General features: G+C 40.5%; 1 protein-coding gene across 1 annotated transcript; it reads right to left on the reverse strand.

Annotated features, from left to right (window-relative positions):
- Window positions 1–6,780: 6,780 nt before the first annotated feature.
- On the reverse strand, window positions 6,781–118,591 carry MAP3K4 (mitogen-activated protein kinase kinase kinase 4). Its single transcript, XM_065888496.1, has 27 exons — window positions 118,458–118,591; window positions 85,525–85,715; window positions 72,340–73,703; window positions 50,672–50,914; window positions 47,965–48,111; window positions 42,186–42,343; window positions 38,432–38,548; window positions 36,716–36,815; window positions 36,532–36,615; window positions 34,842–35,108; window positions 33,339–33,488; window positions 31,198–31,359; window positions 30,573–30,706; window positions 29,958–30,036; window positions 29,078–29,144; window positions 25,748–25,844; window positions 24,791–24,934; window positions 21,482–21,582; window positions 20,506–20,586; window positions 17,248–17,439; window positions 15,717–15,787; window positions 14,806–14,922; window positions 13,761–13,920; window positions 11,773–11,895; window positions 11,027–11,133; window positions 8,949–9,128; window positions 6,781–6,801 (listed from the first exon to the last, which is right to left on the reverse strand). Exons 1-27 carry the CDS (start codon window positions 118,589–118,591, stop codon window positions 6,781–6,783), a joined length of 4,791 nt encoding a protein of 1,596 aa, XP_065744568.1.
- Between the last annotated feature and the right edge of the window lie 3,305 nt (window positions 118,592–121,896).

Consider the following 121,896-nt stretch of genomic DNA (forward strand, 5'->3'; position numbering starts at 1 on the left):
ATGAACAAGAAGTTACGGTTGCTGAATAGTAATAATTTCCTTTGGAAGGTGGGTAGGAAACCACTAAAGCTGCACAGGTGTTGGGAAGACGTCAGTCAAACAGGAATGATTTAAATGGATAAGAAAAAAAATCACCTAATATAGGGAAAGAGCCGTGCCTCTAGAATTTATAATAGTTGACTCAAGAAGAAAAAAAGTGATGTGATGAAATGGCAGGCTGCTGGAGCACGTGACTAGAGGACCCATCCCAGAGCAGAAGATTGGTGACCCTTCTGATGTTGAATCAGGATGAGGCTGGGAATTTAACAGGCTGTTGGGCTACAGGGAGGGTGAAAAATTCCAAGCAGCACAGAAGTTTCTATCATGCCGTTAAATGAGTGATTTGCAAGGCAGTGACTTTAGACACTGCAGCTAATAAGGGAGTCACCTGCTTCGACACGCTGGTAGGAACAAGCTCACTGATTTTGGAAAAATATGCGATCCTCCACTTACTAGGGGAAAAAAAGGCATATGCTTCAAGGGCCAGAGCTGCCCTTGTGTAGGCAGACGTGCACTGTTGAGCAGCCACAGCTCAGACTCCTCCTGGAGCTGCCTTCAGCACCTGTGTACAAGCCCACGGGAGCCAGCCCTGTGAGCACACAGCCACCCCGCCTCAGTTTTGACCTGAGGGGTGAATAGTTCACCTTTTCACGGCAGTATACAGACATGAATAAGGCAGCATTACACGTGGCCTTTTCACGGCAGTATACAGACGTGAATAAGGCAGCATTACACGTGGCCTTTTCACGGCAGTATACAGACGTGAATAAGGCAGCATTACACGTGGCCTTTTCACGGCAGTATACAGACATGAATAAGGCAGCATTACACGTGGCCTTTTCACGGCAGTATACAGACATGAATAAGGCAGCATTACACGTGGCCTTTTCACGGCAGTATACAGACATGAATAAGGCAGCATTACACGTGGCCTTTTCACGGCAGTATACAGACGTGAATAAGGCAGCATTACACGTGGCCTTTTCACGGCAGTATACAGACATGAATAAGGCAGCATTACACGTGGCCTTTTCATGGCAGTATACAGACATGAATAAGGCAGCATTACACGTGGCCTTTTCACGGCAGTATACAGACGTGAATAAGGCAGCATTACACGTGGCCTTTTCACGGCAGTATACAGACGTGAATAAGGCAGCATTACACGTGGCCTTTTCACGGCAGTATACAGACGTGAATAAGGCAGCATTACACGTGGCCTTTTCACGGCAGTATACAGACATGAATAAGGCAGCATTACACGTGGCCTTTTCACGGCAGTATACAGACATGAATAAGGCAGCATTACACGTGGCCTTTTCACGGCAGTATACAGACATGAATAAGGCAGCATTACACGTGGCCTTTTCACGGCAGTATACAGACGTGAATAAGGCAGCATTACACGTGGCCTTTTCACGGCAGTATACAGACATGAATAAGGCAGCATTACACGTGGCCTTTTCACGGCAGTATACAGACGTGAATAAGGCAGCATTACACGTGGCCTTTTCACGGCAGTATACAGACGTGAATAAGGCAGCATTACACGTGGCCTTTTCACGGCAGTATACAGACGTGAATAAGGCAGCATTACACGTGGCCTTTTCACGGCAGTATACAGACATGAATAAGGCAGCATTACACGTGGCCTTTTCACGGCAGTATACAGACGTGAATAAGGCAGCATTACACGTGGCCTTTTCACGGCAGTATACAGACGTGAATAAGGCAGCATTACACGTGGCCTTTTCACGGCAGTATACAGACGTGAATAAGGCAGCATTACACGTGGCCTTTTCACGGCAGTATACAGACATGAATAAGGCAGCATTACACGTGGCCTTTTCACGGCAGTATACAGACGTGAATAAGGCAGCATTACACGTGGCCTTTTCACGGCAGTATACAGACGTGAATAAGGCAGCATTACACGTGGCCTTTTCACGGCAGTATACAGACATGAATAAGGCAGCATTACACGTGGCCTTTTCACGGCAGTATACAGACGTGAATAAGGCAGCATTACACGTGGCCTTTTCACGGCAGTATACAGACGTGAATAAGGCAGCATTACACGTGGCCTTTTCACGGCAGTATACAGACATGAATAAGGCAGCATTACACGTGGCCTTTTCACGGCAGTATACAGACGTGAATAAGGCAGCATTACACGTGGCCTTTTCACGGCAGTATACAGACGTGAATAAGGCAGCATTACACGTGGCCTCTGAAAGCTTATACTCTTGTATAAGTTCTACTGGCCTAGGAAAAGGATGTTTCTTAATTTTGCTTAATGATCTAGAGCAGCATTAAGCAAACTAAGACCCACTTGCTGCTTGTTTTGTAAATAAAGTTTTATTGGAACACAGCCACATCTAGTCATATACGTGTTGCTGTGGCTGCTTTTATGCTACATCAGCAGGGTTGAGTAGTTGCAACCAAGATCCTATAGCCTGCAAAGTCAAGAATATTCAGTCTCTGGCCCTTTACAGAAAAGGTTTGCTGACCTCACTCTAGAGAATATAATGTCAGTAGTTGAGGCTGCTATTTTAGAAGAAAAAAGAAAATCTACCCCCTGCTTTTACATTACAGTTTTTTAACTATCCTTACAATATGTTCAAGATACATGCTTTATTTGTAAACTATATATATAAAAGGAAATGGTCTTGTGGATTATTTTTACAATAATTTTTACCTTCACCATCTTCTATCTTAAGAAACAAAACGAAACAAAAGGCAAATTAAACCCAAAGCATGCAGAAAGAAGGAAATAATAAAGATTAGTGTGAGGGAAAAAAATGAAATGGAACCCAGAAAAACAATAAAGAATATTAATGAAACAAGAATTGATTCTCTGAAAAGATCTGAGTAAGAAAACACAAAATACTAAAATCAAGACTAAAGAAGTAGACATCACTACAAACCTTACAGAACTTAAAAGTATTACTGAATTATTAATTAATTCCCACAAAGAAACCCAGGCACAGTTGGTTTCACTAGTGAATTCTACCAAACATTTAAAGAAGTATGGTAAATAATACCAGTTCTTCACAATCTCTAAGAGGAGGAAAACATCCCGACTCATTGTATGAGGCCAGCATTATCCTGATACCAAAGCCAGACAATCACAAGAAATGAAAACTACACAGCAATATCCCTCATGTAATACAGAGGCAAAACATTACAAATTGCAATAGCAATACAAAGACGGGATTGTAAAGAATGATCAACTAGGATGCATCCCAGGAATGCAAGGTTGGCTTATATCCAAAAATCAACTGATGTAGTACACCATATTAATAAAGCACAAAAATCATCTGATCATCTCAATAGATGCAGAAAGAACATTTGACAAAATCGAACAACTAGTCATGATAAAAACTCTCAGTAAACCAGGAAAAGAAGGAAACATCTTCAACCTGATAAAGGGCATTTACCAAAACCCCACAACTAACACCATAAATTAAAAGAATGAATGTTGCCACCTAAGGTCAAAATCATGACAAGAATGTTATTCTCACCAGTGCTGTTCAACATTGTACTGGACGGAGGATCTAGCCAGTGCAATTAGTCAAGAAAAAATATATAAGGCATCCAGGTTGTAAAGGAAGAAGAAACACTGTCTTTATACTTGGATGACATGATCTTATATGTAGAGAATTCTATGGAGTCTACAAAACAACTACTAGAGCTATTAAGCAAGTTCAGCAAGGCCATGGGATAAAAGACCAGTATACAAAAATCAACTGTACTGATATACTAGCAATGAACAATCTGAAAAGAAATTCAGAAAATACTTTCATTCACAATAGCATGAAAAGAATAAAATACTTAGAAACAGACTTAAAAAGTTCAAGAATTGTACACTGAACTACAAAGCACTGCTGAGAGAAATTAAAGGTCCAAATAAATGGAGAGCTGTCCTGTTCATGAATTGGGAAACGTAATATTGTTAAGATAACAATACTCTCCACATTGTTCTATATTTTCAATGCAATCTATCAAATTCCCAGCTGATTTTTTTTTGATGGGGGTTGGGGGGAGAACAGAAATTGACAAGCTGATCCTAAAGTTAATAGGGAAATACAAATGACCCAGAATAGCCAAAACAATCTTGAAAAAGCAGAACCAAATTGAAGAACTCACACTTCCCAACTTCAAGATTTACTATAAAGCTATGTTAGTCAAGGCAGTGTGGTTCTACATAAGACAGCTATATAGATCAATGGAACAGAATTGAGAGTCCAGAAATAAACCCCTAGATTTATAGTCAACTGATTTCAACAAGGATGCCAAAACAATTCAATGGAGAAAGAACAGTCTTTTCCACAAATGAATGCTGGGTCTAATAAATATCGACATGCAAAAGTATGAACCTCGACCCTTATCTGATGTGATACACAAACACTAACTAAAAATAGATGATAGACCTAAATATAAGAGCTAAAACTATAAGACTCTTAGAAGAAACTATAGGTGTAAATCTTCATGATCTTGAGTCAAGTCATGATTTCTTAGATAGGATATCAAGAGCACATGCAATAAAGAACAAGTTGATAAACCAGACTTCAGAATTTTAAACTTCTGTACTTCAGAAGAAACCATTAAAAATGTGAAAAGCCACAGACTGGGGGAAAAAACAAACATTTGCAAGTCAAATGTCTAGTAAAGACTTGTATCCAGAATATATAAAAATCTCTCACAACTCAATAAGAAGACAAATAACCCAATATAAAAATGGGCAAAAGATTCACACAGACACTTCACCAAAAAAGATATATGAATGATACATGAATTTCTTGTGCCAACAAGCACAAGAAATGCTCACCATGGTCAGAGAAATGCAGATCAAAAGTACAATGAGATAACACTTGACATCTACTAGAATGGCTACTACAGAAAGAAAGACAATATTAAGTGTTGACAAAGGTATGGAGAAGCTAGAACTCTCTTGTGTTGCTGGTTGGGAATTAAGAAAATGCAGCCACTTTGGAAGCAGTTTGACAGTTTGTTAAAAGATTGAACATGGATTTACCATGTGAGCTAGCAGTTCCACTCTCAAGAGAAAGGAAAATATAGGTGCACACAAAGACCTGTATGCAAGTGTTCAGAGCAGCATCATTCATAATAACTGAAGAAATAAATCACGTGGCGTATCCATACAGCGGAATGATGTTTAGCAATAAAAAGGAGTGAAGTATTAACGCAACGCTGTAACGCGCATAAACCTCCGAATTACCATACTAAGTGAAAGAAGCCAGACACAAAAGACCATTATATTAAATGTCCACAACAGGCAAATCTATAGAGACAGTAAGTGGCTCAGTGGCTGCCTAAGGCTGGGGGTAGGAGTGACGAGTGACTGCAAATGGACAACAGCTTTCTTGCTGGGGTAATGGAACTGTTCCAAGGTGGATTATGATGATGGCTGTACACTATGTAACTATCCTAAAAATCACTGAACTGTATACTTTAAATATTACATATTGGTAAATTACACCTCAAAAAGCCATTTAAAAACACTGAAAAAAAATTCTACTGAAAAAAAAAAATCTAAGTGTCTGTACAAATCCTTCCGTGATGCCAGCTTTCTCAAGGACATTAATTTCTATGTGAGGGGATCTACTACTCTGGAGGGAAGGTGAATACAGAACCTGCTTGAGAAATTACTTGTCCAGAGTCAGCTGCTATGTATAAGGAATGAGTCAGATATCTTCTAAAAAGATTTCAGGAAGCTTTACGGTCAATCTTTAAAAAAATTTAATAGCAGAAAGAAAGAAAAGAACACCATCAGTGACATATAATTTGGGCTATTTTAGAAAACTAACTGCTGAAATATTTACATTCTGAAAAAGATGCTTTCTTGTCAAGAGATTATTCAGCGGTATTTACACTGACCCAGCACCTATACATCTTGATATGAAAATAAACCGAGCCGCCAACACGTGATAACAAGGCTTAAACTTTTATCTGCTATAAACGTGCAGTTAATATACAAAGATTTAAAAGGGCCTCTTCCATCCTTAGTGTTGTTTCATTTCTCTCTTTCCCTTTGCAGCAAGGAGATTCTAGACCCTAAAGGAACTCCTAACCCAGCGCCCACCTTCCGCACACTTGACTGTACCCCTTCTGTTGAGGAACACATGAGTGACAAGGACAGACCTCTGTATCAGATAATGTGTTGGCTCTGAAGCTGATAACCATTAAAGACAATATAACTGAGCTTTCCTAAAATAAACCATTTATTGAAAAAAGAACCTTTTTCTTAAATTTCATGAATCAGCCTTTTGCATAACAAACCCGTGGCTTGCCAACAACAACAGGTGAGGTTTCACAGTCAGTGCACTCGACAAACGAGATCAACAAGGCCCAGGACGCCTGATAACACTACGACTGCTTTTGAACCTAGGAAGGTCAAAAATACTACACTGATGTCACGGTTCTCAGTCACCCGAGAAACAGAGGCGACAGAGGCGGTGGTCCGTGTACAGTAGTAATGGCACTTAACATGCAGCTTCTTTACCTCGTGGACACCATCACGCGGGAGGGCCCCGTGCCACGTCGAACAAACAGGAGCAGCAGGAGAAGTGACGCTTGTCACCTGTGCAGTCTTCAGTCTTGGAAGGTTAAAAAGGCTTATACTGCTTCTCGGCACAGTCCTTATGTAAATATTACATACAGTAGTGATTAAGAGAATTTTCCGAGTACACACACTACTAGGCCACAGAGCGATTAGCTTCATTCTTCATCTGTGCAAACCTGTGAGGAAGGCAGGAGAGAGCTGAACCCTATTCGTGCCACATGTGAGATTCAGAGGTAAGTCATAATCAGTGCATCTTGGTGCTCCCAGCACTGTGCCTGGCACAGAGCAAAGGCGTAATCAATGCAACGAAATGTCAGTGCTAAGTTACTGCTCTATGAATTGACTATTGAAAGCATTTTTAAGAATGTATTTGTGGGGCTTCCCTGGTGTCGCAGTGGTTGAGAGTCCACCTGCCGATGCAGGGGACACGGGTTCGTGCCCCGGTCTGGGAAGATCCCACATGCCGCGGAGCAACTAGGCCCGTGAGCCACAACTACTGAGCCTGTGATCCTTAACAAGAGAGGCCGCGATAGTGAGAGGCCCGCGCACCGCGATGAAGAGTGGCCCCCGCTCGCCGCAACTAGAGAAAGCCCTCACACAGAAACGAAGACCCAACACAGCCAAAAATAAATAAATAAATAAATAATTTTTTAAAAAAAAGGGCTTAATACATTAAAAAAAGAACATATTTGTACAATATCAAGTCAATAAAAATTGCTTATATACTTTATAAAGAATAAATACATTTTTATTTAATTACAAATCCCTAATATCTATGCAGCATATCCAGCTATTGATTACTTAATTTCACTCACCCAGAAATACTGTGACCCCTCTCTTGAATCTTCCTTTCCTGTATCAGGAGCTCCTCTGCAGGACCCTGTAAATGTTTTCTCCAGGTTTCCACTCTCATTCCATGTCTCCCCTAAATGCTCTCCCAGCAATATTTCTCTCTCTCAAATCCATATCCTATCCCAGTTCTCTCGAGTGCCAGTCCAAAATATCCAAATGCCTGTCTAAAATCCCCCAACGGATATTCCAAATACGCCTCGAACTCAATCTACCAAAGAGGAGACCATCATCTCCCGACGCAAGCCTCAACCAGATGCCCTCTTTACCTACCTTGGCAAATGGAATCTTGATAACCTGGTGACACAAGCCAGAGCCCGGGAGCCGTCCTGGACTCCTCCCCGTCACGCACCTTTCACATCCCATCAGTTACTCACTCATGGCCATTCTCACTCCTATATACGGCTGGTGACTCACCCCTGACCTCCCACTCCCAACCCAGCAGCTTCCCAGCTAGTCTCTCACCTCCAGAGTGACTGTTCTAAAACACAACTTAATCATGTCATGCTTACAATAAAACTGAAATCCCTTCATGTGGTCCCTGCTTACTTTCCCAGCCTTATGTTTTGCCACTTTCCACATCCTGTACTCCATCAGTATGTACCGATACACAGTTCTTTGGGTGCTTTACCCTCTTAGCAGTGAGCCTTTCCATGTCTCTTCCATTCTGTCCGCCATACTCCTCCCTGCGTTTCCTGACCTGGCTAAACCCTCTCAAACAGCTCGGGCATCTCACTCTAAAGAAAGTTAACAGGGACTTTCTTAACCACTGCGCCACCAGGGAAGAATCCACCTGCCAATGCAGGGGACCCGGGATCGAGCCCTGGTCCGAGAAGATCCCACATATCGAGGAGCAACTAAGCCTGTGCGCCACAACTACTGAAGCCCACGTGCCTAGAGCCCAGGCTCCGCAACGAGAGAAGCCACCGCAATGAGAAGCCCGTGCACCTCAACGAAGAGTAGCCCCCGCTCACCACAAGGAAGACCCAACACAGCCAAAAATAAATAAAAAGAGTGAAAAAAAAAAAAAAAAGAGTAATAGCTGGGATTACCCGACTGGATTAAATTCCTCTTTTCAGTGACCCTACAACATGGCATATATACCATTATCACAGCTCTTACCATAATGCTTAGTCATTACTCCCCTGTCTCTACTCTCCCAGTAGAGATTTGTTGTTACTAACCTGTGTATTCTAAAAGAGGGAAAATTGTGCCTTTCATCCAGTCCCATTTAAAATTCCATTTAATAGTCCCAAGTGCACCTCAAACCATCCAAATGGATCAAGGAGGAGAACCTCGACGAACATTTTCCAAAAGAAAAAGCATACAAAATTCCCCAGCATAATACATTTAGTTTCTTCCCATTTCAGATATAGATATTTTATATTTAAGTTTCCAAATTTCCTTAAGTGCCAGATGCGATCAAAACTCAAATACTTAAACAAGGAGAGGGCTACACAGCAATCTGCCAAACCTTGACGAAGGAATGGTCGAGGAGCTGGCTGGCCGTCCACCTCATCCTGGGCTCACTTTCTAGGCAGTGAGAAAGGAAGTCCTTTCCTTCTGGGCTTAATCTTTCAGGGATTGGTGGCTTATGCCCCATTCCCACTTTGTACATAATCTGAAAGTTGTGCTCATATTCATGCCAAGGTCTCTAAAAACAGAAAAAAAAAATCAGGTTTCAATACTACATGGCCATACAGAAATGCAACTGCCCAATCTCTTTTTAGGCATCTCAGTGTTGACACATATTGAGGCCGGCAAACTTTTACTTAAAGGGCCAAACAGTAACTATTTTAGGCTTGCAGGCCATATGGTCTCTGTCACACCTATTCAATTCTCCCACTGTAGCATGAAAGCAGCCTTAGGCTATAATATGATAAAGGAATGGGTATGACCATGTGCCAATAAAACTTTATTTACAAAACCAGGTGGTGAGCATAGTCTGCCTACCCCATTTAGGTGTCCAATTAGTCCAGTATTATCTAGATGCCATCATCATGTAAATAAAAAAATGTAACATATAAAATAATATAAAAATGTCAATCAAACAAAATTCAACAGCTATCATACAGGGATGTTTAATATGCTACCTTGTTGAATAATCGGCATCAAATTATTGATAATTTGCAAAGCTTAGATTATTTTATTATGATTACAGGGAAATTAGATTCATGGGGGAAAGGACTGAGTTTGTATGGCATTCTAATTTGTGGACCATCGTTTAGTTATTGAGATATATGTTCTTCAATTTGAGAACTTGTTCTTTTTCTAATGCATGGCTTGACTGAAATAACAGATACCATGGGCATCTTTCTATGTTAATGCTAATAGAAATAATATTAGCTAATAGTTACTAAGCACTTATTTTCAGCAGCTGTGAGGTATAGCTGTATAATAATTTCCTACTAGTAACACTTAAGAGGTTTCTAACTTTTTTGCTTTATAAGTAATGGCTACACCCCCCCACACACTGTGCCTCTGTATATTTGTATAATTTTTCATTAGTGGGATCTTCATCAGAAGATCAACTTTCAGATACTATGTCATCATACAAAACAGTTTCACTGCCCTGCAAACGCTTGTGCTCTACCTATTTGTCCTTCCCTCCCTCTCCCAGAGGCCCTGTCAACCATTGATCTTTTACTGCCTTTATTGTTTTGCCTCTTCTGGAATGTCATATAGTTGGAATCATACAGTACATGGTGTTTTCAGATTGGCTTGTTTCTTTTTTTGGCCATGCCTCGAGTCTTGCAGGATCTTAGTTCCCCGACCAAGTATCGAACCCGCACCCTCAGCAGTGAAAGTGCCGAGTCCTAACCACTGCACCAGCAGGGAATTCCCCAGATTAGTTTCTTTCACTTAGCAATATGCTTTTTTTTTTTTTTTGCGGTACGCGGGCCTCTCACTGTTGTGGCCTCTCCCGTTGCGGAGCACAGGCTCCGGACGCGCAGGCTCAGCGGCCATGGCTCACGGGCCCAGCCGCTCCGCGGCATGTGGGATCTTCCCGGACCGGGGCACGAACCCGTGTCCCCTGCATCGGCAGGCGGGCTCTCAACCACTGCACCACCAGGGAAGCCCAGCAATGTGCTTTTAAGGTTTCTCCATGTCATTTCATGGCCCAATTTCTTTTGGTTGCTGTACAATATTCCTTCATGTAGATTACCACAGTTTATCCATTTGAAAGATATCTTGGTTGCTTCCAAGTTTTGGCAATTATGAATAAAGGTGATATGGGCATTCTTGTGCCAGTCTTTGTAGAGATGTAAGTTTTCAACTTCCTGTTTCTTTTCACAGCTGCTTAATTCTGTGTTTTGAGAATTATGCTTTTTTTTGTTCCTCTGAGGAATTCTCTAAGTCATGTATCTTATAAATATTTGGTTCCTAGTTTGTCACTTGTCTTAACTTACTTATCTTTTGACAGGTCATGTTCTCTATTTTGCAGGAAATGTGTCCACAGTATTCATAATGATAGTAAGACCACAATTACTGCTCTGTTAACGTAAAGTGCCCTCCTCAAGTCCCCCTGCCCCCGGTGCAGGCTCTGCTCACCTTGCCAGTCACCATCTCTATGACGACACACCCTAGACTCCAGATGTCGGCCGCACGCCCGTGGCCTTCTCCTTTGGCGCGAGTGATGACTTCTGGGGCCATGTATGCTTTAAAAGTCACAGATATGGTGATAAGAACGGGTTATAAATATAGCACCATGTAGTACTAGAGCCAAGCAATACACTAATATCGCCTAATATTCCACATAGAAGAAACAACTAATTTGTTCGGGGGTGGGGGGGGGAGGAACTTTCTCTGAATTATATACTAAGAAACGTCAAAACTTGAAAATAAATATTTCAAATCAATTTCTCAGATGGACATTTTAGGAGCCAAAATATCTTCTAAAAGACAATTCTGAACATGCAAATATTCAGATAAATTGTATTGCAATGAGAATATGAAATTTAACCTGCAAAGGAGGATGTAAAATTTTATGACGTGTTTCTAAACAATCAAATAATCACCATTTAAACATGTTGTTTTGACTAGAATAGTTTTAATAAACCCAACGTGAATGACAAGGTTTTTCTGGGAAGAAAAGAGGCCTTTCTTCCCTCCTTTAAGTCTAAGGGAGAAAAGTGATTTCCCAATCTGACAAGCGCTTTCGGGGGGGGGCTCCTCCCCCGTCTGGTTGGATGCCCTCACCTGCTCTCCACGTCTGCTGACCAGGAGGAAAAGGGAAAGCCGGGGTCCCAGCACACTGGAGTGAGCCCCGATGCAAAGACAAATCTAGCTGGACCCACCTGCTGTCCCCAGCGTGCTATTCACCTCACCAGGCATGGTCTGAGCATTGTTTTTAAGCTTTACTGAACATCCAAAATCTCCCAGCTTGATTAGTCCAGATGAGGTAAGGAAGATGTTGGCACCTAACAAGAAATAAGGAGTTGTGAGCCTCTAAAACACAACACAGGCATTTTAAAGTTTACATGGTAACCTAAACTATCAGGAACTTGATTTACAAAAGTTATAAAGACTTATGAAACTTCACTTGCAAAGTGTAATCATAGAAAGATTTTAAGCCTTATTCACAAATGTTAAAACACAGCGAAGACATTTTAGTATCAGTGCAGATAGCTCTGACCAATAAATTCTGAACTGAAATACATGCATAAATTCTAACATTAAAAACCCAGGGAGATACTTAAAGAGAAAGTACACATAAAATACAAATGCCTGTGGCCACAGTCCCTGAAAATTAAGTTTATATACGATCAGCAGTGCCTGCAACAGAAAGCAACGTGTAGACAAGACCTGGCACACATGCTGCTGGTCTGCAGAGCTGTATCCGAGGCCACCACTGGACTGATTTCAGACTGCCTGAAAAGCACGTTCTGTGACTGTCTCACATCTCCGCAAGCAGTACACAGGCCCGGCCCGTACTCCAGTTGGAACCCGGGGTTACCGCTCATCTCCCAGGGCGGCTCTGCCTCCTCCAGAGGCTACCGGCCGCGGCCACTCCAACCGAGCCGCACGGCTCAGTGCTACGTGTCGACGGCACCTCCTTCCAAAAGTGACACAGAGCCCCTCACTTTAGACAACAAGCCACACGAAGAGCTGCGATCTGCTGGTCCTCACAGCCTGAGAAGCACACGGCGCTCACTGCGTGATTCCGGAGCTAGCTCCCAGGCCCACACTCTCAGACACAATGAGCTATAAAGAATATCCCAAGGATGCACACGGACGGACTTCACTCAGGGACTCAGGGATTCTCTTTATGGCCGTGGCCAACGACATGAAGGTACCATTCCATGAGTGTGGAATTTGTGTCAGAACAACTGGAAACAGGCAATGCCATGGCCTGACCCAGAGCCATTTAAGCAAATGCCCAGAATGATCCCAGACAGCAAAGTAACGCGGTGGACGGGCGGGCAGGCAGCAAGATCGGCATATGCTGGGGATTCAAGAGGAGCCACTTCAGAGAGTGCGGACAATTCTTCCACCCAGCAAAGCAGGTGATGGGTAACCCAGCCCCCTCTGAGGCGAATGCCTGGTCTGAAATCCGGCCATTCTAGAGTCAACCTGTTTAGGCCTCAGATTATGGGACAGAGTGGAATCCTTCAGTCTAGGGCCATTAGAGACAAAGCTAATTTGTCGCTTTAATTATCCACAAGACTCCCAAATACAGAGGTCAGGGGCACGGTGTGGTTAAGGTAAACGCTAGAGGGACAGTTCTGGGACAGAAGCATGGCTACTCACCACACGTGAGAAGGGAACAGCACTTTTAGTCAGTCAGCGTGACCAAATCGATCTTTAGCCGAACTCTACACTGGAGGAGGGTGGTGCAAATAAACCCCGTCCACGTCTCCCCAAGCTCGGCTGCGTATCATAACTTACACCGGCGTTCCCGATTCACCGTCACTTTACATATTCACGACGTTTATACATAAATACACGAGGTTCTTGACACAAGGAAAAGAAAGGATGCTCTGAGCACGAATGTCTAGTAAATACACAGGGCAGGCGAAATCAGCCTACAAAACAGCAAGTTTCATTTTGGGGGTAATAGATTTGGCTAAAAGCCGTGCTGAACAGAACAGCGGACTTATACACTCCTAGACGGAGACGTGTCCTGCACAGTTTCTTAATGCTGGGTTCTTTACAGAAGACTACTTCAAGTAAAGGTATTTCTTTGTAGAGAAGTGATGTGCGGGCGTGGGAAGAAGCGACATGGGGGCAGCCACTGTGTGCTGGGCACAGCTGGCTCTGGCGGGGAGCCGAGTGTGGGCATTACCTTTAACGTCACGGTGAACTATGCCATGCTCGTGGAGGACATTGATTGCAACGGTGATCTGCTTAGAATACAGCCTGATGACGTGCTCCTGAAGTCCCAGCCTCGACACCTCCTCTAAGGTACCCTCGTCACAGTACTCCATGAAGATGTACATTTCTTCCTGCGGGAGGAATCAAATGCAGCCTTGTGTTTACGTGGACACTAAGTGAAGAACCTGGAACGCTTCACTGGCCACACCCCTGAGGACTCTCCTTTCTAATGGTATGCTACACTTGCCATCCTGAATACTGAATTCGTCTTAAAACGGTCATTTCTAACTCCCCTACAGCCGTGTCTCTGCCTGCCTCCTCTGTCTGGAATTATACAGCTAGTTGGGATAAGAACATCTCCAACTCACAGGTGATAAATGTCTATAATCCTCTGAAATTCAGTCCGCTCTATAATCTCAGACAGGGACAACAGGGCCGTCCCTATAAATATATTATCAAGTACTGAAACACATCCTTTTCAGATATGAATTTATCTGTGAAAAACGTAAAAAATCACCAACATCCAAATTCCCCAGAAGCTCATATTCCACCAAGATGCTCCAAGTTATCCTCTTTCCCTCAAAGTGTTTATCTCTAAACACAAGGGGGAAAATCATCTGAGGTCTTAATTTTCTCTCATTTCACAATGGTTCCTTAAATACATATAAGAGAAAAAACGTTACCGAACAATGTACTCAAGTGGTTCAGTAAAAAATGGAAGAAAAAAAAAAGGGACACACAGCTGTGTAAGGGGCATTAGAGAAATCTTCTGGTTGGCAGGATGGGTTTCAGTGCTTTATAATGTCGGGTTAATGACTACAGTCTACAACTTACATTTTAGGAAGAACTCCTCTAGTTTCAGAGAGAAGGCAGAAATGATGTAACTCATGGAGATTTCCTGATAATTAGGCAAAGTTACTGTGCTCTGAAATGAGAAGACCTGTGATGTAGGACAGGACTCCATCTGTGCCCTCACTGACCGCTCACACCAAACAGTGTGATCAAAGTTGGCTTACCCTATGCAGCTCCACACCAAAATACCGAACCAGATTGGGGTGCTTGATGCCTTCGAAGATTTTCAGTTCGTCTGCCGTTTCCTTGATAGTTTTGTGGTCATTAGGTTGAAAGCGAATCTGGAAAAGGAAAGCTGTTGATTACTGTTGGCAATGTCACAAGCTAGAAAGACGCCGACTTTGAATGCAAGGGCTGGGATGCTGACATGTCCACTGTCCAGCCCCATGGCACCATGGTCAGTGTGTTTGTGACTTCACTGCCAGGCTCTCTCCTCCTTGTTGAATTAAACACGCCTGCTTTAGAATATGTGGTCAGATAACAGCTAGTGGGATCATTTTCATAACGACAGACTGAATTAACCAAAACATGAAACATTCCTGTGATTCAGGAAGCAATCACAGGTGTTTAGGTTCTGGGCAAGATAAAAAGAGGAGATAAGATTCTGCCCTCACGAAGTTTACAGCCACGCGGGAATGAGGCCATAAAGCAGCGCGGGTAAGTGCCACACAGGGAAGATGGGGAGATGCCGCACGGGTTAAGGAGGGGGCCACATGTGCCCGCTGCCCCCTCACAGCCACTCGGGGACCAACGGTCGCGCGGCTCTAGCCTCACCCTCCACGGCCCTCGGTGCCCCCCGCCGGGGCCTTCTTCAGGCGCTCCCTGCTCCTGCTTTCTACCTCCAGCAGATAAAAAGCTGTTCGTTTCTGAACCTTATCACAAATCCCACCCCCAACCCCGCTCAAGTCCCCTCTTGGTCCCAATGGTGTAAATGCTCTGAAGCAGACCTCAGGCCTAGACGACTCACTATGGAAGCACTCAGGCTAGCTCTAACCTCATAAACAAGTTTTGCTTCCAAATCTCTACCACACGGAGGCCTCAGACAGAAACGCCCCCAGAGGGCTGGAGCACCCACCTCCTTCATGGCCATCAGTTCACCGGTGTCCACGTTGATACAGGTATAGACCTTCCCATACTGCCCTTCCCCTGTGAACAGGAACAAATGAGCTGCTCTCAGCCACCAAAGCCAGGCCACTGTAACTCAGTGAAACGTACAATAATCTCTTCCAATTCCAAATCTGTATTCATACATCTATAACCATGCTTACTACAGTCTACTACTGCAAGATCTAAACTGTTTCTGAATGTTCCCTAATAACCGTAATAGCTGAAGTCTTAAGCAATCTTTTCACTATGTCTTACCTGTAAATGCCTGTGAATAGAGTAGAACTGACTGGCAAATCCCAGAAGAGGCATGAAGGTGAGTACTAAGCCCCCTAGTGCACACCTCTGAGCCCCTATGGCCCTCAAGGAGGTCTGGGCGAGGTGGGCGGGCAAGACTAGTGGCCAGGAGTAAGCCTGACTGTCGTCTCAATGCACCTCATTGCTCTATGGCCAGGCGTGTGGGATATTAGTGGGATATTCTAACACACCTTTTGGGACATTAAACTAAGGGGATATATGGCTGAATAAGACTGAAAACAAGAATTAATACAATTTATAAAGGACTTGATTCTTTTCAGTGTGTCTTCCCTGACAGCTCCACGAAAACTTCAGTGTCCTGAGGCTCCCAGAGTCTTGTATTACAACTTTGTTTGCTTCTTCAGACCTAAATGCTCAACAGATAAATGCATTTATTTGTTTTTAAATGAGAGTTTTGTTTTTTTTAAATTAATTTTGGCTGCGTTGGGTCTTCATGGCTGCACGCGGACTTTCTCTAGTTACGGCGAGCGGGGGCTACTCTTCATCGCACTGCGCAGGCTTCTCTTGTTGCAGAGCATGGGCTTAGGTAAGCAGGCTTCAGAAGTTGTGGCACGCAGGCTCAGTAGTTGTGGCACATGGGCTTACTTGCTCTGCGGCATGTGGGATCTTCCCAGACCTGGGCTCAAACCTGTGTTCCCTGCATTGGCAGGTGGATTCTTAACCACTGCGCCACCAGGGAAGTCCAGATAAATGCATTTAAATGGGGGAAAGATCTGAAACATAATCATCTCCTTCTCTCACACAATCTTATCACTAGTTATTTTACAAGAAACTGTTTCACTTGGAAATTAACTGATGTTTTAGAAAAGACTGTCCTGTCTTAATTTGTATCCAGTCTCGCTTCAATAATGATCTTGTGGGAATAAGATAAAAAGAATACAAACTAGAACAAATGGGTAAAAGTTGCGTGGCTCTCCACTGGCAACTTCTGGAGTTATCAGGCCAAACCATTCCATTGAATGAACCACTGAAAACTCTCTTTAGTCTAAAGTCTCTTTTGTATTGTTCTTAGAAAACACTTTACAAATGAAACAAAAACCAAACCCCTCTGCAAAAGATACAATGTATATTTGCCACCTCCCTAAGAGAAAAGGACCAACCATGTAAGATTTAACCTAAAGAAGTGTAACTATTGCTATTTCTAACAGAGACAATCTTTGTGTCATGTTCTTTAGTTTCCTTACCAATTTTGTTTCCTCTTTGCCACTTAAAGGTCACCTTCCTCAAGCCAACGTGCATAACATTGTCATAAGACTTAGGGGTATCACAAACTTGACCAATGATATTCTTTCTCCTCATTTCTCGATATCTCTTTTCTTCAAACAGTCGGACTGACTTCTGAATAGCTTCTATGGGTCCTTGCCTAGAAGCAGTATCTGCAGGGAGAAGTGCAAACTCAGTCGTCCCAACCACTGTAATCAAGTCAATTTCCAGCAAATAATAATAAAAACAGAGCAACAGACATTAGCACTCCAGCACAGCATTATCTATTCAGATACACAGCAGGTGAATTAAAGTCCATCAAAACCTAGCAACTTCAGAGTATACCACCCACTACGGAAACATGCACATAAAACAGAAGCTACTCAGACACAGTCAATGATTTCCTGTAGCAAGAGTGTTGGTTAGACTCTGCAGGAACCACCCGCCTGTCTCCTCTCTCCAATCCGCTCTCAGTGACCAGAATTCTCTTACTAAAACGTAAAATCGGGTTGTGTTCTTTTCCCGCATAATTTATTTCACAGTTCATCATGACCTGTTTAGCGGAAGTCCGAGGCCACTGTGCATGCAGGCTCCCTTCCCGGTTCCCTTCTCCTACAACCGGCTCTGGACCAGCCCAGCTGAAAAGCCTCTGTGGGTCACCCCAAACCGCTTCTCACCCCATCCCCTTGCTCACACTCTCCTGTCTTCTCGCTGTCAGAGCTCTGCAGGAGTACTACACCTCTTCCAGGAAGCGTCTCTGTTGGGAAGGAAATTAAGTTTTCCTTTCTCTAGAAATTAAGTTTTCCTTTCTCTAGATTCTCTGGAATCAGAATCCCTGGAATAAAACCCTGGCTTCACCATTTTCTAGGTGTTTGACAATCAGCAAGTTAGTTAACTTCTTTATACATCAAATTCCTAATCTGTGAAATGAAGGTAATAATACCTCATTCAGAGATACTGTGAGAATTTAATGAAATCACGCACATAAAGCATTTAGCCCAGTGCCCGGAATATTAAAATATTTAGTAAATTTTAGCTATTGTTATTATTATTCCTTATTTTCCCATCAAGCTATCTCTATTTCTCCAACATATTTTATCATGATTTACAGTAAGAAATATCTTTTACACAAATAGATACCTACAACGACAGTTTCGTGAAACACTATTACTCTTTCTACATGTGACTAGGATTCTGTCCAGTTTTTTTGTTTGTTTGTTTGTTTGTTTGCGGTACGTGGGCCTCTCACTGTTGTGGCCTCTTCCGCTGTGGAGCACAGGCTCCGGACGTGCACGCTCAGCGGCCATGGCTTACGGGCCCAGCCGCTCCGCGGCATATGGGATCCTCCCGGATCGGGGCATGAACCCACGTCCCCTGCATCGGCAGGCAGACTCTCAACCACTGCGCCCCAGGGAAGCCCTGTTTCTTTTTTAGTGCTGATTTTACAACCCACTAAAGGGTCAAAACCCATAATGTGAAAAGCACTGCTTTCTTTACATACATCTCCACTACCGTATTTCTCATCCTGTCCCCTAAAGAGCCATCTGAGAGCCTGAATTTTCTGTCTAAGAGATCACTGAGGACTGTGATGGCTGAACGGTTACTCTGAGAAGAGAAATTCCCAGAGATTTATAACGGCCCAATTACAGTGTCTGACTACAATCATTTCTTAAAAACATGGATCCTTGTTTCCCTTACCTCAGTACGTGACACATCGAGTCTACTCAGCATTGAATAAGATTTCATAGCTGTGAGGTCATGGACTCCACCGTCAAATATTTCTGGGAAAGGCCTATTTTTTTTTAACAGTAAACATTTCTCAAGATTTCCCAGTCTTTAATATGTCAGTGTCAACTGTAACTCTCCCAAGAGTTCCCAAATTCACTTGACAACAAAGTATTTGTTTTGAAAATTATCACAAAGACCTGGTATCCGTGGGACCTACCGGTTATGTGAGAGCCCCTGGAGGGACCCTCTTCCCTGTCACCAGGCTCAAGCTGAGGAAACCTCCGCCGACTCCTAACCCTCTACCGCACCTATAACCTGCCCAGGCCTGTCAAATGTGGCATCACAGCTGTTTTTGCTTCCATGGCTTTTTTAAAACCCCACCTTAGTCCAGCATCTTATTTTCCACTGTATCACTACAATGGTGTTCTAGCCCTTCTCCCTACTTTCATCCCCAATTCAGGCCAGCAGGTTAAGCTTCCTCAGTGTCCTTCTTACCCACACCCTCACTCTCCCTGAACATAAGAGGCTTTCCAGCTCAAGAGGCTTCAGGGGCTGCCCACCATCGCTGGGTAAGGCCTTAATCACCTAGCCCTTTGCTGAAGACTGGCCGTGATCAGGTCTCCCCTACCCTTTCAGTTCCACCTCCGTTTACATCTACGCTATCCAGGTCGGGCCGGGCCAGGCCAGGGTGGCTGGTCTGTTCTTCAGTCACTGGGCCTCCAGATGTGTTTCTCATTGGGTACTTCTCCTCTTGGCCTGAGGCAGACCTCTTTCCTTCAGGGGCCAGCCCAAGCCTCAGCCCTCCCTGGAACCCCTCCTGACTGCTCCAGGCCTGGTGACGGCTCTTCTGCTGCTCAGTTTCACACTTTTCGAAGGGGAGCTGTGGTGGCAAGAGCCCGGCCTGAAGGCAGAAGGAGTGCAGTCTGGTCCCAGCTCTCACTTACGATGACCTCGGCCAAATTATCTAGCCGCTCAGAAACTTCTATCATTTACAGAAAGAGAACAGGTTCTATCCTGCCCATGACTCAACACCGTTGTGACGAAGAGTATGTGAGAGCATTCTGTGCTCGACCACGGACTTTTCTGCTGTTTATTCTTGGGGTTTACATTGATCACTTCTGGTTCATACTGATGGACTGCTTTATAAGATGAATGCTTACTCCAGCTTCTTAGCATAAGAAATACACGGCTACTCACTTCGCAAATATTTATCATATTCCTACCATGTATAAAGAATTATGCTAAGGGCCCACCCAGGTGACATACCAAATGAACCATCACTCTGCTTAAAGAATACAAAACCGAGTAAAACGTGTTCCTGCTGCAAAGGAGTTTGTAAGAAATAGGAAATGCACACAAACACATCACAGACAGAAAGTGATGTCAGAGGTCTAAAAAAGATCACAAAACATTAACGTAGAAGGTCTAATAATTCACAAGCTAAAGCATATTTCAGCTGAAACTGCTCACCTTATGCTTAAACGTGTTAAGTTCAACATTCTTTCTCTTACCCTTAGTCTGACTGATAAGTGTCCGAAGTTCCCAACTTCTTCGAGTTGACCCACTTGAATCACCTTTTGGATATGCTGGTTCTGCAGAAAGTATTTTTTCATACAAATTAAGACTTATAAAACAAATAAGCTTATTTAATTCGGAACAAGACTGAAATGGTGAGTAGCGATGATTAGTTACCATCAACCTGTCATTCCTGGTGGTTAATTTCTGTTTGAGGTGAGTGTGAGAAGCTGTCTCTACAATCATTTATAGCAAATTTCACCAAGCTAAAAAGTTGTTAATGGAGTTACAGGACTTTAACCACAAAAACTTTCCACAAGTAGCGGACCTTAGAATACTGAGCAGAAACTGGTTTCTCTGGGGGCCCCCCTCCCGAGGCCCTGCCCAGGAGCCCAGCAGAGCTACAGCAGGAGCAACCATGTGGTTTCTGAGCAAAGACTCCTAGTTCTGCATCATAATAAAACTTCAGCATATCATTAAGAAGCACAGTGCCACTTTATTTATTTATTTTTGTGGTACGCGGGCCTCTCACTGCCGTGGCCTCTCCTGTTGCGGAGCACAGGCTCCGGACGCGCAGGTTCAGCGGCCATGGCTCACGGGCCCAGCCGCTCCGTGGCACGTGGGATCTTCCCGGACCGGGGCACGAACCCGTGTCCCCTGCATCGGCAGGCGGACTCTCAACCACTGTGCCACCAGGGAAGCCCCACTTTATATTTTTAAAGTGAATAAGCGTGCTCAACAATTAAAATATCAGGAATAACAACTTTTTAAAATTATTTAGCAACAAAAAGAAAAAATGCAAATATAGCTAAAATGGCATTAAAAAGCCAATGTGTTCAGCACTAATCCTTCTCACAGGGCTCTGTCACTCCTTTACTTCGTTTCTTTTAAAAGGCCTTAACAGCAGAAACCGGTGGACTGAGACAAACGGTTAGGCTGACTGGAGATGCAGGGGACACCTTACACACTCACCATCTCGCTCCTCGGTGGGGCTCGAGTGACGACTCAGGGACCTAAACTGCAATTCGGCCGCTATGGAAGCCAATCGATCATTCTCAGGGACGCTGGAACCCCTGTTTTAATATTTTTAAAAATTAAGCTATCAATTCAATGGAACTCAAAATGAACGATCTGTGAGATTCTTCCAGAGCAGTGATTCTAAACTGGGGGTAACTTTCCCCCCCAAGAAAACCTGGCATCTAGTGGGTAAAGGACAACACAAAGGACAGTCCCAAACCAATAATTATTCTCCCAAAGTAGCAGTGCTCCTACTGAGACACCTGTCCCTGGAGTTTGGCAGGAGAACGCAAGAGAACCTGACTGCATCCTATATCGTTTTATGTTAAAAACAGCAACAAAAATAAAAACAGTATTTACTGAAGTGTTACTGACATGTGCTGAAAGTTCCATAATTTAAGCCCAGGATGGATAAAAATTATGAGCCGAATCTGGCTAATATTTAAAATCATCACATTCTATTTATGTACTTAATTCTATTTGAAGTGCTAAAATCACTACGGTTCAGAGCTCAAATCTCTTAACGCGCAAACGTCAGGGAATACCTAGCAATTTCTCAAGCAGTAGGCAAGCAGAAGAGCAGGAAGCTTAACGTATAAAAAGGGCAAAGTTACTCTGCTGCTTTTCCAGAATAAAGTGTCCAGCAATCCAGAATGAATCCATAAAGCCCAGAATTAAACAAGGGAAAGTGTTAAAATTATAATTCAAATCATCCAAAGTACATACAGTGTTAGTCTATTAACAAGTTTAGTGCATTTTTTTAAATGAATGATATAATGAAGTATGGTAGCATTTATGCTCTTTTTTATTATAGACTGAGTAGGTTTAAAGCAACATGGTCTACTGGACAGACATTCACAAATTATGAAGTATGCACTGCTTTGTTATTTCCCTAAACTCTCAAATCTGGTATAGTACTTGCTAAGTCTGAAGTGAGGGGGGATACCTTCCACTGCCATTAGTTCATCAAAGAGTCTTGGCACTGTTTCCTGGAAAAACCACTGATGCTGAACTGAAGAAACACATCCCACTCCTAAGCTGTGCCAAAGCCTGGGACCACGGAGAAGCCACTCAACATTTCTAGTTTCCTGATTTCCCAGAGAGAAGATTAGCCAATTCGACATCCTCACATTTTTGCCAGTGTAACAGGCAAGAAAACACACTGAGATGAAGTGATGCACGGGTGAACGTTTAACAACCAGTTGCAGGGGGAGCGGCAGGGTATAGACTTCAACAATTTCCGTGGCGTAACAACTGGCTTGCAGGATTCCTGAAAAATGAACAATCAGCTCTTGCAGACCAGTAAGAGGCAGCTCCAGCGAGCAGAACACTGCAAAAATGTTTTCTAAACAACGGTAAAATAACTGAAGCCCAGACTATTTCCTAAGTCAAACTGTATCGAATCAAAATATTTATCAGAAGCTGTGGAGCAAAGTAAAATTTCACCGTGGCTGACGTATCTCTAAGACAGGCAAGGGCTGCACACACGCCTGCCGACGTCAGAAAGCGCAGGTACCACCCTGCCTCCTCACAGCCTGTTCACGGCCCAAGGCTGCTCGGAGACCCCGGCTGAGGGGCACGTGTGGCCCCTGTACAGGCGCTGGAGGCTGGGCCACGGGGTTAAGGCTGGAGGCAGCCGGGAGGCTGACAACCCGCGGCTCTGCACGCCCTCACGGCTCTGCTGTTCTGTACCTACGGCCACACACACCACCAGGAAGGACAGATCACTTTACTCCTCTGTGAACAAAGGCCTTCAAGATGGCATGTTACAATGGAAGTAAAATTTCTAAATCTCAAGGATTGTCCTAAAGCAAAAACGAAGAACACTTCTGAAATGCTGCTCAAAACATGCTGAGAAACTACGTAATGCAAAGCCTGGGGGACAAAACGCGGGGAGAGGCCGACTGCAGGTATTTTAACTTCTATACTCAAGTACATTTAACGCACACACCACCAACGTATAAAAGCCTCAACCAGAGTTCACGAAACCTCCTGTTCTGGAGAAACTGCGTGTGAACCAGTCCCGGCTGAGTGTTCTCCTCAACTATGACTGCCTTTTAGGGCACATCGCTTCCCTTACTGCATTAAGAATAAAGACAGTTTCAACCCCCCGCAGGGACATGAAGCACATGTGGAAATGTCTGCCGTGAAATGTTCTAAACGTGAGAAGCAGAGGGTAAGTGGGAATCTGTTCAACGTTAATTGTTAATTTTCTTAGTGGACTGCTTAAGCTGTAAAGTACTTCAGCATTTTCTTTAGGTTATAGACAGTTGCTAAAAATTAGGAATATTAATTCTTTTAGTGAATGAGAAAAATGGAACTATCTGTAGAAATTTTAGACTGTTATAAACTAAGTCTAAAAATAATTTAGTCTATTCGAAATCTAAAAGCATGTGTCATGTTTCTGCCAACATACTAATATTTTTTCTTAGGAGCAGGACACAGAGCTCTGAGTTCTCTCAAAATTTCATCTTTTCTGGTCAGCTTTGTTCGACTCTATCATCATCCTTATGGGAAGATGGGAATAGTGACGGTGCCCATTCTACCAGGCACAAGGGGGGAATTAAGAGCCACCAAATGTCCTTTCTCCATTAAGCATATGAGACCTTGATGAAATCCTCTACCCTCCCTGCCCCCCGCCCAAGAAAAACCCAGCCAGAATGGGAAGAACTGCCGCAGCCTCAGTACTTCTACAAAAGACTTCATGCCAGAGACTTAAATTTTTCCGGAGCCTGCCAGACATCTGACAGCTCTCTCCAGTAATGATCTAGTCTCCATATGAGATATAAACCACATGAGCTCATTTTTCCACTACTATAAACCACTTCTAATCAACAACTGTATAAATTAGGAAACCGAGTGAGAAAAATAATCCTCTTAGAAAAACAAATCACCACCTAATGGTATTACCTAGAAGTCACCTTTGAGCGACTCCTCAGAAACTCCTCAGGAAAGGCACTGTTTGCCAAGACTCTCCTATCAGTGGACCGGGCCCTCTCCCCTGACACTCTCTTCATGGTTATTATGAGCAGAGACTCTGGCCATTTCGGTTAACGTTTGTGCCAAAGAAGTGTAAACATCAGGCAGATTACCGACTTGTGCTGGAGCCTTGGGACCACGACCCCCCCACGGAGGGCCCCTGCGCGTCACACACCGCGGGGAAGCAGGCCCCACGTGTCCCGGGACACATCCCCGAAGCTGAGGTCACGGCGGCCGCGCACCCGGGGGCGGGGGGCGGAGACGTGGCGCTGGTCGGGAGACTACCTGGTCTCATGGGCACTGCTGATGGGTTTGGGTGGCGCAGAGTCGCTGCCGGAGGGGCCGGGGCGACCGCTGGCGGCGGTGGCAGTGACAGTGGCAGCGGCGGGGCTGCTGAGGCTCCGCGTGTCCGCAGGCACGCTCCGGGTGCTGGGAGGAGAAGAAGAGCTTCAGGAACACAGGTGAGACAGCAGACGGGCTCTCACGTGGTTTCCATTAAAAATAGAGTCGGGTGAGGAAGCCAAAAATAATTTTCAAATATAAAATGCAAACTGTTCTTTGAGATTCAGGTCTAGGTATGAAAAAGAAAAATAACTAATTTCGAACTAATTATTTTCAACAATAATTGTGGTCCTTTCCTAGCAAGTAATGTAAAAAAAATAAACTTTTAAAAACTGATTATACAGGGGAGAAAAGATGCTCACTACTTCAAGATGCAGAAATGCCACCACATTCAAAGTAAGTATTTTGAATGTACTAGAGTTTCCGAACTCACTTTAGAATTTAAGTTGCTTCGTAGTTACATACACACATAAAAGTCAAGACTGGAAGGATCACTCCAGTTTTTTCTCCACTTTTAAAATGATATTTAGTTCCTTTTCTCAAATGTTCACCATGCTATGCACACTCAAATTTGTTTTCCTAAAGTTATTTTTCAAAGAAAGGAAAAGAAAGAATTATTCCAAAGCTGGAAAGCATTTAGTAGCTTGAGGTTATAAATAAGCTGAGAAACTAAGTTATCTTGAAAGGTGCAAGTCTGTTTTAAACTTGCAGGTCTTCTTTTGTAACTAAGGCACTGTGGTACGTCTTCAAGATAATGAAAATAAGCGCTTTTTAAAATGTATAAACAAGAACACAGAAAACAGTATTTGGTATCAGAGCAAGCATCAGCAGCTCCTAGAGCGTCAGCACGCACATCAGAGAAGAATCCATAGAGCAAACAACTAGACAAGCACCAAATACCTGAATCCCTCTGGAGTTGGGATAATCAGATGCGGGTTAGGAGGGTCGCTATGGCATCGTGGTACCTTCACAGGACGGGGGCTGTTCCGATGAATGGCTGCCAGTGAAAAGAGCGACAAACGCAACTTGTTAAGGGGTCAGCAGGAAACTGTAAAACCAGGCAATTCAGTGGAAATGGGAGGTGGCTTATTTTTGCTGGTGATCAAAATAAAACCATTTATATAAGTAAGAAAATCGTACTACATACACAAATGCGGGGAAAGTGTCACTTTTTGAAAGTTAATAAAATTATATTACACATTTTAGAGACAGATGAAAATGTGATTTCTGTGGCATTTCTCCACTAAAAGGTTCCTTATGTTGTCTGAACTTTTAAAAAGATTCTGGTCAGGGGTGATACTTCAATAGGTCCTGAGTTGGGGAGAGGTCACTGTCATTTTCCTGAGTACTGGGAGTTTTATTTAATTCCTTTAAACCAAATCAGGAGGACGGACACTGGTTTAAATTGATTATTCTTTTCAGAACATGTTTTCTTCTCTTCTTCTTTTAAATATTCTGGTAGAAGGTAAATATGGATAAGATTTAAAACAAAATTTTAAAACTAGATACAATTTTAACCAAAATTTAAAAAGAGACCTAACCTAGCAATTACAAAGATGCTGACAATTCTACTTCCCCAATGACTAAATGTAACTAGTCATGGATATGATATATTTTGTCTATTTCTCCCTAACATGTTTTCCTCTGATTTTTAACTTTGTTTTAACCCTCCCTAGTTTTTTTTTAATGTCATATTTTCTCTTCACGTTAATAATTTTAGTCTACATATACATGTTTTATTCTAAATATGTTTATCCTAAATGAAAATACTTCTTCATGGTTTTTGTTTACTTTTAATAACACTACACAGGAGAGAGAGGAGTACCAAAAACGCAGAGATCTGAAGGGAAAACTTGCAAAACAAAAATCAAGTAATTGTTATGAAGAAACCCAGGCAATTTGTATCTCTGGCTCATTATCTCAACTACCACAACCTTAAATGGAAGTAATTCAATAGGAAATTCAAAGGCAAAAAGAAAAAACAAAAACCATTTGGTGAGAATGCTGGTGTCTCTAATGCAGCAAACGTACTGAGAACTACTGAGTCAAAAATTACTACAAAATTTTCCCATGAAGGTATAAAAATAAAGACATTCTGTTAAAACACACACACACCCAAGTTTAACACTCTTCATTCATGAAACAGAACATTTCTTTTAAGAGTATGTATATCTAACTGTTACAAAACTGTGCTACTTCATTGAAAAGAAAATCCAAACGGCCAATCAACATAAAATAGATGCTCAAATTTCACTAGTGGTGAACATTTATCATAGAGATGTTTTTCATGGCAAAACTAACCAAACAAATAAGGAAATGCTGGAAAGAATTGTAGAATAACCACAATGGACACAATGTAGCCACTAAAGAGAATGAATTGGATCTATACTTGTTGACATGGAGGGATTTCTACAATTGTCAGAGATTAATATCCAATGTGATCCAATTTTTATACAGTAAACGGCAGGAAAAAAAACAATGGCATCTGTGCTTGCATGATTATATGGGCATAAAGAAAGGTGTAGTAGAATGCATCCGTGTAATTATATGAGTATACAGAAAATATAGAAGGTTCTATACCAGACTCTTACCATCCGCTTACAATGACAGAGTGTCTATCTACCCATCCTTATGAGGGTAGAGCAGAGGGAGAGAAAAGAGTAAGCAGCAACAACGACAACAATGTGCTCTCACTTTCATTGATTTCTCTCATAAGGAAAGAGCACAAAACCAAATGATGACTCCTGCCATGTGTAGAACGCTACAATTTACAAAATGTCGTTACATTATTGAACCCCCATTAGCATCTGATTTTAAGCATTAGTAGGGGAGGCGCAAAGATGTTCAGTGAGCAGCCCCAGGTCACTCAACTGCCAGGCAACCTGGCTCTCCGTCCAGTGCAGTTTCCACCAACCCAGTGGCTGCGAGGACGAAGGCCAAGTCGTGCCCACAGAGAGTGCTGCGAACCGACTGTCCCGCCCGCAGTGTGGGGCCAGGCAGAGTCAGCGGCTCACATGCTAGCAGTGACTACCTGTGGACTACGTGGGTATGAGGTTTTTTTCCCTTTGTAATATTTTTCTACATGTATGTTTACTACATACATTTTCTACGTTGTAATTTTTTTCTACAATGAAAACGATTCCTTATGTAATAAAATACTTCAGAGGTAATTTTTACTGATTATTTATCATTTTTCTTAGAGAAATATTTTGGGAAATCAGAAACTCAAAGTATTTATGATACTACGCTTAATCAAAAGATTGATGAGAATATAGCACGTTTTATATAAAATGTTCAAATAGTTTTATAAATGATAACTTTCATTTCATTAGCAGCCTTGGGAGAAAAAGAGGTATAAACTGGGTGAATTTTAAAGATAAAGAAATCAAGCGTTAAGTCCTGGTCTACTAAACTTTCAGTCGCTAGCAAGTACCCTTTAAGATACAGCTGCTGCTCAATCGACCATTCATGAATTATTTTCTTTTGTGTAAATGAAATGTTTAAAATTTCTAAGTTTTCATTTTTGGTTGTTTATTACATATAAATATAGTTTTGCTTTGGTTTACTATCTCAAGAATAGGGTAAGACAGCCGTTTTCTGATACATATTTTGTTTTAAAGTTTCAACATACACTGTAAAGCTACGTATCAACTGGAACTGAAAACTGTAATTTAAGTATATTATAGCAGAACTTAACTTTTTTCTTTTTTTAAGTAACACCAAATAGGAATTGGGGGGAGCAATTAGGAATTCTCTACGTTAGTGAGGAATGGGTACTTTGGAAAGCCGTGAAGAAAACACTCATTCTCCTTCAAAAGGTGAGAAAGGAAGGGCAGAACAATTACACTCACCCACCTGCAGCAAGAAAGGCCTTGCTTCTTACCAGACAACTATTTCTCTAAGTCTCTCCTCCCCAGGGGAAAAGAACTTAGGGAGGGGAGAACAGAATGAGAGTGTTGGTGTAACAAGAAAAAACCTGTAGTTTAATACTGTGGGCAAGCGTAGACCACCTTGTGCTTGCATTTTAATCTTCCTGTTAAATTCAGCAAGACTACTGTGGAGTTCTCTATGTATACACCTCATTCCTGTAACTTTCATTGTCATTTTCCTGAATATTCTTAGAGAACCTCTATAGCATTTCAAATAACTGCAATGATGAGACAATGTGCTCACCCAAACCAGGAGGCTCTAGGAGAGACGCTCTAACTGTTTTCTTACCAAGGTACAAACCTGTAATAGGACTGTGCGGCTTTCCTATTACATGGCCAATGCATTCATTCATCAGGGCTTGTAAACTCTAGAAACCAAAGGAAATGGAAAAGGAAAAGAGAAAGAATGTACACTCAATTATATAAGTCGCACAAATTAGGCTTTCGGTATATTTAAAAGAAAACAGGCTATCCTTAAGTAAATATTTTCAAAGTTAGTTTAAAAGAAAACAGGTATAAACATAAATCGTACATAATTTAAGATTATATACAATTCCACTTTTTATCAGCTCCCCATAATGCAATGATGTACACAAGCAAAGGACTCCCGTAATCTCCTCTACTATTTGGAGGCTAAAATGAGTGAATTCACATTTGAACATCTTTCTGATCTGATGGAATTTATCTGGATACTGGTGATAATATTTAACATTTGCCGTTATGCTCTATAATGACGCACACTGGACTTGCCTGGCGGTCCAGTGGCTAAAACTCTGTGCTTCCACTGCAGCGGGCGTGGGTTCAACTCCTGGTTGGGGAACTGAGATCCCGCGTGCTGCACGGCGACTAACACTGAAGTGAAACAGCTATTCCTTGCTCTTCATGGAGCGGCTAAAAAGCAGCGGCACTTTACAAAATACAAAACCGACACGTGTTTTGTAAGTGCCAGGCTGCACGAACAACCGTGCACTGACGTGGTCAGCTGGACAACATTGTTATAAAAAGAGCACTGAACGTCCTACTCGGCTATTAGCGCTTTAACCTCTCGGCATTATCATGACAATTACGTGAAAATATTTCAGAACCGCTTTTAAATTAATAAAAAGATACACAATCAGAAATAGAGAGTGATCAAATTATTTGGGTTTTTTTAAGGAAAAACACTTTAGAATATCCCATACCAGGAAGTCATCTTCTGGTAAAGCTGAAATGAAAGCAGGTTCAATGGCTTGCAGGAAGTCAAAACCTTGAGTTGCCCACCTGTCACGAGGAAAAGTTCAAGAGTCACAAAACAATCAAACAAACGCCATAGTCATTTTAGTCTATACAATCCTGAAAAGTAATCTGATTGGAAAATTACCATCTAGGACAAAACACATTTGTGTCTCTGTCATCTGCCTCGTGTTGAGTAAGTGTACATCATGTTTTGAGAAAGACAAATAGCTTTTTAGTAAAGGAACAGGTTACCAATTTCTTTTCCATTTACACTAAATAAGAGGCATAAATTTCATGAAGGAGAAAAGAAGATTAGCAATCAGGAAGACCTGTCCAGGGAGAATGTGAACTGCTTAAAGATAACTCATTTTGGAACAATTACAAAAGAAAAAGTTTTCCAAGAGTTATGGGGGTTTCTATGTAAATAGGTTTGTTTTTTAAAAAAGGAAGAAAAAAACTGATCACCAAAGAGTTCAAAATGCTTTTTGTGTCATCTGCTCAGAAATCCCACTTAAAATATATGAATGAAGTATCAGCAACCCCACATGGCTCATGAAGGAGCCATCCTACGTGGTCATTACCTGGGTCTTGTCCCTCTACCACTCTCACATTTAGTCAGGACGTAATTCATCCACTTCCGGGCAAAGCTTATATACTTGTCTCCTATCTTCTGTCTAAACTCGCCAGACATCAAACGAACGACTTCTTTATGATACTGTAAGAAGGTTTCACGTATATCAAGATTAAGAAGAAAACCATTACACAAATACCTAAACACTATAATGCTGTTTAAATGCCATTTTTCTAAAAACGGAAAGCAAAAGCCAATGAACTTTACATATTCTAAAAAGAGTGTGAAGAGTTATAGAGAAAATAATGTCTTAAAATGCAATTTCACAAATGTCTTCCTCATAAGTTGAAATTAAGAATATGCTTTTATGATACTAAACATCTCTTCAAGAAGGTTTTTAAATGTAAGTGGATAGCTGTTAACACAAAATAAAAACTGAGTAAATATCTGACAGTTTAAAAGTAACCCAGCATTTCTGATATTCAGCAGGGATGTAAGATGACACTCTTGACTAAGCTGTGATTACAATAATGAGATCATGAGATTTGCTGTACAAGATTCCTAACGCTTTCTGTAAGTAAGTTACAAAGCAATCGCAAAATTGTACTGTGTTTTTCCTCTTATTTTGTACCTACCTCGAACCCAAAATTGTACCCTTGAATCATGGCTTCTCGATAATACTGCTGCAACGTAGCAGACTCAGATTCATCAACTTCGGCGTCAAATTCTGAAGTGAACATGTGGTCCACCCGGTCAATGGCATCACTTATTCTGTTGCAAAGTTCTAATGCATCATTCTAAAGAATCCCAAACCATAATTAATCCAAAGTGAAACAAATCACACAATACTTATTGTATTTTAGAGGAAGATTTCTTTCATCATCACACAGACATTGACCATGGTAATATATTCCAGTCATATTTATTTTGGTTATTCAAAAGGAATGACCAAAAATAGAAAAAAAATTAGTATTTTCATTTTTATTTGTATTAGGTATTCTTAAAAACTTATGAAATACAAGAGGAAAACAGTCCATTTAAAATGTGATGCCTAATTACAAGGTGGTCTTTGAATAGATGCTTACAGCTTCGATATTTCTGCCTATCAACCACCAGTTGTTTTCTCCCCTCGGTGGTTGCTCAAGTGTAAGTACGGTTTCAATTCCACCGAGTGAACTATGATTTCTAAATGACCTCCACAGTGTTATTAGTCGTACTGTCCTTCTTATCCCCCTGCTCAGGGGTTCTCAACCGAGACCAATGTTACCACCCCAGGGGACACTGGCAACGTCTGGAGATATTTCTGGTTGTCCAAACATGGGGTGGGGGGGTGTTGTGAAATCTACTGGCATCTACTGTGCAGAGGCCAGGGATGCTGCCAGACATCTTACAACACACAGGGCAGCTCCCCCAAACTAAGAATTATTGACTGACCTAAAATGTCACCAGTATGGGGGTTGAGAAACCCTGCCCTAGCTCAAGCTTTGTTGTCTTCCCTAATTAATAGTACAACAGCTCCAAATTGGGTTCCCTTTCTACCCACCCTTAAACACACACATTATGTACACGTCTCTATCAGGTAGTTCCTCTACATAGTATTCCAAAATATTCTTCCAAAATCTTTGACAATTCTCTGGGGCTTAGAAGATGACATCCAAAATCTCTCAACAGCCTGATTTTTGCCCACCTGATTTTACTAACCTCCTCTCTCACTACTTTCCACTGTATACACCAAGATCCAAGCAAATCAGACTGCTTGATATTCAGTGAGCCTTCTCATAACTCTGATCCTCAGACACCAATGCCCAAATGTTTCTCTTATTGGTCCCTTCCCAATTTGCATCTTTTGAAATAACTCCCAAGCTGAAATGCCTCCATGGCAGCAATTCCCAGATGCTACTAGGAGGATCTAATCTCTCCCTCCTCTGTACTTTAGTGTGACAGTTTAGATCCTTAAGGCTACAAATTCCTTAAGCTCAAGAATAATCAATATCTTATATAATTTTGTACTCTCCAGAATTCATTAACTCAAACTAAAAGAAAAAACAAAAGTCCCCTGCCCCGGTATCTGAGTGGGGTGACAATCTGTAAGAAAGAATGTTTATAGACAAATAAGACAAATCAGATTGACAAAAGGAAAATAAACGTTTATCAAAACTACTTGTAATTTCAAGAAGTCCTTCTTCTTCAAGAAGTCAAGCCTTAATGTGACTGAGAAGACTGATGGGCTGCGGGAAAGTGTGCATGAGACCAAGACTGATAAATGGACTGCAAAATAGGAAGCAGGTGAGAATGGGAAATAATGGCAGAGAACGCAAGGCTCTGCCTTGGCATGAACTTCAAGGCCTTTCTGCCTGTCTGCAACTAGCTTTCTCAATTAATTTGACTGAATGAAAGAATAAATAACTCTTCTTTTAAATTACATATTTTTGACTTAAGGTGCCTCTAGTAACTACTGGTAATTGCTAAAGGAGAAATAAACTTGGATTAGGAATGAGGAGATCTAAAAGTCCAATACTAACCAACCACGTGACCATTAAGAAGTCACGTGACGATTCAAATTTTTATCCTCTCCAATTCTAATGTTACACAGTTCCAAGAAAGAGCCAGGAAATTTTTAACTTAGACATGGGGAAAATGGGAAGAGAGGGAGAGTGGGGAGGACACTGTAAGAGTTCAAGTCCCTGGAGTGACTTAAATTATGACAAACTGATTCTTCCCTAGCATTACGCCAAAGGTAAATAAATTAGTTACGGTAGAGTTGATGGTGAGATACCTTCAGCTGCTGCAAAGCTCTGGCGATGACGGGCTGACTGGATGTCTGCTCCTGGCGTAGCGTCATGAGTCCTTCAGTGGACTGCTGGAAAGTTTTTCTGTGAATTATGAGATGCGCAGACTCCATGACAACTAGTAAAAGATTATCCACCTGGGAGGAAAAGCAAGCACAGGGCTTAAACACAGACCCACTTAGTTTTCCACTCTAGTTCAACCCCCAGTCCCAAAACAAGACCAACCTCAGGGCCACCAGGCCAGCAACCATCTGATCAGAAAGTGGCTGTCAAGCACAGCTACTCCCATGGAGCAGCACACTGCAGGGGGCACTGACGGTTCTGATCTCCAGCGCAATGGGGAGGAGTCCCACGGAATTATGTGGGTATGAAGTCTTTGAAGTATGCTAGAACTCCAAGAAATTCATTACTCCTGGAGCAGAGTGTGTGCCTGTGTGTGTGTTGAAGCAGCATGTGGAGACAGAAAATGCAGGAATAAGAGTGGGATGAGATGAGGGGCCTTGCATGAAACAGAAATCAAGACTTTATTATTTGTATTCTTGAAGTGATGGTCATTGCAGTATTTTGAGTAGACCTGTGATGAGATGTATGAATTATAAGGATCATTCTGGAAGTACCAAAACAAGCAAACAAATACAGAATTGGAGGGAGGGAAGGCGAGGGTTGAAGCAAGGAGGGCCCTGCAACAGTCCAGGAAAGGGATGATAAGGTCTGACCGCGGCAGCTGCTCTGGGGATGCAGAGAAAGGCTCATTTACTAGAAAGGCTTCGGTGCTGGGGCTAGTGACTAAGTGGAAGTGGGGGGGGAGGCTGAAATTATATGAACCGTCACATCCTGGTTTAAACAACTGAGTGGACAGAGCACCAGTCACTGAGACAGGGAATACAAGAGAGAAGGCAGAGCTGAGGGGACAGTTGGCCAGGGTGCCCAGCTCTGGTCTGGCTGAGTTCGAGGTACACGTGTGCACTCACCACCGCTGTTCCAGAGCTGAACACAGAGGCATGAGGAGGCTTCTTACAGTTTGAATTACTGAGTTACACAGATTGTCATGGGATCCCTGTTACGTAGGCAGGTGAAAACCTTGACTACAAAAATGAAAACTTAAGTAGCCAGCAAATCAGAGTACTTGGAGAACTGGGATTTCTGGAACTACAAGTTAAAGGAGTAGATAACTCCTTTCAGGTCACGGGTGGTTGGATCTAACTACATACATGGCTGCAGTAAGGAAAGATATAAATAAAACTTTTCAAATATTTTGCTATAACTGAACATACTTAAAGAATTTGCCCGAATATTTTAGTACAATAATGCTACAAAACTATCTATCAAAACATCAAGGTCTATTTTGGGGAAGTGGATACTTGAGACTGCTTAAACCAATCATTCATGAGCTGCTAACAATTCCTTTTTCCTAAAAGTATTTTAAGTAAGCAATACTGCTTCCAGGCAGGGTGGGGAACGGTGGGGCAGGGACTGGGAGTGAGACAGACCTGCATGCTTCTCAAGGTATCAATAGTCTCCACCTGAGGCACAATTTTGACAGGCTGTGCCTCCCACGTGGCCCAGCTGCCATCTGAGTCCTGAGCGCGGTCACTATGTTTGGTTAGAAGCAGATAGGCGTCAATTAGTACTTCATATGAGTCTTTCGAGCAGTCCTTTCCTGCGGCTGCATTGAGTAACTGCAAAATAATACTCTTCTCCTCAGCAAGGGTGTCTGGAACAAACACCTGCAAGTTTTCTAAGCCAGGAATTTGTACCTGGAAAAGAAACAATCCAAAATCTTGAATTAAAGAACATAGTATATTATAGAAATGTTATTTGAAAAACAAAACAAAACAAAAAAAAACCTAGAAAAAGTCAAGTGGGTTTGGGCAAGGAGATGTGGGAAAGGCATTAATTAGAGCTATGAAGGGAACGGCAAGTCCCGTCGTCCCTGGGCATCCACGGAGGCCTGGTTCTGGGACCCCCTCGGATACGAAAATCTGTGGATGCTCAAGTCCCTTATATAAAGTGGCGTAGTATTTGCACGGAACCTATACACAACCTCCCGTATACTTCAAATCATCTCTGGATTACTTATAATACCAAATACAATGTGAATGCTAGGTAAACAGTCGCCAGCACGTTGCAAATTCAAGTTTTGCTTTTTGAAACTTTCAGGAATGTTCTTTTCCTAACTATTTTCAATTTGCAGTTAGTTGAATCAGCGACTGCAGAACCCGCAGATACGGAGAGCCGACTGTAACCCACTCAGTTCAGTGTGACTGGAGGAGGGAGAGTGTGACTACACTGGGGGAGAGGCTTGGTAAAGTTTCTCCGCATACAGGGAATCCTCCAGTTTCTTTATTTTCAACAACAAAGAGAACACTCATCAGGGGAAGAATGTCAGCCTGAAACAACCTCAGTGAATGCCACTGCAGTGCAGCTTTTATGCAAGACTGCTCCCGCAGAGCAATGCCCTGCAGTGGGCACTGGTGGCTAGGGTCTTCGGCACCAGGAGCAGAATCCCAGGGGAGCATATGCCGTACGACGTCTTTGAAACAGAAAGTCACCTGACTCAGTGAAAGGCAAAAGATGTTAATACAGATCCACTAATTATTCTTGACGGGGGCACCGTAAAAAGCCTTTTAAAGATCACTGGAACAAGGGGTACAGATGTGATTACGTTGTGCAAGTCACACATAAACACATGTGGGATATAACTTCCCGTGACATCATACACAGATTCTGAAAGTACTAAGCTCAAACAGCTTAAATGGGAGCAAACACGGTGACTCAAAAAGTGGGTCTAGCGATGGCCAGGACACTGACGTCAAAGATTCACGTAGAAAATCTGAATTGTTTTAGGAAATGTGAGGGTGAAAAAGCAATTACTTAAAAGCAACACATTACTTTATGGACATTATTTTAAATATATATGTGTAACTAATTTGATAAATTATACTGTATGAGTAAATGTTTGGGGTTTTTCTTCTGTATTCTTAAAACAAGTTAGTAAGTCAAGTATGAAAACCTTTTTCTAATTGTTGCATTGGGAAATTATGGGACAGCCTTAAAACTGGGGTCCACATATGGACCGCAAAGCCCAGAATATTTACTATCTAGACCTTTAAGAAAAAGTCTGTCTGTTTTAGAGTAAAGTAAGAAAGGTAAAATAATTATGCCACCTTAAATACATACCTTAACGTACTGTTTTGATTTCAGGACATCCAGAAGGTCTCTAACTGGGGCTGAAAGTATGAACTCTGCAGCTATTTCCAGGTCCTAGGATCACAGTTACAAAGAAACTTCTTTAGGGTTAGCTTTTTAAAAAATAAAAGAAAAGTAAGAAAAAAATAATAATTAATCAGGATTGCTAACTCACCTTTCTCAGCATTTTAGCAAATCCAAGTGCTTTGGAGGCTCTTTCTCTAGCCTCGTGAAAGAGCTCCTTCAGTGCTCGACTGATCTCTATAACAGATCTCCTGCCAAGTTGATTGAAATCCAGTTAGAATACATTACGGTATGCCAAGAAATACACAACAATACAGATGAAGCAAATTCCAAATCACGTTAATAAAGACCGAAGATTTTAGAAGCTAGCAATTGTTGGGAATGGATTCATAATATTCAAAACCTTGCTCCCCACAGCTTTCTAGAAAGTACTTGTATTTTTTAAATAAGGAAGGCACACTTAATAACCTCCAAATAGGAGTATGCTCAATCTTCTAAAGGCTTCATTAGGATAATTCTTGGAGTTTGAAATAAGTTCTTGACTCCCAGCTCATAATCTAACTAAAAAGGAATATATATATATATACATAATAGTAATGAACCAGCAAACGTTTAACAACCTGCTCCCCCCAAAATATTGTCTTGTGTGGTGTTTGCTGATTTTCATGGTGTGAATACTCCCGTCACAGCTGTTTTCAATCCACCAACAGGACATCACTGAGCTATGACTTGGGAAGGGATGTGCACAAGGCCCGTGGCCTCTCTGCAGCCAGGACAAGTCCGCCCCACAAATCACTGCACGTGGACCCACGTCTAGATCCATCCCTAGTAAACAATCAGGGCATCATCAGACCCATTCTCTACTTCACCGTCTTAATTCTTGAATTCTCGTCTTTTGAATCTTCCATGTTTGCGTTCAAAACTGCAAGACCTTCTACAAACTAATTCACCCCATTTCTCAGCTATTAGGTATTTTCCCAGGTGAGAGCCTATGTGGTCACTTCTTTCTCTAATCCTGGCATAAAGACATCCCAGTGTTCTGAAACCCAAAAATGTGTTTTTTATCAAATTTTGGAAAGTGAGAGAAAACATCTCTGGAGAAGTTAGTTCTGCCTGAGCACTTCCTAATGTTGACTCATAGGGTATTGCTGATAACTGGCCACTAAATAGCTATATGAGTATTACATATGCCACAAAAACAGCACTTTGACATGGTTCATCCTCAATGCCATCTGCACAGAGTTGGAGGAAATGCAGTAGGTGTGCAAGCCATGGTTTCGGGTTCTCAAGCTTAGAGTTCAACAGAAGGGATAAGCTTAGTATAAAAACAATAAAAGGGGCTTCCCTGGTGGCGCAGTGACTGAGCGTCCGCCTGCCGGTGCAGGGGACACGGGTTCGTGCCCCGGTCCAGGAAGATCCCACATGCTTGCGCACCGCAAAAAAAAAAAAAAAAAAAAAAAAAAAAAAAAAACAATAAAAATGTACCAAATATCAATTAAATGTATTCATGGACTGCTACAGAGTCTTTAAAGGACAGAAACAATTATTTAATTAAAGACATTCCAGAACACGTGAACGAATTCTACCCTACTCATTTTTAGTCAACTTAAACAACATTTTCTCGAAGGACACTGTTTTTATTAGGCTAAATAAAAATCACCTTCAAAGACAATTTTACATAAAACCATAACTAAGGGATCATATAAAAAGACAATACAGTAGTAAGAAATAAATCCCTTTATGTCTACTACCCAAGTTCTTCAAGTCTGACATGATTTGGTTTCAACAAGGCTCATTTCAGGCTCATTACCAAGAATAAAACTACATGAAATAAAAAATGGGAGAGGAAAGAAAATGCAACTTCAACCTTATTTCATCTGAAGCACTGCTATCATCGGCACTGGTCCAGAACTCTGCACAGCTCTCCTGTAAGCCGGATTCTAGAAAGCTTCCTGTAGATTTCAGCAGCATTCCTGCAATGTCACTAAGGGAACAAAAACAACAAAAGTAAACCAGAGAAGAAAAACTGTCCTCACTCATTCTAATTCTTGAATGAGAAACTCAAAGATTCAGCTATTATTTTAATAGTTTAAAAATCAGTGACAGTGGGCTCCCCTGGTGGCGCAGTGGTTGAGAGTCCGCCTGCCGATGCAGGGGACACGGGTTCGTGCCCTGGTCCGGGAAGATCCCACATGCCACGGAACGGCTGGGCCCGTGAGCCATGGCCGCCGAGCCTGCGCGTCCGGAGCCTGTGCTCCGCGACGGGAGAGGCCATGACAGTGAGAGGCCCGCATACCGCAAAAAAAAAAAAAAAAAAAAAAAAAAAAATCAGTGACAGTGAGAATTTTCTTTTAATATAAAATCACGATTGATATGAAACAAGTAGAAATCTCTAGTATGGAATGTATGTACCTTTGTTCTACAACCAGTTTTTCATTATAAACCTTAAAATCTTAAATAACATTCACAGTAGCTATGTAATTATCACACAAATGTTATTTTCATCTTAAACAAATGTTCAAAATGGTGTAAAATGGCCTCAAATATATATCTACAACAAAATATTTTTTAAAAGCTTAATGAACTAAACGATGGCATAAGAAATAAAGTGAATTCCTTAAATGCAATTGTTTTTAAAAACTTCCCTCACAGTTAGCTTTCACAGTCAATAAACATGAACCACTCTAACCAGCTGATGCTTCTCGTCAAGTATACAATCTAAATACTAGGGTTAAAATGCAAACCCAAGCGTACAAAATCAATCTAAATGAGTTTAGTAAAAACTCAACAGCTTACTGGCTTCTATGATGAAAAGGAGCTTATAACCTAGTAAAACAGAGCAGGTGAGTCTACAACCAACATCGGATGGGGCAGACGGTAACTGCTACGGGAGCTGTCTGAGGGGCGAGATCAAACCCAGCTGAAGGTATGAGTTCAATGGGCCTTGCAGGCAATGCAGAGCTGTAGCAACTACAGCAGTGGGAAGAGCGGCTCTGACAGGAAGAGAATGGAGGAGGGGGAAGGAAAGTCCAGGAAGAACAGTAAATATGATCAAAGGGCATGATGATGTGTTAAGCAAGAGGCATGTTTGTGAAAAGAAACTGTCAACCTGGAAAGAGCAGAGGAGGGGGAAATGAGACCAGGAGGGTAACCGGGCCGTGCTGTGGAAGGCCCTGGATGTCATGTAACTGTGTGATCGTCCTTTGGTAGGCAAACAGGGTGGGCTTTAAAAATAACCGAGTGGGAAAATGTCCTGATTGGAAACATGCTTTTAAGAGCAGTAGTATACAAGGATATTCAGCATCAATTTATTCAACAAATATTCAGTATCTGTTATGGAGTAAGCAGTACTGAACAAAACAGATAAAATCCCTCCAGTGAATGGAGAAAAATAAATAAAATTTAAAAATATATATATACAGTATTTCAGACACTGATAAGTTCTATGGAGAGAAATAAAACAGGGAAGAAAGCTAAGGTGTACTTGCAGGTAGGAATTTCAACTTTTAATATGCAGAAGGTAACACGTGGCCAAAGACCTACAGGAAGTGGGGAAATGAGTCATGGAAATAACTGGTGAAGAGCAGTCCCAGTAGAGGGACCAGCAAGTGCAAAGAGCCTGAGGACAGAGAAGGCCCAGCCTATGAAAAACAGGAAGGAATCTCCTGTGGCTGCAGAGTAAGCACAGGAGAACCCAGGAGGTGAAGACAAAGATTTACTGAAAAGTCAGACTGTACCAGGCCTTATGGGCCATTGTTTAGGCATTCTCACTTTCATTTGAGTAAGGAGGAGAGGCACTGGCATATTTGGAGCACAGGTAAAAATGGTCTGATGTACATTTTAACAAGATCACTGAGAACAAACCATAGAAGATGAAGGGCAGAAGCAGAGAGACTACTTAAGAGAGCTACTACAGCAACACAAGAAAAAACAGTCTGGGAAGAGGGGAAACAGGCAGTGGTGAGCAGAGGTCAGATTCTGGATGTATTCTGAAGGGACAGCCACATGGAATTAGAGGCGGTGTGTGAGAGAAAGAAAGGAGTCAGGGTTAATGTCAAGACTGACCGAACCTGGGAGAAACAGTGTATGAAGCAGAATGATGCACTAACACAGCAAACGCCCAGAACTAGAACAGTGCAGGTGGACAGTCCCAAAGCAGAGGCAACGCAAAAGCTCTGGAGCTTCTCAGAACGCGCAGATGAAGTTGAAGGCCAGAGACTGCACTGAAAGGAACCTGAAGGACAAGCAAAAGATAAAAACAAAAAGACTGACAGGGTACAAGGTAAGGGTACAAAGAAATTATATAACAAGAATTGGTAGAGAAATGAAACAGTAACCTTGTAAAAAATTTTCCTTGACAAAGCTTGACAGCCTGAGAACACAAGATGCAAACAGAAGAAATTACAGGCAAAGTAGAACAGTGGAAAATTAAGAGGGGGAGAGATGCTGAAAATGGTAGTGACTGCATTTCTTCATAAGGCTGACTATGAGAACCAATCTGAATAGGAAAACAGGACAGACTGCGAACCTCGGCCTGAAGGACTGGATGAGTCCTGAGACAAGAGCAAGTTCACTGTTCACTCAAAATAAAGACAGAGGAAAACTTAAAAAGAACTGGTGGTTAGGGCAGAAAAGTGAATACAACATCCTGAGATGCTGAGCATGGAACAAAGACCATCCGAGTGAGGACAATGAGTTTCTGAAGTGAGAAGAGAACTCTGTAAAAGGTGAAGTCCTAAAGAGTGCACATAAAGGGAGGGGAAGGAAACATGAGCTGGGTATAAAAGAACTCATAAAATGGAAATGAAGAAATAAAATGGCTGATGGGGCAAGTGAGAGAAGGCAGCACCAAAGAACTGCAGCAGAGTTTAGAGCCAAGGAAAGGCCTGGTCCTCAGTCAGTCGGCAGGGGAGTGGCCCCCAGCAAACACCATGCACCCCACATTCAACATTCAGGTGCCTGTACTCGAGAAGATACATTCATTTCCTAGAACAGACAGACCAGTGAGCACTGCCCGCTCCCTAATGCTTTTCCTTGGTTTATGTTTCAATTCTTTCACCATATGTAAATACCCAGTTTATAAAGAGATTCTGTGATTAGTATTACATTCCCCAAACAGTATCAGTGAAAATACGTACTTGTTAGGCTTTGGAAGTGCCCACCAAGACCGATACAAAAGGTCTACAGGTCTACTCCACTTGTCAGAGGCCTTAAATTCTCCTCCTTTTGTATAACCAAGAGGGTGTATTCTAAGGCAGGATTTCTCAACTTCAAAACTGACATTTTGGGTGGATAATTTTTGTTTGGGGGGGCTGTCCTGTGTCCTGCGCATTGTAATACGTTTGGCAGCATCCCTGGCCTGTTCCCACTAGATGCCAGTAGTCCCTCCCAGTCAGTACAATCAGAACTGTTTCCAGACACTGCCACATGTCCCCAGGGGGCAAATCACCCCTGGCCGAGAACCACTGCTCTAAGGATAACAAAACTTGGGAGAGGGGCACACAAAAGATATGAATGATTATCATTTTCATGTAACTAAACATTCAAACATGTAGAATAGAACTGGTGAGCGAACCAGGAGTACAAATGAGAAAGGAAGACAGGCGTATAAGGATTCCTACCAGAAAAGTTTTCCAGCCTGTGCTTCTCCTCCCCGGATGTAATGGATTATTTCTTTGGTGAAATTCCATTCTTCTTCTAACAGATTCTTTAAACTATGAGATGCCTGAGGTAATTGCTGTAGCATTTGGATCCAGCTTCTCATGTAATCAAAATATACCTTAAAATACAAAAATGTAAAAGGAGATATTTGAGAATAGAATTCAACAACCTGCAACTTTCATCTCTGTTAACATGAAAGCTATAAATCAGAAGGGCGAGTGGAAGAGGGACCACTGAGGCATGAAGCGCTGAGAGAAGCGAGATTCTGCATCGCTGCTAACTGATGTCTAAATGGCATTTTTCTTTAACTGTATAACTCAACTCCTCAGCAATTTGACACAGTATTCACAATTGCTGCAAGTTACTAAGAAAATAACTACAATATTCGCACTGTATAGAAAAGTACGATCAAGTTAAAAAAATCAAAATAGCATACAGAAATTTTCATTATTAATATATTGTGAATAACATTACTATAAGAGGTTGGGACCTTTATTTCTTTAATTACTTATTTTAACTTTAGATGGTATCTTACGTGTTAAGAGGAGGAAATGAGCACACTTCTTCCCACTATACCTTCCCGACATCCAGATGTTCGTGATATAATTTTTCAAGGTTTATGACATATAGATTACGACCTATAACCAAAATACCCAATCTTTCTAAGGTGGGGTTTATGCCCACCACAAGTCCTCTACAACAGCTTTCCCAGTCCTAAATTCTTATCTTGATTTATCTGTTGCTTAGCAGGGTTTTACTATCAAGGAGATTTTCTCAAGACAGGTTAACAATTGTTATATTATGAAACATCACTGTTTGTGGATTTTTTTACTGAAAGGATAACTTGACTGGGTATAAAATACTTAAGTTACACATTCTCTCCCTCAGAACCTTGAAGACATTACTCCACTGCCTTCTAACGCAGTGTGTCCTGTTAGCACAACGAAAACTGATGCCACTAATCACCACTCTCTCGGCTCCCCGAAGGTGGCTTCCTTTCCCTGCTTAGATGTTTACAGGACCCTTTCTCTAGTCTTGGATTTCAATTATTTCACCAGGCTACATCTTAGGGTTCACTGAAATGAATATTTTCTGAGACCCAACAATAACTTTCAGTAGGCAAAAATCTGGGGTCTTTATTTTAAGAAAACTGCCAATTATCTTTGGATAATTCCGGGTCCTCCTCCATCCAGGCTGTGCAGCATGAATCTCCAGTCCTGGGTCCACTATGAATGCAGCTGTGTGTGTGGAACCTGCAACTTATGGGTCTATGCCCATCCCGTCCAAATGAAACAAGTCTTTTGTACAGCGGGCCCAGGACCTCCCTTTCCATTCCTGGAATGCTCCTTCACCTCCTTGGCTTCCCTGAAACCTGGCTGTCCTGAGAGCTGCACTTCTCCCTGACAGCCCTCTCAAGGGACAACTATCTTACAGTATATCTCAAGGGCTGCAAACAGTCGGCATCCTCGTGCACCCCACTGCTACTTTCAAACCATCACTCTTACACAGTCTTACTTAAAAACACAACAAAAGAAATACCCTACCCCTTTAAGGCTGATGTCATCAGATAGACCATCGATGCCCCCTCTGCACACCATCATCTACTGATTTTCAACTACCCGTCAGTTGTCAGACTCCAGCCTGTGACTCAGTCTTCTCTCCATCCCAGGCTCAGCCACCAGCTGTGTGACTTAACATCAGGTGCACGACGCCCTGACACCATTTCAGTTCCGTTCCCCCATGGCCTCCAGTTCCAACCACCTTTTCTCCTCTCTGACAAGGTTTTGTTTCTGATCCTGCCAATACCAGAACCGCTCAAAGCCCAATTCAAACACACTGATGTTAAAACCTCCTCTCCTCGCTCCAGTTTGTTTGCCCAACTCCCCCCTCTACACTGTTCTCTTCATTTTATCTGGAACTCCAGTCCACTGGTTCCTCTTCTTCCTCCAACTCACTCCTCTCTTCCCTGGGTCCCTGTCCTCCTTATTCAGCACTCCTGTCAGTACGCTCATGTCCCTGCCACCGTCCTACACCCTGCCATTCCTGGAGTGCTCACAATGCCTTTTCCCACCTGCCTGTCAAGACGAGCCCAGCTCCCTTCCCCGCCCGCACAGCCCAGAAGCTGAGGGCCACGAGTCACACGACAGGGGGGAGTCACTCTTCTACACAGTCACATTCACCAACCACACAGCACACATTTCTGGTAATACTTGTACCTCTGCTCAGCTCACTTTCCTTCTCTCTACAACCACAAGTTTGAAACTTCTCCATTTTCCTCAAACTGCCAAAACCCATCCTAACCCACTCTCAGCAGATGATCTCGTCTCTCTTCACAAAAAAACTTTAAGTCATTAGATATAAAAGCTCTCATCGTCATGAAACAAATAACAGAAACCTACATGCTGTTACCTACCATCCTTCCCTTTTTCACAGTAGAGGAGCTGTGCTTCCTGCTAAGCCCAGCACTTGTGTTTTGAGACCCGTTTCCTCGTGATACCTGAGGAACCTGACACCATCAGTCTTCTCCTTTCTCTTAAATATATATATATACATATATATATATATATATATGTATGAGATTTTCTTTCATCTCTTTCCCTTAACAAAATCAATGCCAAAGGCTTTCCAATGGTCTCGGGTATCTTCGATTTAAAAAACTCTCACTGGACCTACCATCTTCACTGTTCATCTTGCTGCACAAACTGGACAGCCAGCAATCACTCTCGATACCTCCCCCATATCCAGTCCATCCCTGAGTCCTGCCAACTTCACTTGCTTCGCTTCTTTCAAATCCTTATGCTTTTTCCTAAATTTATGCTATTCCACTGCAATCCAGGGACTAGCGTGTGCACCACTAGACTAGTCTCTGCCTGGTCTTCTCCCATTGACTCTGGATCCCCCTAGGCTGTTCCTCTAACTGCAGCCACAGTGGTCCCTTCCCAAGGCTTTCCTGGGAACCTTCATTCCAAAGCTGCTTCCCTTATCCTGCATCATCACAGAGACTCTGCATCTGCTCCCTTCTCTGTCAGAGAAGTGTTCCTTTCAATCTCTCTCTCGCTCTTTTTTTTAACTAAAAAGTAAAGTGGCTTTAAAATATTTTTACAAATAATATCCAGAATGAACAAATGTTAATATTTGGTCATAATGGCTTTAGATATTTTTTCGATGAGAAATAATACATCACAAAGTTAATTTCTCCTTGGGTTCTTTCTTCACTTCTCTCTTTCCTCCCTCCTCAGAGGTAACAATTATGCATTTAGTATGTCCCCTTCTGGTTTATATGTTTTTTTAAATAATCTGTTATTATACAAATTACAAGATACAGTATTGTTTTGTGTAAGCTTTCAAATTATTACTACATAAATTGGATTATAATACACACAGCAACTTTCAGATAAATTCCAACTGTCCCTCCTTGAGAGACTTGCCTCACCGCCACATGAACTCAGACCTTACTGTGAGAGTCCATAAAAGACCCGTGTCTCTCCTTTGATGTTTTTCACCATTGTAACGTTATGTCTGTACAATTATTTAACAGTCATTTTCCCCATCGTTCTTAAACTCCAAGAAGGCGTTTATGCTCCTTACTGAACCTTCAGGACCAGGCACGATGCCTGCCTGGTACACAGCAGACACCCAATAATATCTCTAGAATGGAAAACTGAGTCTTCTCTGCTCCTTTGTCCTTTATTCTTCTATAGGGACGCTAACTGTGCAAGTCTGAGCTCTCCCTTGTGTGTCTCCTACAACTCTCACATCTTGTTCATCATTTTCATATCTTCACTCCTTTTAAGTTCTTTTTATGTGATTTCCTTCAATCTGTCTATCACATGTTCCTACATCACATACTATGTTTATTGTTTTAGTTGTTTCTAAAGGCCAGGGCCAGGGAAATGTGCTAAGAAAGCTCCCAGCTTCCATCTGGTTTTGCTGGCTCAAACCAGTACTCACCAGTTACTTCCTTGGACGTAACTGCATGCATGAGTTCCTCCGTTTTTCGAGTCAGAAGGATGATGCAGCACAGAGTAAAGACCCCTCAGTCACAGATATCCTGCATCATAATTTGCTGATCACCGCTTCCCCTCGCCCTTCTAACCCATCTCTCACTCGGCGGTCTTCCCCGGCTTACAGGACAGGATACTGTCTGGCAGTATGTCCTCTATGGGGACATGCCCTGCTGCCTCCCGACCATTCACACCCCAAGAGGCCACAGCTCTCACTCGCCGTGGACGGGCCCTCCGCACCTGAAGGAGGGCAGGTGGAGCAGTAAACAAGGTGGCCGCCTCTCCGAAGGCCACACGCTCCTTCCTTCCTGACAAAAACACTGACTTTGTTTGGGCTCCACCAGTTTGCAAACTATGCCCCTGCACTAATCCATCTAGCACACTTTGGGGCACAATTTTAAAACTATCGATAATTTCTAGTTCTTCATCTGTGAAATTATGGAGATGAACTAAGGCATGTGATGCCTCACACAGAAGATTGGTAGCAGAGTCAAAACTAAATCCTAAGCATTTCTAGCTCTAACTAGCTGAGAATTTTGGTACTTCCCTTAACTGAGCCTTCTGACATCTCTCACAGGCACACCGAGGGCACTGGAGGTGGATGACCTGGAAGGCACAGCCTAATTCTCACCCTTCCTGCCTAATCTCACCCTTCCTGCCTCAGCGATCACGTGGTAAAAGGTGTGGCGTGCGCCTCTGTAAAGCCATCTAAGACAGTTTGGAAAGCAAAGCACATTTTGTCTTTTTAAACTTCTGGTTTAATCATCCACAGAGAGAAAAACTAATTTCCTTGCTGCTTTTTACCATAACTCTTCAATGATAAAGACTTTCCTGACATAAGCAATATATACAGTATTTCAAAATGTAGCCACATTTTACACATTCTGGTCTTTTATGTATTCTCCCAAACGATTAGGAAATCATTTCAGACTCAAAATTATTTCTCGTAAGATGCCAGATATAAGTCCCTCCCCAGCCACACTCTTCTTTCTCTCCTTCTACTACAGAGGCTGAAAAGCTAAATCTTTGCATTCCCAGCCTCCATTACAGTGAAGGGGCCACACAAAGGTCTGGTCAGTAGGATGTAGGGGACATCTGTTGGGTGGGGCTTCCAGGAGAGCTTTCGCTGTTCTGGACTTAGCTGGCAAGGAGACTTTTCCCCTCTGCCTTTCTCTTTAGAAAGTGAGGGTGGTGTCTGGAGGTGCTGCAGCCATCCTGAGGCAGGACACAGTGAGATGTCAAGCAAGGGTGAAAGCATTCCAAAAACAATATGCCTACAAGCTTTGCTGTTTTCTGTATTATTTCATCAACCTGCCACATTAATCGTCTGTGCATATACCCTAATGACTCTAACATGGATTTACTATGTACTAACACTCTACCAAACCTTACAGAAGACAAAAGCACTTCATTCGCAGCCCCTGGCTTGTGCAGCCTTCAGCCTAAGTAGGGAAACCTGAGGACAGAGAGGTGGTACATCGCTAAGTATTAAATAGTGTGGTTATGATCAGAACCCTGTAAGAGTTCAGAGCAGGTATAGATAGATGCACATGAAAGGTGAAGAGTGTCAGACAAAACTTGAAAGTAAATCTTCAGTGGGCAGATAAGGAGGAGAGGAGACATTGTGAGCAGGAAGGAATAAGCGGGGCAGAAGTACAGAGGCTAGAAGAGCGCGGGGCAGCACGGCGCGTGTGAGAAGACACACAAGTCAGACATCTCTCCCCGCTGTCCTGACCATCAGCATTTTGTGCAGATCCTCCTCGAAGGCGTCGATGTTGCAGTCGGTCTCCTCCAGGTGGTCCAGGACCTCGTGCAGCATGAACTGGTAGTACTGCTTCATCAGAAGGCCGCCCTTCAGCACCTCCTTACACTCTCTCACCAGCTGCAAGACAGCAGGCACAAGTTCTACCATTTCACACACTCTGACCAGATTATTTGTCGGTTTTCACACATCTTCCACGTAAATCCTCAAAAAGCTCAGGAAAGAGAAACTTGCCTCTGAAAACCCTAAAATATTTTCCAGATTCTTTGTCAGTTCATTTCACATAAATAGCTCAGTGATCTCCACTGAATAATTAAAATAAAACAAATCAGTGAAAACAAAAGTATTTAACAGTATAGCATGAATACACAAAGAAAAACATACAGGCAGAAAACTGATTTGCTAAAATACGTTGTTCTACAAATAAATTTTTATAGAAAATAAATTCTACAGAAAAAGATCTGTTTTTCTGCTAGTTTACATTACAAGACAAGGGATACAAGAGAAAAATTTCCTCATGAGACTGGTCATTTTTAACCAAAAACATAATAAAGATTCAAATAGACTTACATACCACAGAGCCTGGAGGCCTTTGTAATAATTTAGCAAAGTTTACCTACCGTGATTTGTGGCTTTTACCATCAAAAAACTCAATCACAAAAACAAACAAACGTAAGATTAATCTGATAAAATTAAATGGAAGTCAAGGGGGGAAAAATGAAAGAAAACAAAAGGATGAGTGAAACCGCCATGTGTAGGCCCAGGAGGTACTGTGAGAAGGGAGGGAAGGTGCAATGAGAGGACCTTTACTGTCCTTCTATCAATAACACGCTGGTCACACGCCCTCGAATTCTAACCCGCAGGGACCGTGAGACAAGATCACAGTTGCACTAGTTTTAAGATACATTATCAAGACACGAAAGGAACCACGGTGCTGCTACAGGGAAAGTAAACTGGTATAAACTTTCTAGAATCTAAAAATGTATGACTCACTAGTTAATTTTTACGTTTTATACTCAAGCAGTAGTCAGAGGTGCAGACTAAAACTTACATACAAATATATTTATCACAATATTATTCAAATCAACAATGGGGATTAAATAAGGTATGAGGCACTTATATGGGAGAACACCAATGCAGCCACTTCAAATCTTCTTTCTGAAAACAATTTAAGGATGAAGACACACATTCTTTTCTTTTTTCTTCTAAATTGTATGTGCAGAGAGTATGTACATACAGAAAAATAAATGGACAGAAATCCACCAAAATGTTACGGTGCTTATCTCTGAACGGCAGAATAACAGGATAACTTTCATTTTTATCTATCATTTTCCGTCCTTTTCAAATTTTCTAAAATAAACATGGACTGCTTTTACAACAAGATCCCCTTCAAAATGTTTTTAAAATAATTACCCACAGTAAGAGAGTAACGGCTGGAGTTAAATCCATTGAAAAGTGTTAACATAAATTTCTGTTAAAGATGTCACTTAGGTACTTACAACTCAATCTGAATGCATCAAAGCCAAAATTTCTCTTTTATTTTTACTCTAGTAATGCTATCTTAATCTAAGGATTGGTCTTTTACTTTGCAAAATGTTTTAACATAAATTACTGTTTAATCCTCACAACAGCCCCATTAGTAAAAGGTAAACTCCCCCTTGTTTCAGCAGCTTATGTTCCTGAAGTATGTATTTGTTTTGTGGGGAGGAGAGGTAAGCATTTTACCAAAACTTCCTAAATAACCGCTACAACATGCAGGACAAGTGAAAAGTGTGGCCCGAGTGGACAGAAGGAAAGTAGCTAGAACCAAGGTGGTGAGAAGGGAGTAGTGCGCCGGTGGACGCAGAGCTCGGGCTGTGCTCGATGAGAACAGAAGCGACGACAGTGAGGTGCAGGACTCCACCTCCAGTTCCATCAGTCGCCCGGCTCCACACCTAACTTAACCAACAGCGTCAAGTCCTCTTTCGTACCTATCGCACCGCCAGTCCTTCAACTTGCACTCATCCCCTCTGCCCATCCTGTCATTCAGAGCCAAGGAGCTCCTGGCCCTTCAAACTCCACGGGGACGGACAAGCACAGTCCACACAAAACATAGTAACTGTTTTTCATCAAAATTTGAAATGGTTATTTTATATAGTGAATGTCAATACGGTAATATCATAAGGCATAAATATAAACGCTCTTCAACACACACTGTGGTAGATACAACTGCTTCTAGCCATTTCTCTGGTACCCTTGGAGTAGCAAACTCACTAGAAAATCCCGTCCCAAATTAATAATAATTAAGAAAGCAGAAGTTGTCATTGTGGCTTAAACCATACGGGTGCCTAAGCCAGCAAAATGGCCAAACACATCCCACCCCTGCATACTGCAGGCATTTACCTGCTTACGTACCAACAACAACAAGAATTTAAGAATTTAAACTATCTCTTATGAGTGAATTTTAAGTTTCCAGTCTCTAAAGACTGATGGTAACAGGATATGGAGGGTCATATCAGCACCACACTTTCATAACCTTTTCGAATGAGGAAGTGGAAGATAGAGAGGTGGAATCATCATCTCATCTTTGAAGAATGCATGGAAAAAAGAACAATTAGGGGGAAAATCCTAAAAATAAAAATGCTGAGCCTGTAGAAGAATGTCATAAATGCTCAATATTTTTAAAGTCTTTGAAACAAACCTGCTTAATGCTCAAGAGAGATGGTTCTCCAGCAGGTCTCTGTTCCAACCTTAACTTGAGACATTCGTGTATGACATTCAGAAGGACTCGACAGAGGACCAGGAAGGCAGGTTCGAATGAGGGTAGATCCATGGACTTCAGCTCATCCCACGAGACAGCACTGCACTTCTGCTCCGAGGAAGGCGGCGTCCTGGACAGCTGCACGTAATCAGAACCCCACATGGGATCCGGAAATTCAGAAAACTGTAACACAAATTCAACAGAGCTGAAAAGAGCATCCAGGAGAACTTGCTACAGTTGTAGTTATAAACTAGGATTCTCTATAGTTTGCTGACAAACCTATAAAAATCATAATTTTACAGGAAAAATAATCTTTAGAATAATTCACCATTTCCAACGAAGACCTAAAAAGCTCTAAAAGTATTAGAAAACTGTAACAAGAACTAAAATGCAATTGTAATATCTTTATCCAAAAAGTATAGTAGGAAAAGAACCAAGTTCACCTTTTTCATCATGCATTTTGTTTATCATACCTAAAATAATCGGAGCATTTAGTTTTAAGGCTATACACAGTATTATCCACAACTATCTCTAGACTGACAAAACCAGAGAATTATTAAATTTGAGAAAAGATTACAAAACCAGGTAGCCATTTGTGTAAACATAAAAACTAGTGGGTTTAACCAAGTCTTTTGTCCACTTGTCCTCCTGACCTATACCAAAGGAGGCTGAAAGAGAAAAATTCATAAAATTAACCTGGCTGGTCCCACTCAAATATCCGTTATTTGATGTTTTCTAGGAATTCTACTGTTGCTCACCCATTCATACAGTCGTCCCCAACAAACTCCTATGCTTTTCCCCATAAAACAGAAGATTTGGAGATTTCTCAGTGTTCTTAAACCTCTGGCAACATCATCCTGACCAATCATTCAAAGGTCTTGCCTTCTCCTTCTATTGAGAAAACTGAAGCCATCCAAAATCTCAACTTTTCTTCAATTTAAAACATCACCAATTTAGTTATTGTGCCTCCAAATGTCACTCATATCTGTGCTCCCTGACATTTAGCGAACACTTAACTGGTCTCCCCGACTCACATTCTTTTACGTTCAACACATATTTTGGCATTTAAATTAATACATACTTTAGTTTCCCATAACAGGCAAGAATTTCTAAAATAGCTGCATAATTTTAAAAATGATTACTTGTGATAAATGTGGTCAGGGTTAAGACATGTCTGTTTAAAAGCTTTAGGCAGTATAAATGCTTGTTTCTTCTGGTGTGGAGAATGACATCAGACAAAATATTTATTTAGAGCTCTACAAAATTCAGCAAGCTTTCTAGGATAAAATTCTAAAGAATTCTTTCGGCATTCTCTGTAGTTCCAGCCTGTTGACCCATCTGCTTCAGGCTAACTGGGAAGGGACAATCCCTCCTTCTCAACAACTGCAAGACAACACCGCCCGGAGAAGCAGCAGCCTGGCAGGCCTACACAGCCGCTGAGGAGACACATTCCTGCTGGTGTTGCCTGGGGCGTGAAGCCCCATCCAGACAAAGAGGAACAGACATTAAAAAACTCCTGAGCGTGGAAGAGGGGACAGCAGTTTTAACCAGGGACACCAACGTGAAGAATCAGAAAAGCTGACAGTGACTGAATGTAGGACACAGGAGAGAACAACAAAAATACTCTCTAACGCAAGAGCTCATTAAAGTCCTCTGGAAAAAAAAAAAAAAGACCAAGATTTCTGAAATCAATTCCATAAAGGGAGTGAAAATAGAACGAATGCTGTCAAAGTCTGAATCAGTAATTTAGAAATTAACTGCAGAAATGATCACTATAACCCAGAGCAAAAGAAAAAGGAACAGAAATTTTGAGTGAAAAGTAAGAGAAATGGAGGGCAGATCTAGGAGCTGTAACGTAAGAATGAAGGAGTTCCAGAAAGAACAAAAGGAAGAGGTGGAGGAGAGCTTTCTGCACAGTCAAGATACCACTAATATGTAAAGAAGAAGGGGAAAAAAACTCTTTGAATAGGGAAGAACCCAAAGTACAATTCATTTACCTTCTCTAAAAAACTACCTGAGGAAGAACAGGAGAGTCTGGTCAAATGAAAATTGGATCGGAATAAAGATCTCAAGATACAAAAAGAAAAATGCCCAAGGAAATGAGAAGCCATGAATCTCGAAGAATGTATACAGGCAGATACAACTCCATGATGATAACTTGGTTAAGGACTGTAATTCAAGTTTTAGTAAGGAATACTGGAAACTGAAAAAAATAAAAAAGCATACTGTGAGGAAAAACCTGGATCTTAAATGCCCAATTATTTAAATAAAACACAGGGAGAGAGGAAAGGGGTAATAAGGTGCAAGAATGGCCTATTTATTCTTTCATTCCAGTGAGAAATATAGTATTAAATGTAGTATAAAATCCCTGAACAATCCAATCAAACTGAAAAGACTCAATAATGTAGGGACATTAATAAAAACTCAATGTAATTACAATCCTAATCGCAATGGCATTTTGTGTGGGTTAATAAATTCATTAAATAAAGTTCAGGTGTAAGAAAGTAATGTACAAAAATAAAAACAGCCCAGAAACTTTTGAAAAGAAAGAATGTATGGGAAGAACTGCCCTACACAATGCCAAATCTTACTAATAAACCTACTGTATTTAAAACAGAAAAGTTCTTACACAGTAATAAACAGAGCAACAGAACAGAGAAACATATCCAATTACCTATGATAATTCAGAATATAAAAAAGGCAGTTCAAGAAGTTGAAAAATAACAGATAATCCAATGAGTATTTTAGGGAATTAAATAAAGAATAGCTACATCCTTCCCTTACCCTACACACTTATGCCTCACATTATTTTTTTTTAATTAATTAATTTTTTTGGCTGCGTTGGGTCTTCGTTGCTGCACGTGGGCTTTCTCTAGTTGCGGCGAGTGGGGGGCTACTCTTCGTTGCGGTGTGCAGGCTTCTCATTGCGGTGGCTTCTCTTGTTGCGAAGCATGGGCTCTAGGCATGTGGGCTTCAGTAGTTATGGTACATGGGCTCAGCAGTTGTAGCTTGCGGGCTCTAGAGCGCAGGCTCAGTTGTTGTGGCGCATGGGCTTAGTTACTCCGCGGCATGTGGGATCTTCCCGGACCAGGACTCGAACCCGCGTCTCCTGCATTGGCAGGCAGATTCTTAACCACTGTGCCACCAGGGAATCCCAACCTCACATTATTAAAATTAATCATTTTTTTAATTATATGGCTATTTTAGAAATTTTTGCCTGTTATGAGCAACTAAACTACAGTCATCCCTCAACGTCCATGGGGGATTAGTTTCAGGACCCCCTGCTGATACCAAAACCCCTTATATAAAATGGCACAGTACAGCCGGCCCTCATTATCTGTGGGGTCCCATCCACGGATTTCAGTTTGATCTGTGGTTGACTGAATCCACAAATGAGGAGCTAGTGGATATGGAGGGTCAACTCTAAGTATTAATGTAAATACAAAACTATATGTTGAACCTATACATTTTGAAAAAGAGATTCCAAATGTTTTAGAACCTAAACACAGAGCTATACCTTAGGTTAAACCATATAAAATTACCATTTTAGTCAATCAAAAATGATCAAGTAATGGCAATTTGACAGGTCAACATGATAAAAAGATTTCTGAAAAGACAGTGATGACAGTAGGATTTCAATTTCCCTTAGTTCCCCCAAAAGGACAGAACAACTAAGACAACAAAATCAAAACTCCATGAGACACATTTACAATAAAACTAGGTGAAAGGTAACTTCATGAACCCCAAAATAGAAAGGGGGAGGGAAACAGTCCCTGGACCCATGGGATACCTCATACCCACACCCCACACCCAACCAGTATCCCAGATCCCTATGAGCATTTGTGCAGGGGAAGCAGAGGGGATTAACGGAGTGTCTGATGGGGCTAAAGGGACAAATTTCAAAATTACCAATGAATACTCAATAGAAAGCTCACTGCTTCTATTTGAGGGCTTCCTGACATTGGGAATGATTGTGGCACCAGTTTCTGAGTGAAGTCAGTGGGTGGGCAATAAGGTCTGAAGGGGCTAAAGTGGTTTACACCCCCAAAACTCTTGAAACTCTCAGCCAAAATTTCCTTCTAGGACAAAGCTCCACACCCAGAAGAAACTGCTGGGGTGAAATCCAACTGACCAGTAAAGGACAACAGGGGTAAAGGAAAGAGAAGGGCCAGAAAAAGGGGGAGAGGAACACAGCCAGGAGACCTCAAGAAATAAGAGATGTATTACTTATCAATTCAGAAGAGAGAGCTTAAAGCATAAACCTAAATGCTTTCTTAACTCTCTCTTTTCTTAAAGTTCATAAAAACAAATATCATGTTTAAAAACGAACAAGAAAAAAGGATTGTGTTAGAATCCAATACATGGTTATTTTAAGGCAATAACCATGAGAGAGAATAAGCGAGAGAATTGAGAGAGAATAAGGAGCTGAATAACCCTACAGACAATGAACGCTTGCCAGAGAGACATGCCCACTAAGTAGGTGATACAGGAACCTGATTCTCAAAATATGCTAAAAGAAATTTTAAAAATCTCAGAAAATATAAAAGAACGACACAAATTTGAATTAGAAACACTCACAAACCAAGTGAAAGAACTCAGAAAATAATTCTTCAAAAATTGTACATCATTTCAAAAATAAAAAGCTAGATGGAACACAAGAGCAAATAAAAAGAGATAATGCCTTCACAGAAATACGAGGAAGAAAATTTTACTTAAAAAAAGGAAAAGATTTGAAATGAAGTGAAAGAGAAGATAGGCAAAGTAGATTCAGAATACATACAGTAGTGGTTCCCAGAGAAGAAAGCCAAACCAATGAAACAGAAAAAATTAAAACATAAAGACATTCACTTGAATCAAAAAAAATAAAAAAATAAAAACAAAACAAAACCCTGAAACTATACATTGAAAGGACATCATGTATTCAAAAATATCAATGTGGAAAAACCAGCACCAAGTAAAACTAGTGGAATTTAAAGAAAGACAATCTTTTAGGTATCCAGGTTATAAGTAAATTAATTAAATAAATAAACCAAGGTTCCTTTAAGTGGAAACAAAAAAATCATATTGTCATCAGACTTTGCAATCTCAATGCTTCATGGCAAAAGACAATGAATAACATATACTAAATTTATTCAGGAAAAAAATATAAGCCAAATATATTACGTCCAGCCAAACAGATTTTCAGGTATACATGTTGCAACTGTTAGGAAAATCCAAGAACTCATGAAACAGTTTTCATGAGCCCTTACTGAGGAATCTGCTAGGGAACTAGTGTCACCCCACCACAATGACTCAAGGGACTCTGATATGAGATCTAAAAAGGAGCCTTAAAACAAAAGACCAAAACTATGTATCTAAATCTAAATCTCTATCTATCCATCCACCCACCCATCCACCATCCACCCACCCATCCACCATCCACCCACCCACACACTACTGTAGAACTAAGACTAGGTTAAGTGATAACTGTAAGGGAGAAAGTACTGTCAATAATGGTTACATGACCTAACAAGGTAGATATACCACAATTATCAAAATCTGGGGAGGAAGTGGAGGGCATATGAAATGTCGTAGCATTTCACTGGAAATAAAAGAAAATTACTTCAAATGAGAACCTGGGTTAAAAAAAGAAAAGGATAATTATAATATACCTCACAGCTGGGAACCAACAAATAACAACCAAAAAATGGGGGGGTGGGAGAGACACTAAGTGCATTACATAAAGACAATGAAACAATGATAACCTTAAGGGGTAAAAATAAGCCTGTCATATATTAAAAATAAATAAGGAAAGAAGATTGCATACACAAGCTTTATATTAAAAACATGTTAGAATAAAACAATATTTTTTAAAGCTTAATTATCCATATCAGAGAAACCAGGCTTCTTTAAAAATATATTATTCCGGGCTCTCCTGGTGGCACAGTGGTTGAGAGTCCGCCTGCTGGTGCAGGGGACATGGGTTCGTGCCCTGGTCTGGGAAGATCCCACATGCCGCGGAGTGGCTGGGCCCGTGAGCCATGGCCGCTGAGCCTGCCCGTCCGGGGTCTGTGCTCCGCAACAGGAGAGGCCACAACAGTGAGAGGCCCGTGTACCGCAAAAAAAAAAAATTAATAAAAAAATAAAATAATAAAATAAATATATATTATTCCACAGATTTTTCTCTTAAAACCAAGTATTTTACATAATTTTTGCAAAAATTAAATTTAAAAAGCAACATCTAAAAATAAAAAATTAAATTAAAAAAATCTATGAGTGGATAAACAAAATGCATGGTATTTCCATACAATGTAATATTATTCAGCCATAAAAAGGAATGAAGCACTAATACATATGATAATAAAGATGAACCTTGAATACATTATGCTAAATGAAAGAAGCCAGTCACAAAAGACCACATGTATGATTCCATTTATATGAAATGCCCAGAATAGGCAAATACAAAGAAACAGAAAGTAGATAAGCAGTTGCTTAGAGCTGAAGGTGATAGAGGGATTGTGGAGGTGACAGCTAAAGGGTACAGGGCTTATTTTAAGGGTTATGAAAATGTTCTAGAATTAGACACCAGCAATGGTTGCACAACTCTGAATATAGTGTAAAAACTTCTGAACCGAACACTTTAAAAATCATGAATTTCATGGTATGTGAATTGTCTCATAAAGCTGTTATTTCAAACATACAACAACAAAAAAGTAGAGGATCTAACTGTATGTCTAATTAGTGGCATAACCATGAGAAGAATCATTCGAGTGTCTTTAAAACACTGTAATTTGGGCTTCCCTGGTGGCGCAGTGGTTGAGAGTCCGCCTGCCAATGCAGGGGACACGGGTTCGTGCCCCGGTCCGGGAAGATCCCACGTGCCGCGGAGCAGCTGGGCCCGTGAGCCATGGCCGCTGAGCCTGCGCGTCCGGAGCCTGTGCTCTGCAACAGGAGAGGCCACAGCAGTGAGAGGCCCGTGTACCGCAAAAAACAAAAACACTGTAATTTGATGTTATATCCCTAAAGGGTTGTACCACCTTAAGGATGGGGAAAAAAATCTTAAACTGTTTTCCAGTAACCACATTGTTGATGGTGTTATTCTGAGATTACTGTGAGTGTACTTTGGAATGTGTATGACCCTCGAATGCTATCATTCCTGGTAATTTTCAGTGTAAAAGAAAAGTCAGAAGAGATTAAGTAAAAATCTGAAATCCTGAATTTGAATTGTTACTATCAGTATTCACTTATTATATATATTGTGTGTGTGTTCTTCTGACTACTGAAGAGAACTAAAACAAGGACCATTTCAGTTAGAATGAGCAATGCTGGTGCCCAGACTGTAGTCCTGAAATACTATTTCCCAATAAAAGGAATGAGGGTTCCTTGAAGATACACCAGATTCCCAACCTGGAGTAAATGTACAATACAAGCCCAAAACAGCTTGTTCTATCAGATATCAAAGACTATTCACTAGGGTCGTGAAATAAGGACTTAAGCCAACTTGAATATGTTCCCATTGGCCAAAGATGGGACAATGTGAGTATCAGTTACCATAATTACTTCAATGGATTACAATAATGAAGTCAGTGAATTGAAACATATAAAATATGTTTCAATTCATGAGTTCAAACATTAATTTAAAAAACATTAGCTGGTCACCAATAAATCAACTCATTGCTTTGAAATATGATAAATAAAAGGGAAAGAATCAAGCATATTTATCCTGCCATTTCTGTTCACTTATTTCACTGGGTTACCAACTAATGGATGAGGACAGTTTCTCTTTAAAGCAATATCTAATTAATAAAGCTACTAGTAAAGAAGAAGAAATGAGAGAATTAGAATATCATCACTTTTCAATCTTTAATGAATTAAGAGATCTAGGCAATGATCATCAACCACTACTGTCTCAAATAGACAGTCAGACATTACATGTGTCCTAATGAAGTAGTGTTAACCAATTAACAAGTCAATCAAGATCCTGACTCTGATTAGGCCACTAGATCATACAGTTAATTCACAGAGAACACAGAGAAAAAAGAAACACTGTAAAAGATCACTTGGAGGTACAATCATCAAAATTCAGACTGGGGGAGACTCTACAGAATAAAGGACCCAACTTCTTCAATAAATATCAATATATGGCAAAAAAGGGAGGGGGACCTACATATTTAAAGAGACTTAAAAAAATATAATGAACAATTACCATGTGTAGACATTACTCGCAAACTGATTCAAGCTGTAAAATATTTTTTTTAAAAACCATCACAGTTATGTACAATAGAAATATGAACATGAGCTTAAAAGCTGATGATATCAAGAAGTTTCTGCTATTTCTTCAGGTGTGATAATGGTATTGTGGTACATTTATAAAACATGCCCTCGTCTTTCAGAGAAATACATTGAAATATTTAAGGATAAAATATGATGATATCTGAGATTTTCTTCAAAGTGATAGAGGAAGGTGCCAAATGGTAGTAGGTACCGGCCATGAATTAATAACCATGATGCTGGAATACAGATCTGAGGAGGTTCATGGTATTATTGTTTGTTTGGCATATGTTTAATATTTTCCGTAACAAAATTGTTTTAACTATGTAAAAAGAATAAGCAAAATATATAGGAGAAATTTTTTTATAATCTTGGAGTACACATAAAATAAGGTGACCATAAAACAGTATGACTACATAAAAAGTTTTAAAATTCTTTCCAGTGAAAAGCATCATTAAGTTAAAAGACAGTTTGGAAGAAAATACTTATAGCCATAATAGAAAAATGAATAATACACATAAAACATAAATAGTTCCAACAGATCAGTAATTTAAAAAAACAGAAAATGAGCAAAACAAATGAAAGAAAATTCAAAGAAACGTCAGCGGGCAATAAACATGACAACCACCTCAATGTCACTAAAAATGAGGGAAGTTAAAGATAAAAATGAAATTATAGATTTCCCTGATTATGGCTCTGCAAAAATGAGGGAAAATGGGGTTTCTCCTACACTGTGGGGGAAAGCATACATTAGTACTACAACCTTTTTGGGGAGCAATCTGGCACTATCTAGGAAAGATTTAAATGTGCATACCCTATAACCTAACAATTCCATTTTAACTAACCATTCTTACAAGAAGAACAGACTATGTTCATAAAGGGGTATGTACAAGAATATTTGTGGTTTTATTTTTTATAACCATATAAGTGTCCATTCAGAGTGAAATGGTTATAATCATGGGGGAAATGCAAATCAAAACCACAATGACATATCACCTCACACCTGTTAAAATGGTTATGATCAAAAAAACAAGAAATAACAAGTGTTAAAGAGGATACAGAGAAAAAGGAACCCTTGTGCACTCTTGGTAGGAATGTAAACTGGTACTGCCACTATGGAAAATAGTATGGCAGTTCCTTAAAAAATTAAAAAATAGAATTACCATATGATCTAGCAATCCCACTCTTGGTTATTTATCTGAAGGAAATGAAAACACTAACTCGAAAAGTTATGTGCACCCCCACGTTCACTGCAGCGCTATTTACAACAGCCAAGACACGGAAGCAACCTAAGTGTCCAATGAGGAATGAATGGATAAAGAAAATGTGGTACGTAAACACACACACACGAATATTATTCAGCCATAAAAAAGAAGGAAATCTTGCCATTTGTGACAACATGGATGGACCTGAAGGGCGTCATGCTAAGTGAAATAAGTCAGAAAGAGAAAGATAAATACTGTATGATCTCACTTATATATGAAATAAAAAATAAACAAAAAATGAACTCATAGATACAGAAAACAGATTGATGGTTGCCAAAGGCAGAGGTAGAATAAAAAAAGAGTGAAATAGTTAAATAAGTGATGTTAACACTCATGTAATGGAATAGCATGTAGTTCTCAAATGGAATTGAGGTAGAGTGACACACACCAACATAGACGGATCCAAAGCAGAGAACATATCGGGGGAGGGGGGTACCCACCAGTCGTGGAATAAATATAGCACTATCACATGGGGGTTTTTTGGAAAAAAAATTACCTGCATTATATACCAAAGATATATATAAGAGCAAAAAGGTTTAGAAGATATAAACCAAATGATTACTCTGAGCAGAGGTACAGGATAAACAGCAACTTTGTTTCCTTATATACTTCAAGAAATGAGTAAAACAAAAGAAAGCAAATTGTTTTATAAAATGAAGGATGAGATCAAAACAGTCTTTACGTTACCCTTCAAAAGTTAGTTTCTATACTTCTGTACTGGGAGTCATGTCACCTACAGGGCCTGGTGGGGCTGTAAATGAGTGTGCAAGGGCGGGTGACGGGAAGAGAGTAAGACACCACGGGCACTGTGCAAAGCTGGAGCGAGCACACCAGGTGCTACCACGTGGGGATGGGGTCCACTGTGAACAGACCTCCCAGTATCTCAAGGAAAACAAAAATCAGGATTTTCATGTGAAATCTTCTATTTTTTTAAATGCTAGCTACTAAGTCAAAAAATATTTAAAGCACTGTGTGGGACAAAATATAACTTGGGGAGGCAGTATACCGTAATGATGAAGAGCAGGCTTTACAGCGAGTTCTGGTTTCACATCCTGGCCCTGCCACTTACTGGATGTGCGACCGTGACCAAGCTACCTGGCCAACCCCACTCCATATATGAGTATTCAAGACCAGCTACGAGTCTTGGTGTTGCTGTCGTCTTGGGATCCAGCTCCCCACGGCAAGCTGAAGAGTTCTGCTCTACCTTTCATCTTTTTACATCAAGTTGGATTCAGCTGGCTCACTGCAGTCAAAAATGATACAGTACAACTTCTTATTTTGCCTCACGTAAGTACACTTCCTTTGAGAAAACAAAAAACCTATAGGCAAATGAGGAAGCATGTGCCTGTTATCTTGCCACTTATTCAGTTAAAAAGTTCATGTATGTTGGTGGGAATGTAAACTGGTACAGCTACCGTGGAAAACAGTATGGAGATTTCTCAAAAAACTAAAAATAGAACCACCATATGACCCAGTGATATATATTGTATATATATACAATATATCTGAAACAAAAACAAAAACAGATTTGAAAGATACATGCACCCCAATGTTCACAGCAGCACTATTTACAATTGCCAAGATATGGAAGCAACCTAAGCGTCCATCAGCAGGTGAATCGATAAAAAAGATGTGGTGTATACCTATATATACAATGGAATACTATCCAGCCACCAAAAAAGTGAAATTTTGCCATTTGCAGCAAAATGGATGGACTTGGAAGGTATTATGCTAAGTGAAATAAGTCAGACAGAGAAAGACAAATACTGTATGATATCACTTATATAAGAATTTAAAAAATACAACAAACAGTGAATATAACAAAAAAGCAGACTCACAGATACAGAGAACAAACTATGTAGTGGCTACCGGTGGGGAGAATGGAGGGGGTAAGGACAACATGGGGGAAGGGGATTAAGAGATATAAACTACTATGTATAAAATAAATAAGCTACAAGGATATATTGTACAACACAGGGAATACAGTCAATATTTTATAATAACTATAAATGGAGTACAACCTTTAAAAATTGTGAATCACTATACTGTACATGTGTAACAAATAATATTATACATCAGCTATACTTCAATAAAAAATAATTCCCTCTACATACTGTAAAAAATAATAAATAAAAGTGAGTTAGGGCAGCTTTTTAAAAACAGTTTATGTAACTTTACTAATGAAATCAGGTGATGACTGAAGCAAATGAAAATTAACGATGACAACTGTATTAATGAACACTGACCCTGAAGAGGGGGTAGGGGAGGACTGTAGCCTACTTCAGGTGTTTCCAGTGGGCTGACTCTCAACTGCACTGGTGCTGGTCTGGATTCATATAAAGCACGCTGGAGGTTAAAAATGTCAGTACTTATGTCCTACCTTGAGAGATTCTGACCTGCCCTATATCCAAGAAGGCAAAGGTATGTGTATTTTTAAAAGGTCCCTGAGTAATTCTCATGTGCAGCCAGGTTTGGAAACCATTCGCGTAAAGTCTGGTATCCCCAAATACTGGGTTTGAATCCCTCCAACAATCTATAGCTTCTGTGATTTGGGGCAAGTTATCTACTCTCCTTATCTGTAAAATACCGAAAAAACAACAATGCCGCTTCATTTGGTTGTTGTATCTAGCACATGGTAAGACAATAAATGATAGTTGTTATTATCTATCTATCCATATATATATATATATATCTCCTAGTTTCTACATGCTTTACCAATTCTGAACATAAAAGACAACCTCTTCAACGTTTCTTGTGCTTATGAGAAAAAACAGCATAATTATTGCTAGATCCAAAGACAAACAATATTTCATTGGCTGTTAAACTTATAATAATTACATGATCATTCTTAATTCAAGAAAAGTATTTAATAGAGTAAGCAAAAATCTTCCTAGAATTTGGAGTAATATGCATGGTAATATATAGTCAAAGTCAGACAGTTAATTTTTTTGTATATTACATAAAATATAATTTTTCATTTTATCTTTCTCTTCCTCTAAAGATATATAAATTTTACGAGGTAAAGCAAAAAGGGAGGAGCATAAAATAACCATATCACAATCTATGGCTCAGATATTTTATGGGTATTTAACATTTTAAATGCACAAAACCCAAAGAACTAACAACACAAAAAGTGACCTTTATAGTATATAAATTTAAAGATATCAACTAGGACACCAGGAGACCCCAGGACAGAATATAGACTGAGATAAATGAACCTAACTATATTACAAACGCATGTTATAACCTCACTGAAGAGGGTGAAGGAAAAGGTGCTGGCCTAACTGTGGGAACCTGTGCTCTGTCTACATACTCTAAGGCTAAAGACAAAAAGAACTGTACTTAACAATTCATCAATTCAATTTCTAGTTGGTAAATTTAGTCCTCACAGGGGTACTGGTTAGCAATTCTGAAACTACTTTACATGTCAATTAGGGTTGCACAAATATATAAATACACTGTGGGAATGGGAGCCAGGTTTCTCAGTGCAAGAGAAGTAAGTTACAATCAAGGCTAGGATGAAACCTGTGGTGCTGGATTAGCGCCAGAGACCTCAGTATGAACTCACGTTTATTTTTAACAGATAGGTAGAAAGACAGATATAGAAGTAACTACAGGTCTGTGTGTATACATGAGTTAGAAGACACACCTGTATTTTCTAACTCTATCACTGAGAAGGCCTAGAAGCAATTGACACCCCAAGGGTAATGAACACATTCCGTGCCCAGATCTCCATTCCCCAAAACGATTCTCCAATAAAAGGAACCAGAACTCCTTAGAGAAACGGCTGATTTCAGGATTGGAACAGGGAAAATACAAGATGATGCCAAAAAGTAAGAAATTGTTCAAAAAGCAAAACCACACACACACACACAAACACACACACACACACACAGGATGGGAGCATATCACAAGGATACAGAATTCACCTGAAAGAGCTCCAATGGCTAAAGCAGGAACAATTTGAGCAACAACAAAAAATAGCATTGGACTACAATCCCAAATAAAAAATAGACATCTATGAGTCCATACCGAAATAAATAAACGACTGAATAAAAAAATGGGAAAGGAAGAGGCAAATCTTCTTCACAGAAGAATTCCAAGTAATATATGCAGATACTCCCCACTCCCGGAGGTGGAGATTATTCCCCGTCTCCTTGAATGTGACTCACTTCTGAAGAACAGAGCGTGGACAGGGAAAACTAGTCACTTGTGGAAGAACCCGGCAGACACCACGTTAACCAAGTGATCAAGGTTAACATCAGCAGTGATGCTGTAAAGCCACGAGGGCACTTTAACACTGTGATTCTCATAACCAAGGCCAGGATTCCAGTCTGATCATGAGAAAACATCAGACAAATCCAAATTCAGGAACATTCTACAAGCCACCCAGGTCATGAAAAATAAGGAGAGACAGAAACTATCACAGATCAGAGGAGACTAGGAAGACACGTCGATCCTGGAACAGAAAAGGGACGTGAGTAGAAAAACAGAAACCCAAATAACATCTATTGTTTAGTTAACAGTATTTTGTACCAATGTTAGTATATTAATTTCGACAAACGTATCAGAGTCGAGTAAGATGTCAATATTAGAGGAAGCTGGATGAAGAGCATATGAAAACACTGTACTATCTTTGCAAGTTCCCTAAAAAATCTAAAATTATTCATGATTACAAGTGTACTAAAAAAAAAAAAGAATGCAATTGCATGGAGGTAGTTTTGGCATGAAGGATAAATCTTTTACATATGTCTACGTGGTTTCTTGTTTTAATCTTTAACCTAAAATTGAACTGTAAATAACATAACTAAACCCACAGCTACGGTAACTGTTGGGAAGGACACCTAGGAACTACTGGACTGAGATGATTCTTACTAATGTTTAAGGAAGGTTGGGAAAGGTACTCTACAAGTAGTATCTGATGGAGAAGGAGTAGAAATCGGAGGCAAGAAAATCTCTATCATAGAGGGACACCAGCACATACTATTATGAAATGGCTATCAGACACATTCATTCCTAAGACCTGAGATCAACCATGCTTAGATTAGAGGAATGTATATTATAGCCAAGTGGGAGAAATAAGTAGGAACAACAAGATCCTGGGATGCTCTAAATATCAAGGAAATAAGAAAACCAGGAAATAAATGAGTAAGCATGAGAAAGAACCAGGATCTTCTCTGGGTCCAAAAACAAAGAGAGAAAAAAGGAAATAAAAAACACAAAAACGCTTTCTCTCATTTTTGACTCTGACATTATGTTGTCCTTGCTGCCACGAATAAAATTTTGGCTGGCCTTGTTAGTTCAGTTGCTTAGATTTTCCTAAGTTTTATTTGATGGCCTGAGATTCATTTACAGCAGTTTCTCTAGATAATTATTTTCGAGATCAAAACAACTGTCTTAAAAAGTGAACTTCAGAAACCAACCCATTTGTTATTCAGAGACTGCGTATGTAATTAGAAAAATGTTCTGGGACTTCCTTGGTGGCGCACTAGATAAGAATTTCAAGAAAAATCTCAAATAAACAATCCAACCTTACACCTAAAGGAACTAGAGAAAGAACAAACAAAAGCCAAAGTTAGTAGAAGGAAAGAAATGATAAAGATCAGAGCAGAAATAAATGAAATAGAAACAAGGAAAACAATAGTAAAGATCAATAAAAGTAAAAGCTGGTTCTTTGAGAAGATAGTCAAAACTGATAAACCTTTAGCCAGACTCATCAAGAGGGAGAGGACTCAAATCAATAAAATTAGAAATGAAAAAGGAGAAGTTACAATGGACACCACAGAAATACAAAGCATCCTAAGAGACTACTACAAGCAACTCTATGCCAATAAAATGGACAACCTGGAAGAAATAGACAAATTCTTAGAAAGGTATAACCTTCCAAGACTGAAGCAGGAAGAAATAGAAAATATGAACAGACCAATCAAAAGTAATGAAACTGAAAAAGTAATGAAATTGAAACTGTGATTAAAAATCTTCCAACAAACAAAAGCCCAGGACCAGATGGCTTTACAGGTGAATTCTATCAAACATTTAGAGAAGGGCTAACACCCATCCTTCTCAAACTCTTCCAAAAAACTGCAGAGGAAGGAACACGCCCAAACTCATTCTACGAGGCCACCATCACCCTGATACCCAAACCAGACAAAGATACTACAAAAAAAGAAAATTACAGATGAATATCACTCATGAATATAGATGCAAAAATCCTCAACAAAATACTAGCAAACAGAATCCAACAACACATTAAAAGGATCATATGCCATGATCAAGTGGGATTTATCCCAGGGATGCAAGGATTCTTCAATATATGTGAATCATCAATGTGATACATCATATTAACAAATTGAAGAATAAAAACCATATGATCATCTCAACAGATGCATAAAAAGTTTTTGACAAAATTCAACACCCATTTATGATAAAAACTCTCCAGAAAGTGGGCATAGAGGGAACCTACCTCAACATAATAAAGGCCATATACGACAAACCCAGAGCAAACATCATTCTCGCAATGGTGAAAAACTGAAAGCATTTCCTCTAAAATCAGGAACAAGGATGTCCACTCTTGCCACTATTATTCAACATAGTTTTGGAAGTCCTACCCACGGCTATCAGAGAAGAGAAAGAAATAAAAGGAATACAAATTGGAAAAGAAGAAGTAAAACTGTCACTGTTTGCAGATGACATGATACTATACATAGAGAATCCTAAAGATGCTACCAGAAAACTACTAGAGCTAATCAATGAATTTGGCAAAGTTGCAGGATACAAAATTAATGCACAGAAATCTCTTGCATTCCTATACACTGACAACAAAAGATCAGAAAGAGAAATTGAGGAAACAATCCCATTCACCACTGCAACAAAAAGAATGAAATAACTAGGAATAAACTTACCTAAGGAGGTAAAAGACCTGTACTCAGAAAACTATAAGACACTGATGAAAGAAATCAAAGATGACACAAACAAATAGAGAGATATACCATGTTCCTGGATTGGAAGTATCAATATTGTGAAAATGACTGTACTACCCAAAGCAATCTACAGATTCAGTGCAATCCCTATCAAATTACCAGTGGCATTTTTTTACAGAACTAGAACAAAAAGTCTTAAAATTTGTATGGAGACACGAAAGACCCCGAATAGCCAAAGCAATCTTGAGAGAAAAAAACGGAGCTGGAGGAAACATACTCCCTGACTTCACATTATACTACAAAGCTACAGTAATCAACACAGTATGGTACTGGCACAAAAACAGAAATACAGATCAATGGAACAGGGTAGAAAGCCCAGAGATAAACCCATGCACCTATGGTCAACTAACCTACAACAAAGGAGGCAAGGAACTACAATGGAGAAATGGAGAAAAGACAGTCTCTTCAATAAGTGGTGCTGGGAAAACTGGACAGCTACATGTAAAAGAATGAAATTAGAATACTCCCTAACACCATAGACAAAAATAAACTCAAAATGGATTAAATACCTAAATGTAAAACCAGACACTATAAAACTCTTAGAGGAAAACACAGGAAGAACACTCTTTGACATAAATCACAGCAAGATCTTTTTTGACCCACCTCCTAGAGTAATGGAAATAAAAACAAAAATAAACAAATGGGACCTAATGAAACGTAAAAGCTTTTGCACAGCAAAGGAAACCATAAACAAGACGAAAAGACAACCCTCAGAATGGGAGAAAATATTTGCAAACGAGTTAATGGACAAAGGATTAATCTCCAAAATCTATAAACAGCTCATGCAGCTCAATATTAAAGAGACAAAAAACCCATTTGAAAAATGGGCATAAGACCTAAATAGACATTTCTCCAAAGAAGACATACAGATGGCCAAGAAGCACATGAAAAGCTGCTCAACATCACTAATTATTAAGGAAATGCAAATCAAAACTACAATGAGGTATCACCTCACACCAGTTAGAATGGGCATCATCAGAAAATCTACAAACAACAAATGCTAGAGAGGGTGTGGAGAAAAGGGAACCCTCTTGCACTGTTAGTGGGAATGTACATTGATACAGCCACTACGGAGAACAGCATGGAGGTTCCTTAAAAGACTAAAAACAGAATTACCCTATGACCCAGCAATCCCACTACTGGGCATATACCCAGAGAAAACCATAATTCAAAAAGACACATGCACCCCAATGTTCACTGCAGCACTATTTACAATAGCCAGGTCATGGAAGCAACCTAAATGCCCAGCGACAGACGAATGGATAAAGAAGATGTGGTACATATATACAATGGAATGTTACTCAGCCATAAAAAGGAATGAAACGGGGTCATTTGCAGAGACGTGGATGGACCTAGAGACTGTCATACAGAGTGAAGTAAGCCAGAAAGAGAAAAAACAAATATCGCATATTAACGCATATATGTGGAATCTAGAAAAATGGTACAGATGAACTGGTTTGCAAGGCGGAAATAGAGACACAGATGTAGAGAACAAACATATGGGCACTCACGGGGAAAGCAGTGGGTGGTGGGGTATGAACTGGGAGATTGGGATTGACATTATACACTAGTATGCATAAAATAGATAACTAATAAACCTGCTGTATAAAAAAAATTAAATTAGAAAAGACTCCACCTGCCAATGCAGGGGACACAGGTTCAATCCCTGGTCCAGGAAGATCTCACGTGCCGTGGAACAACAAAGCCCGTGCGCCACAACTACTGAGCCTGCGCTCTAGAGCCTGTGAGCCACAACTACTGAACCTGTGTGCTGTAACTACTGAAGACAGTGTGCTCTGCTGCCTGCATGCCAGAACTACTGAGCCTGCACGCTCCAACTACTGAAGCCTGTGCACCTAGAGCCCATGCTCCGCAACGAGAGAAGCCACCGCAATGAGAAGCCCGCGTACTGCAACGAAGAGTAGCCCCCGCTCGATGGAACTACAGAATGCCTGCGCGCAGCAACGAAGACCCAATGCAGTCAAAAACAAAAAAAGAAACATGTCCTGAGAAAATGAATTTACAGAAACTAGGGAGCTATAGCGTTATCTAATTTTTAACAAACTTTTAAGGCTGTTTATGATATTCATATTATTAAAACAATTTGCAAACAGATTTTTTTTAGTATCACCAGTTGCATTTTTAAATTTAAAGATATTGAAATATAATATTAATTTTTACAGGAAAACTGTTTTATAAAGCATGTTTACAAGCCAAGGAGAATTAAATATTAGGTATGTTACTTATGAACACAAGTTGTAAGTAACTTAATCATAAGAAATAAAAATATAGTCATAGATAAGAACAATCAAATATCATGAGTATAATTCTTCTTTTCTACAAAATCCTTCAACTATCTTCATTAGTATTATCACATAAGCCATAAAAACGGTGCACAACAGAAGATATGTACTGGGCACAATCTACAGTACCAGCTGGTCAAGATGTTTCTAACAATTAAGAATGAAAATTGTCCTCAAACCTAAAAGGTTATCCATCCGCTGCTTAAAATGTATGCCCTTAAAAATGTACGATTATTTGGCAGAGATTAAAAAGTAAAATACACTTAAAAAATAAAAATATAGACTTGTCTAGCCACTACTGGCTTACAGTTAGCTTCAAGGGAGGAACAAAAAGTGTTAACAACACTTCTTAAAAAAAATAGTTTATATTTGACTTCTATAGCATTTTACTATTTATACAAGTGTCTTTTCAAGCCTCACGACAACCCTGTGAGGTAGGTAGGGAAGTATTGTTATACCCATTTTACAAATGTGAAGACTTACGGTCAGAAAGATTAAGTCATTGACATTAAACATAGATAGTAAAGAGACTAAAACAAAACAAACCCAGAAGGGGAGTGTACATATATTCATTTACATTTGTATACATACACTTCGCCTTATAGGAATTATGTCCCTGAAGTAGGAATAAAAATAAAGTCTTACTTTCCCATTGAGTTAAGTATAATTTTGGAGGCTTATCTTTTATTAGTTTGGATTAATCTCCAATACAGAAGGATTTTTGTTCTTGGTTACTCTTTCATTATTTTGCAAACACAACACTTTATAAACCAAAATTTAAAACAAGAGGGGCTTCTATACTGCATTTTTTTGGAAAAGTAAACCATCTCAAATAATTCTAATAAACATGTTTAATTCACACACTTTGAATGTGTACGTATTTCTTTTCTTCTATAACAAGGATAACTTTCTCATTCAGTTAAACCTCAACTGGTCAAACCAAAGGCGTACAACTTGGATAGCAATTCAAAGCTAGGGGCTCCCTCGTTATCTTTTCTCAGCAAGGGTTCTAATAGAAAACGCAGTGCGCTCATTCTCAACCTCTTTCTTGTTCCAACACATCTAATGGATGCAAAGCTCAGCAGCAGTGGTTCACTGCCACAGAGGGTCCTCAGGGGAGAGGAAGACAGTCTGGGAGAGCGAGCGTAACGCAGTTTTAAGAAGCCCTGACACGTCTCCCTGAGCCCTCACCAGGAGCCCCTCTCTCCTAGGAGAACCAGTGAATCAAAGATGAGGTAATAATGCCAGGACTTTTTCACTGATATTACTTCAAAAACAGTCCTTCGTAACAACAATTAATCAACCCTGTCCTGTCCACACGTGTCCTTGTTAGAACCTAACCACTCTCCAGCCAAAAACCTAAACTAAAGTATGCTATTCGACATCTGAAGCATATGCCAAATCTTTACTACATATCTAGTTCTGCTCTACTGACTTTGAAACTTGCACTATAACAAATTCTTATTATAAAAGAGTTATTCATGGACTAAGAGGGGAAAACATCACTTGCCCGAATAAAAGGTGTACATAAAAAATCATTCACAGAGTCAAAGCACTGCTCAAAGAAAATTCATTTTTGAGATTTCTAATCAAAATAATACTCAAAGTAAACTAACCTCTTAACAGCTACAAAGTATTGATTCATTCTGCAAACATCCTGCTATATTATGTGAACACCTGACCCCTTCTCCTAAGGGTTCATAATCTGGCCATCAGATTAAAACTTCAAATACTGCAAATTCGGGTTCTCTTCCGATGTTTCCCATCTTAAGGAATACCTTCAGTTTTATCATCTGACTCCACAGCAAGCCAGATTGTGTAATAAACCCAAGTTTAAAAAAAGAAAAAGTATATACATATGTATGTATTTAGCTATTAAAGTTTAGAATCACAGCCCTACTCAGGTAATTAGGGATCTCAAAGATCTGGGTGCTTTTGCTTTTAGCCAGATGAACATGCAAACTCACCACAACAGAAAAACTGCTTACGCTCTTTCACTCTCAAGAAGAATATCCAACAATATGCCCCCTTCTAGTTTTACCACCCTTAATGGTAAAGAATTCCTGAGATATAAAGCTATGAAAACCAAGTCCGTACTATTTTCAAATCAACTCCTCTACTAGACATATTCCTCTCACAAAAATCTTCTCATGTCGAAACGTGTCTTTGGTAACAATACTTCCCTTAAACTTCCAGCAACTACACTAAACACCGTAACCTTACCAAATAGTGTATACTTTTCCCCTTTGATCATTCTTGGCCTTCTCTGTAATTCTTCTCTCTTTAAAATCCAGGGACCAAAACTGGACATGCAATTCAAAAGGAAGTAAGCTATTGCAAAGAATAGAGAAAGAACTACATCCATGACCTTGGATGCCATACTCATTTAAAAATATTTTAGCATCATGCTGACTTTTTACTGACTCATATTCAGCTTGTGGTCACCCATGATTATGGCTTTCTTCCCTCTTTATTTATACCGAGCCTGTCCTTCTCCATCCTATATTTAATCATTGGATTTTTTTTCCCTCCACACATTTAATTCACTCAGTTTCATACAGTTTTCACAGATCCACCTTCCCTTTTATCACAATGCTTTATAGAAACGTTTAAATCCTCAATTTATAATTACCATTTATGCCTTAAAAATATCAAGATTATGAACACAACTTTGTAAATCCGCTATACTTCAATTAAAAAAAAATCGAGACCATGAGAGTACATGTTACATATAACACAACATACATTGTAATTTACAAGTAATAGCGGAACCAAGGACAAGACCATACTATTGCCTACTGGAAACCTACCTCCACTGGACGGTCACTCTTTACCAGTGCTATACGTGCCCTTTGCAAGGAACCATCCATCAGCTTGTGAAGTCTTAAAATTAACTTTCTTAACCCCATCTGCTTCAGTGCTTTGTCTACAAATGGTCTATAAATAGAAGTCAGACAATGTCTACTAAAGCCTGCTTCTGTGCTGCAGTCTGGTGTTCCCCAGCCAACAGAATCGTCCTCAGATTCAAGCCTCTCGAGCTTCTTAGTTACGCAATCCGGTGACTGGATGTTGAAACTGTTGTCAGTGGGCTGCCTGGTTTCTGGTACCCTTGGATCAGAGATTTGTTCTCCTTCACTCTCGTCCGTACTGCTTTCCAACTCTTTCAATTCTCCTTCTGTGTCCTCACCCTCATCTTCGGCCTCATTGCCTTTGGATGGTCGTGGGGAAGGGATTTCAAACACTGGCCAGCCAATGTCGGATAAATTCTTGATGCCCAAAACAGTGCCCATAATCCTTAATTTCTGATTTAAGTCTTTTGTGATGTTTAACCACAAACAGAGTGCCTGCACCCTGTCCTGGAAGTCTTTTGCAGCGTATTTTTCATAGTCCTTTTGAAGAGCCTGCAACGATGGATAAAGTGCCTCTATGTACTCCAGCAGCTCCATTATCCGTTTGACCTGCTCAAATGACACCCTCTGGCGTTGGAGGTGCTCATGATATGTTGGGTAACCCACAACCTTTGTCCCATGAGGGGCTCTGCACTGCCCTTCTACCAAAGTACCATTAAAACTAGCTCCATTTCTAACAAAGGCAAAGCTCCCGTAATTAACTTTGAAAGTAAGGATTTCATTGATAATATCTGGGATGGCTTGACGGGCTGTATATAAAAAGAGGTCCTGGTCATTAATGGTCCGTCCTGCATGCCAGGCTTGTAGCTCTAACCAGATCAGTTCATTAGATCGGTTAAACCAGAAAGCAGACGTATTTTCCTGTCCTCTTTGCTCCCTGTCCTTCTTCTTTGAGACTGAGGTAAGCTTTAGTAGAAGTCGTAGAGTTTCGAAAAATTTTAAGCGATCTGCTGGACAGTCAGTCCTAGAAGTCTGGCGTGCAGTTCTGGCTATCGGCATGGGCACAGACACCGGAAGCTTAGCATTGCTGCAGCCAAGACTGAGGTAAGGCTTATTGAGATCCACATCCGGAATTGATTTTTTGGGCAAAGACCCACCCACTGGGTCCAACATGAACGAGCACTGCACGTTCTTCTTATGATCCGGCTCCGTCGTTCTAAGAGCTGCTCGGACCTTTTTCTCCTGCTTATAGCTGTATTCTTCCACATTCTCCACAGTTTTTCCAGTGTCTTTATGTGGAGGTTGGTTTGGTGCATTCATTTTTTCTATTAAAAAAATAAGCAGAACATTATGTTACTCTAAAATATAAAGTTACTCTCAATATTTCAATGACTGATATTCACATGTATTTATATTTTCAGACTGTTATTGAAGAAAATAATCATATCATATGCTGAAAATTAAGAGAACACATACACACACAAAACATTTCTCTCTAAATCTTTACAAAGGTTTTACCCATTTTCCCTGTTACATAATACTTGCTATATTCTCTAATATTCTCCATTACTAACTTAAAACCATCTGCTTACCTCTCTACTACAAAGTGCAGTCATCCAGCTAGTCAAATCTTCACAAGTCATCACCTTAAACTTAAGAAGGGAGAAACAGTATGGCAGATCTGACAGAAACCTGATTTAGAGAACACATCCAAGTCCTGCCTTTGCCATGAACTGAAGTATCAACTTAGAGCAAATCAGTTCAGTTTTCTGGGTTACTTTTCTCATTCGTAAAATCAAGTAGATTGAGGAAAGACCACTTAAGGCACCTTAAGATTATTCTCATAAAACACTGAAAGACAGATAAGCAGAAATGTTTACCTTAATTTATTCTATTCCTTGGTTTCTTCTTTGCCACAAGCAGCTGAACAATAACATTTTAAATTTAACATTAAGAAAACTGAAGACGTGTAGCCTAATTTAGTATAATTTGCCTAGTTTATTATACTGGCACATAAAGTCATTCAAAATTAATGCAAAGGAAGTAAACATCACGCTTTCCCTTCACGTAACTGTAAAAGGTTCTATTAACTTAACTCCCAAGCTTCGAGATGAACACACATCTTCCTTCCTGTTTGGCATTTCTGACACTAGGAACCACCCTACCTCACTGAAACCCCTTCAGTCTCTTGCTTTCTACACACAGCACTCTCAGGGTTCTCTTCTACCTTCTGAGTCCCTCCTCTTCAAATTCTCTCCTGGGAACTTGGCTCACTCCATTAAAAAGTTAATGCTTCTCAAAGCCCTTCTCTTAGGTCTCTTCGGTCTCACCTTCGCTCTCCCTGGGTGACCTCCTTCACACCCACGTCATACACTGATGATGCCCAAGCCTATAGCACTGTCCCCACGTCCCCTCTACACTCCAGGTATACTGTCTCATTGAATCTAGGACACACATGTTGTATTTTAACTTCTCTGAAATTAGAATGTCTTATAATTATGGTGATATAAATAACTTTTAGGAATATATTCACTAATACATTTCATTTACATTTTCCTTTATATATAAGCACAATAGTAATAAATGGTTTTTAAAAACCTATTATCTAAATATCAAGAAGTATAAAAGAGTTCTTTAAATAAAAATTAAAAATTCTAAGTGCAAGAACACACTGTGTCATCAATTATAAGCATTTTTTCTTAGTATATAATATTATAGTATGCCTTTAGATTTGATGAAATAGAGTATATTTATACGGTTACAGACTAACATACCCAAAATCAATTCACCAAAGAAAATTTGTTTAAAACCAATGTATTTCCAAATCAATTTAAATTAAATTAGTTTTAAAATAAGGATTTTAAAACAAGTATTTCCAAGAGCACTTCCAACCTGATTTACATTATATTCAATTTCTTTTATGATCCATCAAAAAGGATTTTACTGCCTGTAAGGATTTGTGTTATATTTTAATATAAAACTATTATTACTATTATCTTTTAAATTAGCAATACTTTTTAAACAACAGAACTTTTATCTGTAGTTTTAATCTACTTTACTTCTAAATGTCTTAAAACGTTTTACACAGTCCATTCAGGAAATTTCTTCACTCAGAATGGCTATCACCAGAAACAGGACACATAACAAGTGTTGGCAAGGAGGTGGAGAGAAAGGAATCCTCATACACGCTGGTGGGAATGTAAATTGGTACAGCCACTATAGACGGTTTCTCAAAGAACTAAAAATAGAACTACCACTTGACCCAATAATTCCACTCCTGGATATACATATCCAAAAAAAACCCCAAAACACTAATTCAAAATGATACATGCACCCCGATATTCACAGCAGCATTATTTACAATTGCTGAGATACAGAATCAACCTCACTGTCCATCAACAGATAAATGGATAAAGAAGATGTAAAGAGTGTGTGTGTGTGTATGTGTGTGTGTGTATACATACATATCAATACATACAATGGAATACTACTCAGCCATAAAAAAAATGAAATTTCACCATTTGCAGTAACATGGATAGAGCTGGAGGGTATTATGCTAAGTGAAATAAGTCAGACAGAGAAAGACAAATACTGTGTGATATCACTTACGTGTGGAATGTAAAAAGGACAACAAACTAGTGAATATAACAAAAAAGAAGCAGACTCACAGATATAGAGAACTAATGGTTACCAGTGGGGAGAAGGAAGTGGGGAGGGACAAGATAGGGTTAGGGGATGAGATACTAATTACTAGGTGTAAAATAAATAAGCTAGGGCTTCCCTGGTGGTGCAGTGGTTGAGAGTCCGCCTGCTGATGCAGGGGACACGGGCTCGTGCCCTGGTCCGGGAAGATCCCACATGCCGCGGAGCGGCTGGGCCCGTGAGCCATGGCCGCTGGGCCTGCGCGTCCGGAGCCTGTGCTCCGCAACGGGTGAGGCCACAACAGTTAGGGGCCCGCGTACCGAAAAAAATAAAAAAATAAAATAAATAAGCTACAACAATATACTATACAACACAGGGAATATAGCCAATATTTTACAATAACTATAAATGAAATGTAACCTTTAAAAATTGTGAATCACTATGTCATACATCTGAAACTTATATAATATTGTACATAAATTATACCTCAATAAAAATTTTTAAAAATTTTTTTAAAAGTCGAATTTTTTAAAAAAGAAATTTTTCCACAGTTTTATTGTTTCTAGCTACAAATACTTATCAATCCTCATTTATAAAAAAGGTGTCCAGGCCAGCCCTTTGCCTCCTCTTTGCTGTTTTGTTTAACTGTGCTCTTTATACTTTTATTAATATAGCACATATATATCACTCATTTCTACTTAGTAAAGCAATGGTTATTTGAAAGCAAAGCTAACAAGAACTTCCAAATTTAACTCCATTATAGTTTATGTTTCAAGATATCAAATCATACTATACTTTCTTACTATGAAACACAAAATGATATATACATGGTATCAGGGAGTAAGATTGGAGATAAAGATAATGAGTTTGTTTTGTAATATATTGAATTGGAGGTGCCTATGGGACATTCATGTAGAGATGTCTGTGGGTAACTAATATATGAGTCTTGAGCTCAGGAGAGAAATCCAGAGATATCAATTTGGAAATTATCAGTATATACAGATGTTGTTTAATACCAGGAGAGTACACAAGAACATCCAAGAAAAGTGTGCAGAAGAGAGGCAATGCAGGCCTAGGAAAGAATGCTATATTAACTAATACGTGCATCCACGTGGTTCTGAGTCAGAGAAATCAAAACTTATGTAACAAAAAACTATTGTGTTAGCTTAGGGTTTAGGATTCTAAGAAGACTTTACAAAATGAATGTAGGGTAGCATTAGTGACCAAGGCCAAAGAACGTCTGCATATAATTTATAACTTAAAAGTGAGTGAACAGTGAAAAAGTATTACTTGCCTTATATGAATTATAAATGTTCTTCTAACCCATGATTTAAAGGTCCTAAGGGAAACAAAGGGTGAACTGAGAGTAGCTGGGATGACCTGAACAACACAGAAGACAGAGCTACGAACTTTAAGTCCAAATCGATGCTAAATTTACCACACAGCTAATAGTCAAAGCATGAAAATATCAAGAGATGAAGCTTCTGAGCCTTGATCTTTATTCCAACATTTAAAAGGACTTAAGGGGGGAAATGCCACAATCCCACTTTTCTGTATAAACAGAATCGAATTTTAGCAAGCTTAGAAACCTAATTTTTGTAGATGACACACAAATATTGTGAAGCCTATGTTACAGCATAAAAAATGGTATATTACACAATTTTCTGAAATTCTGTATTCAAAATTTTGGTTCAGTCTTTGGACCTACAATGTGTGTAAAGGAAAGCAAATGGGGAAAGGAGGAAGACGGGACAAAGAAGCTATTTTTTTTTTTCCAAAACAAAAAACCAAGTTGGTTTTTAAAAAAACACACAAATGGAAATAGGTACATCATTAAAATGACATAATTTAAATTTAAAATAGACTTAAGCCCCAGTCTAGCTACTGTGCAAAAAGAAAATACCAATCTTGTTTGTTTAGTTTTCTGTTAATACTAAATCCCTCTGCAATGAACAGAAAGTCAAATACAGAGTGTCTGTAAAGGAGAGTGGATCAAAAGTATATAGAATGTTTTATACAAGTTCTAATTACGGTACTACAAAATTAGTTCATAATGACTTAAGACTAATGAACATCTGAGCTCTCAAGTGGCTATAAATTAAGTGGTACGACTTTGTAGTACTGTTAAAACAAACCTTCCAAGAAGTTACTGTCTCCTTTGGCCAATCACCAATAACTCCTGCCAAATCAGAGAAACATGAAAGGAAAAGAACAAAAAAATGTATAATGAAACTGAACGCAAACAAATGACAAGCAATATGGTTCACTTGTTTAAACAGATATAAGACAGTCAACTGACTTCCCCACAATTCACACCTAGAAACAGCTCTTTAGAATATGTATAAAATGTATTTTTTATCAAGTCCTCGCAATTCTTACGTTCTTCCATACATGTATGTCAAATTCAAAACACTGGCCCTCCTCGATCTCTCAAATGAGAAAGCAGAAACAGGTATCTGCGCTTTACTTTAAATGTGAGATGATCTTTAGAGCGGTGATGTGCCAGGCTATCAATGTCAACAATCTGAAGGGACTTAGAGATCTTCTAATTCAAGGTTCTCAAACTTTAGTAAACATTGAGAATCACTCAGATTCGTGCTACAATGCAGATTCCTGGGCCCACTCCCAGTGTCTCGGATTTAACCTGGCTAGAATGACACCACATTTGGGAAAACCCTGCTCTATTCAAACACTGCTTTACCCATTTATGAGGTAAGGGCCTACAGAAATTGTCGTCATGTTTACAACAACACTGTGATGGAGATTCCTGCAGAACATGGATGGCCAGACAGATGAGACATGTCGGGACAGGGATCCTAACCCATGTTTGTGCCATCAACCACCTTTACGCCTGTCAAGCTGCTCACAGGGCAGGGCTGTCTGACTAAGGAAAGGTTAAGATGCTGAGTGCCATGAAAGACAGATTACAGTGGGCTAACTGATATGCGGAAGCTTTAAATAAGACCGGGTACTTGACTGATTGCCTTGAAGAATGGATTCATCTTAAATAAGGGTAGCAAGGAAGGCAAGAGAATAAACATACAAAAAGACACAAAAGCAGAAAAGAAGAGAGCCTGGCTGGAATAGTGAGTCTACATGTAGATGGGTAGACTGGAAATATAAATCAGAACCTTGAAAGTCAGGCTGAGTTTGGATTAAAGAGCTGAAATATAGATTTAAGTCCACTCTAGTTCACAAAGAACATTTCTCTTACTATATAGATTGAATCTGATTTATAACCATTTTACCAGATCAATTTTATAGCAGTATTATATTTAAAAAAATAAAACTTGCTAATCTCACTATGTTAGCAAAAAATCACACACATTTACATACACACACACACACACACACACCTTGAGATATTTACTAATGATAGGGAGATTAATGTGTACATGTATATGCATACGTGTGTGTATATGCACACATGTATATGCCAGACTACAGATTACTATCTCTGTAAACTGGCTCTTACAGTATTACATTACTCCTGCAAAATGGGGCCGATAACGATTACGAGGCCGATTCACCCTGAAAAGGGCTTTGGCCTGGGTGTCTTCATTCTTATTTAACCTACTTAAAACTATGAGATGAACTGGATTTACTTCCTTCTACTAATTAAAAAGAACAAAAATTTAAGGATAAGATAGTTTGTCTCTCCTTAAACCAGCCTTAAGGAGAAACAGCTACACATGGATAGCTACACATTATGGTCCAAAATTTATCAAAATCTTAATTGCTGTAGTTTGGTAGTTATTTACAATTATCCAAAAAATATGATCTGAAGGAACACCACAGTTAAATTCTGTTACTCATCAAAGTATGAAATCAAGCCCGGTCAGTGAGTTAATTCAAGAGCTGAAATGGTAGGTTACATCTGTCAGGATGTCACATAGCTGGTATTTTTTAGGTAATAAAGAGCTAACCATCTTTACCTAGATATCATAACACTGTTATATATTTAATATTTAGCACAGCTTCTAAAAGCAGAAGTTAATATTTTGAAAACAAAAATATCTTTAACATTTCCAGGGAAACAAAATCAGGAAAATGCAAAAGTCAAACAAAATAATTTTAAACACATCTGAAGTCCATCACTACAAAGAAATAAAACGTTGTGGGCAGTGGTGACCTCACCTTTGTCCTACATCCCTAGGCCCCCTCCTCATGCCTCCCCTATCTCAGACAACCACTACGATACATATTGTTTTGAACTTTCCTGTCTGTGGTTACCCACTTGCGTATTATGAAAGGAAATCACAATGAGTGACACGAGTCTTTCTGCAGAACTTCTTGTGTTTATTTGCAGGAACTTCTCTAAAGTCTACTCCCAAAAGTGCATTTGCTTGGGTCAAGCTCAGTCTGAGTGTATTAACAAATTACTTCCACACAGGGATTGAGACAATTTACCCTCACACCAGCCTTGTAAGAAAGCTGCCATCTCCTCACATCTTTGCTAGTATTTGATAATGCTCATCAGGGTGCAGTAAGTATTAGAAAGAAAACCACAGGCCCCAAATGGTGTCAGTCGCATGCTAAAAGCCCATGATGGCAAACCTATATTTTATACATCACTTCACTGCAGTTCCAACCTCTCCCAGAAATGTAGTTTTAATTGAACAGTCTAGAATTTTCTGGTCAATACCAATAAAGTAACCCATCAAGTAGGCTCTCTACAAGCCCCCAGAGGAAGAGGGAATCTGCATGATAAAACCCCTGTCATCCCTCCCCACCCCCATAAAAAAAGACGTCTGGTCAAAAAATAATCCTTTCTTTTTTTTTGCTAATAGCTCCCTTACTCCACCCTTCTTCCTATAAAACCCCTTCCATTTTTGCACAATCACACAGAGCACCCTTCTAGGTGCTAGATGTAATGCTGCCTGATTCATAATAAAGCCAATCAAATCTTCACATTTACTTGGCTGAATTTTGCTTTTTAACATAAGGAATATATCTGGGTTTTGTCCAGGTTCCTGACACAGAGCTCCTAAAACCCTTGGAACTTTCTGATAGAAGTGTCTTTTTTATTCATAAGGAGCCCCTATCAATCACACTTCAATTTACACTAATGGGGCGACTTAAGTGATAAACGTAAGTGTGTCCCTGAGTTCTGTGAGCAGTTCTTTCATGGGAGCCCTCAATTTATTACCAGTTGGTCAGAAGGTCGCCTGGTACTAAATTTCCAATTATAAAAAATAAGCCTATGACAACAGTAGTTGGTTATTTTGAGCCTAGGATAATAAGAATATTTAAAGAATCATATCCATATAATAGCTCATGACAATGGCTACCATCACTAAAGACAACAGTGTTAGTGGTTACTCTACCCACAGAACCGTGAGCACAAAAAAATGGACGCTTTCATAACACTAAGCTTTGGGTGGCTGTCACACAGCAAAAGATAAGCAGAAAAATGAAAATATTATCGGTGATGTTAATTAAAAAGATGAGCTCAACTTTCACTGCAGTTCTAAAGTGACTCGTATGATTCAGACAGCCTTTGCTTGTTGCAGAGAGAAAGAAATAATGTGTCAGTTCATATTTCCTTGGAAAGCTTTTTAAATAAATCTGGCCAATCTAATTTTAAAAATCTCTTGAAAATACTGAGAGACCAATACACTATTATGATTGACAAATGAGTTTGAAATACTGGTCTCCCTGACTCAGCCTTCAGGCCATAGCACAAATGTCACTTGTTCCAGCAGTCTTCCCAAGCCCAGGTCTGCTCGATCCCCTCCTGTGGGCACCCACAGAAGCCCCCCTCTCTCCCCTCCACCCCAGCTCTACCACACAAGACGGGACTGCCTGCTCATCTCTGTGGTTCCTACTGGAGACGAGCAAGGGCTTATCGATCATCTAACGCAATACCCGCCTATGGAGTCACTGAAGTTGCGAGTCAAGGGAAAGAATGAAGGAGAAATAAGGGAGGAATGGAAGGGAGGAAGGAAAAAGGGGATGCGAAGAGGAGGCAGAAGAAAGGAAAGAGAGGTAAAGGCAAAAGGAAAGGGAGGGAGGTGAGGAAAGAAAGACCCAGAGAAAAAGTAACTATGACGGCAACATACAGAGTGAGAAGAAGAAAGGGGGCTAGGAAGAGCTACAAGAAACGGATAAGCCAGACAGGACTGACCCAGGCTGCAGTCCCAACTCCATACCTTGGTAACTATGTGACTCAAGACTCAGTGTCCTGAAAGGAGGGGCACCAATTAATAAGGGTACAGTCAATGATATAATTATTTAATTCTACTTTGAAATTTAAGGCAAGTAGTGAGAAAGAACTCTTTAGCTCACAATAATAATGACAGCTAGCAGTTACTGAACATAAAACCCTCACAACACCGTAAGGCAGATTACCTCACAGATAAAGAAGATGAGACACGGAGGCGGCACATACAGAAGGTGGTAGAACCAGGATGGGAATCCAGGCAATCCGGCAACCAAGTGTGTGCTCCGGTCCACCATGCTCTGCTGCCGCAGCCGGCGAGTTCTCAAGTACTGTTTGTTCTATCAGCTCAACACAAACACGCCATCACCAAAACAGTAACATGACCCACTGCCCAACACGGTTGCTTCATTTCCATCGTTTTTTGGTGTTCATGAACAAGAATGTTGACAAAAACAGTTCACCAGACAGCAAACACACTGCTTTCTAGTATATGCGTGACTGGGACAGTTAAAACTACAAGCCCTAGAAACTCTCTGTGTCATGTCTTCAACCATAAATTGAATAATAATATATAGAACCTACATCTCATTGGGCTATTACTATATTTAAAAGACAACTCTTTTGACGAGCTTAGCATAGCGCTTCGGTAAGCACTCAAGAACTGTGAGTGATAACCGGGCAAATGTTGCTACAAATGATTCGGCAGCCATTAAAATGAACAGCACAGGTTATTCTACGGCACAGAAAGTTCATGAATCATTAAAATGAAAAAGAAAGTTCAGGAATCATTAAAATGAAAATTCATTAAAATGAAAAATAGTATGATATCATATCACAACACAAATATATGCAAGTGAAGAGGCTACAAGGCAAAGATGGTAAAAGCTGTTATTTCTGCATATTGGGTTTATGGGTATTTTTCTTTCTTTTTGTCAGTATTTTCTAAACTCCCTACGACAAACATGTAATCTTTTGCAATAAGAAAAAACATAAGTTGTTAAGAACTTTGGTGCCCTAGGTCTGCTGATAGATAGCTACAAATCCAAAGGTTTATGAGCACTCTTTCTTCACCTGCAAAATGGCAGGAATTAACGTGGTCTCTGAGACCCCTTCCAGATCTAAAATTCTGTAATTTTATGAAATAAACAACTGAAAGAAGTTGAGGAGGAAAAGAAACAACCTTCCCTCTTCCTTCTACTTCTGACACAGCCCAGAAGGACAGCAGAGCTCAACAAGTATCCAGTCACGGGTTTTCTGACTGATTACTAAAGACGTACAGCCATGTCAAGTACCACATTCAGAGAAGCTTAACCCCTGCTGCTTGCACTGGGAAAAAAGTCCAAACTGAGGACCAGGAGAACTAGTTCTAAAATTAGTCCTGGGAGTTCCCGGTGGTCCAGTGAATAGGACTCTGCGTTCTCACTGCCGAGGGCCCAGGTTCAATCCCTGGTCAGGGAAGTAAGATCCCACAAGCTGTGTGGCATGGCCAAAAAATAAAAATAAAAATAGTACCTAAAATTAGTCCTGCCACTATCTCAAGCCTTCTGGCCTTAAGAAGTTGCTTTAAAACCCTGGGCCTCACTTTCTCAATCTATAAAATGAGGGGACTGTGTTCTCAACTCTGGTTCTAAAATAGTATGAACAAGTGAAGACAAAGCAGGTATCCTATTGGCATCATCGCATTTCACCACCACGAAGCAAATATGTATTAACTAATATTGGTTCAGTAGATGCTGCTTCAAAAGGAACTACTGTAGGCATTTGAGAAATTTCTTTGAGAAAATCGAAAAGGATTGATTTTAAAGATAATATATTGCAATGGAAAGCTATTACTTTCCAACGGGGGTAAATACATACCATAGGTTAACATCCTACTACAAATACAGTTTTAAAAGAAAGTAGGGCTTCCCTGGTGGCGCAGTGGTTGAGGGTCCACCTGTCGATGCAGGGGACATGGGTTCGTGCCCCGGTCCAGGAAGATCCCACATGCCGCGGAGCGGCTGGGCCCGTGAGCTATGGCAGCTGAGCCTGCGCGTCCGGAGCCTGTGCTCCGCAATGGGAGAGGCCACAACAGTGAGAGGCCCGCGTACCGCAAAAAAATAAATAAATAAAAGAAAGTAAAAAAAATCACCTTCCCTGTGGGAAAGAAAGATTATTTATTACTTAGGAATTCCTCCTTGGATAAGACTTCACTCAAGCAAATAAGTACAATAAAGTCCATTTCTCTTACCCTTCTTCTTTCTTGAGGAAGGGCTATGATAGGGACACAGAATGAACTTGCTGACATTAACCATGAGAGATCAATGTGTGGAAGGAATGTATGGGAAAGGGAAAGAGAGGAAGAAAATGAGCTAAAGAAGGGGAGAGATGGAAATGAGTCTCTTTTCAGTAGGAAGAACATGTGATAAGGGGAAGTTTCTCAGAGGAGATAAAGAATGATATCCCTATCTTGCAGGGTAATAGGTAGATGAATTCTAGGAAACGACGAGATCAGTTTCAGGACAAGTGGTTTGCTGAAATTAACAGAGAAATTCTAAAACCGTAAGGCTTCAGTGACCTGAGGTTCCATGCCAGAAAGCAGGTACAAGGAAGCAGGTCAGCATGATTCAGTTCCTCTGCCTCAGAACAGAACAGCTGTGACGCGCTCAGAGGAAGGAAGAAATGAAAACAGAGAACAGTCTCAGGAGCAGGAACAGCTTCTAGGAGCAGCACACTGTCTGGGCTTTGGGATTCCAAACAGAAGGAAAAGTAAAACACAGATTCTGTGCGTGATTATAAGGTGGGATACCATCCAGGCCCTGTGCTTAGCGGGAACGAGGGCCCTGTACATGAGGGCAGCATCACGGTCACCGGCAGAGCACAGGTCTCAGGCCGCCTAGGGAATCCTGGGGAAGAAAGCCTGGCCCTGCCTCTCCCAAAGTGCCCAATACATCATGTCAGGAAGACAGAATCTAGAAGTTTCAGCCTAAGAGATTCAAAGAATAAAAGAAGGCCACCTATCCCGTACACCAGCAGCCATCCTGGACAGGCACGCTGATTCATCCACGTTTGTCCTCTTCCACGTCCTAAAAGGAATGCAAAGGCCTCACACACTGACTTTAACAATTACTCAGGACAAACCTTTCTATCTCTGGAGAATTATTTTCTCTTTTATTGCTAATGGTGATAATTCAAATATTTAAAAATAAAACTTTAAGGCAGCATAAAATCAAATTTAAAATAAGAGGAATAACTAACATTATTGTAGAAAAAGCATCTATCAATAGTTACATGTTACATAAAGATTACATACCAACCATGCCACGCCCCCTCAAATATATCGTTTTACGCGCAAGACTTACCTTTCACATTAGCTCGACTGGTGGGCCTCCCTACATTATTCCTCTGGTGTTTGGTTGACAGACGCTTCCTCTGCCGAGGCGTGCTGGGGGGAGAGGGACCATAAAGGTTCTCTGTATTTGTTTCATCTGAAAAGTCCTCAGGATCAGACTCAGAATTCTTACAAGCTGAATCTCCCAATGCGCACTCTTGTCTATGGACAACAAGCAGAGAAAACATTCAGGAATGTATGAAGGGAATTCAAATTTCAATTACTTAAAATTTCTTTTAAAAACTCTCCATAACACTTCTCTGTGGATATGTCTCTTCCTCAGCCTTGTAATCTTTCTCCTCTATCTGTACTTGTAGAAACTCATGAAGAGAACATTAACGACTGTGTTCCTGCTCTCACCACGAATAAAGAAAACTGACGTGCAGTTCCTGTTGTTTAGAGAATTCTTTCTAACATAAATGAAGTTTAAAACTAAAAACTTAAGGATCAGGGGAAAAAGAGCAAAGGACTAGAAGATACAAATCAACAGAACTAAGCATCACTTACGTGATGGTTGGTGACAAGCTTAACTGCTGAGTGGGCAACTCTTGCCCTGACGTCAGAGTCCCACTGCTTTCGCTTTGTGAAGCACACAGAACAGAAAGCGTGACCTGAGCAGCAAAGCAGAGAGCACTGATGACATGTGGTAGGTCAGGGTTTCTGTGTTCTCTGATAAACACTACAGAGCAGCACTCAGGTTAGGGAAGTTGAAAACTTCCCTAATATGGGAAAGGAAATAGTCAATCAAGTCCAGGAAGCACAGAGAGTCCCATACAGGATAAATCCAAGGAGAAACACGACAAGACACATATTAATCAAACTATCAAACATTAAATTCAAAGAAAAAATGTTAGAAGCAGCAAGGGAAAAGTAACAAATAACATGCAAGGGAATCCCCATAAGGTTAACAGCTGATCTTTCAGCAGAAACTCTGCAAGCCAGAAGCGAGTGGCAGGACATTATTTAAAGTGATGAAAGGGAAAAACCTACAACCAAGATTACTCTACCCAGCAAGAATCTCATTCAGATTCGACGGAGAAATTAAAACATTTACAGACAAGCAAAAGCTAAGAAAATTCAGCACCACCAAACCAGCTTTACAACAAATGCTAAAGGAACTTCTCTAGGCAGGAAGCACAAGAGAAGGAAAAGACCTACAATAAGAAACCCAAAACAATTAAGAAAATGGTAATAGGAACATACATATTGATAACTACCTTAAATGTAAATGGATTAAATGCTCCAACCTAAAGACACAGACTGGCTGAATGGATAAAACAACAAGACCCGTATATATGCTGTCTACAAGAGACACACTTCAGTCCTAGAGACACATACAGAGAGAAAGTGAGGAGATGGAAAAAGATATTCCATGCAAATGGAAATCAAAAGAAAGCTGGAGTAGCAATTCTCATATCACACAAAATAGACTTTAAAATAAAGACTGTTACAAGAGACAAAGAAGGACGCTACATAATGATCAATCCAAGAAGATATAACAATTGTAAATATTTATACACCCAACATAGGAGCACCTCAATACATAAGGCAAATGCTAACAGCCATTAAAGGGGAAATCGACACAATCATAGCAGGGGACTTTAACACCCCACTTTCTCCAATGGACAGATCATCCAAAATGAAAATAAATAAGGAAACACAAGCTTTAAATGATACATTAAACAAGATGGACTTAACTGATATTTTTAGGACTTTCCACCCAAAAACAACAGAATACACTTTCTTCTCAAGTGCTCATGGAACATTCTCCAGGATAGATCATATCTTGGGTCACAAATCAAGCCTTGGTAAATTTAAGAAAACTAAAATCATATCAAGTATCTTTTTGGACCACAACACTATGAGACTAGATATCAATTATAGGAAAAAATCTGTAAAAAATACAAACACGGACTTCCCTGGTGGTCCAGTGGCTAAGACTCTGCGCTCCCAACGCAGGGGGCCCGGGTTCAATCCCTGGTCCGGGAACCAGATCCCACATGTCTCAACTAAGACCCGGTGCAGCCAAAAAAAAAAAAAAAAAAAATACAAACACATGGAAGCTAAACAATAAACTACTAAATAACCAAGAGATAGCTGAAGAAATCAAAGAGGAACTCAAAAGATACCCAGAAAAAAATGACAATGAAAACACAACGACCCAAAACCTATGGGATACAGCAAAAGCAGTTCTAAGAGGGAAGTTTACAGCAATACAATCCTACCTCAAGAAACAGGAAACAATGCAAATAAACAACCTAACTTTATACCTAAAGCAAGTAGAGAAAGAAGAACAAAAAAACCCCAAAGTTAGCAGAAGGAAAGAAATCACAAAGATGAGATCAGAAACAAATGAAAAAGAAATGAAGGAAATGATAGCAAAGATCAATAAAACTAAAAGCTGGTTCTTTGAGAAGATAAACAAAATTGATAAACCTTTAGCCAGACTCATCAAGAGGGAGAAGACTCAAGTCAATAGAATTAGAAATGAAAAAGGAGAAGTAACAACTGACACTGAAGAAATACAAATGCTCATAAGAGATCACTACAACCAGCTATATACCAACAAAATGGACAACCTGGAAGAAATGGACAAATTCTTACAAAAGCACAACCTTCCAAGAGTGAACCGGGAAGAAATAGAAAATATAAACAGACCAATCACAAGCAATGAAATTGAAACTCTGATTAAAAATCTTCCAACAGGGCTTCCCTGGTGGCAGAGTGGTTGAGAGTCTGCCTGCCGGTGCAGGGGACATGGGTTCATGCCCCGGTCCGGGAAGATCCCACATGCCACAGAGCAGCTGGGCCCATGAGCCATGGCCGCTGAGCCTGCGTATCCGGAGTGTGTGCTCCACAACGGGAGAGGCCACAACAGTGAGAAGCCCGCATACCACAAAACAAAACAAAAAAACCTTCCAACAAACAAAAGCCCAGGACCAGACGGCTTCACAGGTGAATTCTATCAAACATTTAAAGAAGAACTCACACCCATCCTCTCAAACTCTTCCAAAATATAGCAGAGGGAGGAACACTCCCAAACTCATTCTATGAGGCCACCATCACCCTGATACCCAAACCAGACAAAGATGTCACAAAAAAAGAAAACTACAGGCCAATATCACTGACGAACATAGATGCAAAAATCCTCAACAAAATACTAGCAAACAGAATCCAACAGCACATTAAAAGGATCATACACCATGATCAAGTGGGGTGTATCCCAGGAATGCAAGGATTCTTCACTATACACAAATCAATCAATGTGATAAACCATATTAAGAAACTGAAGAATGAAAACCATATGATCAACTTAATAGATACAGAAAAAGCTTTTGACAAAATTCAACACCCATTTATGGTTAAAAACCCTCCAGAAAGTAGACATAGAGGGAACTTACCTCAACATAATAAAGGCTATATATGACAAATCCACAGCCAACATCATTCTCAACAGTGAAAAACTGAAACCATTTCCACTAAGATCAGGAATAAGACAAGGTTGCCTGCTCTCACCACTATTATTCAGCAGAGTTTTGGAAGTTTCAGCCACAGCAATCAGAGAAGAAAAAGAAATAAAAGGAATCCAAATCGGAAAAGAAGTAAAACTGTCACTGTTTGCAGATGACATGATACTACACCTAGAGAATCCTAAAGATGCTACCAGAAAACTACTAGAGCTAATGAATGAATTCGGTAAAGTAGCAGGATACAAAATTAATGCACAGAAATCTCTTGCATGCCTATACACTAATGATGAAAAATCTGAAACAGAAATTAAGGAACCTCTCCCATTTACCACTGCAACAAGAAGAATAAAATACCTAGGAATAAACCTACCTAAGGAGACAAAAGACCTGTATGCAGAAAACTATAAGACACTGATGAAAGAAATTAAAGATGACACAAACAGATGGAGAGATATACCATGTTCTTGGATTGGAAGAATCAACATTGTGAAAATGACTGCACTACCCAAAGCAATCTACAGATTCATTGCAATCCCTATCAAACTACCAATGGCAACTTTCACAGAACTAGAACAAAAAATTTCACTATTTGTATGGAAACACAAAAGACCCTGAATAGCCAAAGCAATGTGGAGAAAGAAAAATGGAGCTGGAGGAATCAGGCTCCCTGACTACAGACTATACTCCAAAGCTACAGTAATCAAGACAGTATGGTACTGGCACAAAAACAGAAATACAGATCAATGGAACAGGACAGAAAGCCCAGAGGTAAACCCACACACATATGGTCACCTTATTTTTGACAAAAGGAGGCAAGAATATACAACAGAGAAAAGACAGCCTCTTCAATAAGTGATGCTGGGAAAACTGGACAGCTACATGTAAAAGAATGAAATTAGAACGTTCCTTAACACCACACACAAAAATAAACCCAAAATGCATTAAAGACCGAAATGTAAGGCCAGACACTATAAAACTCTTAAGAACATTCCATGACATAAATCACAGCAATATCTTTTTGACCCACCTCCTATAGAAATGGAAATAAAAACAAAAATAAACAAATGGGACCTAATGAAACTTAAAAGCTTTTGCACAGCAAAGGAAAGCATAAATAAGATGAAAAGACAATCCTCAGAATGGGAGAAAATATTTGCAAACGAAGCAACTGACAAAAGATTAATCTCCAAAATATATAAGCAGCTCATGCAGCTGAATATCAAAAAAACAAACAACCCAATCCAGAAATGGGTGGAAGACCTAAATAGACATTTCTCCAAAGAAGATATACAGATTGCCAACAAACACATGAAAGGATGCTCAATATCACTAATCAGTAGAGAAACGCAAATCAAAACTACAATGAGGTATCACCTCACACTGGTCAGAATGGCCATCATCAAAAAATCTGCAAACAATAAATGCTGGAGAGGGTGTAGAGAAAAGGGAACCCTCTTGCACTGTTGGTGGAAATTTAAATTGATACACCCACTGTGGAGAACAGTATGGAGTTTCCTTAAAAAACTAAAAATAGAACTACCATATGACCCAGCAATCCCACTACCGGACATATACCCTGAGAAAACCATAATTCAAAAAGAGTCATGTACCACAATGTTCACAGAAGCTCTATTTACAATAGCCAGGACATGGAAACAACCTAAGTGTCCACTGACAGATGAATGGATAAAGAAGATATGGCACATATGTACAATGGAATATTACTCAGCCATAAAAAGAAACGAAATTGAGTTATCTGTAGTGAGGTGGCTGGACCTAGAGTCTGTCATACAGAGTGAAGTAAGTCCGAAAGAGAAAAACAAATACCGTATGCTAACACATATATATGGAATCTTAAAAAAAAAAAAAAAAAAGATTCTGAAGAACCTAGGGGAAGGACAGGAAAAAAGATGCAGACGTGGAGAATGGACTTGAGGACATGGCGGGGGGAAGGGTAAGCTGGGATGAAGTGAGAGAGTGGCATGGACATATATACACTACCAAATGTAAAACAGATAGCTAGTGGGAAGCTGCTGCCTAGCACAGGGAGATCAGCTCGGTGCTTAGTGACCACCTAGAGGGGTGGGATAGGGAGGGTGGGAGGGAGGGGATATGGGGATATATGTATACATATAGCTGATTCACTTTGTTATACAGCAGAAACTAACACAACATTGTAAAGCAAATATACTCCAATAAAGTTGTTTAAAAAAAAAAAGCAGCCTGAGAAAAACAACTTAGTTTGGAAGCTTTAGCTAAGAAACAATACATAATGGGGGGGAGGGGTAGGAAGAGAAATCAAGCTAAAGTTTATTCCTTTTTTTCCTTTAAAAAAAAAAAAAACATTTAGACACAAAATCTAGGAAAATAAATACTAGTTGTAAGCTCAAGAGAACTTGCATCATTTCAATTAACTAACCAAAAGCATCCAAAACCTCATTCTGTATCAGCTCATGTGAGATGAGCTAATGTGGTCAGTTGACTGGTTCAGAATGTTCCCATGGATACCAATTATTTTGGATGGGGAAAGTAGTACAAGGTCTACATCAGCTGCCCTGAAACATTTTTCTTACTTGTGTTTGAAAACATACAAATGTGAAATGTCTTTCTGGTACTAAACTTCTGACAGTCACAGAAAACAATGTTGCATTCTTTTAACATAAAACTTTGCTCAAGTACCCTTCACTTGACATAGAATCCGGTCTAAGAAAAGCATGTATTAAACTCAACCCAAGGGGGTTTAGTGTAGTTTTTAAATGAAACATGTGAAAGACAAAAATTCAAATAACTTGGGGTTAAATAGTTCTGCTCTGACATAGTAGGTGAAACCACATGGTGCCTGAAATAGCTCAAAAATGATGAAGCTGGATTAGATGAGCTTGAGAACATCGGCGGTTTTGCAAAAGCCCTAAAAAACAAACAAACAAAATAGTTCATTAAAAGTTCTTTAGCAAAGCCCTTAAACATAAAATATTTCATTCCAGGGCTTCCCTGGTGGCGCAGTGGTTGGGAGTCCGCCTGCCGATGCAGGGGACACGGGTTCGTGCCCCGGTCCGGGAAGATCCCACATGCCACGGAGCGGCTGGGCCCGTGAGCCATGGCCGCTGAGCCTGCGCGTCCGGAGCCTGTGCTCCGCCGCAACGGGAAAGGCCGCAGTGGTGAGAGGCCCGCGTACCGCAAAGAAAAAAAAAAAATTTCATTCCACATGAGCGCAGTTCTCAGCCGTGTGGCGCTGTCTCCGCCACCTCCACCTCCACCTCCCAATTAACCTATTCCCTATTAAGTAATAATTAAAGGCAGGCATTTGCCACTGTGGGAAAGGGAGGAGGGGTAGGCAGAGGGGCTGGATTTTCTAAGTTTCTTTTTTAAAGAACTTATACACAATAGCTTGCTTGGCTTGCAGTATAAATTAAAAGGAGATAAGCTAAGTTTGAGGTGGCACAAGGTTGGTGTGTACTGTAAGAGCCAATTAATATTAGCTGATCTTTACTATCGGCTGGTAGTAGAACATTTATCAGCCTACCTCCAGGTAAGCTGTTATCAAATCTCAAGTTTATCCAACATTCCCTATGTAACTTTTGCATTGATTCAGAGTGTAGGGTCTTTACAAACCTAGCATGTCTTCATTATTTTTCAGTATAGACACTCAAACTTTTTTCTTTAACTAAAATTCTTTTTTTTAAACAAAAGTAGATATTTTATAACAAGATTTTCTATGGAAATGAACAAGAGAATATCCCCCCAACTAGACCTGAAGCTCCATGAAGGCAGGGACCTCATCTGTCTTTTTTACCACTGTTCCTCCAGTGTCTAGAACAGTGCCTGGTGCAGATGACATGCCCAATAACTGTCTGCTGAATAAATGGATTTGTAAGGTTAACAATTTTATCTTTGATACTTCAGATATAATTATTATCTAAATTGTATTTTAATAAAAGCACATTTAATCATTTGAAGAATGCGAATTTTTAAAGGCTACAAGAATTAAAGATAGACTTCCGACAATAACATTGTTTAACTGATACTGCAGCCCTAGGTGCTGACATGACTATTTACTGACCAAAACAAGAGCGATGGAGTACGGTATAAGGAATAATGGTTTTGGAATCAGAATGACACGGGCTGAAATCCCTTCGTTCCCACATTTAATAGTAAGAATACAAGTTTTAATCAAATTATTGTTTGCTTACAAACACTTTCATTTATTGAAATATATATTAAAAGCATCAAAAATGAGACATGCAAATAAAAAATCTGAAACATCTGTGTTGGCTGTTACTTTGCTGGCCTCCCAGCATTCACATCCTTGTATCATCACCTCCTCTTGAATGTGGGTTGACCCTGTGACCTGCTTTAACCAACGTAATGTAGCAAAAGTGACTCTGGGTCAGTTCTGGGCCTAAGCCTTAAGAAGGCCACCTTTGTACTCCAGGGCATGCTAGCCACCATGTAAGAAATTCAACTACCCTGAGACTGCCATGGTCTTCGAAGCCTAACTAGCCAGGTGGAGAGGCTGCATGAAGGAGAAACCAGATAGGTCAAAGTCTTGCTAAGCTCCCATCCCAGCTGACAGCCAGCGCCAACTTGCTAGTGTGTGAGTGAGGCTATTTTGGACCTTCCAGCTGTCCCTGAGCCCAAGCCAACACCACAAAAAGCAGAAGAACCACTCAATACCATAATAGATAATAAATGGTTTTTACTTTAAGCCATTAAGCTTTGGTATGGTTTGTTAAATTAAAATAGATAACTGACAAACATACAAAAGTTAAACATTTTATTTTTACTTTAAGCCCGTGAATGGGTTTAAATCTGCCATGACTTTGATGAGGCTACAGCCTTGTCTTTTGGTGTGAGTCCCTAAGAAAAGTCACGAGTCAACTTTGTCACATATACCACAACCAAAGTACTGCATCTGCCATCCCCACTCTCTAGTTCTTTAAAATGGAACAAGAATTTAAAGATTTTCAGAAGGTAATTTTTCTGGATTACCTAAACTTCAACAGTTCTCTCCTATCCCTAATTCGATGGTAAGTTTCTTTTCACGACCTATCTTGAGACTTTCCAAAGCATTCCGAAACTACAATTCTCTTTTGCATTCACATCTCATATATTTGCATAATAGTTTACTAAATTCTGCAATTACAATTAAAGCATACAATAGACCTAAAAAGATTTAGGAACAAACCAGGAACTCCTGATAAGCATATAGTTCAACTGATGGGAACGGAAAATCACAGGCATTCTAGAGAGAGCCTATTAGTCATAAGCATTCATGATGCTGTGAGCGTCAGTCAATATGTCTTATAGAAGAAATGGATAGGGTTAGGTCTTGGAAAGGGTTACATAGATGAGTGTATAAGGCCTGCCTGGCTTAGATCTTCTAGAAGTCTTTTATTTCACACAAAGATTTATACAAGGTATACTTTAGCAGTCCTGATGTAGGTCGAACAAAACAGAACACAAAGATAGAAAACATATATATATATATATATATATATATATATATGAAGAAAAATTATCCCACATGGATAAACTTTACTCATCATTAGAAATAAAAATAATTATAAGCTATTTTTAAAATAGTTTCAGACGAAGGCTTTCAGAAAATAGAATCATATAAACAAATATTACAAAATGCTTTAAAGACTTCACATTATTATTCTTCACTTCTGGTTAACCAGAAGATATCCAAAAAGAACTAGAACAAAAAAAAAGAAAAGTTTTAGGTATTTAAAAAGATATGAGTCATGCTATAAGACAAATGTGATTATTTCTATTATTTCTGCAATTTTACTGCCAACAGTTGAGTACTTAAAAACAAGGGGACAGGGCTTCCCTGGTGGCACAGTGGTTAAGAATCCGCCTGCCAACGCAGGGGACAAGGGTTCGAGCCCTGGTCCGGGAAGATCCCACATGCCGCAGGGCAACTAAGCCCGTGCGCCACAACTACTGAGCCTGCGCTCTAGAGCCCGTGAGCCACCACTACTGAGCCCACATGCCTAGAGCCCGTGCTCCTCAATAAGAGAAGTCACCACAATGAGAAGCCCACGTACCACAATGAAGAGTAGCCCCCGCTTGCCGCAACTAGAGAAAGCCCGTGCGCAGCAACAAAGACCCAAAAACAAGGGGACAAAGAAAAAGACATTTTCAAGTGTGCATTCTTATTTTTGCCAGTTCTAATGCCCCCCAAAAATGTGAGTATATCTATTGATATATCTTTATCCAAAGCTTTGCAAATCAATACTAGATTGTATGTGTACAGATTAGCAAGGAGACAATCAAAAGGGAATAAAAACGCTTCTTAGGTGCACCTGGTTGTACAGGAGTGGATGCAGGGAGCACTTCTTTCAATACAGGAAGTGAAAATAAGCACCACTTCAGTCTCACTGTGGATGCAATTTACAATGAAATGCCAACGAAAAAAACATTTAAAGAAAAGCAACATAAAATGATGATTCATTCGAAGGTTTTTATAGGCTTAAGTAAAGAGAACTCTGGGACTAAGGCAGGGACATCTGAAAGATGAAAACCTGCGTCAAAGCTGGGAGGAAAAACAAACAAAGAGGCCTATCCCTATGCCAAGTGCACCCAAAACATTTAAGAGTTTAAAGAGACACAAGACGAATGTTTAAAACTTTAAACATAGCAAAAAAGAATTATGATCTCCCTCTACTTTCTCTCTTTCTTACAAGTGAGAACATTTTAAAAATCCCCTTATTCTAATTTGAATTTATATCTGAAAAAAGTATTTTATGTCATTACTTCCCATGTAATTCTCAGAAATCAAGTAACTGAAGAGCCACTTTCTGTAGGAAACAGATGAGTTGTCTGCATTGTCTTATCTTTTTTCTACTTTAAATTTTAAGAAGTTACTATAAATATAAATATGCTGTATGACACACATACACTTTCAAAAGATGAACTACAACTGCTGAGGGGATAAATCGAGGAAAAAATAAAAGCGTATGAGATACTCTCCCAGGGTTTTCAATGAAGAAAAATGGAAAGAAAAGTGGGAAAAGCAATTAGGACAATTTGGACATTAAATCTCTCACCTCTGCTTTGACACTAGCACAGAAAGAGCTCATTTATCTGGAGACCAGATCTTGGTTTCCAATACCACGCATCAACAAAAGAACAAGGACTTCTTGGAGAGATGGCTGATTCCAGGACGGGGGCAAGGAAGATGTAATGTGAGCTTGAAGTATCTTGTAAGTGCACCAAGTGAGGAAGTGTTCAAAAAACAAGAAAACAATGGGATCATGTTAAAAGGACACAGGAGCAACCGAAAGAGCTCCCACTGGCCGAAGCTGGAACAATCTGAGCAAGAAAATAAATGACAGAGCACTGGATTCTAATCATGAATCCATGAGTCCATATGGATATAAACAATTACTATATAAATAACCGGGAGAAGAGACAAATGTGGACAGAAAAAACCCAAACAATTTACGTAGCCAAGTGATCAAAGTTAACATCATCAGTGACAAGTCACGTTGAGAGCATGAGCTCCTGATCTGATGAGAAGGGCACTTCACCTCTACGGTCATCTTCCCAAAACCCATAACTCCAGCCAAACCATGATAAAAACACCAGACAAACCCAAACTGAGGAACCGTGTATAAAATACCGGACTGGCACCCCTTAAAACTGTTCAAGTCATCAAAAGCAAGGAGAGTCTGAGAAACTGTAACAGCCAAGACACGGATAAGGAGACATGATGACTAAACATAATGTGGTGTCCTGGATGGGATCTGGGAAGAAGAAAAGAACATTAGGAAAAATGAACGAAATTGGAATAAAGTACAGAGTTTAAGTAAATAATAATGTGCCAATATTGGATCGTTAGTTGTAACAAATATACACTGCAATGTAAGATTTAACAACAGAAGAAACTGGACACAGGATATATGGAAATTCTCTGTACTATCTCCAACTGTCACTAAGTCTAAACTATTCTAAAATAAAAAATTTATTTAAAAGTTAATTAATATAATGACATTATATGGAACAGTTCCATGACAATGCTGAAGAAATTTGGGTTACTATACAGGTATAAAAGACTAAGAGCCAGGACTAAATGAAAAAATGTAACATTAATTATAAAATTAAGCCATTCTTTATCAGTATAACCAAGATTGTGGTTGTAAAACAATTTTTAAATGGTAGGTAAGGAAATGCCATTTAAAACAGTGACTTCCTAAACTGGGATATGCATCAGATTTCTATTTCTGCTTTTCATCAGCTATATAATTTGTCACACAGTAATGAACAATTTTCATTGTAACAATGTAGCTACTACCTTACATCCCGGATACCAACCATCTGCCAGGCACTATGCTAAACGTCCTACGTAATCTCATTACTCCTTATGGATTAAGGACTATGGCACCATTTTAGGAAAGGATACTTGGCCCAGAAGGCTCATCCTCGTTGATTATGAGAATTATCTCATATAGTCTCATTATCAAATACCTATCGCTCAATCAGGCAATCTACAAATGCTATGCCATTTGGTCTTCCCAACACCACTGCAAGTACTATCACGATTCCTATGTTGCAGAATAGGAAAAGGAGTTGCAAAGGTAACTTGTCTGCTCCCTGCGAAGTGTCTGTGCACAGCTGGAGCCCTGGTCTGACCCCAAGGCCCGGGACCCTCCCAACTTCAGCCCACCCTTCACTCCTAGGTCACTGGGATATCTGCCTTCTCCCAAAGGCAGGCACAGAGGAGTACCTCCCCTGTGGAAGGAGGTCCCTACTGGCTGGAGAAAAAACCTGGGGACAGTTCAGGGACTGAGTTCTCTGGCCAGCTCTGGGGCTCCCTTCTTTGGTGAAGTCTTTTAGCCACTCTAGGTCTATACTTCCTCACCTGTCAGCCTAGGTAAGACGCTGAGTCTAAATTCCAGCCTGGGGAGACACAGCGCACTTACGACACAAATGAGAGGGGAAAAGTGAGAGTTTTGTTTGGCCTGCTTATGTCTGCATACCAAATAAAAGGTGTAACTCAACTCCACTCTCCCTCTGGTAGCTTCCTACTGCCCCTAACAAGTACAGGAACCACACCCTGTCTTCCCTGGAACACCAAAGTACTATTCCTCTCACAGAGGACTCATCAGACCAGGCGCTGTTTCCGTTTCATGTAAATCTGTGTGTGTTTAAGACTAAAAAAGTGTAAAACTACCCACTACAGGGAAAGAAAAACAGGCCTTTTAAATTAGAGGCCAGTTATTTGGAATTAACAACAATTAACTTTGTTTGAGAATGGATTTTGTGTAAGAGATAGAAAACGATATAAAATTTTTAAATGTATGTTATTTTATTTCATTCCCTTTCAGCTTTTTGTTCCTTGGGTCTCTAGTCCAATGATTTATCTATTTACAGTTGAAAACACATATTAACTGTTTCATACTGCACTATGTATGCATGTGTGTCAACTACACCATTAGACCTTCACTTCATTCACCATCGGCCCTACTGGACAAGTGCTGTGCTAGGAGTTGAGGAAACATACAATAGTGAACAAGAGAATCACCATGCCTTCCCTCTTAAAGTTTTCGACCTATAGAAAGAACGAGGTATTTAGCATATAAGTACACACACAAAAGTCTTTAAAGTGCAGTTCTTCATTATGCTGTGAAGGAAGATTACAAAGCATACCAGCAGACAGGATCCAGCCTGAAGAACCCATAGGGTGATAATAAAGAATACATCTCCAAAGAAGGAACACTTAAACGGAAACTCAGAAGCTCTGAAGGCACTGACCAGAAGGGGGGTGAGGGGGAGTGGCTGAGACAGAAGAGCCCACAGCTCATTTGAGAAACATAAAGGCCATGATGGCCTAGAGTAGAGGGCAGAGCAAACAAGAGCACCCAAAGGGGCAGGCAGTCATCAGATTACGCTAAAGCAGATTCATCCTAGAAGAAAGGTGCAGCCACAAAGAGCATTAAGTAGGGGAAGGGCATGAGTGAACCGACCTTTCTCGTCAAAGTATTTCCCACATCACCTTACACTAGCAGACAGGCATAAAGATATAACACACAAGGCCTCTCAACTATTCAATCTTAAAGTCAATCTAAACAACTATTCTGTCTACACTAGGCCAACAAGCAAGACCAATTCACCTGCCAGGAGCCAACAGAGGAGGAAGAAAAGAATTGTTCACTTGAGAGGAGTTATGAAATCCTTAAAAATGGCAAGTTGGGGCTTCCCTGGTGGCACAGTGGTTGAGAGTCCGCCTGCTGAATCAGGGGACATGGGTTCGTGCCCTGGTCCGGGAAGATCCCACATGCCACGGAGCGGCTGGGCCCGTGAGCCATGGCCGCTGAGCCTGCGCGTCCGGAGCCTGTGCTCCGCAGCGGGAGAGGCCACAACAGTGAGAGGCCCGCGTACCGCAAAAAAAAAAAAAAAAGTTTGTCTCATGAAAACTATAACTTTCTTCTAACTAAAAACTATATAAACTGGGGGAAATAATTATAATGTACCTAAAAAAATTTTAGAAAGAAGCTCCTATTTTTAATTTTATAGTTTTCTTCACTAAGAACATAATTGGTAACTGCAGTTGAATACATAAGGCTAATGTGTAATTAACTGGAAATGTCGGGCCTGAAGGCCCATGAGTATATAAACACCACTCACAGTTTCCAAAGAGAAGTATCTCACAGTATAAAATTAAGTGCAACATGTACAAAATACAGGGAATGTAAAAAATAAAGTATCAAAACTATATTACTTTATATCTCCATCAAAGAGACTATGAGTCCTTTGAAACTGACTGTAAATTTTAATCACATCCATTTTTGGAGTCAAGAGTCCATAGCTTTATCAGATTCTCAAATGTAGTCTATGACCCACAAAGGGTATAGAAGCATGGACCTAGACAATATTTACCACAGTTAGCAGGGTTCTCCTTTCAAAATATCTCATCCTGACATATACTAAACAGACATTCAAAGGATAAAGGTATCAGATGAATAAGTAATTCAAATCAATACTCAAGCTACGAGGTTGCTTCCACCCGCACTAGGCAAGAATAACAACCCCCCTCCAGACCACATACACTGGCTTTGCCCAAAGCTGACTTCTAAATCACATCAATGTCAAGTGCACCAAATAAGACAGCAATTTTCAATCTTTTGTGACACTCTGTTGTTTTACGTTTGGAATGACACCGTCCTCCATGCTTCTTGTAAAAGTGGTTAATTAAAATAAATTAACATTTAATTTAACAGCCCAATTAATTTAGGAATAATTAGAAAAATCCTTAAATGGTTCATAAGCAAGGCTACAACTAAATACAATAAAGGCAAAGCCTCTTGGAAAAAAAATTTAAGCAAACATGGAACACAATGGTTTGGTGAATGAGATAAAAGGAGAATGTTTCATATAATACATTACTAGAGACGTGAACGCAGAAGAAAACAATTACAAGAATAAAGTTATTGGGGCTTCCTTTGTGGCACAGCAGTTAAGAATCCACCTGCCAATGCAGGGGATACGGGTTCGAGCCCTGGTCTGGGAAGATGCCACAGAGCAACTAAGCCCGTGCACCACAACTACTGAGCCTGCACTCTAGAGCCCGTGAGCCACAACTACTGGAGGCTGCGATCCACAACTACTTAAGCCCATGCACCTAGAGCCCGTGGTCCACAACGAGAAGCCACGGCAATGAGAAGCCCACGCACCGCAACGAAGGGTAGCCCCCACTCGCCGCAACTAGAGAAAGCCCGCGCGCAGCAACAAAGACCCAACGCAGCCAAAAATAAAGAAATAAAATAAATTTATTTTAACAAAAAAAGAATAAAGTTATTTATAAAACTGACATACAAGGGTAGAAACCATGGGAGAAAAAGAGATTTAAGCAGTGATTTTCCAGTGATAATTTTGGGTTTATCTTTCTTGAGGCTCATTGAACTGTTTGAATCTATGGGTTTATAGTGTTTGTTCATCAAATGTGAAACATTTACAGCCATATTTCTTAAAATATGTTTTTCAGTTTCCCCCCCTCGCTTTCCTCTTTCAGGAACTCCAATTACAGACATGCAGAGGGCCTGATATTATCCCATATGTCGCTGATGTTCTATACATTTTTTTCTAGTCGGTGTACTCTCTGTACTACATTTTGCATAGTTTCTATTGCTATGTCCACAAGTTCAAAATTTTTTCTACAGTGCCTACTCTGTTGATAATCCCAACCAGTGTATTTGTCATTTCAGATACTGTATTTTTCATCTTCAGACATTCCATTTGGGTTTTTTTTAATATCTTTTATTTTTCTCCAATGTTCATGTTCTCCTTTAAACATACCTGAACATAATTCAATAATAAAAAGACAAATAAACCAATTAAAAATGGGGAAAGGATCTGAATACACACTTCTCCGAAGATATACAAATGGCCAACAAGCACCTGAAAAGATGCTCACCACCACTAGGAAAATACAAATCAAAACCATGAGATAGTACTTTTCATCCATTAGGGTGGTTATAATCAAAAAGTCAGAAAGGGACTTCCCTGGCAGTCCAGTGGTTAAGACTCCGCACTTCCAATGTAGGGGGCACGGGCTCGATCCCTGGCCAGGGAACTAAGATTTCACGTGCTCTGCAGTGCGGCCAAAAATAAATAAATAAATAGTTTAAAGTCAGACAATAACAAGCATGGGCAAGGATGTGAAGAAATCAGAACTCTCAAACACTGTCGGTGGGAATGTCAAGTGGTGCAGCCAGTTTGAAAAACGTATGAGCCAGCAATTAGACTCCTAGGTATATATATGCAAGAAAAATGAAAACATATGTCCACACAAACAACTGTATAAACACTTGAATGTTTATAGCAGCATCACTCATACTAGCCAAAAGGTGGAAACAACCCAACGTCTATCGAGTGAAGAATGGATAAGCAAAATGCATATGCATTTAGTGAAACATTATTCAGCCAAATAAAGGAATGAAGGACTCATACATGGTACAACATGGATGAAACTTGCAAACATTAGGCTAAATAAAAGCTGTCATAAAAGACCATATATTATATGATTCCATTTATAAAACATGTTCAGAACAGGCAAATATACAGACACAGAAAGTAGACTAATGGTTGCTTAGGACTGGGAGGGATGGGGGGTGGGAGGCAGCAGTAGCTGAAGGGTACCAGGTTTCTTTCTGAGGTAATTAAAACACTCGAAAATTGACCAGGTGATGTTTGCACATACCTTCGAGCACACTAAAACAACCAATCTGGACACTTTAAATGGGCGAACTGTATGCCATATGAATTATATCTCAATAAATTTATTTTATTTCTTTTTCCCTTCCCTTTTTTTTTTTTTTTACGTGGGGACACCTCGGATATGAACCAAGGACCTCTTGATTGGCAGAAAGCTATTTCAAAAAAAATAAATACGTAAAGGCAAGATACCTACTCCTATAGTTCTCTTACTCTCCATGTAAAACCCAGTTTCAGTTAGAATACTTTCTGATAGCCTAGAAATGGAATGTTTAAGAATTCAAATATATATACTTTAAGGTCAGTACAAGCTTCTAGCACCAAAAAAAAAAAGGGGGCTATCTCACTTTTTCATGTCTTGAAGAAATTTTGAACAGCAAAACATTTGGGAAACTGTATGGTACAGATCTCTACATAACCAAATTACCTTACTTTAATCACCTATTATTCAAATTCTAACAAAATAATTTGAAAAAGCACTAGCAAATGAGCAGGATTTGAACAGAAGGCAATCCTATTTCTACTAAAACAAGGGGAATTAGGGATCTTATGACAGGTTCTACATCAACTCTCATTCAGAGAGCAATTCTAAGAGGAGAGCTCTTACCAGGTATGTAAGATGTAGTATCCAGCGATGCAAAAAGGAATAGAAATCTTGCATACGGAGCCTTAAAAAAAGACACTCCTTTGTCTTTTATTAGTTCACAAATTCTCAGAAAATGAGAACAGAAAGGGAGTACAAAGGAAGAGGTGCCAAGAACCAGTAAAATTATTAAAGTCTTGTCAGTGATAATTCATTGAATTAACTCATTCGTTCCATCAACAGATACTTAGGCAGTATCTACCATGTGCATAGCTATTAGACAAGATTTACAGTGATATAAAAATACATAAAACCTACATTATAAGCTCTTTTATGGCTTACAGTTTATGTAAGCTATGGTATTTTTCCATAAAATATAGAAAATGGTACTTATGGTATTTTTCCAGAAAAAATGGGTCTGAAATGATTTTCCCTTAATTACATGTGTTGGACTTCCTAGCTTTAAAGAAATGGAAGAAAATTTAAAAGAAAATATTTAACTATGTGAACATTTAAAACTTCAATATATAAAAAAATAATAACTAAACATACTAAAAGTTAACCTGGAAAAAAAAATGTCCTTAATTTATAAAAGAGTCATTATTGTAAAGCAATTATACTCCAATAAAGATGTTAAAAAAAAAAAAAAAAGACTCATTAAAACTGGCAAGAGGGCTTCCCTGGTGGCGCAGTGGTTGAGAGTCCGCCTGCCGATGCAGGGGACACAGGTTCGTGCCCCGGTCTGGGAAGATCCCACATGCCGCAGAGTGGCTGGGCCAGTGTGAGCCATGGCCGCTGAGCCTGCGCGTCCGGAGCCTGTGCTCCGCAACAGGAGAGGCCACAGCAGTGAGAGGCCCGTGTACCGCAAAAAAAAAAAAAAAAGAAAAAAAACTGGCAAGAAAAACCCTAAGATACCAACAGCAAAATAAGCAAAGAATATAAAAAGATAATTCACAAAATAAATTTAAGTAGCAATAAAACATGAAAATAGTTCCACCTATTTAGTAACCAGACACTCAAATTAAAACAAGATAACCCTTTCCGGGCTATTAAATTAGCAAAGACTTTTTATAATAATACTCAAAGCTAGAAATCTAGTAAGATAAACACTATTTGTGGCCTATACATTCATATAATCTTTTCAGAAGAAAATGTTTAACAGTAGATATTAAAACTCTGAAATGTGTTCAAACTCCTTTCAAATTCTACATTCAGGAAATGACTTTACAAGAGCAGCCAGAAGAGCATTAAGAGCTGTGGATCAGCAGCTTCACTGCAGTGCTACCTAGGACAGCAAGAAACTGGTAATAATGTAAATGGTTTAGAGCATGACCATAAACTGAAATTATACAGCTATTTTTAAATGATGTTTTAATATTTTTACTAACATGGCAAACGCTCACAATATGTTCAGATAATATATCATGCCCACCTCAGTCTAGAGGGACCTCTTCTCACCCCTGTATAATTTACTTGGCAATTAATCATCCTTTTGATATCTTTTACTGCTATAATAAACTATTATTTAAATCATTCACCACATCCTTTCACATTTATGCCTAAGGAGATAGCATATAAAACACAGAACCACAGACTCTGAAGCATAACAAGGATGAATGTGTCCTGACTCCAGGTATTCTAAACTAACACATCTGTCTCTCTCTCTCTCTCTCTCTCTCTCTCTCTATCTATCTATCTATCTCTCTCCCCTTTATTTATTTTTTTGGCCGCACCGCACAGCACGCAGGATCCTACTTTCCAGACCAGGGATTGAAACTGTGCCCCCTGCAGTGAAAGCCAGGAGTCCCAACCACTGGACCACCAGCGAAGTCCCCTGAACTAATACATCTCTTAAAGACTCACTTTCTCCATCTGAAAAATGCACATCTATTTTACAAGTTCATTGTAATCATTATATAAAACATGTTATACTATTTGAATGATGGTACACAGGTAGATGATAGATGTAAACTTACCATTTCTGCACCAGACCATGAATTATAAAGCTTCTATTTACCTTATCTCTTCTCCTTAACTAAATTATAAATCCCTTGAAGACAGGGCATGTTTTACGTTACACTTACACATAATACAAGTATTATCTATCTGCCTAGGAGACTGTGAGAGGATTCAGAAGACAAGTGCCATTTGAAATGACTGCAGTAGAAAAGTGAGGAAAGGGTAGTTGATACACAGGAACCAATCTACTCAAAGGCAAGAAGTTGAGAAAAAAGATGCCATGTTCAGGAAGGGGAGAGATGTTCAGTGTGGATGAGGTCTATTTGGCCTGGACCTTAAGCTTAAAGGAGTTTCGAATTTAGCTACCTTTGAGTGGCAAATTTGTGTAGGGATGTATTGAAAGGTCTGCTCACAAACAGACTTCAAGTGAAATTCATGGCCTCCCTATTTCTAGCTAAATCTGAGGGTAGGGAGATCTCCAACCCAGAAAGCTCCCTGGACCAGGGGGTAGGGGAGAGGAGAGGGGAGTTGTTATTTACTGGACACAGAGTCTCCATTTTGCAAGATGAAGAGTTCCAGAGATCTGCCACAGTGTGAATGAATATACTTCAGCGCTACTAAACTAACACTTAACAATGACTCCAATGGTAAAAAACAAGCCCCCCAAAACCCTGAGCGGATAAAAACACCCTGTGATACATTTACACAATGAACTACTTCATAGTGACAAAAATAAAAGAACCACTATCACCCAAAACAACATAGGTGAATCTCATGAACATCACGTTGCATGAAAGATGTGAAATATCACTAAGTGTCAGGGCAACGAGGAGAGGAGGGTAGTGACCGTGCGGGGGCAGAAGGGGTCTCTAGGATGCTGCTTTCTTCACACAGGTGATCTTTACAAGAGCAAGTTCACTTCTAGATAATTTATCATGCTATGCATTTCATATATATATTATACAAATGTCTGTGTTACATTACACAACAGCAAATATTACACAAAAATTTAAAATAAAAAAACCTGAGGGAACCTACCGGGTCCCACCTAATTGGTCAATTGGCCTCTCTTTCTCTTTCATCTCTGTATTATCAAATTCTGTGAATTGCCTATATAGTTGCCTCTATTATATATAATTCAATATGTAAAATTCTGTACTTACAGAGGAACAGATTATACCTAAAATATATATATAGGTATACTCTTTAATACTGTAATTTCATTTCCAGGATTTTATTCTAATAAAATATCTTGGATATACATAAAGACTGAGCCAAAAAGAATGTTCATAACATTGTTGCTTATAATAGCTAAAGAAATGGAAACACCCTAAAAGTCCAACAAAGGACTAGTTAAATTAATTAAGATCACAAGCAGCTTCCTGGAATAGAAACATCAGAAAACACTCAATGGGGGTCAGGAGGCAGCTGCTACATAACAGAGGCTCCCACTGGCAGACAGAGATTACCCCCAATACTGTGTAATAAGAATCACTACATCCCACTTTAAGTTTTCCATCACCTACAGACAGGTGCTTGTTTTACTCGGCTGCTTCCCTGAAAGCACCTAGCCTCGGCTACAGTCCAGGGTGCCTGTCTTCAACAAAGAAGGGCCATCTCAGGGCCTGTGGAAAAGGACTCTCCCATGTATTATACTTTCAGGTAGAGGCTTCTGATGGCCTCTTTAAACAACTCTGAGATCACACCAGTGGAATGAGTCAGGATTTATAGAACTCTAGTCAAAGTAATTCAAAAACAGTTAAATTACAGTATTCCAATAAAGAGGAATATTGTTTGTCATTAAATATGTTTAAAACATGGGAAAGTGCTCATGATATAGTAGCTTCTAAAGATAGACTGTATGGAGGGGAAATTTTTATATATATATATATATAAACATATATGTAATTTATATACTGGATTGGCCAAAAAGTTCCTTCAGTCTTTAAGTAAAAATAAAAGACACATTCTTCATTTTCACCAAGAACTCTATTGAACAGCATATTCACCTTTTGTTCCACTACCTTCTGCCAGTTTTCAGGCAACTTCATAATTCCATCTTCCCAAAACTTTTTACCTTTTTGAGCAAAGAACTGTTCCAGGTGCCTCTTACAGTCTTCCGGGGAATTGAAATTTTTTCCATTAAGAGAATTTTGTAAAGACGGAAATAAATGGAAATCCCAAAGTGCAGTGTCTGGTGAAAACGGCAGATGAATCAGAACTTCCCAGCCAAGCTGTAACAGTCTTTGGTCATCAGAGAAACACGCGGCCTTGCGTTATCCTGACGGAAGATTATGTGTTTTCTGCTGACTAATTCTGGACGCTTTTTGACGAGTACTGCTTTCAGTTGGTCTAATTAGGAGCAGTACTTGTTGGAATTAATCGTTTGGTTTTCCGGAAGGAGCTCATAATAGAGGACTCCCTTCCAATCCCAACATATATACAACATCACCTTCTCTGGATGAAGACCGGCCTTTGCTGTGGTTGGTGGTGGTTCATTTCACTTGCCCCACAATCTCTTCCATTCCACATTATTGTACAGTATCCACTTTTCATCACCCGTCACAATTTGTTTTATAAACGGAACGTTTTCCTTACGTTTCAGTAGAGAATCGCATGCGGAAATACACTTAACTTATGTGGAACCCGAACATCAAAGCGATTAATGTAACCAAGCTGGTGCAAATGATTTTCAATGCTTGATGCAGGTATTTTGAGAATTCGGACATCTCCCTCGTGGTATAACACTGATTGTTCTCAATTAATGAGAACAATCAACTTCAGCTGGTCTACCTGACTGTGGAGCATCATCCAGCGAGAAATCTCCAACACGAAACTTCGCAAACCACTTTTGACATGTTCGATCAGTTACAGCACCTTCTCCACACACCGTACAAATCATTTTTGGGTTTCAGTTGCGTTTCTACCTTTCTTGAAATAATAAAGCATAATATGCTGAAAATGTTGTTTTTTTCCTTCCACCTGCAATATTAAAATGGCTACACAAAAATCCACCAATTTTGATAAGTTTTTTCTTTAAATGCACACTGATATGTTAGGGTATATGTCACAATGCAACCCAACAAAATTGTCTGGAATGAAATTAAAGACAACTAAGCACTGCTAGTTGTCTTAACAGGAAAATACCAAACGAACTTTTTGGCCAAACCAATATATAAATCTCACACACACACACACACACACACACACACACACACACACACAGAGGTAAAGAGGTAAAGCCCAGGAAAGAAATATGCCAAAATGTTAATGGTGACTATTTTTAGATGGTAGGATTATGACTGGCTATTTTCTTCTTTATACTTTTCAGATTTTTCTACAATTGACATGTGTTACTTTTATAATCAGAGAGATTTCTAACTGATTTAGAAAAGTGATTTCATTCACTTTTCTAAGGCAACAGCTAGACCAGTTTGGAAAATATTACTCTTAAATATAATGCACAACATTTAAAAAAATGAAAACAGTAGTAATCTAAGTTGTAAAGACATGTCAAGTTAAACAAACAACTAAAAAGAAGTTCCAGAGAAAAAAAGACTGAGCTGTGCCTGATGACCTAAAGGAGTCATTCAACCTGCAGTGTAAACACTTCTGATTTAAGTGTCATGATTTACGATGCTCGTGTCAAAATTCCAAACACCTTTAGGAATATGCAAAATAATCACAGTTGAAGCGAAAGAGGGAATCTGGAAAAGCCAGGTCCCCAAATCCTCTTTCTCCTATGCCTTCAACAGACATGGAAAAAACAAATGTTTCTTGAATAAAGATTACTGCAGCTATTTTAAAATGTACCTAGCCTCAAAACATACCTGATGGCTTTTTATGAAAATTAATTACGATGGACTTCCTCCCTTTTCACTTTAAATGAAAAAATAAAAAGCAAAGAAATTAATAAAGAGAACTAAATTACGGAGCACTTTATATAAAAGGCCATTATCTCATTTAATTTAGTAACAACCTACGAAGGAGGTGCTATTATTATTTGATTTTCAAAGGAGCAAACTGACTCTGAGAGAAGTTAAGTAACTTTCCCCAAATCAGAGGCTACTAATTAAAAGGTAAGATTCAAAGCCTGTCTGTCTAGTACCAACACCTCTGTGCCCTCCAATATATCCACTGCCTCCTCCATCCAACAAGTACCTGTGGAGAGCCTAGCACTCATTAGACACTGTGCCAGGAACAGAGACCTAAAAGTGAGCCAAACAACCACATCCCTGCCCTCCTGGAGTCTGATGGCTATTGAGGCCAAGAGACAATAAACAAATGTTCATTCAAGTAGATAATTACAAATGGTGAGATGCCAGAACATGGTGGAGAACCACTCGGACTGGGAAGACTCAGAACAGAGGGACTTAATCTAACTTCTAGTGAAGGGGTATGAGGTTAAGGGAAGGCTGACCCTGAAGTAAGCAATGCTTAAAAGAAGACCAGGAGGAGGAGGAAGAATTAACAAGGCAAAGAAGGAGACCAAGACACGGGTTCCAGCCCTGGTCCGTGAAGATCCCACATGCTGCAGAGCAACTAAGCCCGTGCGCCCCAACTACTGAGCCTGCGCTCTAGAGCCCTTGAGCCACAACTACTGAAACCTGCGCGCCTAGAGCCCGTGCTCCACAAGAGAAGCCACCGCAATGAGAAGCCCACGCACCGCAATGAAGAGTAGCCCCCACTTGCCGCAACTAGAGAAAGCCTGCGTGCAGCAATGAAGACCCAATGCAGCCAAAAAATAAAAAATAAATTTTTAAAAAAATAAAAATATACTTCACTGCAGTGAAAACTGCTGTATCCTAACACACACACACACACACACACACACACACACACACACAGAGCAGGAGAGAATGAGTTCCTTTTTTTTCTTGAGGACTGCTCTACTGGAAAAAAAATTAAAATACATATTAGTGTTTCAGAGAAAAATGAACAAATTATCTAATGTACTCATATAGTCCAACACAAATTTTACTGTAAAATTAATACCAAATTTTAAACTCATCTTTACAACCCTTGTGTTTAAGGATAGGCAACCAAGAGAACAACCTTGAGACACAGGATAAGATGCATTCTTGTTCCTGCCTTTGGGGAACAACGCTGTTTTCAAAGAAGAAACAGTCGGATCCAAATCGTGCCTAGCTTCTTCAAAACGCCTTCTGACCATTTAGTGGATAAGCACAATGCTTGTTCTCCTGACTCAATCTCAAGGGACAAAGGACAAAGTATTTGCAATAGCATCTTTTTAAAATTTTGGTAGAGCCGTGCTTTTCAAAATGAGGGTCACAGCCCATTTGTAGATAATAAAACCAATTTAATGAGTCACGATGAACAATTTTTTTAGTAGGAGAACAAAACAAGAATTTTCAGCATATATCATATATTACAAGGTCAAACATTGTTTCATAAATTTTTGTTTCAGTTATACAGCACCCACATACTGTTGTAAAACATACTTCCTACCATAGGTCACAAGCACAGCCAGAGTTTCAACATCACCACCCCGGGACAGAAATTACAATCTTACTGCCTGATTGACCTAAAGACTGAGCACAGAAAAAAATAAGGAGATCTCTAAAAAGGTTTGAGTGCCAGCACCTCTTTATTCTGTGAACTTGAAACAAAGTTTCATGGGAAAAAAAGGTGTGTACAATGAGTTTGGGGGAGATTTCAGGGTTGGGTGTTTCTTTTGCATTTTTTTTTTTCTTTTTCTGAAAACAAATCTTTCATCACTTCTCCACCCTGTAAAGTCCACTTAATCCAGAAAGCCGAGTATTCCATCCATGGTTGGTGTGCGGGCCTGAGCTGAAGAGCACCTTTAGCTCTGGACACTAACGGGAGCACAGAGTGACAGAAGGAACGGGAGGTGAGAGCCTGGAGACCTGGGTCCTAGGCTGTGACCCTGGGGAAGCTGCAGCCTCTGTAGGCTGCTTTTCTCACCTCTAAAATGAAGGGCATGGCTCAGATGCCCTGGTCCAGGAAGATCCCACATGCCACGGAGCAACTAAGCCTGTGCGCCACAACTACTGAGCCTGCACTCTAGAGCCCGTGAGCCACAACTACTGAGCCCGTACGCCACAAGTACTGAAGCCCATGCGCCTAGCGCCTGTGCTCCACAAGAGAAGCCACTGCAATGAGAAGCCTGCACACCACAATGAAAAGTAGCTCCTGCTCACTGCAACTAGAGAAAGCCCGTGCACAGCAACGAAGACCCAACACAGCCAAAAAATAAATTAATTAATTAATTAAAAAAAATTTTGTGAGAAAACCAACTTATACCTATATTTTTATGTTCCTACACAAAAAGACTTCAGAATTTCAATGGTACAATAAATTTAATGCATGTATTAAATTTTCTTCCAAACTATTTCCACTGAAAGATTAAAAAGGTTGACAATTTCTATTAATTTTACATCTCCAAACTAGCTGTCCTCTAATAAGCCCTGTTGAGAACATTCTACAGTTCAGCAGTACCCTCAAATAGCCTGCTCACATGCAAAAAGAAAAAAAAAAAAGCTCCACTGAAAACATCAAATCTGATCAGCTTTAAAGCTTAGCATCTACTTTTTTCCACAGAAGGCTTACTTCTTCTGAAATTATGCTGAAAGGAAATCCTCTTATGAAACGCTTTTGAAAGAATGCCTAATATATTCTTAATATCTTTCCCTGCTACTTTATAAACACTTGGCATCCATATGATCCATGAGACTAATACTTCTACTGATGTCTGCAAAATACGACAAATGAGTGTTCTTACAGGTCAAAAACAAATTTTCATTTTGCCTATGCCATTAGTGAATAAATATCTAAAGGCAACTTGCACTCCATACGTGAGTGTGAGGTCTGTGGGAAATATAAGACTGTACCTACCACACCTACCTTCCAGAGAAATAATGTTCCTTTTAAAATACAGTGGTTTCAACCATGCCTCTTAAAAAGGGTAAAGTATTTTAACATAACATACATGTTGAGAATATAGTTATAGATCGAAGTAATAATTCTATGACTATAAAGGCCACCATAGAGCAAAGCCCTTTGTTTGTTACTGCTGATGTTGTTTGTACCTCAACTACAAACTCTGTTATCCAGGATCAACTAAATAATTAAAGAAAACCAAATGGATATCGTCAGCTCAGACAGTGCATATATACTAAAATTTTAAAAAGGAAAATTTTAATTTATTTAAAATTTGGCAACAATAGTCTCTTTACACAACATATAGAATCTTATCAATTTCAATTTTAGGAACAATGCAAAGTAAAGAGACTTAAAATGATAAATGTAGAGGAATTTGGGCTCTCTAGCTTTTTATTGTAAAATAAAAACATGTAACATTCATTATAAAAAATTTTAGGAAAAAAGTAGGATGTATCCCTTCAACCTTTTTTCTAGACACATATATACTTTTTTTAATGGGTTCACACTAAGTATAAGGATTTTAAGAAGCCCAACTCAAATTATTAATGGTTTATGCAGAAATAAAGAATTTATCAATTCACATAACGAATCAAGAGAAAAATGGGGGTGAATGTAGCATAAAAGGACAATAGCCAAAGACTTCTTTTGGTCTCTTCTTTTCTCTGGGGTTCAACGTCACTGTCTGAAACCAAACTAGTTCTCTGTGAGATGGTGACTACGGTTCGGGGAGCTAGCTCTAGGCTCAGGACTCCACAGTATACATTTCAGTTACTAAAAAGAGCTTTTCTGTCCCCCAGCTCCAATTTGAAAAATCCTAGGAAAGAACTCGAATGGCCTGGCTTGCATCAAGCACCCATCCCTATAGCCAGGAGTGCATAAGCCGAGGGCAGCTCCAATCTGTACCATGGAGCTAGAATCAAGAGAGGGGCTTGGGTGAGGGGGCAGGACAGTCACAGCTGGTGGAGAGATCTATACGAGCTGAGCAGCCACCTCAAGTATTGGCTACCATCTTCTGCACATGCTGTTGTATAATCTGCTTTTCTCATTGAACACAGTGGTGGGTATGTATAAATCTGAAGTACCTGAGAATCTCTTTAAAAGTAGATACTCAGGTCCCACTTGTATGAAGCCTTATCTAGAAGGAATTATATCATGACCACTTGCCCATGTCACTGAATATTCCTTAAAAACATGGTTTTTAATAGCTGCACAGAATTCTCATGTAGGTCTAAATTTTTTAAATTTAATTTTATGGACTTCCCTGGTGGCGCAGTGGTTAAGAATCCACCTGCCAGGGCTTCCCTGGTGGCGCGGTGGTTGAGAGTCTGCCTGCCGATGCAGGGGACGCGGGTTTGTGTCCTGATCTGGGAAGATCCCACATGCCGCAGAGCGGCTGGGCCCGTGAGCCATGGCTGCTGAGCCTGCACGTCCGGAGCCTGTGCTCCACAACGGGAGAGGCCACAACAGTGAGAGGCCCGCGTATCGCAAAAAAAAAAAAAAAAAAAAAAAGAATCCACCTGCCAATGCAGGGGACACGGGTTCGATCCCTGGTCTGGAAAGATCCCACATGCCACGGAGCAACTAAGCCCATGCGCCACAACTATTGAGCCTGCATTCCAGAGCCCACGAGCCACAACTACTGAGCCTGCATGCCACAACTACTGAAGCCTGCGCACCTAGAGCCCGTGCTCTGCCACAAGAGAAGCCACCGCAATGAGAAGCCCGTGCACCGCAAGGAAGAGTAGCCTGCGCTCGCCGCAACTAGAGAAAGCCCGCGCGCAGCAACAAAGACCCAACGCAGCCAAAAATAAATAAATTTATTAAAAAAATTAAAATAAATTTAATTTTATGACAAATCCAGATCAACCACATACCATCATGATCTTTTTTGAACACAATACTCACAAGAGTCAAAAAGCATTTTACGAAAGCACCAACCACTGACATCTTTGCCACACCTTTTCCAGAAACTACGCCAAAGGACTCTTTGTTGGGGGCAGGGTCAGAGGAGTGGATTATGAGGAGGGTGAAGACAGTTAGGTGATCCTCTGAGACTTACCATTAGTAAAAATCTACCACTGAGGGTTTTTTAAACAGATGTCTTTAAGGGACAAGGATACAATATACCTCAAAGTAAAGCAGGAAAAGCAAGGTTTGTCATAATCTAGTTAAAGTAAGACTGAAGATTAAAAACAAACACACTGTAACCTAACAAACTGAGGGAAGTTAGTGACCAGAGGGAAAAGAAAAACAGCAGCCCGTGTGAAGCCTAGGGAAACGAAAACCTAAGAGTAAGACTCTTGTTACCTGCCTCTCATCCTAGAAGCAGGGGGTATGCCTGTTAGGGATGCAAGCCAACCTGGTCTGTTAACATTACTCACTAAGATCATTCAACTAATTTCCCTAGCTGATGTCATGCTTACCAATCAATCTCTTAATTATACTTTGGCTTTCTACAGGCAAAAGAATACACTGACCCAGCAGGTACAGACAAAGCCAAGTAGGAGCTGAAGCACAGTACCTGAACCTTGCTTACCGTATGCTGCCCAGGGAATGCCAGCTTATAAAGACCCACAGCAGGGCTTCCCTGGTGGCGCAGTGGTTGAGAGTCCGCCTGCCGATGCAGGGGACACGGGTTCGTGCCCCGGTCCGGGAAGATCCCACATGCCGCAGAGCGGCTGGGCCCGTGAGCCATGGCCGCTGAGCCTGTGCGTCCGGAGCCTGTTGCTCCGCAACGGGAGAGGCCACAACAGTGAGAGGCCCGAGTACCGCAATAAAAAAAAAAAAAAAAAAAAAAAAGACCCACAGCAGTCACTGGCCAAACTCTTTTTCCAACATTTCCCCCATTTTCTCTTTAAAGAAATTACTTCCAGTGGCCTACTGACTGGAGGCATCAAAGTGTCTTTATAAACAATACATACCACCTGGTCAAATGAGAAGGCTAAAACAACAGCATGCTATGAGTAAAAATTATAATCACTGAAGAATAAGGAATTATTAAGTAACAGGAAGTTATTAAGGCAACGTATCCAGTAAACAATCAAGACTTTATATCCCCTTATTTCAGTAGGGCTCAGAACAAGATTTACAAGACATTAAGAGAACGCAAGTGAAAGAAGTAGAAGCAACTTCTAACAATATGACAATTAAAGGGAACCACAAGGGCTTCCCTGGTGGCGCAGTGGTTGAGAGTCCGCCTGCCGATGCAGGGGACACGGGTTCGTGCACCAGTCCGGGAAGATCCCACATGCTGCAGAGCGGCTGGGCCCGTGAGCCATGGCCCCTGAGCCTGCGCGTCTGGAGCCTGTGCTCCTCAACGGGAGAGGCCACAGCAGTGAGAGGCCCGTGTACCGCAAAAAAAAAAAAAAAAAAAAAAAAGGGAACCACAAAGTCCTTCTTGAAAGACGAGCTGTCCCCATTTCAGAACATGAAGGAGCTTCTGCTATCACTGGAGCCCTTTGTTACTGCTGTGTGGTCACTGCTTCTCTGCCTAAAGCCACCCCTGCCAACAGTATCTCCCCTAGTAAGGGTCTCAAGCCACGCCCATCACTGATGCTGCCAGGAGAGCCTGCAGCTGCACCGCAAGGTGGGTTTCGCTAAGGAGAATAAATAAGTGACATCCAGTGGCAAGACTGAAACAAGCAGGCTCCAAGGGGACATTCAAGGAGAGGGAGAGATCAAACCACCTAGGAGGGACAGAATATTGAAGTACTTTTTTAGTAGTGAAACCCATTTTTTCAAATGAACTTATAAGAACCATATTATAAAAAGTAAATAAAGTCACTGGTTAAAAAAAGTTATTTCATGTAACAAGTACTTTACACGGGTCAATAAATGAGAACAAGGAGGCTATTTTTTTTTAATTTATTTTTTTAAATTTATTATTTTGGCACTGGGTTTTTGTTGCCGCACAAGGGCTTTCTCTAGTTGCGGTGAGCGGGGGCTACTCTTGGTTGCGGTGCGTGGGCTTCTCATTGCGGTGGCTCCTCTTGTTGAGGAGCGCAGGCTCAAGGCACGCAGGCTTCAGTAGTAGTTGTGGCTCACGGGCTCTAGAGCGCAGGCTCAGTAGTTGTGGCGCACAGGTTTAGTTGCTCGCGGCATGTGGGATCCTCCCGGACCAGGGCTTAGAACCTGTGTCCCCTGCATTTGGCAGGCGGATTCTTAACCACTGCGCCACCAGGGAAGCCCTAACGTAAACATTTTTATGAAAGCTTACAGGAGATAGGAGCAGTCTCATATCAGCCTTAATAGCCAAGATCTGTGTTTCTTTTAAACGCAGCTTCAAGAAATCACAAAAGTAAATTGTTCCAAATTAGTTTTAAAAGCTCTCCTTATAATCTCAGGATCCTCCTCCAACTGACCCAGAAGCTTAAAAAAGAAATTATAAGGAATGCTTATTTCTAAGTTTAATCACTAACAATAACAACTGCTATCCTTATCATGAATTATTTATCAAAAACAAGGACAAGAAGTATCCACCACTGACAACAGGCAGTAAACCCATAAGAGCACTGTCGCTTCTCAACCTGTTTTGTGTTCCCCGGTCATTGCATAACTCTCACATCAGCACGCGCTGAGCAGATGTACTGGGCTGGCACCTGCCGCACTGCTGCACTGGCCAACGTGTGCGGGCCTGCTTTCCACAAAAGACCTGTGCATCAGATCAGCCTTCCTCATCAATGACACATCGACATGAAGTGCATGAACAAGGATGGCACATGGAGCTTTATTCTGGTCTGTCCCAAACCAGTTAACCTAGTAGCACAAGTCACGTTATTGGTCTCCTATGCGTTAAATGTGGCATCTAGCATTATTTGAAAATGCATGTTGAGCCTCTTTAAAATGGTTAAAAACACAGGTAAAAGAAATTCAAATAAACAACTGCAGAGCCCCTGAAGCATCTTTTACTAATGATCTACAATTAACTGCAATGTTGCTAAGAAAAATATTTCTAAGATCTTCTTGTTCTGTACAGTGCTGTTCACTTAAAGTTGAAGCCGATTATCCTGACCTATTTCTACTATAACAAAGACAGAAACCTGGCTGAAAACTAAAGATTTCTTTTTATCATTAGAGAAACAGTCATTTTTTACAGCACATTTGCAATTCTCTCTGTTCCTTTTACCTAAGAATGTTCACATCCATTTTTTCCCAGAGTATAGTTATACAGAATTATAACTTCTGATCTGCCCGTTTGTATAATGAAATCAACTCTCTTCTTCATGGCGGTTAAGAGCAGGGAATGTGCAGCCAGACCTGAGTTCAGCACTAACTGTGAAACCTTGGACAAAACACTTAACTTTGTGCCTCAGTTTCCTCATCTTAAAAAGAGACAGTAATAGTATGTTCCTCATAAGGTTGTTGGTCAAGATTAAATGGGTTAACAGAAGCAAAGGAAATGGCACATTTTAAACGATTAGTAAGTGTTCGCTATTATTATTTTTAAAGAAAAACATAAAGGAGTCAAAATACTCAAAGTATGAATCTACTACCAAATTTATATAATAAACTTTCTGACAAAAGTTCTAAAAATGTTAGATGTATTCCAAAGGACCAAAATGAATTCTCATTACACCATGTACCATTATTTACAGAAGCTGTTCCCTAAAAGTTCACAAGAGTATCTCGTTAGTACCTCAGAGTTAAGGAAAATGAAGAACGACTTTCTTCACAGCCTGTAAAAACCAAACAAATCTGTTTGGGCCGACTGGGTCATAACAAGCACGAATGTGGTTCCTGTATTCAGTTCTAACTACAGCTGCAGATTTTGTTTAAAATTTCTTTAAGGAGGAAAAAGAAAGAGGACACTTAAGTCCCTTATTCCTGCAACTACAAAGCAAGATAGCAAGATGCAAGAGGAGACGTGGAAGTATTTTCCTTACAGGGGACAGGGGGCAGCAGTTTGCAAGTTTACACTGGGATGCAAAAGACAGGGGTAAGAGGTCATTTGAACATACAAACGGAGGCACATAAGAGGGAAATTCTTAGTTATGGTGAATTTCATCTCCCGATCAGAAAAATGACATAAGAATTCAGTAACAGAGCCCCTAGGGAACAGAATGCAACGAATGCTTTGGGTACCAAAGTTCCATATTACAGCTTCCTGTGGGAGCAAAGTTTTGGACAAATCAATCCTTCACTTGATGTGCACGTGTGCGCAACAATCTGCACAACGCCACTACTCACGGCCGGTGAAGGACCCTCAGAAAGAGAAACCAACCTGTTTGCACAGGCACACTCGGGGGGAGACAAACGGAGGGCAGGGGGAGAACGAAGGGGAAACAGCCAGTGTGCATCTGCTTCACGAGCGTCTACCTCTTTACTTGAGCGGGGGCGAAGGGGAGGTAGCATTTTCGCTTAGTAACGAGGGGCGTAGTTTCAGCGCGGCGCCGGTTCGGAAGCCTTGGAGGGGGGGGAGGGGGAGGGGTGCCAGTCCCGGCAGGACCAGGGGCGCCCCGCTACGCTCCCGCCCCGCCGCATTCCCGGCGCGCGGCGATGCTGCAAGGAGGGTCGGCGGGCTAAGCGCTCGGCCGGACCTGCGGCGCCCCGGCAGGAGTCCCTGGGCCGACCCGGCCGCCGTGCCCTCCGTCCAGGGCTGCACCCCGCCCCTCCGGCCCGGCAGCCTGGATGCTCCCGCACCACCTGGCGGGAAGCAGAGGCCCCCACGCCCCCTCGTGCCCCCGACCAAGCTCGGGCCAGGACGAGACCCGCTTTCTGCGCCGGGCCCGCCGCGGCAGCCCCACTCACCTCGCCGCCCGGCAGCGCTCCGGCTCGGGTTCGGGTTCCGGCGGCGGCGGCGGCGGCGGCGGCTCCTCCATGGCGGCGGCGGGAGTGACGGCGAAGGCGGGCGGCGGGACCAGCTCTGCGGCGGCTTCTCTCATCCGTGCACGGAGCCCCGCATGGCCGCGGCGGGCAGTAAGCTGCAGCTTGGCGCGGGGGACCGGAGCCCCGGAGTGCAGGAGTGACTCGGCTCCGCCTCCGCCTCTAGCCCGCCGCAGGAGCCGCTCGCGCCGCGGCCATCTTGGAGACGGCGACCGGCCAGCGCCGGGCTACGGCGGGTGGCGAGGGACAAGCTTCCCAGGGAGGCGGCGGCGGGCGCGGGGATGGACCGGCGGGGAAGGCCGAGGAGGGGAGGGGAGGGGTGGAGGCGTGGGAGACCGGGCGGCAGACAGCTAGCAGGTTGGGGTAGCGGCGCTCTGCCCCGGGGGCTGGGTCTCGCCGCCGCCGCCGCCGCCGCCGCCGTCTGGCTCCGCTCGCGGGGAGTGTGCGGTGGGCTGTGCGCGCCGGTGCTCCCAGGTGGTCAGCGGGGGGCGTGCACCGAGGGCCCCGGGAAGGGCATCGCGGCCTGGGTTAGGCGGCGACTCCTGACTTTGAAGTGCTTTGTGAACTTTAGCAAGAGGATCGTCGCCAAACGTAGATGCCATCCTCAGAAACAGGGATGGATGTAACGCTCACAGCTCACACGCGGGCGTGGAGGCTTTGGGAGACCTGTCAGTCCTGGGGGGCCGGGGGTGCACTCCGATGAAAAAGAAATCTTCAACACACACACAAGACTCAGGGTTCTGAGACTGTGTAAACAGACTCTGGAAACGCACAACATTAAAGTTACCCTGCTATCAACAGGGCGGAAGGAACACTGATCTAACCTTCTAACCTCTGGAATCTGGTATTGATCTTCCAGAAACTCGGGCTGGAGTGCTCCTACACTAAAGGAAAAAAAAGAAAGAAGAGAACAGTTCTAAAGATTATTTCAGAGTTGTAAAAATACTGTTGAAATATCACTGCCTCATTTACTCTGAGAGCATCTGAGGCTTCACAGTTTTAATTTGCAAATATTTACAAAATTTCCCTTAAGGTGAAGTCCAGAGTTAATTTAAGTACATTTCTGTTGATTCAAATGCACTGGTTTTCAAAAGCTCATTTGGTGGAGGTTGAGTATGTAAAATACACGTTTTGATTAAACGTTGGTAAGAAAAGTGGCCAAGATGGAAAAGTTTAAATGTGATTATATTTAAAGGCCAGTTAGCTATGTCGCATTCATAAGTACATTATACTGTATATACATATTCGTGTATTTCACATATATGTGTGAAATTAGCTATAGTGCATTCAAAGTACATTACAGAAATTTCTCTGTAGTTTAAGAACTTTTTCAGTCTATTTTCTTTATTAAGATAGCCTATTATTATATGACCTGGTAGTGCTGAATTTCCAAATTGACATTCATTTTATTTACTCAAAAACAGTTATTCAACAAATACTTACTAAATGCGTATATGTGCCGGGAACTAAGCTAGACGCTGGGGATATAGTAGTAAGCAAAACAAAGTCTTTTCCTGGTAGAGATAACATCCTAGATGAGTAAGGGGGAGAGAAAGGACAGAAGAAAAACAAACAAGTAAATACTTAGCATATCAGCCGGTGATAACTGCTATGGAGAAAAGTAAGCTGAGAAGAGGCTGGAGGGGACGATGCTATTTTACGCAGATTGGTCAGAATAAAGTTAAATGATTTGGTCATAGCACTGTTTGAAAAGAAAATTGTGATAACTTCTTACTTATTGAATTTCAAATTTTCTTTTGAAACAGTGGTATGACCAAATCACTTAACTTTATCCTCACTAACACATCTTTAAGTATTGTAAGAGTCTGAATCAGTTATAGTTCACAAATAACTCCTGAAGACAGTCAACCTGGGGCCTGTCCTCAGGTCTCCCCGCTTGTAAATCTATAATATTTGATGTATAGACCAGCATTTGAGAGATGTATGGTTTGCTGTTGTTTCAATTGCCACTTGAGGGTACTATTTTAGCAGAAATCAAACAAATTTACACTTAACTAATCACGTAAGGCACGTAGAGACCCAAGTTAACTAGTACTAAGTGTTCAGTTTAAGTGCTGTGAATCTTTTCTTCATTCAAGTTAATTTTGTGTCCCGTATCAGCCTTTTTTGTTTTTGTTCTCCTCCTATTCTATGCCACTTCATTTCTGCAATTCAGTACTCCAGATTTCAAGCTCTGAATTTGTTTCCTTCTTACGCACGCCAGCCTCACTTCCACTCCTTGCCTGTGTTCTCTGACTTGATGAACTACAGCACCTTAACCCAGTCCGAACTCTGAACAACCACCCACTCAGCCCCTGACTGATGGGTCCAAGTCCCATCAAACTCTCCCTCCCTCTGGAATCCCTTCACTTCTCTCCATCCTCGCTAGCTAGCTCAGACAACTGTCGCATCTCCCTGGATAACCGCGACAGTCTCCAGCTCTCCCTGCCTGTTGGAGTGCTCACTCCCCAACCAATCTCTTCTCATGCTGCAGGCCACAGTAGCCTTTCTGATCTAAACTGATCTAAACATGTCACTCTTATCTAATTCATTTTACTGACATCTCGTTGCTGTCACAATAAAGTCCTTACCGGACCTTTTTGAGTTCTTCACATGCTCCATACTTGGTCCTGCTACTCGGATTGTGCAAAAGGAGGTTCTATTCCATCACACTACCTTTCCACTTGGCCCACCCTTTCCAGTCTAAGCCGTGCCTGCTTCTTCCGAGGCCACCTCTCAGCCGGTGACGAGCTCTCCCTAGGGCAGGAACAAGACGCGGGCACTCCCGCAGGCTACGAATTGGCATCCATTCAAATGGTGATTTAAAAATAGTCCAAAAGGGAAAAACTGATTTCATCTTAATAAAAACTATTCTTTACACACTAATTCAAGGCCACTGTGTGAAGAAAACTCCGCAAAGTATTTCCCAGCTTTCTGTAATTCTAGTTTTCCTAATGTTCCTTTACAATCCTCCAAGCCAGAATCCTTCTTGGAAGACATATTAGCTTTACACGTTACAGAATCAAACAGATCCCTCTCCTCTAAATAACACTATACCATGTATTCTTCGATGCTGGTATTCAACCAGCTTTGACCACTGACTTTGAGGGAACAGAGAGGCACACACATGCACCTGCCACAGAAACACTCAGCAACACAGACCAGCGTCAGGGAGACTTGTTTTCATTTCCACCTGAGGGTACTGTCTGTTTCAGCAGGAGCCAAACAAATTTACATCGAGCTGATCAGGTAAGGCTTCATGTGTAGGAACCCTACTTAACTGGTACTAAATGTTCAATTAAAGTGCATGGCTTTTTGCCCCTGCCCAGGCCCTCACAGCCTTCACTCCCTCCAGCCCCCAGAT

The sequence above is a fragment of the Phocoena phocoena genome, chromosome 12 (assembly GCF_963924675.1).
Source record: "Phocoena phocoena chromosome 12, mPhoPho1.1, whole genome shotgun sequence".
NCBI classification, from domain to species: Eukaryota; Metazoa; Chordata; class Mammalia; order Artiodactyla; family Phocoenidae; genus Phocoena; species Phocoena phocoena.

What these genes read in the sequence shown, in the direction of transcription:
- MAP3K4 (XM_065888496.1), bottom strand. Translation starts at nt 118,591, where the DNA reads ATGAGAGAAGCCGCCGCAGAGCTGGTCCCGCCGCCCGCCTTCGCCGTC. An exon ending in ATCTGCACAAAATGCTGATG is followed by an intron (nt 42,344 to 47,964) that starts GTCAGGACAGCG and finishes TTGTATTTTAAG; the next exon opens with GTATATTTTGATTACATGAG. An exon ending in ATACCTTGAGAAGCATGCAG is followed by an intron (nt 33,489 to 34,841) that starts GTCTGTCTCACT and finishes TTTTCCTCCCAG; the next exon opens with GTGGATAATCTTTTACTAGT.